General features: G+C 39.1%; 4 protein-coding genes and 1 pseudogene across 6 annotated transcripts; all 5 read right to left on the reverse strand.

Annotated features, from left to right (window-relative positions):
* Nucleotides 1-4,742: 4,742 nt before the first annotated feature.
* On the reverse strand, nucleotides 4,743-6,396 carry LOC127454552 (piggyBac transposable element-derived protein 4-like; annotated as a pseudogene).
* A 3,570-nt stretch (nucleotides 6,397-9,966) lies between these two features.
* On the reverse strand, nucleotides 9,967-16,309 carry tent5ba (terminal nucleotidyltransferase 5ba). The gene is made up of 2 exons (XM_051721926.1): nucleotides 15,890-16,309; nucleotides 9,967-11,710 (listed from the first exon to the last, which is right to left on the reverse strand). The coding sequence occupies exons 1-2, from the start codon at nucleotides 16,043-16,045 to the stop codon at nucleotides 10,685-10,687; spliced, it is 1,182 nt and encodes a 393-aa protein (XP_051577886.1). The 5' UTR covers nucleotides 16,046-16,309; the 3' UTR covers nucleotides 9,967-10,684.
* A 27,551-nt stretch (nucleotides 16,310-43,860) lies between these two features.
* zdhhc18a (zinc finger DHHC-type palmitoyltransferase 18a) lies at nucleotides 43,861-59,782 on the reverse strand. 2 transcript variants are annotated; one of them, XM_051721929.1, is made up of 10 exons: nucleotides 58,611-59,782; nucleotides 58,210-58,370; nucleotides 57,976-58,125; nucleotides 57,647-57,784; nucleotides 53,617-53,668; nucleotides 53,005-53,107; nucleotides 52,769-52,878; nucleotides 52,545-52,647; nucleotides 48,657-48,727; nucleotides 45,597-45,745 (listed from the first exon to the last, which is right to left on the reverse strand). In XM_051721929.1, exons 1-9 carry the CDS (start codon nucleotides 58,835-58,837, stop codon nucleotides 48,686-48,688), a joined length of 1,086 nt encoding a protein of 361 aa, XP_051577889.1. In that variant the 5' UTR covers nucleotides 58,838-59,782; the 3' UTR covers nucleotides 45,597-45,745; nucleotides 48,657-48,685. The 2 variants fall into 2 exon arrangements, with proteins under 2 accessions (XP_051577890.1, XP_051577889.1); XM_051721930.1 differs by lacking the exon at nucleotides 48,657-48,727 and having other exon boundaries at nucleotides 43,861-45,745.
* A 5,349-nt stretch (nucleotides 59,783-65,131) lies between these two features.
* On the reverse strand, nucleotides 65,132-68,080 carry pigv (phosphatidylinositol glycan anchor biosynthesis, class V). The gene is made up of 3 exons (XM_051721925.1): nucleotides 67,064-68,080; nucleotides 65,716-66,879; nucleotides 65,132-65,612 (listed from the first exon to the last, which is right to left on the reverse strand). The coding sequence occupies exons 1-3, from the start codon at nucleotides 67,145-67,147 to the stop codon at nucleotides 65,307-65,309; spliced, it is 1,554 nt and encodes a 517-aa protein (XP_051577885.1). The 5' UTR covers nucleotides 67,148-68,080; the 3' UTR covers nucleotides 65,132-65,306.
* A 1,985-nt stretch (nucleotides 68,081-70,065) lies between these two features.
* Nucleotides 70,066-110,125, reverse strand: LOC127454603 (AT-rich interactive domain-containing protein 1A-like). 2 transcript variants are annotated; one of them, XM_051721913.1, is made up of 20 exons: nucleotides 108,923-110,125; nucleotides 100,630-100,827; nucleotides 98,821-99,423; nucleotides 89,882-89,992; nucleotides 79,916-80,123; nucleotides 79,686-79,775; nucleotides 79,403-79,573; nucleotides 77,163-77,487; nucleotides 76,827-76,975; nucleotides 76,571-76,674; nucleotides 76,255-76,464; nucleotides 75,922-76,126; nucleotides 75,549-75,681; nucleotides 75,309-75,472; nucleotides 75,009-75,150; nucleotides 74,761-74,883; nucleotides 74,566-74,662; nucleotides 73,608-74,445; nucleotides 73,333-73,463; nucleotides 70,066-73,229 (listed from the first exon to the last, which is right to left on the reverse strand). In XM_051721913.1, exons 1-20 carry the CDS (start codon nucleotides 109,820-109,822, stop codon nucleotides 71,310-71,312), a joined length of 6,822 nt encoding a protein of 2,273 aa, XP_051577873.1. In that variant the 5' UTR covers nucleotides 109,823-110,125; the 3' UTR covers nucleotides 70,066-71,309. The 2 variants fall into 2 exon arrangements, with proteins under 2 accessions (XP_051577873.1, XP_051577872.1); XM_051721912.1 differs by having other exon boundaries at nucleotides 75,309-75,478; nucleotides 108,923-110,124.
* Between the last annotated feature and the right edge of the window lie 7,327 nt (nucleotides 110,126-117,452).

Below are 117,452 nucleotides of genomic sequence, written 5' to 3' on the forward strand. Positions count from 1 at the left end.
GAGTGCATTTTAACTAAAATTATGCTACTAATTTAATGTGGAGAGATGAGCGTGGCCAAGCGATGTCTGTGGAGAGTGAGGCCGAGAGAAAGAGTATGGTAAGGGTTGACACCTGGGGTAGATTATCTCTGACAGCTGTTTTGTGTTAACAGTGAAAGCTGGAGGGAGATAAAAGAAGAGCCAAGCGACAGTGAAGGGGAGAACGATCTGAAGCTGGCAACACTGTGGAGGACAGCTTTATTTTTGTGTTATTCTTTATTTTAAGATCTGAGAGTGGAAAATAAATTACCCTGAAGAGTGCAACCTGTTTCCCACTTCCTTAATTTCCTTTTAACTGACTGAGAGTGTCACAATGGTGCCGAAACCCGGGATTAAGGAGGAAACCGCCGCTGGCTGAGATGATCAGGACCCTCGCTGGTATTCATCAAACCCCGCACCAGGCCCTACTGTATCAGTGCACGGAGCAGGAGTAGCAGTTCCAGGTGTTCCTCCAGACCCAGACAGAGGACCAGCATGTGTTGCGGAGCTTGTTGCCCCAGGAGGAAACTGCAGCTGCTACCCCGGCCACAGCTTCAGCCATCCCCCACGTCACACTCGTGAAGATGGGCCCGCAGGATGATCTGGAGGCCTTTATAGAGCTGTTTGAGTGGACAGCCGAGTCCTGGGGATGGCCCAACAGCCAGTGGGCGGTCCGCCTCATGCAGCTGGTGACCAGGGAGGCCCAGCTTGTGGCCCAGCAGCTTCCGGGGGCGGAGATCCTGGACTACGAGAAGCTTCGGCGAGCCATCTTGCAGCGGGTTGGTCACAGTCCAGAACAACATCGCCTGTGGTTCCGGTCTCTGACACTTGGCGAGCTCTGCCGCCCATTTGCCTTTGCGCAACAGCTCCGTGACTCCTGCTGGCGGTGGTTGCTGATGGCAGAACGTGATGCTGGGGCCATAGTTGATCTGGTGGAGCTGGAAATATTTATCACCCGGCTACCGAAGGAGACGGAGGATTAGGTACAGTGCCACAGCCCGGTGTCACTGGATGTAGATGTCCAGCTGGCTGAGGACCACTTGGCAGTGGTTCCGGGGGCCGGCGAGCCCTCTTCTCTTTCTCTCTCCCCGTCTTCCCTCTCCCCTTCCTCTTGTCCTCGTCATGTTCCTATTCCCCGGAAACGGGAAGTTACACTCCCTAAACCGGTTCCCCTATTTCTCTCCACTTTCCCCAGGCTGGTGAATCCGCTGCCGCAGGTGCAGGCGGGAAGTCTGGACCAGTCTGCTGGAGCTGTGGGGAACCTGGGCACTTCCAGGATCAATGCCCAGCGATGAAGGTGGGGACATTGGTCCGGATCCCTGACGCGCCACAGGCCACCCCCGATCGAGCAGGAGCATACCAGATACCTGTTAGTATTAATGGAGGTACAGTACATACCAAGCCTTGGTGGTTTCAGGTTGTAATCAAACCTCCATTCACCAAAGCTCGGTTCAATCCGAGGTTTTGGATACAGGCAGGTGGGTGAAGGTAAGGTTTGTGCACGGGGATGTTCAAAATTACCCTGTAGTGACGGTCATAATTCAGTTTCGGGAACATAAGCATAGTGTCGAGGCTGCGGTTAGTCCCCACCTCACCCATCCACTAATTGGCATGGACCTCGTCAGGCCATTAGAGCAGATGGCACACGGGCATCACTTTGTGTTGGTTCTGGTGGACTGCCTATCTGGATGACATCATTATTTACAGTAATGATTGGCAGTGGCACCTGCAGCATCTGAGTACTGTCCTGAGAGCTCATGGCAATCCTAAAGAAGTGCGCAACTGGGCAGGTGGAAGTATGGTATCTGGGCTTCCACTTGGGTCACGGGCCCCAAATTGATAAAACCGCTGCGATTGCAGCCTGCCCAAGACCTAAGACCAAAAAGGAGGTGAGACAGTTCCTGGGGCTGGCTGGCTATTATCGTAGGTTTGAGCCTAATTATTCGACTGTCACCAGCCCACTGACTGATCTCACTAAAAAAGGGGACATCAGATCCGGTCCAGTGGACGGAGTCATGTCAGCAGGTGTTCATGCAGGTGAAAGCTGCATTTTGTGGTGGGCCGTTGTTATACTCTCCTGACTTTTCTCTAACTTTTATCGTGCAGATGGACACATCGGACAGGGGGTTGGGAGCGGTATTGTCTCAGATGTTGGAGGGGGAGGAGTGCCCCGTGCTGTACATTAGTCACAAACTCTCAATGAGGGAGACTAGGTACAGCACAATTGAGAAGGAGTGTTAAGCCATCAAGTGGGCAATCCTCACCCTCTGGTACTATCTGTTGGGGCGTGCTTTCACCCTCTGTTCGGACCATGCCCTACTCCATTGGCTCCATCACATGAAGGATGCCAACACGCGGATCACCTGTTGGTATCTGGCTCTTCAGCCTATTAAGTTAGAGGTGATTCACAGGTCGGGGGCGCAGATGGCTGTGGCGGATGTCCTCTTTAGAAATGGGGGGGGGGGGTTGGCTTTCCAGCCTGAGTCGGGCGATGGGGGTATGTGGATAGATGGGCGTTGCCGAACGACGTCTGTGGAGAGCGAAGCCGAGAGAGAGAGCACGGTAAGGATTGACACCTGGGGCAGATTATCTCTGACAGCTGTTTTGTGTTAACAGTGAAAGCTGGGGGGAGATAAAAGAGGAGCCAAGCGGCAGTGAAGGGGATAATGATCTGAAGCTGGCAATGCTGTGGAGGGCAGTTTAATTTTGTGCTATTCCTTATGCTAAAATCTGATATGTTTATGAAAAAGAGTGTGGAAAATAAATTACCCTGAAGAGTGCAAGCTGGTTTCCGCTTATTTAATTTCCTTTTAACAGACTGGGAGTGTCACACTTAACTAAATTTTCTGTAGTAAAATATTTTGTAGTAAATTTTTTTTAAATTGAGTAGTGTGACAGTAGCTCAGCTATAGCCTATTTTCACAATAATCTAGCTTTTCCAGTAACAAGCTACATTTTCCAACAGGTAGCGCTATTTTTTGTCACATTGTACTGCGAACACAGCAATGGTGCTGAGGCAGTAACAAAACGCACTCACCAAAACCGTCTTCTCAGCGCTGAGAAAACCAAATCATTTAAGTGAATCGGTTCTTTCAGGCAGTTAATTTACAGTAAATGATTCACTGATTCACTTGACCCCATGCAGCCTTAAGGGACTTTGCCTTCTTTTTTAAAGCAAAATATTTAGTTAATTACTGTTGTTTATCAGTATATTAAGATTCAGTTATATAAAATAGGGTGTTTTTTTAGCTTTTATTAGTGTATTCAGAACAGCCCTTACAAAAAATCGAGAGTTCTGACAAACTTATGGCAAACTTCCCACTCATTATTTTCACCTGCAACTGAGCTTGCAATTTGCCTCAAATGTTTGCAGCTCTTCACTGTCACAATTGCCTGTGAAAATAATGAGTGGTGAATTTGCTGCAAATTTGTGGCTAGTTTGCCAGAACTCTCTATTTTTGTAAGGGTGATTGCAGAATTAAATAATATCATCCGATTGATATGGATGTCAAAATATTTTCTTCTTTAAATGGCTTCAATGTGTTTATCTACTTTTTATTAGTAGCTTTTAGTGTAGTTAACAGTTTATTTTAAAAGAGTAGATTGGCTGTAGTTCAACTAGTTATGAGTCGCTTGTAACATGGGAAGCTATACTTTCAAAGTGGCTTTCTCAACACTCAATCTCAATTTTGTGTCGTGAAATGATATTGTCATGAGACTCCCATAAATGCAGTGTTGCCCTCATTTTTTTCAGCATGTTGTATTAAGTTACTGGTTTAATGTTCTACTGTGAACATGATTCTATTTTATATTACGTGTACACTTTCATTCTCAATTTAAAATGCGGAACATTTGTAAAAATTGGTTTGGCACAGTTATTCATAGTGAATAGGGTAGCATCAAAAATGTATTATGAATAACAGGTGTAGATAATAGACAATAGCAGGGCGTACGTACATTACATCATAGGTAAAGGCCTAATAAGCGTCATAGCTTGTTGCTTCTTGCCCAAAACATGTCTCAACGTGTTCCAGCATGTTCTAATATATCCCTGCATGTCCCTGTTTCACCGTGTCCCACTGAAGTAAGCAGCAATACCTCATCCTCATTTTTTAAACCACTGTCTGACAGTTAAATTTTACCCATGACACTGTTTGCATTGGGCAGGGACATTACACATGGTTTACTGGCAGAATTGTTTTTTTAAGGGTTCCTAAGTTCCTGAGTCTTGTAACTAGGTGAGTTTATTTATATTCTCTCTAATAATGTGAGGCCTAACATAAGGGAATAAATGGAATATTATTCTTTTTCAGCTTCATGACAGTAGATGCTCCCATGGTTGCCTACCTTCAGTTACTTTATGTTTCTTTGTTGACTACCTAAATAGCCCTTTTAACCCTTTGACCCAAGGAAAAACAAACACAATTTCAAACATTTAGATGGATTTTATTTGTAAAACAGAACATCATCATCATCAGAACATCATCATCAGTAAGGAACACATAACAGTTCTTTATTTACAAAAACACACCTATAAAAAGTAAATTTGAGCATTGTGTCAGGGATTGTTCTGTGCTACTGTAAGTGCTATGTATACAAATATGTATGTGTGAGATAGTAAAAAAACAAAGTTACGTAGTCACCTAAATGAGTTTGACAGAATACGAACAGCATAGACAGAATATGAACAGCACCAGAAGGTACAGTCCAGCCTTTTGTCTGCATTACTGTGCACATGATGTGCAGGGAATGTGTGCGTGTTCCTTGCAGACGTATTTCTTGCATTTCACACAGGTGTTGTTGGTCTTGGAGTAATTTCTGTTGGGACAGACCTGGCACCTGCCACGTTTCCTGCCTGCAGTTTGAACCACTGGGGTGTGTGTCTCCATTTGGATGTCCTTCACAACAGTTGCAGCAGCTGTTGATGCTCTTGGAAGGCACCATCTTCTCGATATGAGGTTTCAACAGCACGTAACCCAGCTGCTCCAGGAAAATCCTTCTTCGACTCAGATTTCCGCTGTTCCAATCCTTGTTTATTTCACTCCATAATACAAAGGCATTGTAGGCGCTCACATCAATGATGTTGAAGAAAATGACAAGGGGCCAACAGGCAGTCATGCGTCGGCAGCTGTATGTGGCTGTGACCTTGTCCAGATTATCAAACCCTCACTTTGTCTTGTTGAGGTCCAAGACCATTTGTGGTTTTCTGTCTTTTCTGGTGCTCAGGACAGCATCTTTGTGCATAGTGCTCATCAGCAGGACATTTTTCCCTTTCTTGGGGCAATAGGAGATGACAGTGGTTCTGCCAGTGAAGGCAAACATTGAAGATATTACCTTCCTGTTCTTCATCGCAAGAAGCTCAGAGGGAAGCTTCGGCTTGTTTTTTCTCACTGTCCCCAACATGGTAACTTTTCAGCAGTTCCTCACCCAGGGCGTACAATGTGAAAAAATTATCACATTTAATGTTATGACCATTAAGTCCTTTAGCCATGTCTAGTACCACTCTCATGCCCTAATTTTTTTTCAGTGCTTCCCCAGGTGATTTACTAGTGTACACCTGCATATTCCAGGCATAGCTGGACTGTGCATCATATGCTGCCCATATTTTGATACCGTATTTGCCCGGTTTGCTTGGTATATATTGTCTGAAGGGACAGCGCCCACGAAATGCAACCAGACTTTCATCCACAGTGACGTAGGGGCCTGGATTGTAAAGAAAATGTAATCGCTGGACCCACTTGTCCCATACATCCCGTATTGCTGTGAGTTTGTCACGCTCTCTTCGGCCTGCCTTGTTTCTCTGTCATCAAAGTGTATGACACAGGAGAAAACATGGAATATCTTTAGAGACATGATGGCTGGAAATATTGCCCTTCCAGTGTCAGCATTCCAAAGGCTTGCTGTGGCTTCTCTTTTTGACCTGTACACTCTTGCCAAAATGAGCAACCGAATGTAGGCTTGCAAGCGGGTCAAATCCAAGTCTTTCCAACTGTCCCCATACACGGGCCTCCCCTCCAAGTTTGTCATCTCAAGTACTTCGTTTTCGATTGATGGTGTTTCGAAGGGCGCAAATGCTGATTTTATGTATTGGACATGGCTGACAGTGTATCTGGTGGGGCCTGAAACCATTTTGATGACATTAGCAGTGCTAAGTCTAACCTGTCGTTCAAGTGGGGAAAGGGACCATAACCATTTTCCATTTTTGGAAGGTAATGTGTCTGCTGGTGGTTGAGAGACAACAGGAGGGTCAACACTAAGAGGCTCATTCTCATCAGAGGAGGATGCCTCATAATCAGGGTCCTCCTCAACATAATCCTCTGTCTCAGACACATTCTCCTCTGTTACTTTCACTGTCAAAGAACTGTGACAAAACCTCATTGACAGAAATCCTTTGCTTAGAGGTCATTTTCAATTGAGAGGGAGCATAAAGAGAGAGCCCACAGAGCACCAGGAGAAATGGTTTAGAAGGCTGCTGTGTAAGCTTTTATATGTTTGCTCCTCCCTTATGTTTGGTGGACTATCAGTGTCCTCGTGAGAATTACGTTTTCCCCTCTTGACTTATGCTGCTACTATAGCCTCCTGTGACCCGAGTGTGACTGCTGTGTGCATTTTCCATGTCTCTTTTTGATTTGTAACTAGTAGCAACTAATAAACAAACAAAAAAAAAAACTTTCTAGAGCAAATAGTTTTCATAAAAATTAATGTCCACATGTGTAGACAGCGAGACTACGTTGTGAAATTTTAAATAACACTAAGCTATAGTGTTTTTTCCCATCAAATTGTTTTTTATGTTTCCAGGAGTGTTGGTTATTCATGTTTTTAAGACGTTACTGACATTAGAGCTGATTTTCTGTAAAGTAATGTCCAGCATCATGCAATCACTGCCAACCATGTTAAAATAAAATGTAACATTATAAAATTCTGAATCTATGTACTGATTACCATTGTTCCATATCTGTCAAACATGTTGTGTGGTCCAAACATCATTTGCAGCCTGAAACTGAACTTTTGGTTGGATTTTAGAATTGAATGCACTTAGCTGCATAGAAAGCTATAGGATGTTCCCTTGCTCTCTATTTAGTGTATGACTTAACCTCCAGTGTGCTGTCTGTCTGCACTGGTCTCTGAACAGGTCAAAATACACCTTATTTTCATCCTAACTCCATATAAAGCCTCTGAAAGCAAAATTTTTCAGCTTTTGGATGAACCCATTTATTCTCAATATGAAAATGCACAGTAAATATATAGGAATTAATTTACTAATGTTAATGAATAGAATCGTATTGCACAGAGATAACAAAATTAAACATAACAAAATGTATATTAAAATGAAGCTAAATGACCAACAGATGTGTTGGAGTTGAAAGTGATTCAAAATAATTAACATGTGTTTTCTACTTTTGAGGAAATGCGGTGCCAGTGTCCTCATAAGTAGACATGTTTATCAGCGTGCTGACACGCAAAAAATGAACGGATTTTTTTAAAGTACCATATCAAACAAATCTGGAGACACTACTCTTTACAACCAAACAGGTTTCAATGTAAAAATGTAAAGATATTTCTTACCAGAGGCACTTTTGTTGTCCATAGGAGCGCTTCAAGGAAATCAATGGAATGCTGTTTTGTCATGTGACTCGGTGCAGCAGAAGTTAACCCTTTAAATGACAGTCAAGAGTCTTGTGAACAGTATTCAGTCAGTTTTTATTCATTTAAACTATGTGTTGCATATAGCAAAGCCAAAATACAATGTCCAAGCATGTGGACACGGGGTCACATAGGGTGGGTTTACAATTTATCTATGGTGTAAAGGACAGCATGTACCATTCCCACCTTAAAGAGACTAAATATTCTAAAGAATACACAGTTGGGGTGATCTTTATCTCCTATTTTTTCCTGGCTTTATATGCAAGTCATTTAAGTTAGAAATAAAAGGAAAAATTACAATGATTTTGTACACTTATGAACTATGTAAGAAATTGAAAATTAATTGTTGTACAAAAAACTAATTTTGCATGCAAAACAAACATTTACATCACACTTCTCGCGCTCTTAAAGGCACCTCTGCTTAAAAGGGCACCTTTACATTTGTGAACGAAAGGGGCAGGGGCTTGCGCCCTGTAGCCCCTGTTCTATGCACGTCAGTGAAAGGAATATTTCGGGTTCAATACAAATTAAGCTCAATTGACTGTATGAAATATATTTTATATATATATATATATATATATATATATATAAAAAAATTTACTTGCCCATCCTTTTCTTTTAAAAAAGCAAAAAACCGGGTTCTAGTGAGGCACTTAAAAAGGAAGTGAATGGAATCTGTAAACGTTAAAATACTTTTTCAAAAGTATAGCCACAAGACATAAACAATATGCCTGTTAACATGATTTTAGTGTGATAAAATTGCTTACTAACCTTTTCTGTGTAAAGTTATTGCCAATTTTACAACTTTGTTGCCATGATGATGTAATGTCAATAAACCCTAAAACGACTGTAAAAATTATGATTTAAACAACTTTACAGCTCAAATAATACATGAGTTTTATCAGAAGAATTAATGTAAATGCTTTTATAAAATAAGCTTCACATTTCTGCCTTTAAAACCTCCAAACATTGGCCCCATTCACGTTCATTGTAATTGCCTCACTGTTACCTTGATTTTTGCTCTTTTTTTAAAGGAGTTAAATGATTTTTGTTGTAATCAGCATTATGCCATAAATGCTGTCGATTGTGCTTAACTTGTATTGAACCTGGAATATTCCTTTAAACTCAAACTAGTTCATGCAAAACAGAACCCCTAACTTTACTGGGTCATTTCAGTAAACACAAACTGGGACATGGTGCTTATAATTGGACGCACCTGTTCTAATTAGCCGTTCATCGCTTGAGTCCAAATAAACCCTTTATTCCTATTTAATGGCCTTGTGTATGCAAGACTATTTTCTGTACACATATAAATACCAAGAACTTATATTGTTTAATATTCAAGAATCAAAACAGAGACATTTATTTCCACCATTTAAGCTTTTGGATCAGAGTTATTTTGCAAATAAATGCATTAATTTGTGTATTTCTAGAAAAATGTTTTATTGATCCCCAATAGGCAATGGCAAAAACAGGTTTAAGACCTCAATGGGGAAAAGGAGAATTCAGTAGCTCTGATTTATTGATCACCCAACTCATCTGAGCCTAAATTTACCAGCCTAAATCTTTGACCACTATGCTACCACCCCAAGAAAATCGAGAATGTATTGGGAGCAAAAGTATAATAGCAGTATTTGCTTAAATGCTCTTTAAATTGGCAGATGCACTTAAATCTATCTGGGTGTTTTTGAAATTATAAATGCATTCACTTTAATAAAATACTGTAAATCATCTGCTTATCAAAGGTAATGATTTTTAATATCATATCCCTAGATCCATCACCTAACATCACAATATCAGATTCTTAATGTTTACAAGAATCATGACATCGATATGACATGAACCCGGAAATATGATTCTATCTCCAGGGGCAGCATGGGTGGGTTAACAAATCTTTTGTCTGGTACCTTTAGTGTCACACTAAAAAGAGAGGCCATTGTGCTTCAGAAAGGATCCTTATGGTTCATGTTCTGAAACTGTAATGGATCAAATTCCTCAGCTTAAGAGTGAGTACACATTCAGATCACAACAACGCTACACTTGCATTAGCACCAATGTCCACATTCACCTTTGATATTTTGTAAGTGCACAGTTGATATGGAAAATCCTTCCAATTTGAAAACTATTTTTCACAGGACGCACACAAAAGGGAAAACCCCTGTAACTACAGGCTATGCATAAATGTGTGAATATTAATAGTTTCAAAGGAATAAATATAGTTATGGTATTTCTTAAACACACCTTATGGTATTCAAACTAAGATCACAATCGCTTCAAAAGGCAAATGAGTTCTAGAACACAAGATGGGTTTAGTGCTTTTTTTAATCACATGGAAATACATGCCTCCATCCCTGAAAATAGAGATTTACAATTAGCTAGGAGACAGAAAAAAAAAAAACTTTTTTTTTTTTAGAGACACAGGTCTCACTTTTTTGTACAACGTGTTTTAGGCACTTGGAATTACAAAATCAAACATTCCTTTCTTAACAATGAAAATAAAATATCTTTGGTCCTTGAAACATCCAAGCAAAACAGATGTTGATTGAAAACACATTCTGGCAAAAAATAATAATAAAATACATATATATACTGTAGCTTCACAACGTCTTTCCGCCAGAATGCAGCCTTCTCTCTTGATTTATATAACCTCTGAGTGTTTAGCTGAATCTATATTGAATTTGAGAAAAAAAAAAAAAAAACTTCAAGACAACATTCTTGCTACATTTGAAAAAGACTGAAGGACCCTCATCCACCAAGAGAGCATGAAAGGATCGGCTCAAATCAGACATACAGCAGTGAACAGTCAATATATATATATATATATGTCACATTAAGCAAAACAAAAAAGAGAAAAGAAATCAATTTTGCCACTGTTTACCAATCTCCTTCTAAACGCCCATTGTTGTTTTTTTAACAAAACATTGACAATGGTATTCACTTGCTTGCATATCGCCTTCACCACATGGGAAGATACAAGGGTTGAACTTGATTTTTAATCTCTCTTTTGCAGAGGTTATGTGGGTCAGTTGCACGGCAGCCATGTTTGGTAGGAATTACTGCAGGTGTGCACTAGCGGCTGCACATGAGCAATGTAGTAGTTATTGAAGTTGATGTCTCGCACATAGGGTGCAGGCTGGTAATAGCATGTGACATTGGTAACTGTGGGAATAGCATTCTGTTCAGCCAGCACCCTAAGCGCAAGCATAGAGATAAGATTTAAGGTCTGTCGTCGTTCATGTCCCATCAAGCACACCGTACTTTCATTGACTACATGGTACAACGTGACCAGACAGTCATAACGTTTGTGCTCCATTCCAGCAAAGTGATTCTGCAGGTAAGCCTCCAGTTTTCGCTGTTGCTCACCTATGTCCGGAAAGTCAATAAAGAACCGAGAGCACATGTACCGCTGGAGCAATTTCATCTCTGCTTCCGAAGTTGGCCGAAACCCTCGTACCAGGAGGTGGCAATATTTTAAGAGACCACCTCCCCGGATCTCTTCTGGGTTTCGTGTCGCGATGATCTTGTTGCACAAATGGCAGAGAGCCTCCTCAAAGTCCCCGTACATGCTTTCGCCCACCACTGTTGGATGGAAGCACTCAGACATGGGTGTCTCTGAACAACGGTCAAACAGAAGCAAAGAGTCCAAAACTATCTGGAAAGAGTCCACGCTGAACTCAAATTGGCGCCTGAGAGAATCCACAAACTTAAGCTCCACATTCTTGCCATTGTTGTTGGAGAGGGAGATGAGGCTCCAGCGGTCGGTGTCGTTGCACACCTTCACCAACTTCTGTACGTAGGCCTCCTTCAGAGTAAGTGCTGAGATTCTCTCCTTGCTCACCCCCTCAGGTAGAAAGTCCAGCAGGCTGTCAAGAACCACGTCCTTAACCACACGGAAGGCCTGGCCATCTGACAGCGAAACTCCAAAGATCAGGTCCAAATCCTTGTACCCAAGGCCTGTGTCCTGGTGCAGAACATGACTGGCAGCCGAGCCATTCAACCTCACATCCCGAACGGTGATACCTCGCTCTTCCAAACGTGCTCGAACCACCTACAAAAAGGAGAAGTCAAGGTCAGTAATCAAACAAGAACATGCCCAAAAACAGTAACTTTTACCAATCTACAATAGTCTTTACAGACATATGGCACATTTTGAAAATTGCAAAAAAGCAAAGCTCGAACAGATGAGCACAGATTGGACTTTACTCACCCAGCAAACTTTGCACCACAAAAAATTTAAAGAAATCAAAATGACTAGATTTGTGGTCCTTGAGCTCGTACTCAGACTCGAGTATGGTTTCGAGTCCAACTATATCTATAAATGGATAGTTGCAACTCTAATATTGACACATTGTTTTTCTTGGTTGTGAAAGAAAAAACGAGCTTGACATATTGATGTAATGGCTTAGTGTTGAGTTTGCAGTTGTTATTTGAATTCAGTTTCATGAACACATTCACTCGGACTTGACTCGGCTGTTATGGACTCTTGGACTTAATGCAGAAACCCCTAAAAGTTAAGAAATCTTTAGTTATAATTGTTAGTGTATTGTCACTTAGGGTTTTCTTAACTTCTTTGGGGTTTCTTGGTCTTTTGCTCGGACCTGACTAAGGTGGACTAAAAACCAACACTTTGACTTATGAAACATTACCTTACATGGCCTTTACTTGATAATGTTGCATTTACCACTACATGTAAAAACTTACAAATGTTTCAAAGCTTTAGCCACTTTTTAACCATTCTGATAGCTTTTGCAATTAGATTATTAACATTAGCTAAAAAAAAATAAAATAAGACACACCATTCTACCGCCTGATCTCACAAAAATTACGTGACTGTGGCACTTATGCAAAATTTTGTTATGTGGTTCCTTACACGTATCGCCGCAGTTCCAAAGTAAAATGATCACTGAGTGGTGCTAAAAGTAAGTAAACTGTTCTCCCAAACAGAAAAGGTAAAGGTTAATACTCTATGGAGTTTTAAATCAACAAGCTTAAACCACAATCTAACCCATAGTGTCATAAGTAAATGTGAGATGAAAAATGCTGAAGTAACCACGCCTTTTGTGGTAAACTATGAACTTTTGGCTCGACTAGTGTCGACTAGCGGGCTTCCCTGGACGTATCCAGTCCTTTGCATTGCAATTGCAATGCTCTATCAGTTGAGCTACCATGCAATTTAATCGCATTTGAACATGCTTCTAAATGTAGTTGGTAATGCACATTTAAAATGTATCGCACTATAGTCAATAGTGAATTTACTATAGTAAATGTTGCGATGCATACAATGAGCCACGTAAAATAATTCTGCAAACATGTAGGTATAGTAACGTGATTCTGTGAGACTGGGATGGCCATTCTAACAAAGCTGGGCTGTAATTCTGTGTAGCACATTGCAATGTAATGTATGCTGACTGTCCTAACCCTGGCCATGATGTCAGGAACTGCTAAAAATCACAGATTTCTTGTATTTTCTCACATTGAGAAGAACTGACAATCACATATGGTCTAAAGTCAGCCATAAATCTCAGTATTAAGTGGCTGCCTTGAAAATGACAGTGCCATTTTTGTTGGCTAAGCTGAGGCAAGGAGTATAAAGAAAATACTGAAGGACCTTCAGAAAACATACAGTACTTCTATCTGAGATACCTGCGGTTATGAACAGTAGAATGTTGACTTGATTTATATTCACAAAAGTGAAACAGCTGTAGGCTATAATTACACCACACCTGAGAGATTTGAACAGCATGTCATAACTGCTTATGACATGCTCTGTTGGATTAGTGTTAATCACATGTATACCTACCCTCACCTCCTGTCAATCACATCATTAGTGTTCTATTTTTACATTCCTGTATTAGGTCAGACTGCAGCAACTGACCAAGTTCACACAGTGAAACCACATACAATGTATGTCTCTGCACATCTATGCTATCCACAGAACATGGTGAGTACATTTATAATACAGTAGGCAACATAAAACATGCCATGTAGGGCAAGCAAATTTTTTGGACTCCTAATGTGCCAATGTGACTAATTTTGAATGTCTTCTTGAAATGTTTTTAATACTAAAATGCCACACCTTGCCTTTCTGGAAATAAGAAGTGTGTGTCTGTTAGACATCCTGCCAATGATGGTTAAATAACTCATCTGGGACAGCGAGTGAAGGCCCCTGTTTTCATTCTTCACACACACAGGGTCAACAGGCCAGGTATTCACAGAAATATAAAAGTGGACCTGTCTAAAGAACAGCTCACATGCTGAGTCAAATTCTCGATTGCATTTAAAAGCTACATTTTATGATCTAATTGTATCTCACAGCCAAAAGCTCAAGGTGCAGTCATGACACTGTTTTGCTGATAATGAAAGAAGCCCCAAACTCCATGTAATTAGATGGTGCCATGGCAAATCATTAGGGTAAGGAAAACGAGTAATGGTCAGTGAGAAGCCATCTTTTTTCAATTTTGGGATAGCGTTTGGAGGCAGACTATTAAAACATCAAAGTTTGTTTTTACAGGTTTTCCATTAAAATTAAAGGGCTTCCCAGTTGGTTTTATTGACGGGACATTACTACCTGTTCACTAACTGAAACTCAAACTGTTCAGGCATATGGAGTATTATGAAACAGAGATTGTCAATTCATGCAGAGCACAACTAAACTTAACAGTCAAAGAAGGGGGAAAATGGTCAGATTCCACAATTCAGTTACTTTCATAGTCAAGTACATTTTTATAGCATTCAAGCCAACATATGAGGTAATCTTAAAATCAAAGTTCACCCAAAAATTGAAATTCTTTCCTCATTTACTCACCCTTGTGTTGTTCCAAACTACAGTTGTTTGACTATCATTCTTCCATGGAACACAAAAAGGAGAGTTGCCATTCACTTTCATTATATGGAAAAAAATATGCAATGAAATTGAAAGGTGATTGAGGCTAACATTCTGCCTAACATCTCCTTTTCAGTCCCTCAGAAGAAAGTTAAATGGTTTAGAACAACAACAAGAGGGTGAATAAATAAAGGCAGAATTGTAATTTTGGGTGAATCTTCCCATTAAGGCCCCTTTTTTTTTTTACTTTTAAAATCTAATGCATGCTGTCCATTATGTCACTGTGTAAAGCATTCAGTATTTGAGACCTTTTGAAGGTAAGATGTCGATTCTGTCCTGTGACATGCTGGGCAGTTAGAAAATACTTCACCACATGAAGGTCAGCTTCCCTTATGGTCTCACACTGCTGCCACATGGGATCATGCTTGTATGAAATGCTGAATCTAATACAAGTGTTTTATGAAGCAAAACCACTAAACTGCAAAAGCATGTATCTTCAAACAAAACCACTTTTGTTGGGTGAGATGTGAAGCCAGTAATACTAAGCAAAGTCATCTGGACAAAAGATCAATATCTACTTACATGTGTAGACTCAAGCCCACACTGCTTGTGTATGAGAACAAGTATTCTTTTCATTGAGAGAGGGGGTACATAGATGCCGGTTATCACTATGCTGTTGGGAATCAAGCGGTATTACATTGCAGAGGATTAAGTTCGGTAATGAGCCAAACTTAGTGAAGCATTCGTGGGAATGTCAGTAACGTGTCACTTAAATTTGCTAAGTGTACATTTTTCTCTATCTCTTGAGGGCCAAAGGCTAAGAGGCCGTACACACTAAAGGCGCCCTTGTGTTTTTAACAGTTGAAGTTCTTTTTAACTTGACAAGCCGTCTAAAAAACGCGGTGCTCCTGCGCGTGAGGCAACGTTCAAAGATGTCTTTCGAGCGCATTTGTACAACTGGAAAACAGACGGACACAAAAACGCTTTCGGTGTGAACGGCCCCTAAGAACGTTTTGCTTATTTTTAGGAGAGAAAAAAATAATTATAAAACCACTTACTATGTATTCACATTATCATAATAAATATTTGATGGCTGTTGGTAATCAGAGGCCAATTTAATAACGTTTTAATAACGTTTCGATTTAATAATAAGGTCTATACATAAAATAATGAATAATACGAAAGAAAAATAAATGAATAAAATAGGCTAAGTTTAAAATTCATTACAACCAAAGAAAACAAGCAGCGATGGGTAAGTAAAGGGTAAACAAGTCAGTGATATCTTTTTAAATTGTAAATTGTTAAATTGACATTATTAAATATAAATTATAATCAAATAAGTCCATTAAAAAGCAAGTCTAAAACTAAATGTTAACGTTTGCAGGGAGATGCTTTCATATTTACCTGGACAATCTGTCTCGGCTGCACCGAAAGCGTCGGGAAGTTTCCACGTCCATGAACGGGGATCGTCTCGCCAAGAACAGAGTCCAAACGTTGCACCTGCTCCCAAGTTAACACGCAAAACCGCCGACACTGCTCTGACGCATCACCGGAGGACATCGCGATGGAAAGAACAACCAGGTTAGAAAAATGTAACAAAAAAAATCTACTCCTTAACAGATATCGCTATTATTTCACCACTTGGATATATCTCTGAATGAAGTTTCTAGAAAAAGAGGTTTGCGTTGTTAGAAGCTCTCGTTATCAGCTATATAAATATCGACACGGTTCCTGAAGTCATCCAGCTGCGCTCGCGGTTTACTATTCCCAATCCGGGCACACACGAATCAGCAACAGAACTAGTGATATAGTATGCTAGAAATAAAGCGTCTGAATAGTATTTATACCCCTGTGATTTGCATACTTGCAGCTCATTGGTTGAATATTTTGGTCATGAATTATTTCTGAGGACTCTTTGGAAGTGGCGCCCAATAGATTGGCCGAGGCAGTGCCGCTGTGACACGCCCACCTCGCAGAACTGAACTCAGATGACTCCGTTCTCAATGCAGTTCGGCACAGTACGACACAAATGTTATCGCGATTATTTAATACGTTTTGAAAAAAGGTTAAACAGAAGCTACCAGATTTTTTAAATTTATTTTTTTCAGGCAAAAAAAAAAAAAAAAAAAAAAAAAAAAAAAAAAAAAACAGCGCTTTCTGCAATGTTTACATTTCTAATTTGAGTGAAAATATCATAGTAATACAAACCTATTTTGTGCAAATTGTCAATTAACTGTGTATTAATTTCCCTTTCAAATAAGAGCTATTTAAAGCAATTATACAATTCCCGAATATCCCAAGCACACATATTGTTGCCTTTGCTATTTTAAATATTTTACCTTAACTAAGGTTGTAGCCTGTAAACATGAGTCATGACTGTGTATCAACCACACTTTTATTTGGTCAGAGAGAAATAAGGTAGGGGTGGCCTATCATTGCTAATAGAACGCCCTTTATATACAGTATGATCTGGATTTAGATAGGTTTATAAGGACAGTAGTGTATTAATAATATTGAGTACATTTGACATGATCTGACTATGTTTCAATGGGGCATTGCCTTTTAATATACCGGTATATTTATAAATACATTATTCTTTACATGCAAATCTACAAACGGATATGATTTAATAAGGCCATATATCATGTGGTTTCCATCCAAACTAAAAAATAGACATTGCATAAAGAAATTCTATACTTAAATATTAATGTCTAGGATTATTTATCACTTGAATGCTATGTGTATTTCTGCTCTGCATTTCCTTAGTTCATTATTTAAATATGTGTTGTTCTGACTGATTGGATGAGCCCACAGCATGCCCCTATAAATGTTTATGGTGGTTATGGCCCTGCTGTAACAGACAGTCTTTGTGGCTTATTAAAATACCAAATACAAATAATGTTTATTTTTGTCTAAACTGATTATGAGCCCAGAACTGAATGAGTTGTTTTTGTACTTTGATAAATCAAATACATTTGAGGTCTTGATTTGACTCTCAAACACTCTAATAATATATCAAACTAATATGCCTGTTTTCCTATCCAAATTTATACAATATACAATATGCTTTTTCCCAAAATGAGGGCCAAAAACTAGACAGTGAACCATTGGCTAAAACATCATGGAGGAAGCGAGATGTTCTATAGAAATGAGCCAGAAAATGAGCCTTACAGTTGTAACTAAATACAGCTGGAACTATCAACTTCTACTGATGTTAAAAACTGCAAATATGGAGTCGCGTGGCACCATGCGGGGGTCGGACGTGTGAACGGCGAGCTCTGCGCACTTTGCTAGTTTTTGATTCTTTTTGTCTCCTGAAGTGGTGAGATTCGATACACCCTGCTACATAACTGTTCTAAGAAGACAACATGTCAAAGAATTCTAAATCCTCGGGCTCTGGAGATATTAAAAGACACTTACGTGGGGGCCTGGGTAGCTCAGTGGTAAAAGAAGCTGGCTACCACCCCTGGAGTTTGCTAGTTCAAATCCCAGGGCATGCTGAGTGACGCCAGCCAGGTCTCCTAAGCAACCAAATTGGCCTGGTTGCTAGGGAGGGTAGAGTCACATGGGGTAACCTCCTCGTGGTCGCTATAATGTGGTTTGTTCTTGATGGGGTGTGTGGTAAGTTAAGCGTGGATGCCGCGGTGGATGGCGTGAAGCCTCCACACGCGCTATGTCTCCGTGGCAACATGCTCAACAAGCCACATGATAAGATGCTTGGGTTAACAGTCTCAGACATGGAGGCAATTGAGATTTGTCCTCCGCCACCCAGATTGAGGCGAAACACTACACCACCACGAGAACTTAGAGCGCTCTGGAAATTGGGCATTCCAATTTGGGGAAAAAAGGGGAAAAATCCAGCGGCAACTGGCGTGCATGTCTGTAATGCTGATAAAGGTCTTAGCGGACCTGGAGGATCTTGCTGTAACACGTCGATCGATTACGGCCATGGAAGCGAAATTCTCTGAGTTAGTTACAAGATTCAGGGATGTCGAGAGACGGATCGATTATCTGGAGTCATTGGAGAGGGAAGTAGCTGCTAACCCGCTAGTGACCAAGGCAGATTTGCAGTGCATCTGGGAAAAGTTGGAAGACCTTGAGAATTGTAATCGGCGAAACAACGTCCGAATTGTTGGAATTCCTGAGCATGAGGAAGGCCGAGATATGGTGAAATTCCTAGATGAGCTCATCCTGAGTCTGCTCGACATAACAGGCCATAAGCTTGAAATCGAGCGAGCTCACAAGGTCCTGGCTTGGAGGGAGGGAGACAGGCCCCGATCAATTCTGGCCAAATTTCTGAGATCATCCGATAAAGATCTTGTGTTACACGAGGTGAGGAGTAAAGGAAGGCATTCTTGGAAGAACCACAGCATCTTCTTGTTCCCAGACTTAGCGAATTCGACAAGAGAGAAACGTGATCGATTCAAGGAATGCAAGTAACTCTTACATCAACGGAAGGTCACTTTTGCACTGATGTTTCCAGCCAAATTGAGAATAGATAATAAGGATGGCCACAAAATATTTACATGTCCACAGCAAGCAATGTCTTTTATATAGACAATGAAGTGAGTAAGCCATTTGGTGATTTTCATGTTGCCCCAAAGTGAGCTTGACTCGCTGAACATACACTTATTTTTTATATACACCATTTTGTTTCTTTTTGTGTTGGTTCCGCCTAGTGGCTGGAGTTTGTTTTGTGGAATAACACTCCTTCAAGAAACTCTTACATCAGTGGAAGGTCACTTTTGCACTAATGTTCCCAGCCAAATCTAGAATAGATACTAAGGATGGCTGCAAAATATTTACATGCCCATGTGATGCTCCTGTTCTACCCACTCTGTACGGGACTCGAACCGGCATCTCTAGCATGGGAGGTGGGTGCGTTAACAAGGAGGCTAAAGGCCACAGCCTCTAGTATCAGTCGCTAGTGCACCTCTTGAGGTCAGGAGAATGAGGTTTATACACATTGCATAGCTATCTATCAGCTGGCCACCGTTACACCCACAACAAGTGATGTCTTTCATAAAATCAACGGACTGAGGAAGTCATGGTGTGTTTCTCACATTGCTCCCAAGTGAACTTAACTCACTGAACATTCACTTGACTATCCGAGGAAGCTGGGCGCCTGTTTTGTTTCTTTTTATGCTGGTTCTGCCTAGCGGCTGGAGTTTGTTTTGTGGAATAACACTCCTTCGGGACAGTTCTGGATGAATCTGCACGTTCCTTGTGTTTATGCCTTCTATTGGCTGGAGTTTGTTTTGTGGAGTATTTTTTGCAGGACATTGGAAGGATTAGGTCATCTGCTGCACTCATGAACAGCCGGCTCACTGAACATTCGTTCGACTGCCTGAGGAAACTGAATGTTTTTTTTCTCTGTGTGTGTGTGTGCTGGTTCCGCTAGCAGCTGGAGCTTGTTTTGTGGAGGAACACACCTTCAGGACAGTTTTGTGCATGAATCTACATGTTCTTTGTGTTTATTCTGCCTATTGGCTGGAGTTTGTTTTATAGATTATTTGCTGTTATGTAATTCTGTCTCACAAAATTTGTGTAGAAACACCAGACTTGAGCAATCTGATGGCAAAGTTGTCGCAGGGGCTTTCATAGGTGTGCATGGACTGTTTGAGTTAAGAGGAATGGACACCAGTTGGTGCTGTCGTGCGCGGGGTTAATGCACACGTTTTTTATTTTTTCTGTTTGTTTGGTTCGGGGGGAAGTTTGGGGTTTGATTGTTACACTAAAGTTGGAATGTGGTCCTTATAATTTTATTTTTGACACATAATCTATTTTTTCTAATATGTCAAAATGTCAAATATGAGCGGATTGTCTTTCTCCACGTGGAATGTGAATGGGTTGGGGCACCCTATAAAAAGAAGGAAGGTTATTTCTTTTCTTAAACAAAGGAAATATGATATAGTGTTTCTTCAAGAAACGCATCTTTTCCCGCAGGAAGCTGAAAAATTTGGGAAGATATGGGGTGGACATGTTTTCTTTAGTGCTGGCTCAAGTAAGAGCAGGGGAGTCATTACACTGATAAGTAGGCATCTACAATTCAAATGTCTCAAACAGATTAAAGATAAATTAGGAAGAGTCATTATTGTTTTAGCAGAAATTCAGGGGCAAAGGTTAATTATGGCTAACATTTACGCACCTAACACTGATGATCAGGGCTTTTTTATAGATCTTGAAGGGATGTTGCAAGCTGCTGGCACCCCTCATAATATAATATTGGGAGGAAACTTTAATCTTTTGATGGATTCAGTCCTTGATCATAGTGAGGCAAAAGTGTGTAATCCCCCTAGAGCAACACTGATGCTTCACAGGATGTGTAAAAATCTTGGTCTTACAGATATTTGGAGACTTTTGAACCCATCTGGTTGGAACTATAAAACAGTCAATAAGATTTATTCTAGAATATATATATATTTTTAAACCTAAGTCCCTCATTTCATCTGTTGTTGATTGCTCAATTGGAAACATCTTAGTCTCAGATCACATCCTGGTGAGTTAAGAGGTGTTGCCACATACGGAGAAAAATAAATCATATAGTTGGCACTTTAATGTATCCCTTTTGCAAAATCCTGATTTCCAACAAATGTTAAAGGCTGAAATCAGTGTTTATATGGAGACCAACTGGTCCTCAGTATCCTCTGTGAGCGTAGCTTGGGAGGCACTTAAGGCTGTTCTTAGAGATCGGATCATACAGTATGCCTCATTCATCAAAAATATCCAAAGCACTCATGGAGTTGGAAGGGAATATTAAAAGTTCCGAGGCAGAGCTGAAGCGCCGAATGTCATCTGATGGCCTCAGAGAATTGACCCGATTGAAATACAGATATAATACTATTTTGTCACGGAAGGTGGAGTTTTGGTTATTCAGGGCAAGACAGTCATATTTTGAATCGGGGGACAAAGCTGGGAAGATTTTGGCTAGATATACACTGCCGGTCAAAAGTTTTGAAACACTTGACTGAAATGTTTCTCATGATCTTAAAAATCTTTTGATCTGAAGGTGTATGCTTAAATGTTTGAAATTAGTTTTGTAGACAAAAATATAAGTGTGCCACCATATTAATAAAAAAAAAAAGTTTTTGAAATTGATGACTTAGACCAAAGTGCCCAACATAGATGGGAACTCTTTCAATACTCTTTAAAAAGCATCCCAGGGTGATACCTCAAGAAGTTGGTTGAGAAAATGTCAAGAGTACATGTCTGCAAATTCTGGGCAAAGGGTGACTACTTTGAAGATGCTAAAATATAACACAGTTTTGATTTATTTTGGATTTTGTTTAGTCACAACATAATTCCCATAGTTCCATTTATGTTAATCCAGAGTTTTGATGACTTTACTATTATTCAAAAATGTGAAAAAAAAAAAAAAATTCTAATAAAGAATGAGTAAGTGTTTCAAAACTTTTGACCGGTAGTGTATAAAGCAGAGAGAGTCTTTTTCTACCATTCCCTCAGTGAAATCTGCTGGTGGTGAAATTTTTACCTCGGCCATTGATATTAATAATGCTTTTAAAGAATTCTATCTTGATCTTTATAGTTCCACGTCTTTGTCTACTGATGAAGATATTAGAAACTCTGTGAAACCATTAGATCTCCCTAAATTGACGACTGAGCAAAAAAATTCTGTTGATTCTGAGATAACCTTGAAGGAGCTTGACGAGGTAATTAAGGCCTTACCTACAGGCAAGGCTCCAGGGCCAGATGGCTTTGCCACTGAATCTTTTAGATCTTATGCTACAGAACTGGCTCCACTTTTGTTAGAAATTTATACGGAATCATTAAAGAATGGAAAGCTTCCGCCAACCATGACACAAGCCCGGATCAGTTTGATTCTTAAAAAGGACAAAGATCCTAATGAGTGTAAGAGTTACTGTCCAATTTCCCTGATCCAGCTAGATGTTAAAATTTTGTTAAAAATTTTGGCTAACCGAATAAGTAATGTTATGACATCTCTTATACATATAGATCAGGTGGAGTTCATTCGGGGCTGCAGCTCTTCTGATAACATCAGGCATTTCATCAATATCATGTGGTCAGTGGCGAATGATCAGACTCCATATGGGTTCGGAAATACTTTTATTGAATGGATTATGTTATTTTATAGACACCCGGTAGCGGCGGTACAAGCAAATGAATTAATTTCAGATTATTTTACTCTGGATAGGGGCACCCGGAAGGGTTGCCCTCTTTCCCCATTATTATTCTGTTTTGTCCTGGAACCATTAGCAGCCGCGATAAGAAAGGAGGATGATGGGCGCCTTCCTTTAGCCCAAACAGAGCTTTAAGTATTTGGGCATTTTATTCCCAGCAAATTTCTGTGATTTAGTTAGAGTTAATTTTGACCCTTTAATAAAAAGGTTTTCGAGCTATCTGAGTAGGTGGGCTTCATTACATTAATCTATGATTGGGAAGGTTAATGTTATTAAAATGAATTGTATTCCAACATTCAACTACCTGCTACAGTCTCTCCCTGTAGATGTCCCCCTCTCTTATTTCCAGCAATTTGATAGCATAGCAAAGTCCTATATTTGGAATGGTAAACGTCCCAGTTTACATTTCAACAAGTTACATAGACCGATTGACAAAAGTGGGCTAGGCCTACCCAAAATTTTGTTTTATTATTATGCATTCGGTCTCAGACATTTGGCTCACTGGTCACTTCCACCTGAGAGAGCCCCTCTCTGGTTTTGTATTGAACAGGAAGTCCTTGCCCCTATTTCGTCATTGCAAAGCCTTTCTATCAAACTAACCAGAGAAGTTAAGTCACACCCCGTTATCTCGCATTTGCACGTGGTTTGGACAAAAGTGTCCAGAGTGTTTAATTTGGACATTTATTTAAATGTTGCCTCAAGTATATGGCTGAACCCTAAATTACGTATTAATAAATCCCCTTTCTGTTGGTCAGAGTGGATTGGGAGGGGGGTTACTACACTCGGTGACCTATATGAGAGTGGAGTGTTTAACATTTTAAGATTCCTAGATCTCAGTTCTTTAGGTATTTACAGCTGTGCCACCTGTTCTGTACTATTTTTGGGAGTAGTATACATCCCCCTAAAGCTGCAGACACTCTGGGAGTGGTGATTACTGATTTGGAAAATGTCATGAGGCATCGGTGTATTACTCCTTGTTAATTCAGAGTCTGGGGGACAGAGCTTTGTCTTCTCTCAAGAGATTATGGGAGAAAGACTTAAATGTGGTATTGGAGGAGGGAGTGTGGGCTAGGATTCTAAAAAGCATCAAGTCTACATCTAGAGATGCAAGGGTCCGTCTGATGCAATTTAAGATTTTGCATCGATTCTACTGGACCCCCTCTAGATTGTATAGGTTGGATCTTAAAGACACACCCACCTGCTGGTGATGCCAATCAGATGATGGGGGACACAAATACATGTTTTTTTGGGAATGTGTTAAGATCCAAGAAGTTTGGTTGGGGGTTCAGAACTTTATGTGTGAGGTATTGGACACTCAATTTTCATTTTATCCCAGACTCCCTATACTGGGTGATGGGATGGCTGTCAATATTGGGGACAGATATTTAAAAAGTTGGGTCCTAGCCAGAGTCATGATTGGCAGGAAAGTCATCCTCAGGGGATGGAAGTCGGCTGGGGCACCTTTGTTTAGGGAGTGGTGCGGGGAGATGGGCAAGGTTGCGGCATTTGAGATGATCGGGGGGGAGGGGTTTAATGTGAATAATTGATTCCTTTTTTATGTTGTGTTTGTATATTTTGTGATTGGAATCAATAAAATTGTTAATAACAAAAACCTGCAAATACTGTAACCACAGGAAAATATCTTATTATGACTTGGAATGTCCTAAATCTGAAGTTATGTCTCATGCGTATTGGGAAATAAAGAACACAGTGTTAAATATGGCTTAATTCTCAGTTGTAAATGTAAACAGCATGTTTGTTTGGACTGTGCATGAACAACATCTGTTTTGATGGGATTTATTTGGATAAACAGAGAATGAAAAGAGAGTCTGCTAAAAGATGATTCTCTGCAACGTGGCATTTATGCAGTCCATGATATGACTCACAGCTAGCAAGCTGTTGATCGGACTTTGAGTGTGTGTGTGTGTGTGGGGGGGGGGGTGATGTAGTCATAATACGGTCATGTGTATGTGATCAGAGGCTTGAACGGCATACCATTTTAATAGGGGAGGTCCTGTGATGTCAACCAATTTCAGTTGCCCTGGTAATAGCACCCTCCTGTCGCCAGGCAGCATGGAAGAGGGAGCCCTCATCAGTGTTCTGAGCAGGTGGTGATATGAGGCACCTGCGTCATCAGCCTAAAATAGCTTGTCTTGAGGTAGGAGGGCATTGTTGGTGATGACCCAGGGTTGAAGTGATTTAGAAGGGTTGTAAAACATTCAAATGGGAGTAAAACAAAACAAATACTTGATATTCACCTCCTCGCCATCACTGAAGTCCCTGACACTCTGGAAAATATAATAACCTTAAGAGCCAATCAGACCGAACGAGTACTTTTTCTAGAAAAAGATTCGTAGAATGCAGGTGTTTTTTAAAGTTCTTTTTAAGAGGGTTTAGTATTATAATGGAAGTTAAAGGGGCCAATTTTGGGATAATTTAAAGGCAGAAATGTGAACTTACATTCATTCTTCTGTTAAAACTTGTGTATTATATAAACTGTAAAGTTGTTTAAATCCTCATTTTTTGTGGGATTAGAAGGTTTACAGCGTTACATCGTCATGGCAACAAAGTTGCAAAATTAGACATAACTTTTCACAGAAAAGGTTAGTAAGTGATTTTATCACACTAAAATCATGTTAATACGCATATTGTTTACGATTTGTGGCTACACTTTGAAACAGTGAGTATTTTAACGTTTACTGACTGGCCCTATTCACTTCCATTGTAAGTACCCCACTGTAACCTAGATTTTTGCTTTAAAAAAAAAAAAAAAGGAGGGACAAGTCGAACTGAATTTTTGTGGTAATCAACATTATGCCCCAAGTGCTGTCGATTGAGCTTAACTTGTATTGAACACGGAATATTCCTTTAACACAGCTTTTTAAAAACATGACTCTCCTCTGTGAGACACTGAAAAATGAGCAATAGTCTAGCGCATGTTCACATTTTAAAACAGTGCAGAAGGACAGGATAACGGACTGAAAAAGCAATCAGTATGAATGGCACCTTAACCGTTATGTTCTGTTTGGGGTCTATATGGCCCCAGACCCTCTTCAAATAGTAAAAAACATATGCATCATTATTTTTTTATCCTGATATTTCATGAATTTTCTTAATTACATAAGATCTTTTCAGAAATGTGTTTTTTACTTAATGATAATGTTTCTGATGTCCGCTATGACATGACTACACAGTAATAAATGTTATTGAGAACAAAGTATTTTCACATGCTTTGAATCTGTTTGGTACCTAAGGTGCAATTTCTCAATAAAAAACACTCTCTCTCTCTCTCTCTCTCTCTATCTCTCTCTCTCTCACACACACACACACACACCCATACACTCTCTCTCTATCTCTCTCTCACACACACACACTCTTTCTCTCTCTCGTTCTCTATCATACACACACACACACACACACACACACACACACACACACAAAAAATTACATTTTGCAATGTTTCCACAGAGGGGGGAAGGGTGCGTCAGCAAGAATCTGTGGTATACACCTGTAAATCCCCGGAACAAATTTAGAGTTTCTACCTTGTCTTGTTCAGCAACTGCCCCTCTTCTATAACCCATGTCCCTATGTGACTGTCGATGAATGTCTTGTTCCGTTCAGAGGAAAATGTCCCTTTCGGCAGTACATGCCAAGCAAGCCTGAGAGATATGGTATAAAGATATGGGCAGCTTGTGACACCAATAATAGCTATGCTTGGAAAATACAAGTCTACACAGGAAAACTTCCTGGAGGTGCATCAGAAAAAAAGCAGGCTATGAGAGTTGTGTTGGATGTCACTGATGGGTTCTCTGGCCATAATGTGACATGAAACAACTTTTTTACTTCATATGCACTAGGAGAAGAACTGCTTACAGTGTTGGGCACAGTAAGAAAAAACAAGCCAGAGCTTCCAAAAGAGCTTGTTCAGGCTAAAGGAAGGGAGACAACATCGTCCATCTTTGCATTCACTGACACTACTACACTTGTCTCCTACTTAATTTTTCTTTTTTAAACAATGCTATCTGTCAGATTGACCCCAAACATAAGTAATTTTACTATTTTGGAAAACAATTTTTCTCTATGATTTTTTTATTTTATTTTATTTTTTCAAACAAAAGGGATATTTATATTTGTTCAATAACATATATAGAACATATACAGCTATATTTTTTTCATTATTTTGTGGAAATTAAGAAATGATATGTTTATTTCTGTATTTAGTTGCTTTTCTGAAATGCACATTCCTACTTCATAAGGGTTAAGTTGCTATTGCCTCCTGATTTAACTCTTAAAAAAAAATTCATTGGTGTTACCCACTGCAGTCAGGATGATTTGGTCTTATTAAGCAATATTTTTCACTTCAATAAAACCAGTTAATTTAAATGTTACCACTTTGTTTTAACAGTGATGGGTGAGAGCAGGTATGTCACTAATTGCCGGTGACAATCGGTGAAACACATCCACCCAACCTAATGGATGTAGACCCAACAAAAATCACATTTTGCAGCTTTAAAACAAAAGCATCTAGTTATCAACAGTCAGAAAGGTGGTTCCTAGTCTCACACCCCAGAGGTTACAGTTAAGCCCTGAAACTGTTGATAAAGGATATACAACTGTTGTTTTTGTTGTAGTTCTGCCTCCCTTGGATCTTTATACAACATCTGAGTCTTGTGGGTGGGGTCAGATCTTCATTATTTGATCACACCTTGTATAAATGTTACCTAGGAAAGTCTGTTCAACCAACACAACTGCAATAGGCAAACAAAGGGCGAACTCGTCAAGGTTACTTAACCTTGTTAAGTAAACAAGTTTGGAACTCCATTTTAAAGAATACTTTCTGTATGTAAACTTACCATATAGACCATGTATGTTATTTGTACACTCTTAGCAATATGCCTTAAGGGATAGTTTACCCAAAAATGAAAATTCTGTCACCATTTACTAACCCTCATGTTGTTCCAAAACTATATGACTTTCTTTCTTCTGTTCATATGGCTTTCTTTCTTCAGGGGTTAAAGGGAGAGGCAGAATATTTGGGACTGAGAGCCTTAGAATTCATTTACTTTCATTGTGTGATTAAATATCCTTTTTAAATGAGCTCAGAGCATTTTTAACAGGGCAACCTAACAAATTCAGCTCATACTGAAGTGTACAACCCACATCCTGGTAGAGCATGTCTGACAATGACTTGCTCAAACTCATTAAAAGAATAGACACAAAAGGTCAATACACCACCATACACCACCTTGTTACAGAACTGGTTTCCAGTGTGGAATGCATCAGATCCAATCAAGCACTTTTGAGGACTGAATGTCATAATTTGCCACTTATAATGAAGAGAAATTGATAAACAAGGCCATAGTGCTTTTGCCTCTGTGTGACCTTAACAATTCAGGATCAGGCAGTAGGCCCATGTAAGACAACAAGAATGTACAGCTTCCTCGGTACGATGACACAAACCCTGGAGGATGTCACAAGACTGACATCTCGATGCAAAATAGAAGCTGCCTCTAAATGACTAAGCTGGGTTTAATATAATGATCATGGGTACATTTTATATATCTTTCATTAGCGTTTTGGGGTTAGGTGTCAGGCTTTGTGAATGAGCTAGACAAAGCAGATTGGCAAGAATTATGACAAAACATTATATAACACTGCCACTGTCTCAGAGTTTAACTGATTGTTTACCTCCTATCAATTCACTTTGGATAAAGAACTAGACTTCCTCATTCTTCTGTTGTGTCAGAGTGCCCTGACTGGAGAGCAGAATGTTAATCTAGGACAGCAAAGCTGAAACATTGTCTTTAAATAGTGTCTTCACATAGTCTATGATCTATGCAAGCATTCGTCTTATGATTTTAATACTTCATTTATGACAAAAAATGGATAATGCACAAGGTTCCTGAAATGACATTTCAAAACTACACTCAAAATGGACTACAGTGATAGAATCTAATAGAATCTTACCACTAACCAGTGAAATTAACTACTTCATAAAGCATCTAAACATAGATCATCATTGGTACAGACAGAAATAGCCAATCTCTTAAAATAAGTGTCTCAGATATACTCTATGGTAACACTATGTTTGTCTTTTAGTTTTGTTGTTAGTAGGCCATTCTTTTTACTATTGTAGGACTTTCTCCTGTCAATGTTTGATAAGATCATCAAGTTCTTATCTGTATGTCCTATGAGGCTGCTGAACTTCTGGAATTGTGTTATGTAAGCTCAGCAGTATCTGTGATGCAAAAACGGATTCTTGCTGACTGAGAGACTTCATCAGAACTAAATCCTGTGAGAAGTAAAAACAACCTGATTTTTACACAGTCATATCTTGTCATGTGGTCACAACTAAAGCCCCATTCACAGCGCCAGTGACACAAGCTAGTAAAGAGACATGATCTCATTAATTTTTTAATGAGAGCAGAGCGACTTTCGGCAGCAATTTTGTAGTCGAATACTCTAACACATAAGAAAACAAGTAATTGATATCTTGAAATTTAGAATTTACGTTTATTGTTTTTCTTATTTAAAAATAAGCGCTATGCATAAACAACAACATCTAGATTCAAAAATGATAAAAGACCATTTGCTCTCACACATTCAAAGTCTTCTGAAGCAATACAATCACTTTAAATAATGACAGAATTGTATTTTTGGGTGAACTATTCCTTTAACAACGTCATGCATCCGCACTGACAACCAATGCAACGGCGAGATTTAGTTGAGAGAAGCAGTTTCATTGCTGCCCACTGCAGGAAAAGGCACATAGAAAAATCAAATTGCAATATTCGAGTAGTGTTTTTACTAGTCGAACATTTAAAGCTGAATGAGTACTCAATTAATCGATTACGAAAAAGTTGTACTTTATGCAAATGACAAGCGACATGGGGAGCGACTACCAGTGAGATTGAAGTCAGTGGTGTTTACGTCATCCATCTCCTGTGAGATACTGGTGTTGAGGGCACACAAGACAGACGAGAAGTTAAGTTACTGTGAGTGATTTTACTGTTTTACATTATTTGTCTGTAACCACATATTGTACGTGTAAGAAATTGTCTGTATTCTGAATGAGTTTGATTCATGCATTGATAGATCGTTCATCTTGTTAATGATATAATGCAATGAGCACTGCTGCATTTTACATTAAAACACTCTACCCTGCAGAAGGTATGATATATTAATTTTACCAGCAGTCCGGCAGTACATCTGTGATCAGAATTTCAAAAGCTTTGGCCAGTTGTGCCTTCCACCAATAACATTAGAGCGACAGCAGTAAGAGCGCCTACTCACGACATACAGTACAAGCCGACAGCAAGTGACAATGTCATTGGCGGTATGAACGGGGCTTACATGACAGATGCATAGACTTGCTTTCATTGCCATATTGTTACACTTATTTTTCAGATAAACAGCAGAGGAGACCAGTGCTTGTTGTCACACTGGGAAGTTTTCACAAGGGCTTTATCTCAAGCTTTCAAGTCAAAAGTCTAATTACACTAATGTGTGTTTTCTCTAGCACAGGTTTTCAAACACCTCATTCAAAACCCTCTTAAATTATAAATGTTTTTGTTAATTTCATCCCGTTAAAACCACACTAGCATACATTCAGGCAAGGGTAAACTATATAATGAAGGTAGATTTTAACAAAAAGGTTGAACTAGGTTAGGTATTTTTCATAAATGTCAGGCCAGGGCAAGTTGTAACATGTTTTAAATATTTTAAATTCATACAATTTATTAATTACAATATTTGATGGCCAACAGCAATGGTTTGGTATATTTGTTTGTTGCCTTTTACATTGCTATTTCATAAATTGTTATGTTTCATAATTAGTTTATTGTTTAAACATTGCTGAAAAGCTTATAAACGGCTGCTTAATGGTAGGTCTTAAGTTGCCCCGCTATTGGGGAATGTTTTCACAAAAGGTCAACATGTGTTCAATTAACTTTATCTATTTTCCTGTGCAATAATGGTGAAAATGTTCAATTGCTTTTTTGTAGCCAAGACTTTAAGGTATATTTCAATATAGAAACTGAGTCAAAGATAAACCTATAGAACCCTGAGAAATGTACACTGGAGTAAAGTGTGTGGCAACTAGCCCCGGTTTCACAATTTTTTGTATCACAGTCCTTCATTGCATTAGTATCCTTTAGGAGTACGAACAGACAAGTCTCGTGTCTATCTGGACATGGTGCACAAAACCCTAATTCTCCATGAAACCACAGACAAAGAAACAGACCATCCCACTTTAATCTCCCTACAGGCCATGTAACACTCAGCTCTTAAAGTGGCCACTCTGTGTGATTAATAGCTTATTTTACCATGTTTGTTTTAGATTGCGTCATGGACAACAAGGTGTGCCACCCACATATTTTCCTTAATTAACAAAGATGTAGCTAGTTCTGGCTTCATACAGAATTATTAAGAAGCTTAGCACATTATTCTGTGACATTATAAATATGTAGTGATATCATCATTGGTGTTGAGGCAGCTGCTCCCAGCCTTGTAACAGTTACTGTTTTAAGCACAAGGGTCAAATTTATTGACAGGCCTCTTGTTGCGTAAGGATATCTGCATTTCTATGTCATAGGAGAAACTAAACATGTGGGTGGAAATGCAGAGATAAAAAATTGCTCATTCTTTGAACAATAAAAAACACCTTTTCTCTTTCAAGGCAAGTCATATTTACAAGAGTCTTTATGTAATATAGCTTGGTTATACAATTCATATAATGAATGTACAAACAGCGAGAATGCACCTAAAGAAAATGACAAACCACTCAACTCTCAAACAATGCTCAAACAACTTCCAACAATAATATATATATATATACATAAAAATGAAGTTTAACATTGTCTTTGTGTTTGTTTTAGAGTTGCCACAGTATGCAATAGACTGGCATGTCTTAAGGTCAATATTAAGTCAAAAATGGCAAAAAAGAAACAGCTTTCTCTAGAAACTCATCAGTCAATCATAGTTTTGAGGAATGAAGGCTATACAATGCTTGAAATTGCTAAAAAACTGAAGATTTCATACAAAGGTGTACACTACAGTCTTCAAAGACAAAGGACAACTGGCTCTAACAAGGACAGAAAGAGATGTGGAAGGCCAGATGTACAACTAAACAAGAGGATAAGTACATCAGAGCCTCTAGTTTGAGAAACAGACACCTCACATGTCCTCAGCTGACAGCTTCATTGAATTCTACCCGCTCAACACCAGTTTCATGTACAACAGTAAAGAGAAGACTCAGGGGTGCAGGCCTTATGGGAAGAATTGCAAAGAAAAAGCCACTTTTGTAACAGAAAAACAAAAAGAAAAGTTTAGAGTGGGCAAAGAAACACAGACATTGGACAACAGATAATTGGAAAAGAGTGTTATGGATCTTAACCCTATTGAGATTTTGTGGGATCAGCTAGATTGTAAGGTGCGTGAGAAGTGCCCGACACTACAGGAAGCGTGGGGTGAAATGTCACCTGAGTGTCTGGACAAACTGACAGCTAGAATGCCAAGGATCTGCAAAGCTTTCATTGCTGCACGTGGAGGATTTTCTGATGAGAACTCTTTGAAGTAGTTTAAGAAGTTCTGAACATGTGTGTGTGTATATATATATATATATATATATAAATCTGTAGAACTGCCGCTCAATGGATGTTTTTTGTTTTTGGCACCATTCTGAGTACATTTTAGAGACTGTTGTGTGTGAAAATCCCAAAAGATCATCAGTTACAGGAATACTCAAACCAGCCCGTCTGGCACCAACAATCATGCCATGGTCAAAAACACTCAGATCAAATTTTTTCCCCATTCTAATGTTTGATGTGAACATTAATGGAAGCTCCTGACCCGTATCTGAATGATTTTGTGCATTGCACTGCTGCCACACGACTACCTGATATGAGTGGTGGTGGTGTAGTGGACTAAAGCACTGAACTGTTAAGTGGAAGGTTGTTGGTTCAATCCCCACAGCCACCACTATTGTGTCCTTGAGCAAGGCACTTAAGGTTGCTCCAGGGGGATTGTCCCTGTAATCAGGGCACTGTAAGTTGCTTTGGATAAAAGCATCTGCCAAATGCATAAATGTAATTATTAGATAATCACATAGATAAGTAGGTGTACAGGTGTTTGTAATAAAGTGCTTGGTGAGTGATAAAAATATATTATGGCTAAAAGTGGACAGACAGATATTATATATAATATTTTTTTATATATATATATATATATATATATATACAATACATATTGTGCATTTTGAGTTTCCAACAAATTACAAGATAGTGGACTATGTAATCACATGCACTTATGCATCTGATCTCTCAATAAACGTATTTAACTGCAAACCTTCTAAGAACGAAAGAGGGGAGAGTGAACCATGGAGTACATTTAGGGACTCTCTCAAATGGAACATCCCAGTGAGAGAACCCCAGCCTTAAAAGGAACCATGTCAGGAGTTATGCAACAAGCCCTCATCTGTTCCAGTATATTCCTGCTTGGTCCACATTGGCCCAACTATCACAACCAGAAGTGAAACAGGAGAAGCAATGATAATGACTACGGGCCAGAATTGTCCCCCTCACCACCAGAGGAATTCTCTTGCACACAGAAAACTCTACCAGCTGTCACTTCCATTGCACACACGTCGTAGGCTTTCATATCAGCAATATTTTCCTGTTAAAAACTATACATTTATTAAAATTAGGTGCTTTTTGCCTCTGAAATGAAAATGCTTTGTAAAACCCAAAATTGCACTGAGAGACATTTTTTGCATTGCCAGTTTATCTAAAAATGGAAGATGAGTGGTACACTGCCAAAGATGCAAAATGTGATTTAGTCCACATTGAAGAGATCAGCATGTTCGCCAAATCGAAAGCAACTCCTTCTAGAATATTCCTGGGTAGGCACACCACAGGTCTAAAATTCTGGGTACTAAAATCATGGTCATCAGCAGGGCAGCAGAGAGTATAGTCATAAAGTTATCACCATGCCCATTTCAGCTCCCATTAAATGCCTGCAAATTCCATTAGGAGGTGCATTAATTTGCATGCAGAAATGCAGGTGAAGTTGAACTGAATATTTTAAAGTTCTTTATCATAAACCCAACAACCCCTGCAGAGTTTTGACTTGCTTCCCAGAATCATCTGCCACACTGGAATTCTGCATCACAGACGTGAAATAGTGCCTGGCAACAGTGAGATGTATAAAAAAGTGGTGTTAACATGACAAATGAATAGGTTAAATATCAGTTCAGCATTCTGAATAGTTTTGGTACAGAGATGGTGTTTTACAATACAGTTTTTTAATCATTTAGATATTTTATTTTTAAAGTTAATTTTTGGGCTTTTTGCCACTTTTTAATCAGAATAGTCTCGCAAAGCCAGACTTTTGACTATCAGCATAGAGACTTGAAGCACTGAAGAAATTAGCTGAAAAATATTTTATTTCTGTTCAGAAGTATCAAATACAGACTAGATAGGTAAAGTTTGTCGAGACAACTTTGAGGTTGGCTTGCCAAAGTCTTGTCTGTAAGTTTAAGGTTAAAGTTTGATGGTTATATAGACATTTCAGCAAGACAAACTGCCAGCTAGCTAAACTGTCACACAGACAGTCAGATAGACAGATAGATAGTCAGACAGACAAGTATATAGTCAGATAGACTGATAGATAGTCAGATAGACCGACAGACATTCAGAGAGTCAGACAGACCTGTAGACAGTCAGATAGTCAGATAGACAGTCAGAGAGTCAGATAGACCTATAGACAGTCAGATAGACGATAGACAGTCAGACATTCAGATGAACCAATAGACAGTGAGACAGTAAGACAGACCGATAGTCAGATAGACAGTCAGATAGACCGATAGACAGTCAGATAGACGAGAGACAGTCAGATAGACTGATAGTCAGATAGACAGTCAGACAGACCGATAGTCAGATGGATAGTCAGATAGACCAATAGAAAGTCAGATAGAACGAAATACAGTCAAATAGACAGTGTGATAGATCGATAGACATTAAGATAGCCTGATAGACCAATAGCTAGTCAGTCAGACAGACAGATAGACCGACAGACAGTCAGATAGACCGATAGACAGTCAGACAGACCGATAGACAGTCAAAGAGTCAGATAGACAGTCAGACAGTTCAATAGACCAATTGACAGTCAGACAGTCAGACAGTCTGACGGACAGTCTGATGGATGGATGGATTTTTGAAATACCCTAAAGCATGTCTGTAGAATAACCGTATGCTGGCTTTGTAAAGCCATTATAATAATAGTATTACAATAATAGTATACAGTAGTATAACAGTATTATTTTACAGATATAACTCAGAAAACAAAGTGGAATATGTCATTCTTCTTATGCATATCTAGTTAGCTTGCTACAAAGTGCCTCAAATAGCACTCTGAATTAATGCCACAAGCACAGCAAACTTTGGCAAATCCAGTGATTAGTTCTTCCTCAGAGGCATTCATTGTAGCAACCTGGTACCTTGTAAACAAGACTTTGTTTCCAGGTGGCTAAAAACCTGTGCACCATGACTACTGAAAGTTGCGTATCAAGGGGCTTCCACATGACTTGAGTCAGCGCTTCAACACACCGCTCAACGCCAGTGTCAAGCACCTCTTTGATTTGAACTTGCGTCTCCCACATGAGCATGACATGACGACATGACAATATGTCAGAGCATAAGCTCAAACTGCAGCATTGTGGCTCCAACATATATTCCAGGGTTACAAATAGTTAAATACTTCCAAAAATATAAACTGCTAAAGAGATTCAGACACAGTCAGATGCCAGGGGTTTCTCCTCAGATCATACACATCAGAGGGCACATCCATCTTTGTGCAGCTGTAACTCTTTCTACCGAAAGCAAAAATATGCTACTGCAAACCTTATTCTAAGTCCATAATGACAGCTCATTGCCTTTCAATGAAAACAGTGAGACGCTATGATTTGAAAAACTTGGGAGTATCTTTAGTACCCACATACTGTATTCTCAAAAGTAAAGTGACGACAGAGCCAAGAAAAACCATGCTGATCTACAAAAGTTGCTTGGCTATTTGAATGGTTTAGGAATGTTTCTAAGGGATCCATTTGATAAGCCTTGTGCTAACTATTCCTGAAATGTTCATCCACAATGACTTGAATAAATAAAAGCCTTCATAGTTTTATTTGTGAAATCATGAGCCTTCACCTTGTTTTGTTCCAAGGTTTAGGGTTAGTGAACTAAAGGTGGTAAAGGTCATAGCATCCTTTTTTGCCAATACTAACCTCTTCAACCAACCTCACACAGCAACAAACTAATTTAATCAGAAAGATATCATTATGAGATCTATTTACTGGGTCATGATGTCAGTTTATGAGTCCTCGTAGACACACACTATTTAAATTATTTAACAAGCATCTCTCCTGCCACATTAACATCAGATTTGAACAAATCAGATGGCACTACATGCAGGTACACAAACAGAGCTAAACACACTTTTAGCTTAGTGGAGTGTAAGAGCATGTGTGTGTGTGGGAGTGTGTTTTTTCTGGATGGGTGTTTGTACATTATGTTTGGAATAGATGCTTGTTCACATAGTACACACATGGATTCAACAGACCTGTTACTGGAAGTTAGCATGACTCTGATGTTAGCTAGCAGCTGAACAACAATGCGTTTATGGCTATACACTTATCAGGCCTTTCTTTATTGTTACTGCCCACGCTATGACTGATTTAATGAGTAGCAGTCACTTGTCTGTTACATAATCCATTATGTCATTGTGCAGGCTCTCTGACTTCATTCAAATGTATTTAGTCATTCTAAACATATTTGCTATCAAAAGATTGCATCGTATGTGTCACCAAAGAAATCAAAACAAAGGTGCCATTTTGCACCTTGGTGTACTCACTCTTATATACATTAGCTTTTGTTGGAGCCGACCTTTCAACTGTGATTTTATGGGGATTTTGTTTTGGACGTCAAAGGTACTTGTTTTATGTGTCACTACGCTCGGGTTCTAACATGGCCTTATGCAGCATTTCATGTTGTCTCTGACTATACTGAAGAAAAGTTCAAAGAGACCACAACTGAAGAAGCTGAAGAGTACAGATTATTTACACTTATCATGCAGTGAAACGAAGTATTCACAAGAAATTTGAATGTTTTAGTTTGTTATCCATTGAGCCCATTAGAAATGGAGAAAAAGCATATCAGCAAGAGCCATTTGATTACAGGACTCTGATAAGGTCTGACCTCCTAACAAAACTAAAGAACATGGCACGTATTCAGGTCTGTTACTTTCCAGTTCTGTACAAACAATCTTGAAGCACTTTGTTCTTTCTAAAATGTGTTATCTGTTTTGCAATATTGCCAAAACCTTTATTGTTCTCATTTCAATAATATCCCACAGTTCTTATCATTTACCACAATCACACCATGGTTAATGACTTAGAAGTCCATTCAAAAAGATTCAGTGACTCAAGGCCCTGGGAGCAGGACCACACAAACACTAAAGATTTAAAACAATCTTAAATGCTAAAATTAATCTTATAAACATTTATTTGAATAGATTTCTTAATCTCAGTTCCTGACATTCATAATCTACTTTTTTCTGCATTGCATTCAGGAGAAAAGACAAATGAGGACAGATTTTCACTGCATTTCATTTGCATTTTCACTGGATGTTGAAATCAGGAGGGACTCGAAAGCTAACATCAAAGTCAAAACCTCAGTATCATTATTTGCCTTAAAACAAGGCTAAACCCTTCACCCTTGGACAGTGCATCACATGGGCATGTATAGTGCATGTTGTGTGGGTGGCCCTATAGAACTTAAAGAGAAGCTACAGTAACCCTGCAATCATCAAATAATGAATTTATTTGTTTGTTAAAATGAATGTCCCTGATTTCTGCACATGATACCGGTATGGCCCATTACCACTCAGTATTGCGCAAGAGACTTTCCATTTTCAATGACCACTGCAACATGAGAATGCAAATAAGAACAAATTGTGAGTGAATGCAACTCGCTGTCTATTAGCCAGCTTTGTCTAATCCTTTACCTGCCAGGCTACTGATCCAATTACAAGTGAAGGGCAATTTGGGGAGGCACTGAGCTGAAGCCATTAACAAATCTGTTACAGGCATTACCCTCTGCACCACGTCTTACCTTTGTCCCACATTCATAAAATATATATTTTTGCACCCTCTATAGTTTAAGCACAACATATATTGTGAAGTGAATTAAATTGCAAGGAAAAAATACTAGGAGCAATGTAAGCTCAACCAATTATGTTGCTCCCTGCATTGTAATTTGACCATATGGGTATTTTTACTCACTCTGATTTGGCCCATGAGAAGATTGCACATTCTATGATCTGTTTCTGTGAATGATTCAATGCGGTGGCTGTGACTGTGAGGAAATACCATCAACTTACACATTCCCATTTAATCCTTCCCATGTTTAAGTAAGGTGCTCTCCAAGTGTTTTTGACACATGAGCAGTGAGCGCTATAATGTGATACTTTACCCTCTTGCAAAGATTTGATTTACAGTATTTCTCTGTTGGCGCTCTTTATGGAAATTAATGCAAAATCTTCAGCAAACAAATACCTGGCTAAAAGCAATAAGCTATCAATATCTTGATAAATTAACTGGTTGCAACAGTTTTTCAGGTTTTGGCATGGTTAATACCATAGTGCAATGTTTGGCCATTGGTGTTACTGGAGAATCATGTTTACACCGAGACCTGTGCTGATTGCATATTCAAACTTAGCACAATACATTGCACCAGGTTTCACCAAACGGCATCGGTTCTTTTCGAGCGGTTGCTTCTGTAAGCAAACTGTAGTGGGTCCAGTGAGGCAGGCAGCACAGAGCAGATGTGGACTCTGATAAGCTTTCAGCTGATCAGAGACCACATCTGCTCTGTGCTGCCTGCCTCACTGGACCCACTACAGTTTGCTTACAGAAGCAACCGCTCCACTGATGATGCCATTGCAGTTAAAATACACACTGTTCTTTCCCACTTGGAAAAAAGGAACACATATGTGAGAATGCTGTTTGTAGACTACAGCTCAGCATTCAACACAATAGTGCCCTCCAAGCTTGATGCGAAACTCCGGGCTCTGGGCTTAAACAGCCCGCTGTGCAGCTGGATCCTGGACTTTCTGTCAGGCAGATGCCAGGTGGTCAGAATGGGCAGTAACATCTCCTCACCACTGACCCTCCACACTGGAGCCCCGCAGGGCTGTGTTCTCAGCCCACTCCTGTATTCCCTGTACACACATGACTGTGTGGCAACACATAGCTCCAATGCCATCATCAAGTTCGCTGATGATACAACAGTGGTAGTTCTGATCACTGACAATGATGAAACAGCCTATAGAGAGGAGGTGCACACTCTGACACACTGGTGCCAGGAGCACAACCTCTCCCTCAACGTCAGTAAGACCAAGGAGCTTGTGGTGGACTTCAGGAGATAAGACAGAGAACACAGCCCCATCACCATCAATGGAGCACCGGTGGAGAGAGTCAGCAGCTTCAAGTTCCTCGGTGTCCACATCACTGAGGAATTCACATGGTCCGTCCCACTGAGGCCATTGTGAAGAAGGCTCACCAGCATCTCTTCTTCCTGAGACGGCTGAGAAAGTTTGGAATGAACCACCACATCCTCACACTGTTCTGCAAAAGCACTGTAGAAAGCATCCTGACTGGCTGCATCACTGCCTGGTACGGCAACAGCCCTCAACCGCAAAGCCCTGCAAAGGGTGGTGCAAACTGCCAGACACATCATCGGAAGTGAGCTTCCCTCCCTCCAGGACATATATACCAGGCGGTGTGTGAAAAAAGCTCGGAGGATCATCAGAGACTCCAGCCACCCATGCCATGGGCTGCTCTCACTGCTACCATCAGGCAGGCGGTATCGCACATCAGGACCCGCACCAGCTGACTTCACGACAGCTTCTTCCCCCAAGCAATCAGACTTTTGAACTCTTGATCGCTCACGATCAACATATATCAGCACTGCACTTTATTAATCTCACACTGGACTGTCATAATTATATTTCTCTTAACAACACACTGGCAACTAACTATCAACCGACAGCCTGAATGTCAATACAACAATATACAACTTTACTGCACATTTATATATATTATTTTTATTGTATACTGTGTATTCTGTATTGGGTGTATTGTATACTGTACATTGTATGTTATTATTTGTATATTGTGTTGTGAGTAATTATGTGTATATTAGTTTTGTAAATTGTGTTGTGTAAATCTGATGTTTATTGTAGATTGGTATTTGTCTTATCACTGTCATGACTGCTATGTTGCTCGGAACTGCACCCAAGAATTTCACCCACTGTTGCACTTGTGTATATGGTTGAGTGACAATAAAGTGATTTTATATATTTTTATTAGATCTCACACGTCTCCATAGGTGTCATTTATGGGTGGGACGGTTGGCACATGTCCCTACCACTTTTTGCCTTGGCCAATTTTATCTCTACCACTTTTTTAAATAGCTTTCGGCAGGTAAGAGTGTAATGCAGAAGAAACATTGCTAGTTCTTGAGCAGGAGTTTCCATTTAGTTCGTGTGTGATATAATAAGTGGCGATCTGGCACTGGAATGTGTTATTTTGAATGTTATAATGAGTGCTCATTGTGGATGTAATCAGTGACCTTGAGTGACAGTGGCGATGTTCTCTAATGCACACAGATGTGCGCTCTACTCGCTCTGCAGTTCCGCAGCTCGCGCTCTTGTTTATTTATCACAAACACAAAATGCAAACATACGGGTCCCGATTAATGATATACAGTACATCCACTGATGTACAGATGTAATCTCGGTTTATTAAAATGTAAAAAAGTTTTAGAACCAGAAAATCCTAGCGCCGAAAGCTTTACCACAAGACCAGTCAGTCACCGTGTGTAGTCAGCTGGTAATCCATGTATTTATCCTCTGATTAATAAAATGGCAGGACCAGCAGTTGCAGATATAGGGATAAAGTTATCAAATTAATTATGTGAGAGCACTTGAATTTGGTCATCCAGAATGACTATTTATCAAAACAGTAAAAGATTATCTAAAATGATCCGTTCATAACCTAATTAATATTCATGAGTTTCATGACATAAAAGACCACCCAAATGTCCCCACTACTTTTTTTTTTTTTTTATCAAAATGACACCCCTGCACATCTCCTATCTGAATGTTACTGTCAAATTTTGTGTTCCACACTAGAAAGTCAAACTGTTTTGGAACAACTTGAGGGTGAATAAATGATGACATAATTTTCTTTTTGATTTCTTTAAATTGCATGGGTGAAGATGAGACTTTTAATGGTGGAAAAAAGTGTGCCTGCATATGAACAGCTGGCGTCTAACCACTAAAGCAAATGAGACCAGACTGTAAAAACCTAACTCACCAAAACAAGCTTTGAATCTTCAGACACACTAGCCACACTAAATTAATGCAGTCATGCTTTTCTGAAGAGCATTATGGTTTTGACATCTGCTATAAAATACTGCCCTTTCCATCTGACCTGGGCCAGAAGACCCTTTGTAGAATTCAAAGGACCAGCACGAGCTAAATCATAAAAGCACTGGTATTTGATTTCTTGGCTGTTGATTAACAATGATTCATCATTCCATGAAATCCAATGTATGGAATCAGTAGAAGCACCATAAATGGTTCACAAAAGAACAACTCTTGATTCCACACATAAAATGAGTGATACATGATTTGTAATTCTTTAAACTTTGTGCTTTAAGGAATATTCCGGGTTCAATACAAGTTAAGCTCAATCGACAACATTTGTGGCATAATGTTGATTACTACAAAAATTATTACGAATACATTTTTGTGGTAATCAACATTATGCCACAATTACAATTAACTAATAAATTATTTAATAAGAAACAATATCAGGTGGAAAAAAAAAAAACATGAACAAATGAAGAAAAAAAAATGTAGGTAAGAGGTATGAAATGTATCATGGGATGAGCTTTTGAAGACAGGGGTGAAACAATGTGACACCAATAGGCTACAAACCTATTAAAGATATTATATATATATATATATATATATATATATATATATATATATATATTTTTTTTTTTTTAACAAGTTTTACAAAAACAAACCCAACAGTTATTAATAATTAGATTTAGTGCATTGCTATGCAGTTGCTAGTGTGTTTTGGGTGGTTGCTAAGGCAGTGCTAGCTGGATGCTTACTTGGTGGAGCCTACCCCAAAGGATAGCAGGGCCAGAATTATGGTCTATTGGTCTATTGTAAGTCCATGGGTCCGTTCACACCATACGTGTTTTTCGTCCATCTGCAACGTTTTTCCATTTATTTATTTTTTAAATGTAAACATGCACTACATTTATTTTTTTTTATTTTTTTTTTACCATATCAGGATAAAAAGAGACAACAATAAAAATAAAAAAAATGTTACAAAATGTTTTATTGTATGCAAGGTGAAAAGCCCATAGCAAATGGTGCGCATCAAAGTGTAATACTTTGCTCAAATCCCTAATCCTAAGTATGAGCAAAACTAATATGATGTTTGTCTTATCATAATAATTTTCTGTTTTTCTAGTGTCTAAATCTTAACATTCTAAAAAAATACATGTATCACACCAGAAAATAAACACCTGTAATTTCCGTAATATTAAGTGGATGAGGAAAAATATTTCATATCTGGGATACACTTTGTTTGCAAAAGCATGTACAAATTACTAGCCCACATGCTGACACTATTCATTTTTGCTTAATTGAGATCAGCGTAGGTGGGAAAACAGCAATTTTGCCAGACATGCTGCCAATATGAAGTGGTCCAGACAAGAGTCTTTATGAGAGAGTGGTAAGGACACTGTCTACATCGTCATCCATAACTATCACGTTTTTGACTCTATCTTGAAGATGGATAAGAGGATGTGGTCAAACCAGACCACCCTCATTTCATGCCTTTGCAGTAGTAGACACTTTTCCTTAACTATAACCACAAATGATGTTGTTTTCAAAATTGTCTGTCAAAACACAGATCTGCATTCTCAGCATAGTGGATTTTAAAAATGAAAATTCAGCCTCATGTTGTTCCAAACATACTTGTGGTTGAACAATCACCTTTAGGCCATTTATGACTTTTTTCATATACTGTATAAGTACTTAGTGACTTGTATTGTTATACAGAAGTTGTCTACAGAAATCATTATTATTCCTATGTATTTGAGAAAAGTTCACTGAGTTTACAAATGAGGAGCTTGCAACAACGAAGCAAAACTTCTGTAATAAATGTACCAATTTGTTTAAACACTAGACAGTGTTGTGAGCTCCAGTCCCAATTCCTCAGGCTGAAGTGGCACTGTTTCAGCAAAACAGTGAAGTGAACCTTTACAGTTGGATCAATGAATACATTCCTATTTATCCAGGTACAGATGCATTTTTATCTGGAGGCCAAGGAATTTGGTTAAACAATGGGTGGTCATATTTTTATGACTGAATCAGACATCCACAGCGATTGAGGTTAGTTCTGGAATACATGAAAAACTACTTTTAAATTTAATACTGTCTTATCTTTCTCTAGGTGACCAACACCCTGACTCCTTATACATGTATGCTTAGGTCCTCACACAACAATGGAATGCTGGTTCAAACTCGGCTAATGATATTGTTTTCCTTTTCAACAGTTCCCACATATTTTTCATGGTCATGTTTTCCACCATAAAGTCTGGGTAGAACAGTTAACACACAGAGAGTGTGAGAGAGAGAGAGAGAGAGAGAGAGAGAGAGAGAGAGAGAGAGAGAGAGACCGATATTATGAATTTCAATTCCATTACATCAAACAGAATAAGTGTTAGCTTGAGGGCACTGTGGTAAAGCAAAAAAACAGTAATATGGAATTTGTAATAACTCTGCATCAGATCTTTGCAACGTGCACAAAAGGAAACCAGCTCTGACATGTACAAAATGGCTTATTTACGATGAATGCAAAATGCTTGAATAAATCAAGCAGTCAGTGATGGCTCCAGGAAAAACAACATCCTCATCTAATGAATAAAAAATAAAAAAAAGGTGGAAAATTGTGCCATCTACTGTTGTCTAGGATGTAGCAGCTAAGCAAGTTCAGGCACATGCGGAATCTAAACTCATGCAACACATATACATAATTCTACACAAAACTACATATTAAAATCACATGGCCATAAGTAGAAAAGCCCATTTGTTTATTATTTTATGGACTTTCACTTTTTTATGGACACCAATTTAAACAGTCTTATGGTGCAAAAATGACAAAAAAAAACAAGTTATGCATTATTTTACTTCCAACACTGGCAGTGATAAACTTTTATAAGGTCTACTTCTCAGATAAATGTGCATGACATCTCTGAAACTTCTACTGTCAACATTATTAGAGCCAGGCCCTCATTTAATAACAATTAAATAATTCTAATAATTTGTATGTAATTGATTCACCATCAATCTCAAGGCAAAAAGGTTTCAGTTACAATAGCTCTTCTCTCAAGCTTAGAAAAAAACACCTTAATAACAATCATGAATACTAACATCTTTTGATCCACAAATAAAAATACTAAAAGGACACACAACAAACAGAAATATGTTAATTCAATGAAAGCCTTAGTGAGTACAGGTAATTACTCCTGACAAACAGTATAATATACATTACTTATTAAAGGATTAGTTCAACCAGTAATGAAAATGATCTCATACTTTACCGTACTCATCCCACAAACTCGTAAGACTTTCTTCTGCAGAAAACAATTATTATTTTTTTTAGATGTCTGTTTGTCCATACAATGCAAGTCAATAAGGTCCAAAAGCTTAACATTTCAAACATTTGAAGCTCAAGAGTAATTGAGCTTCAAAAACATGATCACGCCTAGGAGACTGCAGATGTCAAAATTTATCGTGAAAAGGGCATTACATTTTGGTCTGTTTCTCACCCAAAACTGATCGTAATGCTTCAAGAAGACATGTATTATACAACTCTATTCGTATGGATTACTTTTATGCTGCCTTTATATAATTTTAATAAAAGTTTTGGACCCCACTGTATGGACAAACAGACATCATATATCCATCAAAATATCTTTGCTTATGCTCCACAAAAGAAAAAGTAATACGAGTTTGAGATGGTATAAGGGTGAGTAAATTAGAAAATTATCATTTTTGGATGAACTATCCCTTTAGCACTCTGATCCGGCGTGTTCTACAACTCCTTTGTAAATTGCCATTCTATCTACTTGCCTGTTGGTGCAAACACTTTTGACAAATTGTTTAATTACAACAGGTCTTTAACACCACAAAAATGAACAAAAGTACACCATGCCTTGTGACTCTAAAGTAAGGCTTTCTTAGACCAAAGTGACCTTTTAAATTATGTAATTATTGCATTAGGTCTAAGCAGATGCAAAAAGGCTGAAAATGACTCAAGGTTCATTTTTGTGCAAAAGGACTGAAAACAAAGCCATCTTCTGGAAAGATTCTGTAGGCTGATGCATACGGAAAGAAAATCTTGAAACCCGACTGCTATGCAAAAAAATACCAACTGTTGCAGTCTTATGTTCAAAGCAGGTGTATTCTCATCTGTTGAAAAATGCCTACTTCCTGAGAGGATCCTGAGTTTAATTTATCACAGTTCCTTAAAACAGTATAATGCTGTTTTCAGAGTGGTGAGTGACAGGGAAGAGAATTTTGCGCAAGGCCGCTGGTGGCAGTGACACTGTGCTCAGTGCAGTGGGATGAAGCCCGTGTTGGGAGCGTCACTAAGAATGAGCGGACTGTGACTTAGGGAGTAAGGGGGGGTGGGTAGATGCAACATGGGTTTATGGGTGTGGAGAGCAGCCCGTTTGCTCCCTCTCTGGGGACAGGGCATATCCATGGGGCGTCGGGCTTGGCGGCCTGAGCAGCTGGTATATGGAGGCCTGCTGGGGGGAGAGACAGTGATGGAAATGGTGCTGAGTAGGTTCTCTTGGGTCAGTGGGGTGGTTTTGAGTGTGCCTGGAGCACAGGTGCTCTGGATCACAGAGGAGTGTGCCACTGTTTCCAAAAACTCCTTAGTGCCCCGTGTGCACTGTGAAAAGAATGACAACAAAAATTGTTAAAAGACAGAGGCAAAGACACTAAACAGAAGAAGCCATTATGAAAGTGCTAGTTGATGTGAAGACACCAGGGGCTGGTTGCACCAGCTGTGTGTAAGTTAAAACTTAGGCTAGTTGTGGCGTAAATGGGCACTAAGTCACAATTTATGCACTACTAAATATTTGAGCATTGCACCATTAAACTTAGGTAGGACGTAACCCTACGTATAAACTAAATATTTACAGAAGACTCCGACCAGGAGTAATGGTTGGAATAAAAAAGCAGACTGATATTTTGACATCAATGAGCTCATGTTTTGTGTGACAGGCATCAATCATTTCGACATACAGTAAGATGTTTACATTTACACTCGTTTACATTTACGGGAGAGAGAAAAAAAACAAAAAAAACTTACTTTTAAGTGGCTCTTCAGCATGAACCCGATCTAACGGTGCCGTTTTCAGGGTGTGTCGCCCGGTGTCAAGTTTCAACACATTCAAAATATATATAGGATATTAAAATGAATAAATGTCTGTTTCTCCAGCCTGTTGTATTAGTATTTATATATCTAATACAATATCTATATATTGTTATTTACACAGGGCAAAACACTATTTATCAAATCTTCTTTTATGCCGTATCGTATTTTAATGGGGATATAATTTATTACAGCTGACAGTTACATGAACAAACAAGGTTCGAACATCAACCGTAACAAGATCAGATTGAAGTTCATGGCTTTTTAACACTTGTATGTACAAATATGAAGGCTGTTTATTGGATCAATACAGGTAAATGTCACATTACGTGACTAAGCATTACTTTACGGAGATCTTACGACCTACTAGTTAAGTCTTGCCTTAAGAACAAGTGGTGCAACCAAATTAAGCACTGACTTAGTCACAAACTAACTAGTAGTTACTAAGCCCTTAGTTTGAACTTTATGTCCCAACTTACGTGAGACCTTACGCACAGCTGGTGCAACCCTACCCAGAGCAATACACAGCATGAGAAGCTGGTCAGTTCAGAATAAGGATGAAAGTAATGAGTTTTAGTAATGAGGTTAGTTCAATGCAAATAGAAGGAAAAAACTGAGATGAAAACGTAGTGACAAATGGTATGTTAAACGGAAGCATATAATTTCATGGTTTCCGATGAGCTTGTGCAGCACGTGGCACACAGATAGACATCTTCCACATCAGAATGAGCATCCATCATGACAGGAGGAGGAAAGGAAAACATATGCGTGGTAACTACACAGTGGTAAGCATTATCTACAAAGCCCATGACCTCAGTCCACACAATCCCCTGAGAGTGGATAAAAACGAGATAAGCATAGAGAAGTCATGATGAGACAATGACATAATGTAGGAAAAACAAAATAACTGCAGACCTCTGGAGAGCACCAATATACACTGGTGGCCAAAAGTTTGGAATAATGTACAGATTTTGCTGTTTTGGAAGGATATTGGTACTTTAATTCACCAAAGTGGCATTCAACTGATCACAAAGTATAGTCAGGACATTACTGATGTAAAAAACAGCGCCATCACTATTTGAAAAAAAAATAAAAAAATAAAAATTAAAAAAAAATAGTAACCCTAACACTAACCCTTATCCTTGAGTAATCATGCTAAATTGCTAATTTGGTTCTAGAAAATCAATTGCCATTATATCAAACACAGTTGAAAGATATTGGGTTTGTTAAATGAAGCTTAACATTGTCTTTGTGTTTGTTTTAGAGTTGCCACAGTATGCAATAGACTGGCATGTCTTAAGGTCAATATTAGGTCAAAAATGGCAAAAAAGAAACAGCTTTCTCTAGAGACTCGTCAGTCAATCATTGTTTTGAGGAATGAAGGCTATACAATGTTTGAAATTGCGCAAAAGACTGAAGATTTCATACAAAGGTGTACAATACAGTCTTCAAAGACAAAGGACAACTAGCTCTAACAAGGACAGAAAGAGATGTGGAAGGCCAGATGTACAACTAAACAAGAGGATAAGTACAGCAGAGTCTCTAGTTTGAGAAATAGATGCCTCACATGTCCTCAGCTGACAGCTTCATTGAATTCTACCCGCTCAACACCAGTTTCATGTACAACAGTAAAGAGAAGACTCAGGTACAGGCCTTATGGGAAGAATTGCACAGAAAAAGCCACTTTGGAAACAGAAAAAAAAAAAAAAAAGGTTAGAGTGGGCAAAGAAACACAGACATTGGACAACAGATAATTGGAAAAGAGTGTTATGGATCTTAACCCCATTGAGCTTTTGTGGGATCAGCTAGACTGTAAGGTGTGTGAGAAGTGCCCGAAAAGACAACCACATCTATGGCAAGTGCTACAGGAAGTGTGGAGTGAAATGTCACCTGAGTATCTGGACAAACTGACAGCTAGAATGCCAAGGATCAGCAAAGCTTTCATTGCTGCACGTGGAGGATTTTTGATGAGAACTCTCTGAAGTAGTTTAAGAAGTTCAACATTTTTTTTTCAAATTGTAATAGTAATTTTTCACATTATTAATGTCCTGACTATACATTGCGATCAGTTGACTGCCACTTTGGTGAATAAAAGTACCAATTTCTTTCCATAAGAGCGAAACCTGTACATGATTATTTCAAACTTTTGGCCGCCAGTGTATGAACATATGACCATTACAAGATGGAGTTAAAACAGATGTCAGCTTGAACACGCAACTCACCAGGAGCAAAGTAGGAACTGAGAATAGAGAACGATCCAAACAATTTCCTCTCTCATGACAGACATGAGTCTCATTATAGTGGTTTCAAAGCAAAGATATGGAAGCAAAGCAGACAGTTCAAATAAAAAACAGAATAAAGGCCAAGGAGCCAAGAGAAGGCCACAATAAAAAGGCATGCAAGAAACCCTATGACACACCCTTACCATCAAATTTCACAGAGCTGCAGGACCCTTCAGGCAGAGCAGGAGTGAGCAAACTCCTGACAGTTCTCCTCCTGTGTAAGGTTTATATCTTAAAACATCAGGGCTTGATACAAGTTAAGCAAGAAAAGTAGCAATAAAACACACTAAACTAACAAGAACTGAATAAAGATTTGTGGACTTCTCAAATTCTCCAAAATAAAACCAAAAAGAAACATTTTTTACAATACTTTACCTAAGTGTATGTGCTCCAAAGCATGACTTCACAATAATCTAGAGCTTTGTGCTTGAGAGGCATTAGCAGAGGTAAAGATGACCCGTAATATCCTTTGTGTAACCTTCACTTTAGTTATTTAAGAATACTGAAACGAATAGCAAAAACTTACACCGAGCAAAAAAGAAAATAAATAACCCCAAATATCAGACCAAGAAACAATAAATCACAATGATTTATAGTAATAACACACAATATGGCAGGGTAAAACAAAAACACACAAAAAAAAAAAAAAAAAAAAAACATTTGGGCTCCCTCTATGTAAAAATCTGATTTATAAATGATGATTTAAAACAATCACAATCATTTAACAAAAAACAAACAAACAAAAAAACAAGTAGTTTAGTTTAGGTCAACATATTGACTTGAGTGGGGGATATCTGGTCTTTCAGCACTGGTGCAGAAAGTACAGAAAAGTGCAAAAACTAAGTTAAAACTAACTGCCTAATATTGTGTTGGTCCCCCTCATGCTGCCAAAGCCAACCCATATCTAAGAATAGCATTCTGACATGATATTCTTCTCACTACAATTGTACAGAGCGGTTATCTGAGTTACCGTAGACTTTGTCAGTTCGAACCAGTCTGGCCATTCTCTGTTGACCTCTCTCATCAACAAGGCATTTCCGTCTGCAGAACTGCCGCTCACAGGATGTCTTTTGTTTTTGGCACCATTCTGAGTAAATTCTAGAGACTGTTGTGTGTGAAAATCCCAGAAGATCAGCAGTTACAGAAATACTCAAACCAGCATATCTGGCACCAAAAATCATGCCACAGTCCAAATCATTGAGATCACATTTTTTTCCCCATTCTGATGGTTGATGTGAACATTGACTGAAGCTCCTGACCTGTATGATTTTATGTACTGCAGCGCTGCCACACGATTGGCTAATTAGATAAATCGCATGGATGATTGTTGGTGCCAGACAGGCTGGTTTGAGTATTCTGTAACTGCTGATCTCCTGGGATTTTCATACACAACACTCTCTAGAATTTACTCAGAATGGTGCCAAAAACAAAAAACATCCTATTCTATGCTATTCTGAGATGCAGGCTGGCGCTGTTTTGGCGGCACGAGGGGGACCTACACAATATTAGGCAGGTGGTTTTAATATATATATATATATATATATATATATATATATATATATATATATATATATATATATATAGGTGCATCTCAGTAAATTAGAATGTCGTGGAAAAGTTCATTTATTTCAGTAATTCAACTCAAATTGTGAAACTCGTGTATTAAATAAATTCAATGCACACAGACTGAAATAGTTTAAGTCTTTGGTTCTTTTAATTGTGATGATTTTGGCTCACATTTAACAAAAACCCACCAATTCACTATCTCAAAAAATTAGAATATGGTGACATGCCAATCAGCTAATCAGCTCAAAACACCTGCAAAGGTTTCCTGAGCCTTCAAAATGGTCTCTCAGTTTGGTTCACTAGGCTACACAATCATGGGGAAGACTGATGATCTGACAGCTGTCCAGAAGACAATCATTGACACCCTTCACAAGGAGGGTAAGCCACAAACATTCATTGCCAAAGAAGCTGGCTGTTCACAGAGTGCTGTATCCAAGCATGTTAACAGAAAGTTAAGTCGAAGGAAAAAGTGTGGAAGAAAAAGATGCACAACCAACCGAGAGAACCGCAGCCTTATGAGGATTGTCAAGCAAAATCGATTCAAGAATTTGGGTGAACTTCACAAGGAATGGACTGAGGCTGGGGTCAAGGCATCAAGAGCCACCACACACAGACATGTCAAGGAATTTGGCTACAGTTGTCGTATTCCTCTTGTTAAACCACTCCTGAACCACAGACAACGTCAGAGGCGTCTTACCTGGGCTAAGGAGAAGAAGAAGAACTGGACTGTTGCCCAGTGTTCCAAAGTCCTCTTTTCAGATGAGAGCAAGTTTTGTATTTCATTTCGAAACGAAAGTCCTAGAGTCTGGAGGAAGGGTGGAGAAGCTCATAGCCCAAGTTGCTTGAAGTCCAGTGTTAAGTTTCCACAGTCTGTGATGATTTGGGGTGCAGTGTCATCTGCTGGTGTTGGTCCATTGTGTTTTTTGAAAACCAAAGTCACTGCACCCGTTTACCAAGAAATTTTGGAGCACTTAAGGCTTCCTTCTGCTGACCAGCTTTTTAAAGATGCTGATTTCATTTTCCAGCAGGATTTGGCACCTGCCCACACTGCCAAAAGCACCAAAAGTTGGTTAAATGACCATGGTGTTGGTGTGCTTGACTGGCCAGCAAACTAACCAGACCTGAACCCCATAGAGAATCTATGGGGTATTGTCAAGAGGAAAATGAGAAACAAGAGACCAAAAAATGCAGATGAGCTGAAGGCCACTGTCAAAGAAACCTGGGCTTCCATACCACCTCAGCAGTGCCACAAACTGATCACCTCCATGCCACGCCGAATTGAGGCAGTAATTAAAGCAAAAGGAGCCCCTACCAAGTATTGAGTACATATACAGTAAATGAACATACTTACCTGAAGGCCTACAATTCAATAAAAATGTTTTTTTTTATTGGTCTTATGATGTATTCTAATTTTTTGAGATAGTGAATTGGTGGGTTTTTGTTAAATGTGAGCCAAAATCATCACAATTAAAAGAACCAAAGACTTAAACTACTTCAGTCTGTGTGCACTGAATTTATTTAATACACGAGTTTCAAAATTTGAGTTGAATTACTGAAATAAATGAACTTTTCCACGACATTCTAATTTATTGAGATGCACCTGTATATATATATATATATATATATATATATATATATAGACACACACACACACACACACACACACACACACACATACACACAGTACTGTGCAAAAGTCTTAGGCACATAAGATGCTTCACAAAAACATTTGTCTTAAGACGGTCATTTCTATTTTCAGCTTTAGTGTGTCAATATGAAATATACATTTTGGACTCCCAAACATTTATTTTGCAAATAGAATAGAAGAACAGGGAGCCCTGCAACAGATGGCATAGTCCCCACAGAGCCCCCACTGAATATTGAGTCAGTCTGGGATTACAAGAAGAGACAGAAGCAATTGAGACAGCCGAAACAGATAGAAGAACTGTGGCAAATTCTCCAAGAAATCTGGAACATCCTATCTGCCAACAACCAAGAAGAACTGTATCCAGGTTTACCTAGAAGAATTGGGGCTGTTTTAAAGGTAAAGGTCACACCAAATATTGATTTAGCTTTATTTTTTTGTTTCCTGGACTTTGTATGACGTTAATTGATAAATGAAAACTATTTATGGCATTATTTTTGTAGACATCCTCACTATGCAACATTTTTCCCAAGTGCCTAAAACCTTTGCACAGTACTGTATATATGGCTCTGGAAGCCATTTTTGTTCTAGAAAAAACAATATTGACACTTCTGTACGTTTCTGGTTAGCAGTGCACTGCATAGAATTGAGTAAAAAAAAAAAAAAAGATATCATGGACACCTCATAATATTAATATGATTTTGGATAATTTACTTAAAGGCATCACTTGTATGTAATTGTATCACTACAATGTAACAACCAGTACTTTTCAAAAGCCAACACACTAATGTCCCTAGAGTCCTTTAGGAGGCACTCTTACCATGTTTGTGTCATTCTTGGCTATGAAAGGAGGGCGTTCAGCTTCAGAGGTGACTGCTTGAGGTGTGTCATCAGGAGGCAAAAAGCCTCTTCTATCAATCAAGCTGCAAAACAAAAAGGTAACAAGATTAGTTAGATGCCTTGACATTCCTAATACACAACAGGCACACAATGAACTGGGAAAAAAAGCCATTATTTCATGTTTCCTGTGCATGCAGTACTGACCTGGGTGGCATCGGCCCACAAAGCACTACACAGCAGTTTGTAAAAATGTTGTTATAGCTGTAAGGATTTCCTGACTCTTCCCCTCTCTTACTGGACCAAGAACCTTTGATCTGCAGCCAAAAACAAGGGGTGGTATACAATATTTTATGAAAAAGAAGTACATTTTATTATAAATAATCCTAGATTATATAATATTTTACACAACTGATTAAATCAGCATTCATGGTGATATTTACATCTTCATTGGTTGTGAGGTTGGAGGCCACCAAGTAAGTATGGAAACCTGACAGACCCAGAATGGACCAAATGGAGAAGAAGCAAATGACCAGCTCAACAACAGTGCAGGAGGGGTTAAGGGTGCAAAAAATGTGCATTTAATTTAAATAAATAAAAGTAATATAGAAAATAGTTAAGAACTATATGTCAATATCTGTCCCGTATGCTCGTACAGCCATTCTGCCCACCAACAAAAAAGTATACATTAAGCTCATCGAGCCAGATTCTTTTACTTCTCAAACAAAACCTGACAGGCTGTAGATGTAACCCATGACCTCAAATCATAAACTCCAGGACGTTGGAAACCAGTGCACTGCTTTTCATGGAATATGTATCTAGGGGCAACTTTAGCCATGTTGAGAGGAAAGTAGGGTGTGGTGGAGTGCTTTAGCCGATTAAGGATGAATGGGATTAGGAAAAAGGCGGAACCTTCTGTACAGCAACAGGCCTGTAAACAGATAGTGAACTCTGTCAGCTTGGCTATTGTGTGTTTCTGGGGACAAGCTTTGTGTGGTTTGAAAACAAGCATGTCAGTGAGGGAGAAAATGGTATGAACACAGTAGAAAGGATATCTGGCTGGGCTCTCCTGTATTGCCTGGATGATCCCCTTCCCACCTTGTGATCCTGTTGACAAGAATGACCAATCAGAGAACAAACCTGTTTCAACATTTATTTATTTACAAAAATATGCATTAGATAATAATTTCTAATATTAAATAAGATAATTTGTAATTTAAGCTATTAAATATGATACAAATTCAAAAGCATTAATCAGCATATATTTATAGGTTTCTAGGTTCTGAAGAAAACAAAAAATAATTTACTCAATTTCATGTTGTTTTAAACTGTATGTTTATCTTTCTTCCATGAAAACAACAACGTGACTTGGAATATAGCACATCAGTAATATGGACCACTTCATGATATTTTTATGGTGCTTTTTTTGGCATTTTGGGGCTTGAACGCTAGGGATGCACTGATATGTAATTTATGGGCTGATGTGATAACAGATAATTCACATCTCATTGTGGCCAATACCGATACAAAAAAATGTAAGTTTAAATTTTTAATCCTTTAACCTGGAACTGCTAGCTAATTCATTAAAAGCTTCTCATTTGAAAAATACACATCGGCCAAATCATTGACCACTCACAGGTGAAGCGAATAATGTTGATCATCTCCTAACAAGGCCACATATCAAGGTCTGGGTAGATTAGAGAGAACAATAATTTCTCGTAGTCAACATGTTGAATGCAGGAGAAATGGGCAGGAGTAAAGACCTGAGTGACTTTGACAAGAGCCAAATTGTTAAGGCCAGACAATTGGGTCAGAGCATCTCTGAAACAGCAAGGCTTGTGGGGTGCTCCCAGTCAGCAGTGGTGAGTACCTACCAACAGTGGTCTGAGGAGGGACAAACCACAAACCGGCAACAGGGTTTGGGCACCCAAGGCTCATCTATATGCGAGGGCAACGAAGGCTATCCCGTCTGGTCCGAACTGACAGAAGGTCTACTGTGGCACAAGTCACAGAAAATGTTTATGATGGTGATGGGAGGAATGTGTCACAACACAAAGTGCATCACACCCTGCTGCATGTGGGGCTGCGTAGCCGCAGACCGGCCAGAGTGCCCATGATGACCCCTGTCCACCGCTGAATGTGCCTAAAATGGGCACGCGAGCATCAGAACTGGTCGGATGAGTCCCGTTTTCTTTGACATCATGTGGACGGTTGCGTACGTGTGCAGTTTACCTGGGGAAGTGATGGCACCAGGAAGATGACAAGCCTGTGATGCTCTGGGCAATGTTCTGCTGGGAAACCCTGGGTCTGGCCATTCAAGTGGATGCCAACTGACAAGCGCTACCTACCTAAACATTGTTGCAGACCAGGTACACCCCTTCATGGCAATGGTATTCCCTGATGGCAGAGGCCTCTTCCAGCAGGATAATGTGCCCTGTCACACTGCACAAATTGTTTGAGAATAGTTTGAGGAAAATTATGAAGTTCAAGGTGTTGCCCTGGCCTCCAAATTCCCCAGATCTTAATCCGATTAAGCATCTGGGGGATGTGCTGGATCAACAAGTCAGATCCACAGTGGCTCCATCTCGCAACTTACAGGACTTGAAGGATCTGCTGCTAATGTCTTTGTGCCAGATACCACAGGAAACCTTCAGGGGTCTTGTAGAGTCCATGCCTCAGAGGGTCGGCGCCGTTTTGGCAGCAGTGGTGGTTTACAGACACTTGTTACAGCACTCATCTGTGACAGTTCCACTGTATAACTTATGAAATGAACAACAATCATAATGGGAAAAGGTAGGATCATACAGATCGAATAGTCAAGAGTCATAGAGTTATAAAAGTCAACTCGTTAAATACAACAAGAACATTAATTTTACACACAAACTAGTGTTTTTAGCCATCTCAAATCAATCTGAGAGAATTCTTTTTTTCTTCCCTTTTTAACGCCATGCCAGCTTCTATGGCTATATTCATGGCAAGAGCCAGTTTAGTTATTCAAGAGTAAGACTAAAAAAGGTGTTTAAGACTAAGTTTTTCTAAAAACCTTAAAACTAAATTTGGATTTACTTGGTTAAAAACCTTTTCAAAGGTGTCAACAGAATAATACAGGTTCCTCAAGTGTGTAGAAGCATTACAGTCCACTAAGACATGTTTAATGTATAGTGGGTTCTGACAGGATGGGCACTTTGGTGAATTTTCTCCAGATAGTAAAAATTGGTGTGTGAGCCTTGCGTGTCCTACCCGGCATCGTGTAAGTGACTTGATCCCAACGATTATTAAAAGGGAATACATGTCTTTTCCCAACAACAGGATTTATTTCCCGTAATTTGTTGCTTAAACACTGATCCCATTCTGAATGCCATTTGTTTTTAGTGTATACATATAATGTTGGTTTTAGGTCTGTGAATGAAATATAGCATTTTACTGGTTCTGAGGATAATGCTTCTTTGGCAGCTCTATTTGATTGTTCATTACCAGAGATTCCTGAGTGGCCAGGTACCCAGCAGAAAATAATACTAAAATTCTTTGATTCCAGAGATGACAATTTGTTTAAAATCTTCACGATTGTTGGGCGATCGGTTTTTAATAGACTCCAGTGCTTCCAGACATGATTTGTAATCAGTTATTATTAAAAAGGATTTCTGTGGAACAGTCTCAATGAACATCAGTGCTAGAAATAAAGCATTTGCCTCTGCAGTAAAAACTGAACTTTGGTCAGGGATGCGTATGCCTTGACGCAGCAGACTTGTTGCAAAGGCTGCTGCCGCTTGATTTTCAGATTTGGATCCATCTGTGTATATTGGGATATGTTGTGGGAACACTGCTCTTATATCCAGGAATTGTTGGTAATACTCATTCGGATGAGTTTTTGATTTCTCGTTAAATCCAGATGGATTTTGGGCTTTTTAAGATCCCATGGGGGGATTTCGCAAAAATGTATCTGCTCCAGAATATTTAAATCCACTTTCAGATTCTCCAGATAGGTTTTTATATGGATGAATGTGACTTGGTTTTCTTTCATATACTATTGAATGTTGAGTTGAGAAAACTGCTGGATAGGCTGGATTTTCTTTATTTGTTTTCAGTTTGGTTGCATATTGTAGGACCAGCTTTAGGCATTTGATTTCCAAGGAAGGTGCACTGGCTTCCACATATAAACTTTGAATTGGTGATGTTCTGTATGCTCCTATTGCCAGTCGAATACCTTGGTGGTGAACAGTGTCTAGAAGTCGTATATATGATCTCCTGGCTGATCCATAAATGATGCTTCCATAGTCCAGCTTTGAGTGAATCAAGGTTCTGTACAGATTCATAAGAGTTGAACTGTCAGCTCCCCATTTGGTTTTTGATAAAACCTTTAAAACGTTCATAGCTTTAAAACATTTCTTTTTCAATAATTTAATATGAGGGATAAAAGATACCAATGAACCGGTTCTCTTTAACGACTTGGATTGGGACTCTGTCCATAAACAACTCTGACAGAAATGCACACAGACAGTTTTTGTTTGTGAGAATTTGAAACTATTCTGAATTGAGAATTATTTCAAGATAAATGTACCGTTTTAGGTTGTGTTCGGAATTATTTTAATCACAACGCTGTTCTGTAAGTAACAATGTGCTATTTCCCATACTCTGTTTATGTTTCATGAAGTAATAAGCGAAAAGGATTGCCCCCCTCCTGGCCAAAGGCAGTCAGAGATTCTCAGCCGTAAGCAGATAAACCGATAAGCGATAATAATATTACGATTTTCCCGGTTAGTGGCCAATAATATATCGGCCACCGATATATCGTGCATCCCTATTGATAACCCCTCATTCACTTTAATTATATGGAGAAAAAAAAAAGTCGAAATACTCTTCAAAAATTCACCAGTCAAACTGGTTTGGAACGACAATAATGATAGAATTTTCATTTTTAGGTTAACTATTCCTTTAAAGCTTTTACAACTTCCACTATATCAAAATAAAAAAATGGGGTGTTTCTGTGATAAAACTGTGTGAAAGGCAAGGCTTTGAAGGGCCACTTCTGACAGGCAAAGGAAGAATAACTGTGGTAGTAAAGGTGCTGTAAAAGGACAAACTTACGTAACGTGAGGTGAGTGATCACACAGCCAAAGATGAAGGAGGTCAGAAAGGACAGTGACACTATGAAGGTGTAAAATAAACGATAGTTGCGTTTCCCAACACAGTTCCCCACCCAAGGACAGTGGTGGTCAAACCGCTCTGCAAGAGGAACAGAGACTAAACATTCTCAGAAAAAGTGTCACACACAGGAAATGCTTTTGCATCATCATGCAATGACATTGCAAGGAAGTGACTTGTTTTAAGGATTAAAGTAGTACTAAAACAATAATAGCAACAAGATACTGTATTTCTTAGCTTTTAAATGAGGAAATATGGAGACGCCGTCTTACCCACACAATTGTCACACAGGCTGCAGTGGGATGTCCGGGGTGGACGGAACATCTTGCAGGTGAAACAGTACTTGAGTTTGACCACCTGGTCATTTATAAGGATCTCTTTCGTGCGAGGAGGTGGACGGTAGGTTGAGGATCCAGAATTATCTATGAAGAAAGATGTCATTCACAATCTTTATCATTAAACATATCAAGCAAAATACAGTAAATAAAATAATAATAATAACTCACCAATTTGCCTCTCAATGTCTGCAGCCTCATCTGGTAAAGCCCTTGGTAAAATCCCTGGGTCTGTTAAACTGGTCTGGAGGAGACTGATGACCACAAATAAAAACAACACCCCAGCAATCACTGGAATGAAGACGGTGAGGTGCTCAACCAGAAAGGGGCAACTGTTGTGAATCACACAAAATTAAGGACAGACATGAAGCTAGTGGAAATTACTGTGAGCATGCCTGCTTGTCAGAACAAGCTTGCATAATGAAGATAATGACTATGATCATCTGGGAAGCAATTGTTTCAACCTGGATTTTCAAGAAGTACTAGGCCAACATCAATTGGTGGATATGTCTCTACTATCTAAACATTAGTGTGAATAATGTTATGTGTGTGCTGTTAAGCATACTACTCACTCAAATGTCAAAAATAAACCGCTGGTGATGAAAATAAGGCCGATGGTCAGTGGGAGCACACCGCATTGGCTGGCCAACATAATACGTCCATCACAGTAGAAGCGATTGTTACCAGGGAAAACCTCCCATTTCCTCCTGAGGCGTTGGGAGTTTTTCCTCCCACATGACAAGGTGGAGGATGCTCTCAGTGCTCGGGGATCAATTTGTTGATACTCACAGTTTTTCATTTTAATAAAAGGTAAAGATCAGAGGCAGGAAAGTATCCTATGTATTCACAGACTGCAGCTCCTGATTGGAGCAGAAATGTAACCTCACAAACAGGTTTAGTTAACTTGTTAAATAAAAACAACACCCCAGCAATCGCTGGAATGAAGACGGTGAGGTGCTCAACTTGTTAACTAATAACCCAGCCCTAATTGAGTTTTAACATAGATGAGGCAAAATCCTAATCTCAGATAGTCTGGTCGAGAGTTTTCATAAACAAAGTGTTCTAACATTTTTACAAGATATAATCACACATGTAATGTCCCCAAATCACGTGTTATACTAGGGACGGCAAAATGTCAACACTAAAAACAGACAACACATCGATGAATATGTAGCTCAATAGACCAATCTGCCCAAAAATAAGGAATATACTAACGAATTCGTTATATTATCACGACATGTTGTTTTTTCCCCGAGCATTTTAAACAACAAGAGTCGTCAACAATAACACCGTCGACTCTGACGGCTAAGCTACTAACGTTAGCTTGTTGACTAGATAGTCAGCTATCTCTAAGCGTACGACATTTCAGTGTCACTCAGACGACATTTAGGTCCTCGCGCTGTCCATCCGTTATGTATACGACATTCTTCATCTCGTGTTTAACCATCATCACTCTCAGATAAACAATATTCAGGTGACATGCCTCCTCTCGTGTTGCTTGGCCGACATTCAAACGACACTTGACGACACGTCACGCGCTGCCCAACCGTTCTTCTTCTGTACGTTTTTTATTAGTCCCGCCGTAATAAATTCGTCGATTATTTTAAATAGTTTAGGTTATGCTGTATTGAACTTTCACTTTGAAAGTGACCTGTTAAACAACGGTTTTGAGACACATGAATATTTACTTCTGGGCAATTCAGTGCATACACTTCCCCAACAGAAGATTACCTGAAGAGAAATGACCAATGAATTGAGAGAGATACGTCATCACGTTTGACCAATTATAGATTACTTCCGATACGCTGCAAAATAATTAAACAAAATAACAATAGATTGCGAAAGCTATTTGAAGAAGATCCTATATGGATTTAAAATATTTTTACAATAGTAAAAATAGCTCATATAACTTTTGTGGAAATAGTGGTAACTATGGTACATTTTTTAAGCAGAGCTGGTCCAGTAAAAAAAAAAAATCGACATCTCCATTAGTGCGTATTTATATGAAACAAATTTAGATAAATCTGATTTGTTAGTGGTTTCTTTCAAACTGTCACTGACAGTACATATCTGTTGCTATAAACCTTTTTTTATATCACTTTTATTTCAACAGATCGCTCATTATTACAATTGTTCAACTAGATGGTGGTAACAGTATTATGTGTCGGCAGGGCCGTAACCACAATATACACTGAGAGGGACAAGTCCCCTCCAATAATCAGATATGGTTTATTGGAGGGGAATTGATATTCTTGTTGCTGTTCTGTTGCAGTCCATTAAACTTGACATGACAATGTTCAATTGTCATTCAATTGTTGCAGGGATTACATAATGGTTAAACAAAGTTTAACTTTTAACATGCTTTTTGGTTTAATACCGCTGGTCAATGTCGTTTGAGATGACCAATCAATTTAAAGAAGGTGAGACTCACGTTTCATTGAAATGAAGCCGGAATCGAATGGAGCAACGCGAGCTGCATCGCAAAGCATCAGCAAGTTCAGAAACCGGTTAAAAAAGTCAGTGTCATGTAAGATGTACAGTAAGTAGCGAAACATTATCTATTTGTCCACTATTTTATGCTAGAAATGTTATACTAACTGAGAGTCATTTCCAAGGATGCAAATACTTCCTTTTTGGCCTAATTTGTCATTTTGAATGTATAATATGTACTCATAATGTTACTCGCAATTGTGAATGTGAAAGACAACATTAACAGAGCAGTTTTCCGCATATCAGGCATAAGACAAAAAGAAAATAGGTGTATATTGTTAATGAATGTGATATCTGTCCAGCTTTTGAAGTAGACCTTTGGAAAATGATTAATAAACTCAATGATAGTGGGCCTGGGTAGCTCAGCGAGTATTGACGCTGACTACCACCCCTGGAGTCACGAGTTTGAAACCAGGGGTGCTGAGTGACTCCAGCCAGGTCTCCTAAGCAACCAAATTGGCCCTGTTGCCAGAGAGGGTAGAGTCACATGGGGTAACCTCCTCATGGTTGCGAATAGTGGTTCTCGCTCTCAGTGGGGTGCGTGGTAAGTTGTGCATGGATCGCAGAGAGTAGCATGAGCCTTCACATGCAGAGTCTCCGCGGTGTCATGGATGACGAGCCACATGATAAGATGTGCAGATTGATGTCTCAGAAGTGGAGGCAACTGAGACTTGTCCTCAGCTACCTGGATTGAGGTGAGTAACCGTGCCACCACGAGGACCTACTAAGTAGTGGGAATTGGGCATTCCAAATTGGGAGAAAAGGGGATAATAAAAAATAAACTCAGTGTAATCACACTCAGATTTGAAATAGAACATCATAAGGATTGTGGATTTAAATTCATTAAGTTTTTTAGGTTGTGGCAAGAACAGTGTCAAACTGTGTGCGTATATATACAGGTGCATCTCAATAAATTAGAATGTCGTGGAAAAGTTCATTTATTTCAGTAATTCAACTCAAATTGTGAAACTCGTGTATTAAATAAATTCAATGCACACAGACTGAAGTAGTTTAAGTCTTTGGTTCTTTTAATTGTGATGATTTTGGCTCACATTTAACAAAAACCCACCAATTCACTATCTCAAAAAATTAGAATATGGTGACATGCCAATCAGCTAATCAACTCAAAACACCTGCAAAGGTTTCCTGAGCCTTCAAAATGGTCTCTCAGTTTGGTTCACTAGGCTACACAATCATGGGGAAGACTGCTGATCTGACAGTTGTCCAGAAGACAATCATTGATACCCTTCACAAGGAGGGTAAGCCACAAACATTCATTGCCAAAGAAGCTGGCTGTTCACAGAGTGCTGTATCCAAGCATATTAACAGAAAGTTGAGTGGAAGGAAAAAGTGTAGAAGAAAAAGATGCACAACCAACTGAGAGAACCGCAGCCTTATGATTGTCAAGCAAAATCGATTCAAGAATTTGGGTGAACTTCACAAGGAATGGACTGAGGCTGGGGTCAAGGCATCAACCACACACAGACATGTCAAGGAATTTGGCTACAGTTGTCGTATTCCTCTTGTTAAGCCACTCCTGAACCACAGACAATGTCAGAGGCATCTTACCTGGGCTAAGGAGAAGAAGAACTGGACTGTTGCGCAGTGGTCCAAAGTCCTCTTTTCAGATGAGAGCAAGTTTTGTATTTCATTTGGAAACCAAGGTCCTAGAGTCTGGAGGAAAGGTGGAGAAGCTCATAGCCCAAGTTGCTTGAAGTCCAGTGTTAAGTTTCCACAGTCTGTGATGATTTGGGGTGCAGTGTCATCTGCTGGTGTTGGTCCATTGTGTTTTTTGAAAACCAAAGTCACTGCACCCGTTTACCAAGAAATTTTGGAGCACTTCATGCTTCCTTCTGCTGACCAGCTTTTTAAAGATGCTGATTTCATTTTCCAGCAGGATTTGGCACCTGCTCACACTGCCAAAAGCACCAAAAGTTGGTTAAATGACCATGGTGTTGGTGTGCTTGACTGACCAGCAAACTCACCAGACCTGAACCCCATAGAGAATCTATGGGGTATTGTCAAGAGTAAAATGAGAAACAAGAGACCAAAAAATGCAGATGAGCTGAAGGCCACTGTCAAAGAAACCTGGGCTTCCATACCACCTCAGCAGTGCCACAAACTGATCACCTCCATGCCACGCCAAATTGAGGCAGTAATTAAAGCAAAAGGAGCCCCTACCAAGTATTGAGTACATATACAGTAAATGAACATACTTTCCAGAAGGCCAACAATTCACTAAAAATGTTTTTTTTATTGGTCTTATGATGTATTCTAATTTTTTGAGATAGTGAATTGGTGGGTTTTTGTTAAATGTGAGCCAAAATCATCACAATTAAAAGAACAAAAGACTTAAACTACTTCAGTCTGTGTGCACTGAATTTATTTAATACACGAGTTTCACAATTTGAGTTGAATTACTGAAATAAATGAACTTTTCCACGACATTCTAATTTATTGAGATGCACCTGTATATATATATATATATATATATACACACTAGCGGCCAAAAGTTTGGAATAATGTACAGATTTTGCTCTTATGGAAAGAAATTGGTACTTTTATTCACCAAAGTGGCATTCAACTGATCACAATGTATAGTCACATTAATAATGTGAAAACGTACTATTACAATTTGAAAAAATAAATAAAATAAATCAGAACTTATTAAACTACTTCAAAGAGTTCTCCTTAAAAAATCCTCCACGTGCAGCAATGACAGCTTTGCAGATCCTTGGCATTCTAGCTGTCAGTTTGTCCAGAAACTCAGGTGACATTTCACCCCACGCTTCCTGTAGCATTTGCCATAGATGTGTCTGTCTTGTCGGGCACTTCTCACGCAACTTACAGTCTAGCTGATCCAACAAAAGCTCAATGGGGTTAAGATTCATAACACTCTTTTCCAATTATCTGTTGTCCAATGTCTGTGTTTCTTTGCTCACTCTTTTTGTTTTCTGTTTCAAAAGTGGCTTTTTCTTTGCAATTCTTCTCATAAGGCCTGCACCCCTGAGTCTTCTCTTTACTGTTGTACATGAAACTGGTGTTGAACGGGTAGAATTCAATGAAGTTGTCAGCTGAGGACACATGAGGCATCTATTTCTCAAACTAGAGACTCTGATGTACTTATCCTCTTGTTTAGTTGTACATCTGGCCTTCCACATCGCTTTCTGTCCTTGTTAGAGCCAGTTGTCCTTTGTCTTTGAAGACTGTAGTGTACACCTTTGTATGAAACCTTCATACAATTTCAAGCATTGTATAGCCTTCATTCCTCAAAACAATGATTGACTGACGAGTCTCTAGAGAAAGCTGTTTCTTTTTTGCCATTTTTGACCTAATATTAACCTTAAGACATGCCAGTCTATTGCATACTGTGGCAACTAAAACAAACACAAAGACAATGTTAAGCTTCATTTAACGAACCAAATAGCTTTCAACTATGTTTGATTTAATGGCAAGTGATTTTCTAGTACCAAATTAGCAATTTAGCATGATTACTCAAGGATAAGGTGTTGGAGTGATGGCTGCTGGAAATGGGGCCTGTCTAGATTTGATCAAAAATGACTTTTTTCAAATAGTTATGGTGCTGTTTTTTTTTTACATCAGTAATGTCCTGACTATACTTTGTGATCAGTTGAATGCCACTTTGGTGAATTAAAGTACCAATTTCTTTCCATAAGAGCAAAATCTGTACAATATTCCAAACTTTTGGCCGCCAGTGTGTTTATATATTACAAAAAATGTATTTGCAAGTATTTAACAATAAATTTGAGCTTCAACTATGTTCTTAACTTAATTCAAAATTTTGTACAACAATCTGCTAAGTGTCTTCTTTCAAAAGAGACCAGGGCTCATAAACAGCAGCCATTTTTTATAAATGGCTGCTGTAAAAATGAAAACTCTGCCATTTTCTCACCCTTACATTACATTATTGTTGTATGGACAACCACTGATGTAGGCTGTACAATTTAAATAACAATTAAACAAATATCAAACTTGTTTTTTTATTACAATGCATATTTTACATTTCTTGCCATGTCGTATATTTCAGGCTGATCAGATCATTTGCTTGCACAAATCTAGTTTGTGGCAAAGAATATGTAAAGTGTGGACAGTCTATTTTATGTAGATAATAATTGTTAGTTGAATTCTTGTAAACTTTAAAAGAACCACGCATTTTTACAAACCAAAAAGTATTTAGGACCTTTATAACATTTAGAGCATTATATATATCAATATATTGTATTATTCAGGGATTTATATATATATATATATATATATATATATATATATATATATATTAATGACCTCCTCCCCCAACGTTCAAAACATGGTTACGGCCTTGTGTGCACATTACATGTGTCCTGCTTTATGAAATGAATTGTAAATTTCCAGCTGAATCCTTTACAAATAGCAATGGGCTTATTTTAGAGTTATGGTAAAACCATAACTTCTTACTCAAGCACCAAAAATAATAGTGTAGATTTAGCCAACGTTTTTTTTACCACACCTGCAATATTTATTAATAGTTCTTTATCTTTTAATCTTCAGTAAATAAAAAAGGTCCAGAAAGGATATTTATTCAAAAACATATATATTTGTACTCTTTTTTTTTTTTTTTTTTTTTTTTTACTCTAACATAGGAAAACCATAAACCATCTTTTGATCATGAAATAATTTATTTACCACAATATTAGTCAAGCTGAGTAAACATTATTCAAATGGCTGTTCGAATGTTAAGAATAATAAATCAAGCCCTTCAGTTTTGTCCAGTGAAGTGATTAAGTCCAGGGCAGGAAGTTACAGTGCAGAGCCAGACCTAAAAACCAATATAATATGAAGTACCCCAGGATACAGTGTGTATAAAAGGAGCAAATCTGCCAGTGCATCAAAAGGTAAATAATTGGATTATTTATGTGCATCCCAGCAAAACATCTTAATACAGGTTTTAAGTGATCGTCTTTCTGTTGTCTTTGGTCATGGGTGAATGGCTTTTCATCTCGCAGCAGTGGTTCATACTGAAAAAGCAGGTGACTACTGATCCAGTAGAGCAAAGGTGAGGAGGACGCAAGAAACCGTGTCAACACCTAAAAAGACAAAAAAGGCCATGATGAAAAATGTTCGGTAAATACCGTGCATATGTCTCAGTTGAAAATATGTTTGTCCAAAGATCAATTTTAATAGTCTTACCTGGACATGCATGCAGAATATTCCAAACAGCAGCAGGACAAAATTGTGTACAATATAAACAAAGACTCTGGGGTTATAGAAACCGTGCGTTTTTCTGTCTTTATCTGTCCTTCTATGGTCTCCCAACCCCAGATACATACAAAAAACTGGGTTTTTCAAAATGTACGTATATGAGGCTATGAACCCCAGAGCAGCAACAGGCAGTGCCAAGATGAAATTGGGTATCTGCTTCAACTGAAAGTATCGAAGGAAGCCCACATCCCAATAAAAATCTTGGATGTAGGAATACAGAAGTGGAATTCGCCATTGGCACCAGCTTGGTGTTGGAGAGGACATGTCAGGTACACGGTATCCTTTGTTCTGTGCCAGATTAAGCAGCACAGGATGAATCTGGTCCTGTGTAACATTTGGATGGCAGAATGTTTGGAAGCCATAAAACTGAAACAAACAAAATGGCAGAGCCACAAGAGCAGCATAAACTGCTCCTGTGAGCAAAAAACGAATAAGCGCCCAGGCATAGTGATGAAATCTTCCACCCCCTGCAGCTCCATTGCTAAGAGCCCAAGCATAGGCAAACCCCTGCTGCAGTTTGAGGTACAGCAAAAATCCAGCATTCACAAGACCATTGGCACGAGCACTAGTAGCAAATGTCATCAGAAGACATGCTCCTAGAGTGAATCCTTTCTCTAGTTGCCAGAGGCCTGCAAATGTGAGAGCTGCAAAGAGAGTCTCTGAATAGCCTGCTACCATAAAAATATTGGCAGGTGTGAGACAGTACATTAGTGCAGTGACAAGAGCAAGTTTTCTGTCCTGTAGCACCAAATGACTCAGTTTGTATAGTGCCATGGCACTTAGGACAAAAAGCGCACTATTTCCAATGGCCACTGCAAAAACTAAGCGTCCATGCAATGTGAGGAATCCAAAAAGGGGCCACAGCAAAGTGTCTGCCACTAATCGCAGGATGAAAGGAAACAAAGGAAAGAATGCAAAGTTGTGCTCATACACGTAACCTCGTTCTGCAATGAAGAGGAAATGCTCCGCATCCCAGTGACTAAGGCCACCGAACAATACTTTAACGGTGGGGTCAAGCAAGAGAGGGATCTCTGCGCGTGGTGGACTGAAAGCATCTGCCACATGGTCTGGAATCACTGCATTCAGCAAGGCCTTGGGAGTGCACAAAATAAACTGGTCTTAATTTATACAGTAGTCGGCGCCATAAGCTCAATAAAAATCAATTTACGCATCTAATGTATTGTATGTATTTTTTTTCACGCACATCATGAATTATATAAATATAGATCTACATTTTTATGGCTATTTTACCCGCTTGTGAATGACGGCATCTTACCTGTAAAAGAAGGGAAAGCAGTCGCGTGAAAGACGCAAACCGTACAACTGTCCATATGTCTAGATTTATATATGAATTCGACATATTTTGATACTTTTCTCAACAAAAAGTTCCCCGGATCTGGTGTAAATAAGCAGACATGATTGGTGAAGGATCACTAAAGCACAAATAGTCCGCAGCACAATTTAGGTCGAAATATGCAATTGCAGTTTGTTATAAAACCACAGCATCTCCGCACGGGAACAGTATAATAGCTGTAAATCATATTTACTTTTCTCCAATTCATCGCATGAAGCTAATGCTACATGCACTTCCGGCATGCTGTTTTTAAGATGTCAAACTAAAAGCCTCAAACCTAAACGTACCATAGGGCTGTCTCGTTTGGAAGGCTGCGTCCTCCAGAGGTCGCCTTTGTCGGCCGCATACGTCATCGAGGCTGTCTCGTTTCAGAAAAGCCAGCAGGACACTTACATTTACATTTATTCATTTGGCAGACGCTTTTATCCAAAGCGACTTACAAAAGAGGAAAACATAAGCGAATCATCTTAAGGAGACAGTGGTATAAAAAGTGCTGTATTACAAAGTATCACTAGCATCATAATAGTATTCAAAACAGAATAAAGTGCAACAGGAATTTTTTTTTTTTTTTTACTGATTAGTGCTCATGGAAAAGATGTGTTTTTAGTCGTTTTTTGAAGACAGAGAGTGAGTCAGCTTCACGGATGGAGTTGTGAAGGTCGTTCCACCAACGTGGTATGATGAAGCTGAAAATCCGGGAAAGTGTTTTGGTGCCTCTTTGTGTTGGTACAACATGGCGACGTTCCTTAGCCGACCGCAGGCTTCTAGTGGGTGCGTAACTCTGCATAAATGATTTTAGGTATGCTGGAGCAGACCCAGTAACTGTTCTGTATGCCAGCATCAGAGCCTTGAATTTGATACGTGCATCAACCGGCAGCCAGTGGAGAGAGACAAGGAGTGGTGTAACACTTCGAATGCGACCTTCTTTCACGGGAATTCGGAGGATTTTCTTCTTATTATTATTTTTTAATTGAACTTTAATAAGAACAAAACATAATTTACATACAAGAGTACATATAACCATACATGTCAGTTATTTTTAAAAAAAATAAATTATATATATATATTTTACATTTTACAGAAAAAACGTATACCTATTAAACATCTGTAAAGTTTTCCTTGCTTTTAAGTTTCTACTTTTGGATATTGTTTCTAAATATATTGTAACATCGATTTAAAATTGTTCAAAATTTGGCATTTTTTCCATTCCATTTGACTTTATGAATATAATAACGGGCAATTATAATAATTAAATCAAATATAAACAAAATATTTTTTATCACCATCAAATGAAAAACATTTAGCATAACATCAACTTCTTCAAAGTTAACAAGAATCATAGCTTTTCTTTGTAAGTAATTATTGAGTCCTTTCCAAAACATTTGGATCTTGGGACACTCCCAAAATAGATGATAAATAGTCTCAGGGGAAATTTGACAAAAAACACAAATATCTTCCATGTTCACTTTAAAACGCTGTACCACAAGTGACTTAACTGGGTAAACTCGATGGAAAATTTTACTTTACTTTCACTTTATTTGTGATGCAATACTTATGAGGTGTCATCCACATTTTACTCCAATCAAGACGTTTTTTAAATAGAGAATTCCAGTAACAGCAAGTATATTTTTAGACTGAAGAAGGGAACGCAAGAAAATATTATTACATCCAGAACTTGTGAAATCCTTGCCCTGTAACTTGAAACAAGCAGTAAATTCTTCAACTGTTTGTAAAGAATAATTATTATTACATTCTAATAGCCTCTAATATCTCAAAATTTCCTTGGGAATTGCATGTAAAACCAAAAAATATTGGATAGGATCGACTGAAAAGTTATAAATATGAACAAATTTAGGATAATTGGATAAGACACCATCCTTTTGATCAACCGTTTAACCCAAATAATTCCCTTTTCAAACCAATTCTCAAAAAATATTGATTTGTTTCTAACCCTTTTGACTATACATGAGTCCATGAAAGTAATGCTTGTTTGTGGGGAATTCGGAGGACGCATGAGATGTATACTTCGTGGGAACTCACAACCCACAATTCTTTGCTTCAACGGAAATGTGTAAAAAAATAAATAAAAACATGCCCGTAAATATGATGTTCAAACGCAAGGAATGTTAATTCCCAAGTTGAAGTACCTCAGTAGATGAGTGCAGAGTATATAATATGTATAATTATATTAATATATAATTAAAATAAAGTATTAGACTAAAAGTACACTTGTAAAATCTATTTTCCCTTTACATCATTATAACTCTCCTAAAATTTACCCCATACATTACCTTCTAGAGGGACTTTGTTCTCTTCTCACTCAAAGCGCTCGCACTTGTTAAAGAGTGGCGTGCTGTCATAGCAACCATGTTACGTTCCGTTTCCGTTTGTCCTACGAAGGCCGTCTCGTTTAAATGAGGCTTGTTTAAAGGAGGACGCTCAGTATACTGCAGCCTTCAAAGGACGCGTCCTACCTAGCACGCAGCCATCAAAACGAGACAGTTTAGTCTCTTTTCTGGACACCCTACAAAACTCTTAACACAATTCAGTCTAAAAGTGCCTGTCTGCCATGAGAGAGGCAAGCACTAATACTGTCTAATACGGTCTTCTAAAATTTACAAAATTATTTATATAATAAAGATTTAATATTTATGTCGTTTGGTATTGTAAACTTTTCAGGTGGTAAATCAAACCATAATCCATTTGCATGTACTTCCTAACAAATGAAAATGTTTTTAGAAGATAAATGCCATTTTCTAGCCCATAGTTAATCTGGCTTTTTTACTTTCAAAATGATGGCATTTTTCTATGCAAGTCACTAAACTGCTTGCTTTAACCCTGGATTCATAAATATAATATTTCAGGTTAGAATCTATACTGTTCTTTATAAGAACCATGTCCATATGAAAATAATCACAAACATCTTACCAAGATTTAATGTACATTTATTCTTACCACGTGGAACATATAGTATAAAGATTTCATAGTGAATAAATGATATTCGAGCCAAAAGGGGAGAAAAACAAGGAATTTACATTAAGCTACATAGTCTGAATTACAAATATGCAGAATTCATTCCACTGGAGAAAAAAAATATCTCAACCGTGTTTCTTCATCTAGACTTATCTTGTTGTACCAGGAGATGAAATTAAAATATTTCAGTTGTTTGCTGCACTATAGAGGAATCCTGGAGGCCAAAAAGGTATATACCAAGGGATTTTGATGCAATTAACCCAACATGAGTGTCCGCTTTCATTCATTATAGATAAAAAGGGTAAGAAGCAATAGTGTGTGTGAAAGACAGAGGGAGAGAAAGGGAGGTGTAATGTACAACATCTTATATACAGTACAGCCTGGGCTGCATCTTATGTTGAAAATCAGTCCTAGGAGGTGATTTCTTTATTAGGGTCAATTCATACAATCAAGGGTTAAAGAGAAGAGGAGGTCAGGGTGTTGTTTGTTCTTGATACTTTGTGGAGAATTCTCTTTACCAGCAAACTATTGTTTAAAAACAGTTTAAAAACTGAGCCGTCTGAGCCAACATTTTTCACATATGGAACAGTGCCATATGTTTTCAGTATGTTAACAGTTGTGAGGATCACTGTACAGAAAACTCATTTCTGCTGTACACTCATCCAATAAGGTTGACTGTGTAGCATCAAAATACAACCACCGAACAATCAAGAGTTCACCTGTCTATTTAGACTCCAAATGTGAACAAGAGCTGTGTATTATTTGCATCCTCTTGGGGAGGACAGTGGGAACAATTAACCCCAAAACTCACTGTAAACAAGACAGTAACTTTGGTAAATAGTTTGTTTTTTCAAGCTATTTATTTATTCATTTATTTTATTATAAAAAGTACTTTCCCCTCAGACAGAACACAAAAGTTGGGGTCCCTGTCCATGTCATCTTGTTGGCATCAGTGTTACAGTTTGTGTCAGTGTGTTGAGGTTCTGGTTTACGATCCACAGAAAATTTGTGACACCCTTCCCAGAGTGAGAGGCAAAGAAAAGGGGGACCAGTAGGTGTTAATATGAAAGGGCTTGCATAAATAAATAAAGGAAACAAACAATTTTCTCTGCTTTCATTCCCCACTCACCAAGGGGGCCGACAGGCAAGGTGGAGGTACGAAAACCAGAGGAGGAGCCACAGCTCCACACAGCTGTCATGACTGGCCTATCAAAAAGAGTACATCACAGATGACATGGGACACCAACGAGTTCATGAGGGGAGAGACAGAAAGGTCCAGTAGCCGTGATTCATAAAGCGTAAACTCCGAGTGGTTCTCCTCCACCTTAGCGAGGGCCAGCAGAGCCCGAGCAGCCCGCCGCATCATGTCCACACTTGTTGGCTCAAAGTGTGTCCCCTGCATGTGCAGTAGGGAACTTTGGCTTTGCTGGAACTGCGTTGCTGCTAAGCTGTCCTCCAAGAAGCCCAATAGATTCCCTACACTGCTCTTCTGTACCGCAATGGCACGGGCTGCCAGGCTGTCACCCTGTGCAAGATTGGCCAGCAGCACAACTGCCATTTCCCGGCAGACAGGCACCTTTCGCTCTCCAACTAGATGTACAAGGTTCCCAAATAACTTCTCTAATCTACTAAAAGGTGGCGTTGCCAGAATGAGGTCCACATTATTGTCCTGAATGCTGAGTTTACAAAGGGTCTCCAGCACTAGTCTCTGGGGGGACAATGCACCATTTAGCCCAAGACTAGGGAAGGGATCTTGGGCTTCAGCTGAAGGACAAACAGCCCAGTGGAGCAATCCATCCAGCAGTGGCAGGCAGATGCTCTCAGTGTAGACGGAGAAATCAAGCTGGCCTGAGATGTTGGCAAGAGTGACCAAGCAATTTTCCCGCAGCAGCTCCAGACAGTCCCACCACCACTCGTCTTTCTTGTTACCAACACTCTCATCCACCTCCTCTTCTTTTTCGTATGTTAAAGGTGCCTGCTTACGCTCTGGATGCCGATGGTGGAGAAGCAAAAGACGACCTAACAGTAGCAACAGCCCTGGGTGCTTGGACATCTCCAAATCATTGTCCGGAATGAATGAGAGGCTGCGGACAATGTTGGAGACGCAGATGCAGCGACGGGCGAGGGAATCTTGCCAGTCAGAAAGCCTGACAAGAGGAGCTTCATCCTTGCTGTGTGGCTCATCTTCTAGAATGGAGATGGAGCGCGAACTCTGTGATGATGTGCTTGGAGGTGCAGGCCTGATATTCTCTAGGGTTGCTGTATCTGATCCTTGTTTCTCTTGATCTTTCTCCTTATGCGATTTCCTTTCAGTGGCAGTTTCTGAGCAGTCAGCAGGCTTTTCCTCTTTTATATCCATAATTTCATTGATCACTTTCTCAGTGGATGACTGCTGAGAAGGTTCACCGTCCACCTCTTTCCTGTTCTCTTCACTTAATGAGGGTAACAAAGGGGCCTGGCTTTCCTTCAGAGGTCCTTTCTTCCTGTCTGAGGCCTGGGCAGGAAGAAGCCGCCTCCGTAGTTGCAACAGGTCTACCTTGCTTTCAAAATGGGTCTGGATGTGTTCTGTTGTATCACCTCCACCGATACTCCAGTGCAGAAGGCCACTGTCAAATTCCTGTAACCGGCCAAGCTTATTTGAGCAGTCCACTACAAATGGATCCTTCTTCCGCACAACCTTCACGGGAAGCTTATCAAATTTGCTAGCCTGTTTGGGCTTCTCCTCAGACACAGCCAGTTCAAGGGATGGCTCTGAAGTCTTGGGTTCTGCAGATGACTCCCCTTCCAATGCTTGGCAATCTTCTTTCTTCCCAGATTCTTCGCCTGTCATTTGCTTTTCCTCCTGTTTTATCTGGAGAGGTCTTTGCGCTGTGTGATGTTCTTGATGTTTTGACCTCTGCGTTTCCTCTGCTTCATCTTCGTCCTCTGTTTCTCCATCTTCCTCCATGCCCTCTACCAGTGCCTCATCATCCACAGTATTTTCATCTTTGAGCACACTGGGGTCCAACAGAGCTCTTTGTCCTGGATCACCAACTTCATATTCCCTCAGAATGCCAAAGATCTCAATGAGGCAACGGCGGAAATACTCGACGATTAGTTCCAAGAAACCAGGAAGCTTCAAAACAAATGATTAAGAGATCAGTATGTTATTTTTAGGATGAACACTTTTAATTAGTAATGGCAACAGACCATTTTTTAATTTCTTCAAGACGACTCACCTGAATAAGGTTAAAATTTGAAATACTGTTGTCATCGTATAACAGGATGTTGATGGTGTCTAAAGCCCATGTGCTCTCAGCCAAAAGCCCTGATTTTAGGGACATCATGACTCTCCATGCTTCTGGAGTACCTAGAAAGGGAGTGTAAAATTAACTCTCCCAGTATCTTACAGGTCTAAGCAACATAAATTACCATATTTAACATTTATATGCCCGATGTAATGTATCATGCGGGCATTCACTATTTCACTAAAATGATAAATTAACTCCCTTACCAATATCTTTCATGGTAAGACGCCTGCGTGATTTGAGTACTGGCTGTGTAGCCTCTGTTGAGCCTGAAGGGAAGGGCAAGTCTCTTCTCATCATTGGAGGCTGAACAGGAGGAGGTACAATGTGAGATGCAGGGACTGGAGGTCCCGCCTTTTGCATTTTGATATTTGTGGGCATGTAGGGAGATTTACTGGGGGAAGTCCTGCTTTCCATGGGGCGGGGCAAGGGCGTGGGGCTTGACACTTGTGGAATGTGATTTTGCATGGTTTGGGGAGACTGATAGTTGGACTGCAAGGGTCTGCTCATTGGTGGGCCGGCGCCGGCAGGGCCATACGGGGGTTGTCTTGGCCCAGTCCACTGCCCATCATGATTAATGCATGGTTCGGATGATAACATCTCCTCAGATCGATTCATTGGATGGTAGCCAGGGCCCTGTCCAGGACCAGCAGGAGGTCCCTGACGGTTGGGGTAATTGGGGTAGCTCATATCACCTCGGCTTTGCCACATGCCACCTTGATGACCATCAGGACCAGACTGCATTGGACTGCCCATAATTTGAGGTGGCATAGAACCCTGGGAGTTAGAACCAGTTCCACTTTGTATTCGGTCTCTACCAAAAGGGAAGGGGAACTGATTCTGAGGACCAGGTGGACGGCGCTCAGAACCAGGGTAAGAACTGCTATACTGGTTATACATCTCCTGCTGACCAGTTGTGGGACCACTAGGGGGAGCCTGTGTTGGTGGCTGCGGCTGCTGAGTGTTGTAAGGCCCACCAAACATCTCACCATCATGGTGCCGTTTAGCTGGCGGGTAGCCTCCATCACCTGGCCTTTTGTAGTTCTGAATGCAAACAAATTACATTTAAAATATGTGTCTAAGCTTTAACATTTATTATGTAGGCTGATGTCAAGTCGAAAGATATTGAATATTCCATTAACTAGGACTGAAACAGTCACCCACCGATTGTTGTTGAGGGTACATTCCAGGCTGCTGATTCGGATAGGAGCCACCAGGAGGCGCACCCTGCCCAGGATACTGATTACTATAGGAATCATGCCTACACATAAATCATATACAAGAGAAATCAGTACAGGACAGGAAATGTTTGCTAGACATGACAATACGATCACCCTGAAATTGACTAATACTACTGACCGCTGTTGCTGGGGAGGGTAACGATTTGGTGAGTACATCCCAGATTCAGCATTGGAAGACATCATATTTGACTGTGGCACTCCAGGCACCATGCTGCCTTCTGGGCCCATCCCTGACTCTGGCCTACGCAATGAAGGAGAAAGCACAGTTTATGACATTATGCATAACCAACCTTGATAAAATCTACATAAAAACAAATAGGCATCAGTTTCTACACAAAGTAAGGTAAAAGTTCAGTATAGCAATACCTTCTGTCATAGCCGGGGCCATATGGATACTGATGCCTTTGGCCCACGGGCATGTTTCCCATAGGACCTGGTGGTCCCCTGTTGTACTGATCACCAAGACTGCTGTTGGGACCCTGCCCACCAGGCATGAACTGTTCTCCAACTAGGACCACAAACACACACCTCATTACCTCATTCATGTTGTTTACCATACAGTTCACAAATTATGTTGCATGTTGGTTTACAAAGTCAAATTTAGCACCAGATGTATCTATTCATTAAAAATCTGCCTGGTTAAGGAAACCCAAATAAGATACAAACCTTTACGCATACCACTAAAGTGGTCCTTGTTGGATTCATAGGGGCCCAAGCGTCCAGGCATCTCAGGAGTGCTCATGCCTGACTGGTAGCCAGAGTTGGGGGTCATAGTGTTTCTCCGAGAGAAGGCTGGGTCACTATCAGCAAATGGATCTTGCAGGTTCACACTGCTCCTACGAAACAGGGCAGGTAAGATTCACAGTCAAATGAAACAGACAGCTGTACAAAGCGATTGAGCCTCACCTGCCACTTGGTATTGGGGGCATCTGGCTGTGTGGGGTGGAGGCAGGAGTAGGGGGCTTCAAGTCTCCACTTTCCGCCATGGAGCTGGTGGTGGACTGCGGAGTCTGGGGCCCCTGAAGAGAGCCAGATCCAGCTGTGCCACGCAAAGAAAGGACAAGATGAAGAAAATTACTATCCTCTCTACATTTCTATTACAACACTACTACACAAGTAGTACAAGCCAAATTCCAAAATCAATCGGGATCGGAAGGTGCAATTTATGACCGCTGCCACTGGCAAGTCAATGTCTTGTTGCTACAATTTAATGATTAAGCTTTAACTGTGCTTGACTTAAGACTTGGCATTATACAAAATCAAAGACACCAACACTCACCTGGGGATGGAGGCTGAATCTTGGCCTGGTTCTTTTTGCTGTCCCCAGACATAATTTCTGGTGGTGGGTCTTCTCCACGCTCAATCTTACATTCAAATGCATATAGACACTGGATATACTGTTTTTTCAGAGAGCTGGCCGCGCTGCTGGAAGTCCCCACATTCAGATTTGTGGCCAACTCCCTCCATTTTTTGTTTTTATTAACCTACAGTTACAAGGATGCCAAATGATATAAGCAAACATATTCGAGAGAAAATTATTCAGTGACATTTATCCAACAGAAATTACCTTTTCAACATTAACTATGCATGTTTACGCACAGCGTGTTCCTACCTGTGTAAGACCTCCAATCTCCTTAACGGACATGTAGAGGCGGAAGAGATCAAGAGGTTTTCGTCCCACAGCCGGTAGGTTACTCATGCCCATGGCTTTTTCCTCTATGAAAGCCAGGTAACGGTCTACCCACATCTTTCTTTCTGGTTCTGGGCCTAGCTCATATAATCGTGTTATCTTCTCATTGGTTGTTGTGGAAGAACTTGACTTCTAGGTAACATTTTTTTTAAAGGAATTACACAGGAAATTTAACAGAGTTAAGACACTTATAGACTGCTAAACAGAAAGTATGCTTTCTTGTAAATGTTAAACAAACCTTTGATTTTGATTCTGTCTTGGGCGTCCCCTCAACTTTGTTATTCATTTTCTGTGCCTGATTAAGTTTTCCATCCATACCAAAATCTGGAGCAGGGGACATGCCTTAGAGAAAACAAACTTTATACTTTAATTTTGATATGGCAAGAGTTTTCCTTGTGCACATCAAGTACAATTAAGTAGATTTAAATTGATGCCAGTGTGACAAGACAATTAATGTAAAAGTACAAAAAAACAGCACGTGTTTGCTTGCTTACCACTGGAGTTGTTGGCCATGTTACCACTCATGGGGTAGGGAGGACCCTGGGTGTTCATCATCCCTGGCATGTTGTTTATGGAGGGGCCATATGGAGGACCTGAGCCCATCATACCAGGACCAGGAGACATATTTGGGTAACCTGTTAGTCTGAGTCAAAAGACAACATTTAACAGCAAGTTAATGCAATAAGCAACCTCATTGTCACCAAATATACATAAAAAGTGAGATCTCCAGAATTTCTGAAGTTCTTCTGAGTTTTATGGGATTTAAAATCTATGCTTGTTAATGGATAGTGATATTGTGCAAGGCAAGTTCGATTTCAGTTCATGTGCACCTGTTGTGAATGGAGTTGGCAGGTCCATGTTGCATTGCTGCACCATCTTGCGGCTTTCTGTTGAGGCCTGGAGGTGGGCACATCCCTGTGCTCACTTGTGGAGGCATACTGCCCATATTAGGGACCATATTAGGACTCATGTTAGCACCCATGTTGGGGCCATAGGGACGTGCACCCATCTGGCTATGAGGCATCCTTCCAGAAGGCATGCCAGCAAAAGGTGGCCCTCCTCCTTGTCCAGGCATAGGATTCAAGGATCCACCCATGGCAGGGCCTGGGTAATTGGCATTAGGCATGCCACTGTAACCAGGTTGCCTGGGGTAACCTGAAGAGGAAGAGGTTATTTTGTAGAGACACAGAGCTCCTATAATTGTGTACATTGCAAAGGGCCCCAACAGTACCAATAATTTATTGGACCCATATCAATTAAATACATTTCCAAAGAGAAGATATGCAAAGCCAACCATCAAATGCTGTTTTACTAAAATTGCCTCGCAAAATGACTATTATTATTAGTGGCTGTTAAGTTAATTTCATAATCTCGATTATGTAGTAACAGGTTTTGTAGAGAAAGATATATCTTAACGAGAACTATACTGGAATGACTATCTGAACACCATGACTGTAATAGCAGTTTGGGCAATGAGCAATTAGCATTGGCCAAATGTTATGGACGCCTGATTGCAGGGCTTGTTACGAGACTTCCAGGCCCTTGAAAGTATTAGCAGCCTGTATTGCTACTGTAACCCACAGTCAGTGTGGCAGCTCAACTGACGTGAGCCATGCGACGTCAACTACATTTTTTCCACTAAGGCTAAAAATAGCCATACTGTGATCCACTGGTCACAGAGAGAGAAAGAGAGAGAGAAGGCGGAAGAGTGAGAAGAATTTGCAGGGACAGTGAGAAAAAAGGAAATGAAGAGCAAATAAAAAAAGGAAAAAAATTATTTTGGGCCAAGTCTCTCAAAAACAACCATTTCAAAATATCGTAGTTAGGCCTATCTGTTTTGCACCCCCATTACAAATGACCTTGCTAAGGCTGATTTATACTTCTGCATCGAACCTACGGTGTATGCGCCGCATAGTGGCCAACGCATTGGTTTGCATTTATAGTTCTGCGTTGGTGTCTGTGTCGTTCTGTGATAACACAGCCAAAATGCTAATTATACATTCATAAATAAAAGCAATGTAATTTGTGGATTGAAAATTGTTAAATTATTGTAGCATTAAAAATGTGATCAAAGTGTGAACATGTTGAACTTTAGGTAGGTTACATATTTATTATACATGTTGCCTGTATTGCAGGAAGCAAAAAAAAAAACAAAAAAAACAGTATGCTTGCTCGAGTTGCTTAAATTATAATTAATATTTTAGTATACTTTTGACATTCCGTGCTGAAAAAAATCAAATTAATTAATAACTACACCTCGCTTGGCAAACATTAAATTGGTGTCTTTTTAAAGACTTTACAATGCATATAGGCAATATAACCAACACTTATCAGATGCTTATTAATTTGCAGACAAATTAGAAGTGTTCCATTTCCATAACATATGAAATATGATTTACTGTGCACAATACCGTCAAACATACAGTCAAATCATCGTGCAGATCGGAAAGATCGCACATAGAATACAACACATTATTTCACTGACATATCAAATTAATATCAAGTAAAAGCCCTGAGAAATAAAAGCTTTTAGAGTTTATAAGCTGTAAACAGATATCTTTTGTCGCATTTCACTTGAAACTTCATGAAACACAAACAGAAGACAAAAAAAAAAAGCAGATGCTCTCAAATGAGACAATTGCTTTAATGGTCCCAAGTCCAAATACAATGTGATATGATCCATAGATATTAAAATAATCTACGTAAAAGGCGACACTACATCAGATATCATTGTAATCATCCTGGGGGGTGGTCTCTGGTTACAAAGTGCACCAATCACAGCTGTTGAGTTCTGTGTTGACGCAATGCACGGTTAAATTTTTTAGGAGGAGCACGTCAGTCTACGGTGTAGGCTACGCCGTAACCGCCATAACTACACGTAGCCTACGCCAAAGGTTCGTTGCAGAAGTATAAATCGGTCTTTAGTCTCATTTCTCACCACAAAGTGAGTAAACCCTTAAAATGTTTTTTTTTTTTTTTTTTTTCATGGTTCTAGATTGTGTAATCTGTCTTGCACCAATATATTAATTGACAGTCTCTTTAACTATGCAGTTACAACTGAGCCACTCACCTTGTGGGCCATACTGACCACCCTGAGGCCCATAGTTGGCCAGAGTGTTGTTCTGCTGATATGGAACCATCCCAGAATGCACCTGTCCTCCAGACGATGGACGAGGTGACAAAGCAGACCCAGACTGGGGAGAGCCATATGGTCCCATCTGAGGGTTTCTCTGCATATACCCTGAGGAGACAACAAGATTAATGTTATGAGAGAGTAAAAAGAAAGAGAAACTCTGTAGACTGAAAACCAGTTCTTCCATCATTGTAATGTAAAGTTTCACAGACGGAGTCACCTCTGTCTTGGCCCATGCCAGGCTGGTTCATTGAAGGGTGCATGATCCCGTCAGACTGTCCACTTGAAGGGCGGGGAGGCATCTGGTTCCCTTCAAAACAGAAATAAATCACGGAGAAAATTTCTTGTTATATGAGATTCTAATATCATTCATAGATACAATACACAAGGGACTTGATGATGAATGTCTTATATAAATTAGCATTAACTAGCCAGGATTACGAGCCTTACCTGTCATTGTGGCAGGGGACAGTGGGCCAGAGCGAGATGCAGAGGCACTGGCTGGCGAGCCCACCGGAGGGGAGGTGTGGGGGGAGAAGGGTGACTGTGCTGGATTGCTCTGTTCTCCTTGACTGCTGGATACTCCAGATGTGCTGACTCCAGGGCTCAGAGCGCCCTCTGTACCAGTAGGCAGGTCATCAATAGAACCAGATAGGTCCTAAGCAAATAGTGAGAAAAAGGCAGACAAAAGATCAGAAATTGAAGATTCAAAGCACTACAAATATCGACATAACTGCCAACAATTTAGCAAAAAATAGTTTTCCCTTAGGAAAAAAAAATAAATAAATAAAAAAAGACAAGGCAAAACCAAAAAAGTATAAAGACTTTGATATTTTTGTTATTTGTTCCTGCACTGTTTCTGCACGGGCTTTAAAAATAAATCTGTCAGCCCTCACATTTGTTTGAAGCAAGATTCTCAACAACACCATGTCTATTGAACTACCATTTTCTTATCAATTAGCTCCATCCAGCTTTCACAGCTTTTAAAGAATACTGAAGTCATCTTGCAGGCTCCGAATAAAGTAGGCTGTTTAAATTACGGTAAACAACAAACCGGTTTTAAAACTCATGAACAAAATAAAAATGAATCCCCATCATTAAACTTCTAAAATCTTTAAGAAAAAGGAAACATTTTAAAAGGCAAAATTCTGTACTGAAATTAGCCTTAGGATTCACTCTCATAAAATAAGTAAAAAATATAAAATAAAAAGTTAAAAAATAAAATATAATGTCCAGTGACTCTTCCACTCAGCAACAATGAACTCTGGCACACTTTTTCTGGGACACACACGCACACAGACAGACACGCACACAGACAGACACGCACTCACAGCCAGAGGCTGCTGGCCTTATTTATCTCATCTGGGAGGGAGAAAAGTGAGATCACAGCATCCCTGAAGTCGCCATGGCTACGGCGGTCAGCTGCACATGTGCCGAGTCAGCACAGCTGGGTGTCTCTCCATGTGTCCTTTTCAAACACAGCATCGCAGGTCATAACACACTCTCTAATGCATTTAAATCTCATAGATGTAGAAGCAGAATTGACATGGAGAAGGCAAAAATGGTACTGAAAGAATAAAAAATGGCACATTTTTCTGTGGTAGTTCAAGTTTAAGTTTATTGTCATTCCAGCCAATTTACAAGTATAAAATGGAACGAAATGTCGATTTACCAGGTCTGCAGTGCACAATTAGACAAAACAAGGCACACTTCACAAACATAAAACAATAAACAAGAGCTTAAGAAACAAACACTATGGGGCTGCCCTCTTTCCCCTATATTGTTCTGTCTTTCCCTGGAACCATTAGCAGCCGTGATAAGGGGGGAGGATGATTTTCCAGGGGTGGTGGCGGGAGGTGTGGCGCATAAGCTTCTGCTTTACGCAGATTATATTTTATTATTTGTCTCTGAACCTACTAGATCTATGCCTTGCCTCCACAGAATTATTAATTCCTTTTCCAAGTTCTCAGGATACAAAGTTAATTGGTCTAAATCCGAAGCTTTGGCTCTGACAGTGTACTGTCCAGTAATGGCTTTCCAGCCGGATGCCTTCCAATGGCCCAAACAGGGCATTAAGTATTTGGGGATTTTATTCCCAGCAAATTTGTCTGATTTAGTTAGTCAATTTTGACCCTTTAATAAAAAGATTTTTGAGCGATGTGGGCGGGTGGGCTTCATTACATTTATCGATGATTGGGAAGGTTAATGTTATTAAAATGAATTGTATTCCAAAATTTAACTACCTGCTACAATCTCTCCCTGTAGATGTCCCCCTCTCTTATTTCAAGCAATTTGATAGCATAGCGAAGTCCTTCATTTGGAATGGTAAACGTCCAAGTTTGCATTTTAATAAGTTACATAGACCGACTGACAAAGGAGGGCTAGGCCTACCCAAGATTTTGTTTTATTACTATGCGTTCAGTCTCAGACATTTGGCTCATTGGTCACTTCCACCTGAGAGAGCCCCTCCCTGGTTTGTTATTGAACAGGCAGTTCTTGCCCCTATTTCGCCATTACAAAGCATCTCTATCAAACTAATCGGAAAAGTTAAGTTACACCCCGTTATTTCGCATTTACACTCGGTATGGACTAAAGTGTCCAGATTGTTTAAAATGGACACTTATTTAAATGTTGCCTCGAGCATATGGCAGAACCCAAGATTATGTATTGGCAAGTCCCCTTTCTGCTGGCCAGAGTGGATTGTGAGGGGGGTTGCTACACTCGGTGACCTATATGAAAGTGGAGTGTTGAGATCGTTTGAAAACTTGGTCCAACATTTTGGGATCCCCAGACCTCAGTTTTATAGGTATTTACAATTGCGCCACCTGCTTTGTACTATTTTTGGGAATAGCACACACCCCCATAAGGAGGCAGATGCTTTGGGAGAGGTGATTGCGGCTTTTGGAAAAGGTCATGAGGCATCAGTGTACTACTCCCTGTTAATTCAGGGTCTGGGGGATGGAGCTTTAACTTCTATTAAGAGATTATGGGAGAAAGATTTGAATTTGGTATTGAAGGAAGGAGTGTGGACTAAGATTCTGAAAAATATCAAGTCTGCATCTAGAGATGCAAGGGTTCGCCTTATGCAATTTAAGATTTTACAAAGATTTTATTGGACCCCCTCTAGATTATATAGGCTTGGTCTTAAATACACACCCACCTGCTGGCGATGCCAATCAGAAGTTGGAGACACAACCCATGTTTTTTGGGAATGCATTAAGATCCAAGATTTTTGGTTAAAGATTCAGAATTACTTGCGTGACATTCAGGGCACTCAAATTTTACTTTGCCCCAGACTTTGCATTTTGGGCGATGGGGAAGTTATAAATTCGGGGGATAAATATATAAAAAATTGGGTTCTGACTGGCGTGATGATTGGTAGACAAATTATTTTAAGGGGATGGAAGTCAGATGGAGCGCCACCATTTACGGAGTGGTGTGCGGAGATGGGGAGGGTGGCGGCTTATGAGAAGATGATAGATGGAAGGCTGGGGCTGGAGGACTTTTTTTTCAGGAAGTGGGGTAGGTATTTGGCAGTTTTGGAGGACTCTAGGGGAAGGGATGAGGGAGAGAGACATTTAGTTTAATTATGCATGTTTATTATATATTTTATTTTTTATTTATTTTTATTTTTTATTTTATTGTTTGTGTGTGTGTATTATTTTATGTGACCACAGGGGTGTTCTTTGGGGAAGGTGTTTGGGGAGGGATGTTAATGAGGGTTAAAAGTTAAATCGATTCGGTGTGTATATGTTGTGTTTTTTCTTTGTATCAATAAAAAATGATAATTACAAAAAAGAAACAAACACTGAGCAAAATAAATCTATATCTACATATGTACGTATACATATATTCACGCAATGTAGACAAACAGTACTGTAAACAATATCCATACTCGCTACACAATATACACTGAACAATAATATATACGATAAAATTAGAGGAACACACAGTGACCACTCAAATACTGGTGGTGGCAGCAGCAGCATATGTTAAATATACCAGTATATGATATAAAAGTGTAAAGTGTGTGCAAAAGGCTGAAAGTGGTGAAAACTACTTTCTTTCAGTTAGGTTTATGTTCTTGTCCTGGAGGTGGTGTCTTTGTGTTTTGGCCCGTATGCTACGGTATCTCTTGAGATGGCAGCAGGTCAAAGAGTCTGTGGGAGGGGTCCACTATGATGCTGTGGGCCTTGTGCAGACAGCGTTTTTGGTAAATGTCTGTTATGGATGGGAATGAGAGTCCGATGATTTTTTATGCTGTTTCCACAATGCGTTGCAGAGCCCTGCGGTCTGAAGCATTGCAGTTTCCACATAGCAGTACAGTCATGGGTCAGCAGGGTGAAAAGCAGTGGGCTAAGCACACAGCCTTGTGGGGCTCTGGTGCTCAGTGTGATAGTGCTGGATTGGTTGCTACCTATCCGGACTGCCTGAAGTCTCCTAGTCAGGAAGACCAGAATCCAGTTACAGAGGGAAGTGCTGATGTTGAGTGTGCACAGTTTCTCTGTAAGGTTCTGAGGGATAATCATATTGAATGCTGAGCAAAAGTCTATGAACAGCTTTCTGACATGACTGTTTTTCTGTTCCAGGTGTGTTGAGCCCAGATGAAGGGCGATGGATATGGCATCGTCAGTTGAGCAGTTGGGACAATATGCAAATTGGAGAGGGTCGAGGTAGGGGGGCAATGAGGACTTGATGTGGTTCATGACTACTTTCTCAAAGCACTTCATGATGATCATGTGAGTGCTACGGGCTGGTAGTTTTTGAGGCATGATACACTTGACTTCTTCGGAACTGGAATGATGGTGGTGGTTTTGAAGCAGACAGAAATGACAGCTTGACTCAGGGAGTTGTTAAAGATGTCAGTTAGGACATTCGCTTGATAGTCAGCACATTCCTTGAGCACACAACCAGGTATGTTGTCTGGTCCAGCAGCCTTGCGTGGACTGACTCTAGTTAGTGCTCTCCTCACTTCAGCTGTAGACAGGCAGAGAACCTGGGCGTCAGGGGCAGGTGTTGTCTTCCTTGCTGGTACGCTGTTTAGTGAATTAAATCGTGCATAGAAGTTGTTGAGCTTATCTGGCAGGGATGCATCATTGTCAGACCTGTTGAGTAATCTTGTAGTCCGTGATGGCATGAATTCCCTTCCACATACGCCACGTGTCCCTTGTGTCCATAAAGTGACCATGGATTTTATGCGCATGCGCACATTTAGCAGTTTTGATGGCATGTGTCAGGTTGAACCTTGCAGTCTTCAGGGCAGCTTTGTCAACTGACCGGAATGCAGCATTATGGGTTTTCAGCAGCGACCAAGTATCTGCATTCATCCATTGTTTATGGTTTGCCCATGTGATGATCAGCTTGGAGACAGTAATATCGTCTATGCACTTGCTAATGTAGCCAGACACAGATGCTGCATACTCCATGTTGACTGTGTTCCCAATTGTAACTGCCTCTCTGAACATGCTCCAGCCAGTATACTCAAAGCAGTCCTGTAGTGCTGAGATGGCTCCTTCTGGCCATACTCTGATCTGTTTGGGAACCGGTTTTACACGTTTCAGTAGTGGTCTGTATGCTGGAATTAGCATGACAGAGATTTGGTCAGAAGAGCCTAGGTGGGGTGGGGTGCTGCTCTGTATGCGTCTCGAATGGTTGTGTAAACCAAGTCCAAAGTATTTTCTCCTCTGGTTGCACATACTGTTTAAACTTGGTAAAAACAGTCCTTAAGTCTGTATGATTGAAATCTCCGGCAATACAGATGAAACCGTCAGGGTGTGTGGTTTGCAGATTGCTAATTTCTCCATAAAGAGCACACAGCGCTTCCTTTGAGTCAGCGCTGGGCAGAATGTAAACAGCCACAATAATAACAGTAGTGAATTCCCTCAGCAGATAGAAGGGTCTACACTTAACTGTCATGAATTCCACTAGCGAAGAGCAGTGCCTGGAGATTACAGCAGCAATATCACACCAGTTTTGTCAATGTAAACACAGCCCCCCTCCACGGGCCTTGCCGGTTGCGGCCGTGTCTTTGTCCGATTGAAAACAGCTTAGTCCGTCTAACTGAATTGCTGAGGCCAGGATGTTTTCGTTCAGCCCCATTTCAGTTAAAACAATGACACAGCATAATTGTAACTCCTTCTGTGCATACAGTTGTAGATGGTCCAGTTTGTTATCCAGAGAGCGAACGTCGGATAGTAACACTGTCAGTAGCGACGGTCTGTATGGGATAGCTTTTAGCTTAGCTTGGATTCCAGCCCTCTTGCCTCGCTTCTGCTACCCATGGCACCGCTTACTGCGTCGCCTCACACGGTTTGTTGCGTCAGGCAACTCCGCCGTCTTGGGGCCTGGTCCTTGCGCTAAGCCAAGGCTACTCAGCGTCTCCATTAATTCCTCTTGCAGCACATTTTCCGGGTGTTCCTTGTGAAGTGTTTCCCCAATTTCCAGCAATGTTAGACTATCATACACCAAGATTACATTTAACATAAGCATTAGAGACGTTTACAACATTTAGCACCATTTTCATCAGAGCCGGTTCAGCCACTGCGTGCCGCCATCTTAACCATCCACGTTAACTCATTTAACAACAGCACTAAACATTCTCTCCATAATCACTGCCAAGCTAAAAGGTACAGCTGCTCACATCTTCCCAGAATAAACTCTAGCGAAACTAGCGTACAGCCATCTTGAAAATTTTGTCTCAGAACTTCTGGTCTAGCGGCTGCTATCAGAGACGGGCCAATTCTATTAAAATGAATGGAAAAAATTGGAATGCTCAACCACGGAGCTCTGAATGCCCAATGGTCAACGGATGTAGAAAGGAGGTCCCACCTTACAATTAAAAGAGCCAATCACCTTTTAGATACAGCCATCGTCTGTCAATCAACTCTAGAACGCACATGCGCATTAGCTATAAAAGCTGGGAAAATTGTGTTTAACATAATACTAGGTAAAGAATCACAATTTATGATAATTTATTGTCAGATTTTATTGTTGATTTGAAATATGTTCTTTGATCATAATCTTGACCAACCGTTTGTGAGATTTTGGTCTTTATCCATTCAAATAGATAGGAGCTGCACTGGCATGACTGGAAATAGCCTCCCGAGAGCATTCCAAAGATTGCCGGCAGTGGACTGACTTGCTAGAAAGACTTTGTTGCTATATAGATATCTATGGTGTTGATATTGTGTAATTAGATAGCAAAGTGGATTTACAGGATATAGAGTTGTCAAAAGCCATCATGGGTATTTTAAAGTGTTCAGGGGATGTCATAACAACTGGAAGCAGAGCGGGGAGGTTTCATTCATAAATCCACAACATCCTACTTTCACGCCATGGACGTACTGATATGCCTCTGTGCTAATGAAAGTCCAAGAGACAACACAAAGTCATTAAAAATATCTCTGTACAACACCTGTGGCCATCTTCTCGTGTCATTCACCCATCGCATTAGTGTTAAGGTAAACAGATTTTTTTAGTGTTAAACCAGGATGGGGGAAGGGGTGCTACCATATTTATACACACACACATATACAAGTGTATGTTTTATTTTATATTCTATTTACAACCATTTTAAATCACATTTAAGCCTCTTAAAAATGTAGGGTGACAAATTAATTTGAAAAAGTACAATTGTAATTTTAATGTTGAACTTGCATGTGTAATAATACGAGCTGTCACTGTTTGTAATTTCATGTCAGCTGCACATTAACAAAAATTAACAAGCTGAAACCTAAAAATTAAGCAGAATTACACATATAATATTAAACGCTTGTATCATGAAAAAGTGCGGTGTGTCACCGCGGTCTCAATGTGATCTGCCAGGTCCAGTTTAGGATTGCTCCAATTCCAAAATTTTGGCTCCAGTACGACACTAGCCCTGGTACCTCGGTATCGATACTAACTCCATACTTAGGCAACAAATTAAAAAAAAAAAACTCAGATTTTTGATGAAATTACACAGAAATATATTGACAAAAAGAACTACATAAAGTCTTTTAAAAATTATGCCTTCTGTGTTTTTTTTTTTTTTACATATTTATTTTAATGTTAAATGTTTAATTTAATGTTATGATCAAATGTGTTTAATCAAATACATACTGTACAGCTTCGATCAAATGAAAATATAATAATTTATAAATTATTTTTGATAAAAACAAAAAGGATGCACACCAGAGCTTTACAGTATTAATGAAAACAATCTGATTACCTGAGGCTGCCATGGCTGAATCAAAACATGCTGATATTCAGTACTGGTATTCAGCTTTTGTGATATTGCTTACAGATAATAATACTAATAATATAACCATTTAATATGATATTATTGTTATTATGAGTATTATTGATACTACTTTGAATATTACACTTTTATATAGTAGTAATATTTCTCTGTCGTAAAGTCTTCAATTTCACGCAACCAGTTAAATCAGTGGTTCTCAACCTTTTTTTGATGAATGCCCCCGTACTTCATTCCATTACCCCATGCATTGCATAATTTTAAAGTTTTGTTAATAAATTCAGCAGGCTTACACGTCATGAATGTGAGACCAAACCTTGAGTTTCTTGATTTCAAACAGATGGAAGGCTATATCTGGGGCCTATAAAATGTAAATGTGAAGACAGAAACTAATAATAAGTGTGATATTGTTAATATATTTACATTTGCCTTTTTGAAATTTTAAATTTATTAATAATTTATTTTTTATTGTTTTAACAGTGGTATTTGTAACAAGACCATAGTAAACACATGGAATCATGGATCTTCTTCACTACCATGGTTAGATGTACCATGTTTTCTATCAAACAACTATGGCATTTTTGTAATTATAAACAGTAGACCTACTCTAAACACATGTAAAAACAATAAATACAAAATATAAATATTTATAAGTTGTAACAAAAATTAATTATATTCCCTCAGTCCCCTAATGTAGCCTATGACAAATTTAATAGAGCTGAAGTTTATATTTATTATCAATCTATTTCTGCCTAAAATACAGTTAGTGTTACTATACTAAATTCAAGGGTGGTGATGTAGAATTCGGTGCTGAATTCAAATGGTATTCGCTTCTCGTGCCTTGCTTCTCACAAAGCTGCGAGTTTAAGAGCTTGAGCTTTAGGAGATTTGCGCTCGTGCTGCTCTGTCCATTGAGCCGTATCCATCTACAGAGCCATACAGACGCATTAACCAAGGTTGTGCCTCCGTCTGTGTGACACTGCTAAACCAGATACTTCAAATGCATCACTAGACTTCAAAATCAGATGAACCACGGTACAAATGCATACCAATCCGTATAATTGAGAACCAACTGATATACTCCAAGTCTAGATAAACGTTTTAATGCAAAGAGGAACTTGACGATAGATTTGATTATTATGAGTGATAAACGCCCCCCATTTGTAACCTAACGCCCCCTCTCTACTAATTTGCTCTCAGTGCCTCTTGGCATCCTTTGAATGCCCCCTGGGGGGTGGTACCACCGCATTTGAGAACCCCTGAGTTAAATAAAGCTCTCATTTTAGTGGGACTTTTATTTTGAAAGACATTTGAAGTTCCTCCTGTTTTTGAAGGGTTTGTTATATCAAACTTCCCGTGACTCACGAGCTGAAATCTCCAGTGAAAAAGGTCATTTGAGAGTGCACAGCCTTTATACACTAAACACACTGCTCTGCAGATGGATACTATTGGGCACTGCATGAAAATCAAGCAGTAGTAGTGTGTGTTGCATGTGTGTGTGCTTCTGTGGCACAGCGCATGTGACTGTATATTATTTAATTAAATGACATCCTTCTGCTGTTTAATGATCACACTTGGCCATATCGAGACTTTATTATTTTCAAATAGACTTTGTTTTCATCTCAAAACTCTCACATTACATTACATTTTGCTAATGGCAGCATACTATAATATGGTACCGAAATTAACAACAAGACGATATCGTACTGTTTAAATTTTTTTGGTATCACAATATTTCGTTAGTACCAATATACCGTGCAACCCTATTCCAGTTACCTCCGGGGGTGTCAGAAAAAACTAATATTTAGAGTGACAGAAAAACACCTCACAAACAAAGAGGTGGTGTAGACTCACACCAACTCTTGGGGAAAAATACTTTGTGCTCCTACACTTAATCCATTTTGATCGACTCTCAGTAGCTTCAATACAAACAGGAAGTTAGATGACAAAATGCGGAAGAGTGGAGTGCGGAAGAGTGGCGTGGCTGAATAAGGTGAATAGAAGCAGAAAATTAACTCAAGGTCTCAAATTTCAAAACTAAAAGTAGACTTGAAGCAACTTGATTGCAAATTTGTGAACCTGTCAAATGCACAATGCATCTTTAAGCACCCCACTCAATACGCTTTAACTTCAGCAGCAGCTTGATGAAGAGAAAGTGTGAAAGGAGAAATAAAACTTACTGGTAGACTGGAGGGTCTGCCCTGCATATCCTCAGTGCTGCTTTTAGATGCCATAGGCTGACTGGAGGGAGGAACACTGGACTGGGAACTAAATGACTCTTGGGAAATCTCCTGTGGGGAACAAGTCGGCCCAGATTAGTCTTCATAGACATTTAAACCAATGAGCACATGCATGCCTGTTTTGTTAACAGATATATTATTGGTGAGTATAAGTTAGTCATTATATTGTCAATGCCCCTGTCAAACCCGTTATGTAAACGTATTAGCCTAGCCTAAGTGACACAAATAATAAGTAACACAAATAAATAGGATTAAAAACAAAATATTACAAAAATATAAAACATGATTAAAACCTGCACCAAATGGAACTAGCATCATATTCTTCACTTTACCCCCCATGTAGGGCTGGGCGATATACTGTATATGGAATATTCATGAAGAATCGTGATGATTTTGCTGATGATATAAAAGCAATATTGTGATGATTTTAATGTGATTTTTATTTGGCCAAAAAGTTTCATAAAGAGCATCAGTCGACTAATCTCACAATCCTTCAGGGCTGTGCTATTAATCAAAATAACTTTAAAATGGTGATATGCAAAATCTGTGATAAAACACAGATAAAAATGGTCTGTGCACTTCAGAATAAACAGGTGACGTGCTGTTCTGTGCAGGCGTGGGGCTTTTGGGCTCATGTTTTTAGTGCTTTTAGAGCAGTTCACATGTATTGTGAAGGAAAAGTTCTTACAAGTTCAAACATTAGCCCAATTCCAAACATTAGTAACCGCTACAAGTTATTATAAAAATCCTCAAATGCGGATAGAACACAGTATAACAGCAAAAACGTGGAGATGACTATTGCAAGCCGAATTGACTTAATTATTCACAGGATGTGAATTGCTGATATCAATAATTTAGTTTACACTAGTTAAAATGCTTATCCTTAAAATCAGGAATGTAATTACTTGTAGTGAAAACGCTCATTTTTGATATCAGTAATTACATTTGTACTAGTAAAAACGTTAAAGGAATGTTCCTGGGTTCAATACAAGTTAAACTAAATTGACAGCATGTGTGGCATAATGTTGAATACCACAAAAAAGTTTTTTAGACTCGTTCCTCCTTTTCTTTAAACCTTCTCGTTAGGTCCTTACAATGGAAGTGAACATGGCCATTTTTGGAGGGTTTGTACACAGAACTGTGAAGCTTATTTTATAAAAGCACTTGCATTAAATCTTCTGTTAAAACATGTATACTATTTCAGCTGTAAAGTTGTATAAATCGTATTGTTTTTTTTTTTTTTTACATTACATCGTCATGGTAACAAAGTTGTAAAATTGGCTATAATTTTACACACAAAAGGTTTATAAGTGATTTTATCACAATAAAATCATGTCTACACACATATCCTTTATGTATTGTGGTTATACTTTTGAAAAAGTGAGTATTTTAACGTTAAAATGAATGGTCCCCATTCACTTCCATTATAAGTGCCTCACTGGAACCTCGATTTTTGCTTTTTTTTTTTTTTTTTTTTAAACGAGTCTAAATAATGAGTCTAAATAAATTTTTGTGGTAATCAACATTATGCCACAAATGCATTTGAGCTTAACTTGTATTAATTGAGCTTAACTTGTATTAAACCCGGAACATTCCTTTAATTCTTGATATCAAAAATGACGTTATCACTCGCAGGAATACACATTCTTGATATAAATGTTAGGAAAAACTGTACTTCTTGATATCCATAACTGCATTTTCACAAGTAGATTTCACAATGATCTGTCATTCACACCCATTCAAATGCAATTATGGATATCTAAAATTAATTTGATTTCTTACTAGTTGAAATTCCAATTTCACATCAGCAAAGCACTTCTTACCATTACCGTATATAAACAACCGTTCAAACATTTACTGTCTCCAACTTTCTCCACCAGCCCCATTTGCCATTAAACAAATTTCATTCAACTACAACAGGTGGAAAATTACTAGTACCAACTAAGACATTTATAAAATGTAAAAATAATAGTGCTGTCAGTCAAAAATTTTAATCAAGATTACAAAAATTACAAACATTTTGAAAGTGCTGAGGTTTGACGCTATATCTAGTGTCAAAATGCATTTATTAGGAAAGAAAACAAAACTATATGAAACAATACAATGCTTTATTAAAATTGTCCAAACAAAGCCTTCCACAGTATAAAGATAAAAATGCACTAAAATAGCACCAATTGAAGTAACATTAAATGTTTCCCAAAGTCTAAGTGGGAGTTTGACTAATTGAAAGAACTAGTTCCCCATTGGTTGCATATTCATTGCAATGGGCATTAAATCTCTTAAACTCTCATCCTCCAAAACATTAGTCTGCCTGTTGCTGTGGCTATCCGCTTTTCTACAGCAATCATGTGTTCATGATTTGCATCAGAGCATCAACGACAGCATCGAGCACTGAACTTACCATGAAAAGTGATTGCAGACAAAAACATCTCATTCTGCGTCTTATTTGGTGATAGTTAAGATCTGGTTACCATGTGGGCTTGTTTTGTACATCAAATAGCACCAAGAGCTCATTTCTCCATTTTATCACTGACAGGGTCCATCATAGGACAGAGCATAACAGTCAACTAGCATGTTAAGACAGTACAGCACACAGAATGTCTATGGGACCGCACATTATGCTATTTTATGCTAGGCTTGTAGGCTCATCTTGGTAGAAGGGTCTGGCGCTGTTGTGGGTGTGTTTGTGGCGTGCGCGTCACTGTAATGACTCCGGGCAGACACATTACAAAGGTTCCGCCCTTTACACCAGTGTTTATGCTGTATTAATCGTAAATGTGTAAATCGCGATTAAGAAAAATGAATGCGTTAAACTTTAATCGCATGCGTTAACGCCTTAATTCTGGCAGCTCTAAATAAAAATGATAAAAACATAAATTAACCATTAACTTTAGAAAGTTCAACATAACTCACATAATTTCAACATTCATAAAACAGCTAAAACAGTTTGTTTACTTAGTCTGTGCTTAAACAAATAGAAAAAAACAAGTTTTCCTATTATGTGTAATATCCCGATATTGTAATCTTATGCATTTCAACCAATCCTTTTTTTCTTTTTGGACAATCCCTTGGAACAAACTGAAGTTAAATACCTCACATAAGGTCATTATGGTGACAGAAGATCTCAGTAACTCACTTTCATTGAACCCAGATCCTTCAAGTCAACACTTGATAAAAATTGACCCTTTGCTAAGCCCTGCCTTAAAATAATTTCTGACCAATCCTGTCTTAGCAACTGTTGCCGGGCTGCCATTATTCCATTTTCCAACGAGAGCCTACGGGAGTGATGTGTGTTTGAGGAGTATTAAGCGGGATTTTATCAAAATGATCCATAGAAATTTAAAATATTTTGTTGCCGGGTCATTTGTACGAGGTACCCAGAGAGGATACACACAGTGTTTTTTCTTTAAAGCCATTCTTTAATGTCGAGAAGAGCATACTATGGACTGAACTGTTATAGCCCTCATTCCCAAATGAACATTAATAACATCAGCAAGGACACCAACATTTGCTCTGAGGTAAATCAAAGCTAATAACTTAACATTAATTTATGTATTGTTTCAGGTCTTAGTAAATGCTAATAGTTAATAAAGAGTTCACAGCAATAAAGTGTGTGTATTATGAGACATTATAAGCAGTTCTTTTCACTTAATGTTATCAGGTGTGTAATCGCCAAGAAATTACGCTTTTCTTTTCAAGTGACTGTGATAATCGTTCGCCTTTATTCGGATTCACAGTCTCAAAAGTTTTCATATCAAATTACTGTGTAATTTAACAATTTATTTTACAAAAAAAAAAAAAACTAATAAATATGCCTTACAATGTCACTCTTCATTCCAGCCCACTTGAGAATATTATCCATTCTGTTTATGAAAATATTTAGCCAAAAACCGTTGACCGTAATCTCCCATTCATTCCAATGGAAGTTCTGCAGAGCTTGTCAGAGCGAGCGACTGTAACCAAGGGGGGCAGAGCTTAGCGAAGGGTCAACTGTCCCCACTTACTTTAATACATTTTCCCAGTCTAATGAATGATTCATTGGTGCAGCATGTTACTCCAAAGAAAAATAATGTTTGTCTTCGTAATTTATCAAAATGTAATAATTTGCTCCACCTCTAAAAATTTCCTTTTCAGCTGACATCGCCATTTGTCATAGAGACCACTTTTATAGGGCCCAATGAAATCCGTTTTTTTTTTTGTGTGTGTGTGTGTTTCCGATTTTATTTTTTCTGAACTGAGTGTTTTAAAGTTTAATAAAAATGTTATCACAGAAAAAAAAAACTGTCTAATCAAATGAATTCATTGAATTTTAATAAAATGAACAACAGAATGATTACTTTTCAACATACCATTACATTATTTTTATCAAATGAAGTGCTTCTAGACATCCTTACAGCAAAATCCAAAACACAACATTGGAGTTATTTTTTTATTTTGTGTGTGTGTGCTTCATTCAGTTCAACAGCACAAGAAGCTCTTGCCTATACATTTTTATTGTTATGCAATTATTATTGATATAATTATTTATTAATACATTGAGTATTACATTTTACCATACAGTCATAGTATATTTCTGCCACACTTTAATTTCACACGTGGAGTTAAACTGAGCTTTTATGGTGGAAAACTGACTTAAGCACTTTGTACTGTTTGTATGACGACAGCTTCACGCCTCGATATAAGCAGTTTGCTTTATGGCTTAAATTTGCTTATTAAACTGGAAAAGGCTGTGATTTTATTATATAAAATATACAGTAGTCAGCATGTGCTGCGCGCTTAAAGGTTAATGCACACTCTGCAGTCTGTCATCTCTTACCAAAACAGTGCACATGTGATGCTTATGAGGCGTAACTGTATGAGCGGCCGGCTTTATACATTCCCTATGAAGCGCTCAGCACATTCAGACTGTAGCTTATACTTAATTCAATCTCAGCCTTTTGTGGTTTAATAATCACACTAAGACATTTCATGGTTTTAATTTGATTTGAGAATACATTGATTTTATCCAAACATATGTCGAACTCTGTGACATTCAGCGTTTTACAGTTAATTCCGTTTTGTGACTGGATTCCGCAATTCCATTCGTGTTTTCTGCAATTCCGTTTTTGTTTTCAGCGTCGCAGAAATTATACGGCCCTACTTTTCATAATCCTTTAAAAATCAATTGCAGATGGATAAAATAGAGTTCTGCTCTAACATTTTTTCTCATTTTCACTCAGAAAACCATTACATTATGGAAGTACAGTCCATTCAGAAAGTATTCAGACCCCTTCATTTTCACATTTTGTTATGTTGTAGCTTTATGATAAAATGCTTTAAATTATTTATTTTCACATCAATCTACACTCCATACCAAAAACCAGATTTTTGATAACTTTGCAAATGTATTAAAAAAAAAAACTGAAATATCACACTGACATAAGTATTCAGACCCTTAACGCAGTACTTCGTTGAAGCGCCTTTGGCAGCGATTACAGCCTCGAGTTTTTGGATATGATGCGACAAGCTTTGCACACCAGGATTTGGGGATTTTCTGCCATTCTCTGCAGAACCTGTCAAACTCTGTCAGGTTGGATGGGGACTGTCGGTGGACAGCCATTTTCAAGTCTCTCCAGAGATGTTCAATTGGCTTAAAGTCTGGGCTCTGGCTGGGCCACTAAAGGACATTCACAGAGTTGTCCCTAAGCCACACTTGTGTTGTCTTGGCTGTGTGCTTAGGGTCATTGTCCTGTTGGAAGGTGAACCTTCGGCCCAGTCCGAGGTCCTGAGTGCTATGGACCAGGATTTCATTAAGGATATCTCTGTATTTTGCTGCATTCAGCTTTCCTTCAACCCTGACCAGTCCCCCAGTACCTGCCGCTGAAAAAAAAACCCAGCATGATGCTACTACCACCATGCTTTATCGTTGGGATGGTATTGCGAAGGTGATGAGCAGTGCCTGGATTCCTCCAGACATGACGCTTGGAATTGAGGCCAAACAGTTCAATCTTCGTTTCATCAGACCAGAGAATCTTGTTTCTCACAGTCTGAGAGTCCTTTAGGTGCTTTATTATGTGTCTTGCACTGAGGAGAGGCTTCCATCTGGCCACACTGCCATAAAGCCCTCCACTGAGTGTTGCAGTGATTGCTGTCCTTCTGAAAGTTTCTCCCATCTCCACACATGATCTCTGGAGCTCAACCAGAGTGACCATCAGGATCTTGGTGACCTCACCTCACCCCCCCCACCCCGATTGCTCAGTTTGGCCGGGCGGCCAGCTCTAAGAAGTCCTGGTTGTTCCAAACTTCTTCCATTTAAGAATTATGGAGGCCACTGTGTTCTTGGGAACATTCAGTGCAGCCGAAAAAAATTTGTAGCCTTCCCCAGAACTGTGCCTCGACACAATCATGTCTCTGAGATTTGCAGGCAGTTCCTTTGACCTCATGGCTTGGTTTTTGCTCTGATATGCATTTTCAGCTGTGAGACCTTTTATACACAGGTGTGTGCCTTTCCAAATCATGTCCAATCAATTGAATTTGCCACATGTGGACTCCAAAGTGTAGAAACATCTCAAAGATGATCCAGAGAAATGGGATGCACCTGAGCTAAATTTCAAGTGTCACAGGAAAGGGTCTGAATCCTTAGGTCAATATAATATTTCGGTTTTTTTCTTTTTAATAAATTTGCAAAGTTATCAAAAAACTGTTTTTTGTTGTCATGGGGTATGGAGTGTAGACTGATATGAAAAAGAAATATTTAAAGCATTTTAACAAAGCTGCAACATAAAAAGTGAAAAACAGAAGGGGTCTGAATACTCTGAGTGCACTGTAAAATGGGTTGCAAACATGGTTTCATTTAGTGCAGCCTTCGTCTGCTATTGGAATGATCATAGATACGAGTTTCCTATTTGGAAGTTACACATGAACACCCCCTCAAGTCAAAACTACATCAGGGATACACATAATTTTGATACCCGAAATGTGAGAAAAACTTTCAATATGGTTGAGGTGAGCATGCTTTCTGTAGTAAATTATTCTGTAGTGAAAAATTCAATTATCATCGGCAAGCTGACTAACTTGTATAGAGCTGTTCATACTGCAGTCCAAAAACCCAGAACAAGCATTTTGAAGCCATGAGTTCCCTCTGGATTTTCCTATGGGTTTTTAAAATGGCAGTTTTGGATTTATGAGTAAAATAAGATCTGTGGTCAACATTACATTAAGGTCCTTATCTAGCAACTCATTAGCAACAACCATTTTTTAAAACATGGCGGCTTCAAAAGTCACATTTGAAGTATGCTCACAACAGACCTTATTTAACTCAGTGTGAATTTAAAAACCCCATTTTAAAAACCCATAGCAAATTCCTGAGGGAAATAGGGCTGGGCGATATGTGAAAAATATGAGCGATAATTGCCTTAAAAAAATATCACGATATCTGATTACATTAGCCGAGGGTCAGTGAATTTTTTTGCTTTATTGATTTTACTTTAACATTTTTATTCATTTATTGAAACACGAAAAACATAAGACATTTCAAATTCAAATTGCACTTTAAACGAAAAAGCAATAAAATAAAATTATCAAAAATCTTATTTAACCACCTCCACTAATACAAACATTTACCATCTTCAACGGCTCCATTTGCCATCATGCAAGCATCCATCAACGACACCAGGAGGAAAATTACTAACAGCCTACAGATTAAGCACTAAAGACAATTATAAATGTAAAGACAACAATAATCAAAATAAATAAGCCTAATAAATTCCCTTGTGTTACAAAATAATGCTGCCAAATGTGTTATCATCAAATTTGTGTTTATATTGCGTTTTGGTAATACAGTTAATGCTGCCTAAAGAAAAAATAAAACTCAATTTTAGGTTCAAGGTGAATGTGTCTTGTATTACTTATGATTTAATCACTTTCGTATTTGTTTCTCTAATACAAAGATATATATTATTGAACCTGCAGAGCTGTGTTCACAATGCATCTTAACCGTGTGGAAATACAGTGAACTAAACTCACAGCACCTCCCGAGATGATCGGATATAATTTGCAGCATTCTCATAGATGACATTATTCTTGCAAACAGTTTTCAGACGAATGAAACACTAAAAATTAGTGAAAACTCTTTACATGCGCTTGTTCCATGAGACAGGCTTGCGCTGCACTCCAACATGCGTGTTCCACATGACAGGCTCGTGCTGCACGCCTCTTAACAAACAGCGAATCAGACACAAGCGTTGATGACTTTTCTTTTGTCTGTTCTTAAAAATATAATAAGGTGTGTTTCTTCAAGCATGTGTTTTTGTAACTAACAGCATTTCTTGTCATGTGTCACTCCGAGACGTCCTTAGGTCGCCCGCCTGTTGCGAGTAGATGAGCAAAATTACCCACGCATGAAATACGTTTGGACGAGGAGCTTACGGACTGGATTCAGCCTCGTCGCATTTTGTGGGTGGCGGGTGCTAGTTTTACACCTGGCCACTGTTTAATATATTTGGTGACTTCCCAGATCCATGGTTTTGCCATTTCCAGATATTGTCAATCATCGTCTGTTCGCAATCGGCATCGGGATTTTTGTAAGTCACTCTCGATATCCAATTACATCATCCTATCGCCCAGCCCTAGAAGGAACTTAGCCTTCCGGGTTCGCCTATAAATTGACGTCACGGCTGAACAGCTTTACTTCAGTGTCAAAATAACAGTTCCAAGAAATATGCAATAACGAACCTGGCGTCCTCCATGTTTCCTATTCTGACAAAAAAGCACTTGAACGTGACTTACTGATATTTATGACTTCAGAAGTGGGAAATTATGATAGCACGTTTAGGCAGCATAAGCCCTGCCTGCACCCATGCAAGAACACTTTCATACTGAAATAGTAAGGTCTAAGTTACCTGTGGAGGTGGGGCAAACCGCTGAAACGGCGATTGTTGTTGCTGCTGCTGTTGCTGCGGTGGATTCTGGGCGTACGATGTGGGCTGGCCCTGCGGCATCTGACCATGTCCTGTAGGCTGCTGAGAAGCAGAAGTGGGCGTCTGTGGTGGCTGCTGTGATGGCGGCTGCTGGGGGCCTTGACCAGGTGGGTAGCTGGGCTGGGTCTGAGAGGCAGGAGGAACCTGGGAGTTGCCCTGCTGTGGGGTCTGGGACTGTGGCACCTGTTGCTGGGGATAGGGAGACTGACTAGACTGGGGGGTTGCTGCTGTGGGCTGCGAGTACGGGGACTGGGATGGACCAGGCGAGGGGCCGGGAATCTGCCCCTGAGGCTGCTGGGACATGTGGGACTGTTGATAAGGAGGACCAGCCTGTCCATGTGGGCCAGATGGCTGGGGGGTGTGAGGTTGCTGTGAATAAGTTCCCTGACCTGGTTGTCCAGGGGGAGTCTGGGGGTATGGCAACTGCTGTTGGCCCGAGTGAGGCCCCTGGCCATGTTGGCTGTAATAGGGCTGCTGCCCCTGCTGCACGAAGCCACCTGTTCCCTGCTGTCCATATGATGGCATCTGCACAAACAAGTAGGATACCACTACAGATCAATACACTCACGGCATTTCCTACACTCACTTACTGGTTCTACAGCATGTGAGTAAAATAAAAAAAGGCTTCCTTTCATCTGCATGCTTCATAGTATGATACTATGCTCCATAAATAGTAAGGGGAAAATACAATGTAGCCAATTTACTGTAAACTATGATCTTGTGCAGCATTATATTTGTAAATATTTACTAAGGGTGCGAATGGCTTGAGATCCCACGATGCCTCGATCACGATGCGACACATTGTTATTTTTGTTATGTTTTGCATCAAAATCTGATATTGCTAACAAACAGACTTCATGTGAAACTAATTTTCCCTTTAAATCTGTTGAATACAGACAGGGCATTTAGAGTCTGTGCAGCTATGCTACTCAAACTTTAGAAGTAATGCATCTTATTTAAAATTCTAGGAGGTAGGATTGGGTAAAAATATTACATTTTCAGATTAATCAATCTTCATTTGAACAATCCCAATATGGAATATTTAAAATCCAATGATTGATCTTTCACTTTAAATTTACATCAGTTTTGGTTGTGTTGATTTTTAAAATCTGCTAAATATATTGTAATGGAACTGCATAGTCTGGGCCCCGTTGTTAATTTTTTTAATCAAAATTTCCGTGATGTAGAGTATGTTTTACAGCATTAGCTGAGAGACCATTTATTTCATATGCAAGCAAAATGGACATTATAACTGAACTATATTCAAATGAATCAGAACTGTATAAAATCGGGAATGATTTAATGAGAACGAGAGCTTGTTAATAGGAATCGAATCAAACAGGGAAATCTGTATCTATACACAGCCTTACTAGGAAGTCCTTTAGAATACTAATGTTGAAATATTGATACTAGCTCCAGTGTGTAATTACAGTGAAGGAAAATTATAATGCTATCATGCAATACCTGTCATATTTATGCAACTGAAAGTATGCAATGCAGTATAATTTATACACCAACAATAACTGGTTGGCATAAATATTACATCTTTATTTCAGCAACTTTTAATTTCCAGAACATTCTCTTCTATAAAAACAAGTGTGCAGCATATAGCAAAGGAAAAACAGCATCACTTCCATAATCATGCCATCCTCAGAGAGTCTATATCTGAAAACTGTCTGTATGTCAAGTTAATTCAATGTATACACTTGACTTAAGAGAAAAAACACCAACCTGCTGGCCATACTGCATACGTCCTTGCATGCCCATAGGGTATCTCTGAGGGCCAGGTGGCCCATAGCCTTGGCCTGGGTAAGCAGGCCCCTGCTGGGCCCCTGGAGGAGCCCCTTGATGGGGTTGTTGGGAGTAAGGGCCACCTGACCCATATGGCTGACCCCTCATTTTCCCCATCTGATCCATGGAACCTGGAGTCTATAGAACCAGAGAGCAAAAGAGGAGAGATCTCTGAGCAACTCACAGTATGAAAACAAGGAAAATAAGCATTTAAAGTTTTCAAAATTCACGAAAAACTTAAATACTGCACTGCACTCTTACACTTGAGAGCTGAACAGGCCTATTTGATTTTAAAAATGCAAGGTTAAAAAAAAAAAAAAAAAAAAACTGCAAGGACAAAATGAAAAGAAAAAAAAAAAAAGAACAGCCAGAGGGGAAATGATAGTGGGAAAATGAGAAGGGAAAGAGAGACAGCAGAAACACTTTGCCTCCGATTCCCACGGTTATTAACCTGACCGTTACCTTGCTCAGCATTAGTTAAGGAAGTCAACAGTGCTATATATAACTCATTTCAAATGGAGGGCAGTCTGCCTAATATTTAACACATCCCAGCTGTAGCTCTGCTTGAGCCTCGGCCAAGCCAGCTTTCCCTTTTTTCGTAAAGGCAATCTTGGCACTGAATGAATGACACAGGGTTTTTAATGACATGAGGGGAGAGGTCCAGCTTGACTTGCAATGAGATGAGAGTTGCTGTATAGTGATGCACCTAACTGAATATTCTTGGTCGAAACCACAAAATCTGGGAACACTGAGACAAAAACAGAAAATTATTATTTTGAATTAGACTGTCCAGAATAATTCAATTCTAAATGTTATTATTAGGGATGCATCAAAACCTCTATAACTACACATTTCATTATAAAATAGAGTAGACAGAAACAAATTTCATAAAAAATGTGTAGCACATTAAGAAAACCTTTTTCGTTAACTACTCTACTGGATAATGCAGAAACAATCCCAGTTAAAATCTTCAGTGAACCTTAAGCCAGTTCAATTGCCACATTTTCTTTTTCACATTGTGTGTGGACTTGGAATGTGGAATAGATTCTTTAGTGGATCTCTAAGGGGGCTTTCACACTGGCAATGTAGTCCGAAACAGAGGACTGTGCACACATAAAAATTGATAATATGAAAGCTGTTTTGCGGACCGGTGAGGGAACCGAGGTACTGAACCCAAGACTACCTGTAAGCGATGGTCTGAGCTCGGTTTGCAATAGAACTGTGCCACGGTTCGCATGAGTGTGAATGCAACCTGTACTCAGGTCCGCACTTGTTTAAAGTAAAATAACTTGTTTTTTGCCAGTTTAAGTATAATAACATCTGCTGCACAAAAACACACACATGTGCATTATGTGTGGCAGGGGAACATAAACAACAGTGCAAATACATTGCTCACAACCAGCTGTCTCAAAAAAAACAAAAACATTTGTGAGCATCAGATATAGTCTCCTTCTCCCAGACATGCATATCTGCTGAATTATGGCATGCGACGCACAGAGGTGTGTGTTGTTCACTCTGGTGTGCATAATGACACCAAATTAATAAAAAACAAACAAATATAGTGACCCGTGTTGTGTTGTCAATCATGTGCACGTTTGTGATGACGCAAGTTGATGACAGAAAATCACCGGGGTTTGACCGAATCTGAAAGAATTTGAAACTAGATCAACGCTAGAAGGGACGCCAGGAACATTAGCACTCAGATTCAGACCGCAGCAAATGTGCCCAGTATGAAAACCACCGTATGTGTTTTCAATTAATTTAAATATTTTTTTTTAATTTGCAATTACAATAATATTAAAAATACAAAATTAATAATAATAATAGTTATATTATACAATACAATTTCAGTTGTAATTCCTTAACTTCAAAATCCTCTGGATTTTATATAGGCGCTTCAGGAAGAACTTGTCCCTAGGCTAGTTCACGGTGGTTTTAATATGCTTCTCATTAGGTCAAATGCTCCATCGGTCCCATTCTTAATGCATGTTTTAGCAAGCCAAACTATAAAGCATCTACATCTGAGATGGAGTTAATATTGAGCGCCCACATATTGCACGTCGCAGTGCTGAAAACAGCAGTGCATGCATCATGAGCCATGCACATGCTCTCTGTATATGTGTGTGTTTGTGTGTCAACAACAGAAAAGCACTCATTCACTGAAGCACCCTGCGCATGCAGACTTATATTCACAAACTATTGTATGGCTTCAAGAGACTTTAAATATAATGCACAAGTCATACGGATTACTTTAATGGTGCTTTTATGCTTCTTTTATTTCACATTGAAGCTTGGCAGTAATGACCATGGCACACAATAACACAATACCGGAGCACTGGAAAACGTTATTTATTAATGCGTTGACAACCAAGAGAGCAATCACTTCACTTCTAGGGATGTGGACTTTAATATTCAACAAAAACAATGCTTTGTCTCCATGTGAGTGTTTCTGCTATTGGTTTTTAAAGTAATGGTTTCTGCAAAAAATTTCAGGCTTGATTTTTTTTTTTTTTTATATATATTTTATTGCCATTTCCGGCTGAAAATGATCGCCGGCCTGAATTTCGGTACATCCCTACCGCTGTACATAAGTAGCAGGATGAGAGCTCAAGTTGTAAAATTGGAATATCAGTTATGTTTTTATACAGTTGGTAAATACTGGGGATAATCTTCACAATCATTGCAGTGAGCTGCCCAAATCCACTCGTGGTAAATGCAGAACATGGCAGGTTATAAATAATGGCTGCAGAATCTCAAAATGTAGTCGTCTTAACGTTGAACTGGTATTTTGGCTGGTTCAAATGTTAAATAAAATATGGACTAAAGTTTGCATTGTCCATTATGAAGCTGAATTTTATTTCCAATTAGTAATGCATGTACTGTACATCCAGCTATTTATTTTTTTTAACACTAAACATGTGTCTTTAAACACTGAATTTTTCTTAAAGCATAAATTCATCATTTTTAAATGTTAACAAGTTAATTATATCATAACTATTCACCTAAACGGAAAATAACTATCCACTACCCAACAGCAGTGGCTAAACATCACTACAACACACTGTACATTTTCAGTTGGGGAGCAGTCTATACCCAAGTTCATCTCAAAGTTTAAATCAGGGTGACTTCTAGACAAAAGCAGCATTTAAGTAATTACACTCTCAAACAGACCATACATTAATTTCTTAGAGAATTACTTTACTCAAGCATTTTGTTGAGAGTAAAAATCATCCACATCAAACATGAACAGGGCACAAGTGCTGCATCTTTTCGATCATAACAATTTGCCTCCCAGTACACTCACATACAAATTCAGAACCATGAATCTTAGCATATTTTTAGCCATATCCTTGCCGTTTCATTATCTACATTAAATCAAATCAACATGAAAATAAAATTAAACCCTAACGGTCAGGCCAATACAAATTTACAAAGCAGCCAACTAAAAGCTCCACAGAGATCACCTACACAACACTCTATATCTAGATGATTTCTTAACATGCATACCTGACTAATGTGCTGGACACAGAACTGTTACAATGACCCTTTACATTTTATAGTTGGTGTCAAAACTAGATTCCAATTGGACAACATTTAATATGAGATGTCAGCCTGTAACACTTAAATCATCAATCCCTTTGTACTATTTGTCATATTCAACATTCATAAAATTGACCATTCTGTCAGACAAGGCCGTGTAAAAGTGGACGGCACAAGCAGCTGGCCTTCATCACCAGCCTTTGCCTTTTTCGCAGATGGGCACTGACTCAAATAACTAAAGTCTAAACAGTACCACATCATCGGAAACATTAAAATAATAAAAACTAAAAATACAGTGCGTCACTGCATCTGATTTGCACCCCTGATATCTTATCTTGGATGTCTGTATTGAATTTGGTTTGAATTCAAACCTTGAAAGAATGCCTCCTATGGTAAACTTTTAAAAGTGTGAAATGACTAAGGGCAAGCCGCTCTTGACATTTTCCAGTGTCCAAATGGAAAATAAAATAAATAAAAGCAGCACATGGCTAATCTGCATAAGATAAAGTGAGGGCTTCTTTGGCAGGAGACACTGCTGGACGGGCTCTCTGATTGGCCATGGGGGATGAGGTGGATAACAGAGCACTTACAAACTGACTGAAGGCAAGGCAGGACAGCATGCACAACCTGAAATAAGCATAACCTAATATACATCTACATTTAAAACGTTATTTTAGCAGGAGATCTAAAGCTACATTAAAATTAATCAAATACCATCAAAAAACATTGAAAGACCTAGAAATAAGATGCGGTAACACTATGAAGATGTAGCTTTAGTTGTTGGAATGGCTAACCCCACACGGCTTGAAAACAGATCCACATTTTTTACCATAGAGTGGAAATATGTAGGAACAAATTGTCAAATAGCAATGCAAATCTTAAATGACTCTGACTTTTACTAGATTTTATGATCCCCACCACCCAACCAAAAAAATTTAAAAAAAAAAGGATTTCTTCCAAGACGTCGGTCAGTTTATCAAATTTTCTGTGTGGCTGTTAGAAAACTGAGATTTCTGACACAAAACAATTGACTGCTGTATTTTCATACTGTTAAATGGCATTACACATCACTTCTTCACAAGTTCTGATTGTTTCACACAAGTGCAGCAAAAGAGAGAGTAATAATAAGTGGAATATCACAATAGGTGTGTCCTAAACCGCACATTTCTACACTACACTACATTATGTAGTGTAAGCAGTGCGAGTAGTAGTCTACGTTAACGCTGAAAATACAACAAAAAGAAGTCTACTACAAGTACCCGGGATGATGTACTTCTTTAACCGTCAAACAGAGTGTGGAATGTTGGACATTTTGTGCACTCGGCTTGCCGTACGTAGCGGAAGGGTTGGAGTTACCTGGCTGTGATGCAAGTCTGACAAACAATAGAGCACAACAGTCTGGTTCAGGAAGAAAAAAAAAAAATATCACATACATTTTTTTCCATAGATTAATTGATTTTTAATGATAGCTTACAAATTTTAAAGACAGACCTTCTGTGAGCAACAAGGTTATTTAGCTATGGTATATGCTTCAACTGAAACCATCAGTATGCGTTACAATCGCATTTTCTCAACATTTTTTGAATCAAACCATTTGCACATACAGTGCATAGCGAATATGACATTTACTTATAGCGCACATGAAGCGCTTTTACTTTGAAGTTGCACTCACGCGCTTGTGCGGAGCCAGTGTGAGCAGCATTCTACTGACAGTTTAAACGGCATGGATCACATGCTTGGATTGTCACGGAGTGAACGTCATGATTTGTGAATAAGAGGAATTTGTGATCCTGAAGTTTTGATTCTGGCTGATAGAATACGCGCTTCAGAGGAAGATATTAGATGAGCGCTCGACGGGAAGGAAAAACGCTGGATTTTCGTGAGGTTCGTGAATCTGTTTAAACGAGATAGCTGCAAATTTGCAGATGGTATATACTAGAAGTTTTATTGATATTAGCCTTTTATCATTAAAAAGAAGTTACAGGGAACTGTTGAGGAGAGACTTTTAGAATACGTGCTTTAGAAGAAGAGTTTTGAGCGTTCCACAGGATGCTGGATCTGCTGAAGTTGTGTGAGGTTGGTTTATTACATCTGTTTAAACGAGATATGCGCATATTTGCAGATGGTATATGATATTAGTTTTATTGATATTTGCCTTTTTATCATTAGACAAGACAGTTAAAAGTTACAGGTGACTGTTGTGGAGAGAGGGAGAATGAAACAGGCAAGCACTTCATCATTATGAGCTCATACGAGTCTTTCGCGGCTCTGAAATGTGGACCGTTTAAATGATATTGTGTTGCACACCAGTCTATTATTGCAGTAACACGATGGCACGTAACAACAAAACAAAATGTGACTGGTTGTTTACATGTCTCAGTCACTTCACATGCAAGCAGGAGATTTTCAGCGCCCTCAAGAAACAAAACGGCCAAATGGGAAAATGTATCAGCCGATGCGATAATTAAAAAAAAAAAAAAAAAAAAAAAAACAGAATATCAGCCTATTTACTGGCCTCGGCGATATATCGGTTGACCACTACCTTTAGTCATATATAATAATTACATTTGTGCATATCTGAATATTTTGCAATAAACTTTAAATATATTGTTTCTATATTTATAATCAACAACTCAAAATTAATAGTTTTATATATTCCCATAATTTTTTAATGACATCTTTTGCAATGCTTCATGGGATTGTGGTCCGTGCCCTTGTGAAAGACGGTAAGTACACAGTCTTGTACCTTTGTCTTTTTGTCAGATTTTCAAATATTTCTTTGCTTCAAAACAAAGTTTGTGATGTTGTGATTTACATAAGAGCTGGTTGCTTTGGTTTATGGCTTATAACTTTTTTTTTTTTTCCTTTTTTTATGGAGGATTTTATGAAAACCTATGAGAAAAAATGAATGAGAAAAATACCCAGATGGCTGATAAAGTGGGCGGGCACTGTTGCGCTATATTGCAAATAATGAAGAATGTGGCAACTAACTACAAATGGGAGTTGAATGCTTTATCATCACCCCCCCTCTGTGTGAATATGTTCATTATTCGAGATATAGGTGTTGAACTGAGATTGGCTAACGCGCTAAAGCTAGAGGCCGTTTGAAACGTAACTTCCGTCAGCTGTTAAATGGCGAATGCTTCAGTGTTGTAAAAAAACACTACATAGCTGAGTGCAAAATGTATTGTGTAAGTTCATAATGTATAGTGCGTCATTTGGGTCACAGCTAATGTCACATCATTGCTTCCAATTGGTCTGTGACTGAATTCAAGTCCTTTTCAGGAAAAACAGAAAAAGCTTTTAAAACAAATAAGTTCTGATGCATTTGAAATACCAGACACAGTTTGCAAGGCAACAAAACTGAAAGACCCACACCAAACCAAATGTGAGATCTATCTTGAAAAACATGAAAATGCGTGAGTGTTTACATATATCCAAGACATATAAACAATCATATTTTGATAAAGCCCCTATGAATGAATTTCATTCTCCGTCAGCATTAGTTTTCAACTTAAAATGCAGGTTTTGTTCTCCATTTTAGTTTACTTTAAGGGTGCTGCAAACCATATAACCTTGAAGAAATTAAACATGAAATTTGCAAACCAATCAGTAACATCATGCATGTTTTTTAAACAGTAAAAACCATCAGTATCTGTGCACAAGCCTCTAACACACCAATTAATATCAATTAATGGATTAATAAGCAACACTTCACTAAAAAGTAACTACTTCACGAGACCAACAGATTTGTGTTTGATATAATGGTATTCAATCTATTTGCATGAAAACATAAATTTTATAGAAACACCATACTATTCAATGAGTGAGGGAGATGAGCAACATAAACTAATCAGCAAGTGTTCCAGTGTTACATCACATGCAATTATAAATGGCCAAGAGCACAGAATGCAGAGCCAATCAGATCTCAGCGAGCATGTCAACCCAAGACCAACTGTCTCCTGCCTTTGACAGGAGGATTTTACCTCCACAATTCAAATCCCACTGCAAACCAATCTGCACTTACTCAAATCACTGGGCTTGCGTTTACAAGCTGTGTGCAAGGAGACATATATTAAATCCAGTCCACGGTTTAAAACTAAGCTTTTTCTCAACAAATGTACTATTAACTTTATATATAAAGGGTTAAAATCAAATGTTGACAAAATAAGGATTATTAATAGAGATTTATCGACTATACAGGTGTGACCTGAACGTAATAATCAAGACAACGCGACTTCTCCACAGAAAAATATTCTCTTGTATTATGCTAATTTTCTCCAAACTGGTATTTCTCAAAAATATTGCATACTGGATAAACCATATCAATAAAACATCACATATGCCTCTATGCGAACAGCTAAATGCGTTAAAACCTCCTCTGAGGTGAAGCAGGCTGAGCTAAATACGCATTTTCAAAACACTTGAAGATCTAACCTCAGCACATAATGAGCGAAGCTTTTCATCTTACAACACAAGGACAGCCGTGAATGAAGCTTAACTTTTCTAAAGTTTCATTCTTCTGCCTAAATAGCCGCTGTTAAAATGTGGAGGTTGGAAAAACCAAGGAGGCAGCCATTTTATAGCCTCTCTAGCTCAGACAATAGCAGACACAGTGCGTTTCAATCACTCGTATGACTTGAGCAAAGGGAAAGAGATGGGGCTTTCAATTGCACTAGAATAGTCATTTTACCTGGTTTCTACCCAGGGGCTGCCCGGTACTTCCCGGACTCATGGGCGATGGGTGATGGGTCCTTTGTTGCCAACCCGGATGGCCCCCACCATACTGCCCACCGCTGCCCAGATCTGCTGGTCCCTTAGCACCATCCTGGCTGTTGTAGTCGCTTGGTGGGAAATTTGGGTAGCCCCTAGCACCGCTCGGGGAGGTCAGGAGCTGGTTGAGAGTTGGGGTAGATGTTGGCTGCGGATTTCCCATGTTATACCTCTGATTGTTGTAAGATGCAGCAATAGATCCTCCCGCTGCTGGCTGCTGCTTGGCTGACTGCCCCCCTACCGCCTGAGCTTGAGGAGCGCTGCGCGGAGAGTTCATGCCGTATCCCTGGCCTGGGTACGGGCTTCGGTTCCCGAACGGACTGTAGTTGTTGAACTGGTGATTCGGGAAGCCGTGTTCGTGCGAATTGGGCTGATAGGGGTCCATCATATTGCTCGACAGCGCGCCTGGCCCCGCTGCAGCTGCCATGCCAGGGCTTTGTTGTCCGCCATGTTGATGAAAAGGGGCCCGGCCGTAGTGCTGACTGTAGCCATAGGAAGGTGGCGCAAAACCGGGCGCGTGGTGATGTACCATACCGGGGTGGTTATTCCCTTCAGGTTCGGCAGTTTCATTTTGATTATTGTTCACCCTCGACGGATTCCCGTTCTTCATTTCAGACTCCCCTCCTCCCCCAGCATTTCCAACATCGGCCCGGTCCTGCAGTTCCCCGCGACCCGGAGATCCGCTCTCTAATCCCGGCTCTTTGTTTTCCTGCTGCTTCTCCCCCGGTACCGACTCCTCCTTTGGGTCTCGATCCGGTTTTTTCAGCTCGGAAGGCGGGCTGGTGTTGAGAGAGGTAGCGCTGGCGACCTGAGCAGCCATGATACCCCCTCTCCCTCTCGGCGAGTCGGTCACAATCAAACGCTAAACATTGAATGTAAATACAACAGTTTTACATCAATTTACCCGTGTCCCGACTCATCCCCACCCCTTACGCCGGACCGAATCCGGACTCCTCCGTCGGCTCCTTTTTTTAAACTATAAAGCGCCGTAAATTGAGTTCCGGGAGAATGAAATTTAACCGACACGGAATTTGTGGGGGGTTCTGTTGCAGAAGTAGACTACAGCCGCGGAACGGATCACACCAGCACGAGGCTCAGCTAGATACAGCCATTTTACTGAGGTGCAGTGAGACCAGTAAAACATGGCTCGGACTCTCTTCATAGTGCGGAATGGATTCAGGGAAGGGAGTGGGGGGGGCTGGTTTAGGTTGGGGGGGGTCAATTGACGTTGCATAACGGCAAGGTTGAAATAGCACCTTGAAGAGATTTTGTGTTATAGTGAACTGAATTAAATGGCAAAGCCAGTTGCATGAATTTTTATTGCACATGGTTTAATCACACTAATGAGGTTTCTTCCCATGAAGCATGCTTGCTAGGCTTGGCTTGCAGCTGGCTGTACTGGTTTTAGTATTGCCTATTAAATAATAACCCTCTTATATCAAAGTCAGCACACACACACACATACCGACTGAAACATATATTAAACATAAATCTAACAGAATAGGCAACACAAAGTAATTTGACTGTTTGTAGACATGCTAGAGAAATTGGGTTTTAGGGGGTTGTGTGCTGATTTAAATGCGTTAGGAAAGTAAGAGAAGGGAGGGTTAGTGGTGGGTTGAGCTAGTCTGCAAGCAGGAAGTGAAAAATGAAAAAAAAAAAAGAGAGAGAGAGAGAGAGCATGAGTAAGAAGAAAATCAGATAAACCACACAAAGTGGTTGAAAGGCAGAATACATTATCATCACAAAATAAGCCCATCTATTTATACTGTGGTTCAGTTTGGAATCTAAAAAGAGATAGAGTAAGGATCTCTGGGGGGAAATATCTTTTTGGGAGAATAACATACCGTCTCTCGTTCTCTGCTCTCCCCACCCCCTCTCTCTCTCTCTGCCTGCCTCTCACTCTAGCTGAAGCTTTGCTGGTTGCAAAAGCAGCACAACTCTGCTTTGGTATCTCAGTATGGGGGATGGGCAGAACTGCACAGCACACAAGCAATGCAGAGCCACTAGCATTGCTGGCCAACTCCAGTCGCGTCCTGTGAAGTACGGAGATACCCTTTGTCGTTTTTTAAGTGCATACTTGTGAGCCTTTATCTGAGAAATGTTATTTTCTTACTCAATTGTATAAATATTCCATTGTAAATATTAAAGGTATAGTTCACCCAAAAATGAAAATTCTCCCATCATTTACTCACCTTCATGCCATCCCAGCTGTGTATGAATTTCTTTCTTCGGCAGAACACAAGCGAAGATTTTTAGAAGAATATCTCAGCTCTGTAGGTCCACACAATGCAAGTGAATGGTGACCAAAACTTTGAAGCTCCAAAAAGCACATAAATGCAGCATACAATTAATCCATAAGACTCAAATAGTTTAATAAATGTCTTCCAAGGCGATTCTTAACATTTTGGGGTGAGAACAGACCAAAATATAACTCCTTTATCACAATAAATCTTGACATCAGCAGTATCCTTGGCGATCATGATTTCAAGCTCGATTTCACTCCCTAGTGCTCTGTGCATGTGTCAAGCACTAGGACGTGTAATCGATCTAAAATTCCGATTGTGCCTAGAGATTGCAATGGCAAGAAGTACAGAGAAAAGGGAGATATATTTTGGTCTGTTCTCACCCAAAATCCCTTAGATCATTTAAGAATATATGAATTTAACCACTGTAGTCAAATGGATTACTTTTATGCTGCCTTTGTGTTTTTTATAGCTTTAAAAAAATCTATCACTCTTCACTTGCATTGTTTGGACCTACAGAGCTGAAATATTCTTCTAAAAATCTTTGTTTTCAGCAGAAGAAAGAAAGTCATACACATCTGGGATGGCATGAAGGTGAGTAAATGACGAGATGATTTTCACTTTTGGGTGAACTGTACGTTTGAGGTGTTTTTATGCAGCTGAGTTAAGGCTGCTCTATCCCTGCTCAAAATTCTGTGTAAAGATGCAATGCTGCATAAAAGCCAGACTAAATTAGGCCTGCTCTGACCAACCTCACCCACTTTAAAAGGCAGTTTTGATGCTGTTTTAGTTCTGTGTAAAAAAAACTAAAAACAAATAGCAGCATCAGAGCAGCCTTAAACTTTGTTGTTGTCATGGTAGAGCATATACACTGACCAGCCACAACATTGAAACCACCTGCCTAATATTGTGTAGGTCCCCCTTGTGCTGCCAAAACAGCGCCAACCCACATCTCGGAATAGCATGCTGAGATGCTATTCTTCTCACCACAGTTGTACAGAATGGTTATCTGAGTCCCAAAGTCTGGTTATACTAGACTTTGTTAGTTCGAGCCAGTCTGGCCATTCTCTGTTGACCTCTCTCATCAACAAGGCGTTTCCGTCCACAGAACTGCCGTTCACTGGATGTTTTTTGTTTTTGGCACCATTTTGAGTAAATTCTAGAGACTCTTGTGCATGAAAATACCAGGAGATCAGTTACAGATCAGGAGTTACAGAAATACTCAAACCAGCCCATCTGGCACCAACAATCATCCATGCGATTATCTTATTAGCCAATCGTGTGGCAGTGCTGCAGTGCATAAAATCATACAGATACAGGTCAGGAACTTCAGTTAATGTTCACATCAACCATCAGAATGGGGGAAAAAATTAGATCTCAGTGATTTGGAGTGTGGCATGATTGTTGGTGCCAGATGGGCTGGTTTGAGTATTTCTGTAACTGCTGATCTCCTGGGATTTTCATGCACAACAGTCTCTAGAATTTACTCAGAATGGTGCCAAAAACAAAAAACATCCAGCGAGGGGCAGTTCTGTGGATGGAAACGCCTTGTTGATGAGGGAGGTCAACAGAGAATGGCCAAACTGGTTCAAATTGACAAAGTCTACGGTAACTCAGATAACTGCTCTGAACAATTGTGGTGTGAAGAATAGTATCTTTCTGTGTAAATGCATTTATGCCTCATCTGAGCAGCATTAAACAGTCTGTGTAAATACACATAAATGCCACTTCATTTGCAGCTTCTGAGCCACCTTTGCAGTGTAAAGATGGCTCTAGAATGTAGAAATATAATAAAAAATTAATAGAGCCCTCAAAAAATTGCTTTGTTAAATTATTTAACCGTTGTTTCTCTTAGTAAATTATCAGTAATTTGTAACGGAGATCACTGTCAGTCAAAACTGACAACATAATAAAATAATATAGAACATTATCAAATATCTTTAGAGCATTTAATAGTAAATACTAATTTTAATGATATAGACAAGCAGAGAGACAATGTCAGCTAAAGATAGTTTTAACGAGGAGCTTGTTCAATTATCCAAGCTCTTCAGTTTAATACATAATCATAAATAATACAGTATATTTATAATAAAAATGGTCAATTGTATATAGTTGGTGAACTATCCCAAACAATCCAGGAAACTATTTAATTGTATGCAATCCTATCACTTTATGCCTCTCATTTTCATTACACTAGCAAATCAATCTTGAAGTTGAATATGAGTAAACATGTACAATAACTATGTACTGTAGTTAACATGAAGTCTGATTTTACTTCTACAACCCAAGTATGAACTTGGGTAAAGAAAATAATTAATTAAATCTACAGCTAATCCGTGAAATTGTAAAAACGGTTAAGAAAATTTGAGATTATTTCTAGATTTTCCGGCCTCTTTCTTCCAATAAGTGGCATGAAAGGCTGTCATTGCAAAACATAGCTCTTCATCTAAAATTGATAAGAGAGAATGAGATGTGGAACACATGGATTGTGCTGAGATTTGCTGGCTAAAAATGAAACCCAAGCAAACATGGATTTCATCTAAATACTTGTTTGTCAACAGTTTTAATAAAGCAGAGTACAAAGTATGGCACAGTTTCATGACCCTCAGTATGCAAATAAGCCACATGTATACACTGCTGGTAAAATGAGGGAACTGCTTAGTAGAGCCCTTCATTCAATCAGCGTTTCATTCAATTCCTTGTTCTCAGACACACCCCCACATGGGAATCCATATGTAGCAAGAGCAGACACAAGGAAGTTGGTCCTCAGCCAGCAGGTTGCTGGGCAGCCATCACACACACAGAATTACTCTCTGAAGTGTGCTAAGGAAGGAAGTACCACTCTAGAGAGCCTTAGGAAACCATAACTGGTACATAATTGCGTGTTCAGCGCACACTCTAATATCCACAGGAAATAAAAATATGGGTGAACATGGTGACTTTTGATTTGCTTATCAAACAGCAAGGCTTAATATATATATATATATATATATATATATATATATATATATATATATATATATATATATACACACACTCTACCGGTCAAAAGTTTGAATTGACTGAAATGTTTCTCATGATCTTAAAAATCTTTTGATCTGAAGGTGTATGCTTAAATGTTTGAAATTAGTTTTGTAGACAAAAATATAATTGTGCCACCATATTAATTTATTTCATTATAAAACTGAAATGTAATAAAAAAAATAAGTTTTTGAAATTGATGACTTGGACCAAATAATAAAGAAAAGCAGCCAATAAGTGCCCAACATAGATGGAACTCCTTCAATACTGTTTAAATAGCATCCCAGGGTGATATCTCAAGAAGTTGGTTGAGAAAATGTCAAGAGTACATGTCTGCAAATCCTAGGCAAAGTGTACTTTAAAGATGCTAAAATATAACAGTTTTGATTTATTTTGGATTTTGTTTAGTCACAACATAATTCCCATAGTTCCATTTATGTTATTCCATAGTTTTGATGACTTTACTATTATTCTAAAATGTGAAAAAAACAAACAAAAAAAACATTATAATAAAGAATGAGTGTTTCAAAACTTTTGACCGGTAGTGTGTGTGTGTGTATGTGTGTGTGTATATATATATATATATATATATATATATATATATACACACACACACACACACACACACACACAACCGGTCAAAAGTTTTGTATATATATATATATACACACACACATATAAAAGTATATATATATATATACTTCAAAAGACATTTAAAAATCTTACTATTATCCTTATAATTCTGTATTTACATATATCCTTTGCTATGTGACTTTAGCAAATAATTATATTGGCTTTTTAAAGTTTTAGGGGGAAAATGTGGGGCATTCTATTTGGAAGGTCAGGTTAACAATATCCTTTCTGGGCCAAATGAATTGGTCTTTTGTAGGTTTGCACATTTAGACCAGCAGATTACTAAATGTCTCTCTTTTGTGTTTTGGGGAATTAAAAACCTGGTAACAGGAAGAAGAAAAAAAAAAAAAAGACAACTGTGTCAGTGTCACCACTATAGAATTCTTTATCAATATACAGGTGCATCTCAATAAATTAGAATGTCGTGGAAAAGTTCATTTATTTCAGTAATTCAACTCAAATTGTGAAACTCGTGTATTAAATAAATTCAATGCACACAGACTGAAGTAGTTTAAGTCTTTGGTTCTTTTAATTGTGATGATTTTGGCTCACATTTAACAAAAACCCACCAATTCACTATCTCAACAAATTAGAATACATCATAAGACCAATAAAAAAAACATTTTTAGTGAATCGTTGGCCTTCTGGAAAGTATGTTCATTTACTGTACATGTACTCAATACTTGGTAGGGGCTCCTTTTGCTTTAATTACTGCCTCAATTCGGCGTGGCATGGAGGTGATCAGTTTGTGGCACTGCTGAGGTGGTATGGAAGCCCAGGTTTCTTTGACAGTGGCCTTCAGCTCATCTGCATTTTTTGGTCTCTTGTTTCTCATTTTCCTCTTGACAATACCCCATAGATTCTCTATGGGGTTCAGGTCTGGTGAGTTTGCTGGCCAGTCAAGCACACCAACACCACGGTCATTTAACCAACTTTTGGTGCTTTTGGCAGTGTGGGCAGGTGCCAAATCCTGCTGGAAAATGAAATCAGCATCTTTAAAAAGCTGGTCAGCAGAAGGAAGCATGAAGTGCTCCAAAATTTCTTGGTAAATGGGTGCAGTGACTTTGGTTTTCAAAAAACACAATGGACCAAAACCAGCAGATGACATTGCACCCCAAATCACAGACTGTGGAAACTTAACACTGGACTTCAAGCAACTTGGGCTGAGCTTCTCCACCCTTCCTCCAGACTCTAGGACCTTAGTTTCCAAATGAAATACAAAACTTGCTCTCATCTGAAAAGAGGACTTTGGACCACTGGGCAACAGTCCAGTTCTTCTCCTTAGCCCAGGTAAGACTCCTCTGACATTGTCTGTGGTTCAGGAGTGGCTTAACAAGAGGAATACGACAACTGTAGCCAAATTCCTTGACATGTCTGTGTGTGGTGGCTCTTGATGCCTTGACCCCAGCCTCAGTCCATTCCTTGTGAAGTTCACCCAAATTCTTGAATCGATTTTGCTTGACAATCCTCATAAGGCTGCGGTTCTCTCGGTTGGTTGTGCATCTTTTTCTTCCACACTTTTTCCTTCCACTCAACTTTCTGTTAACATGCTTGGATACAGCACTCTGTGAACAGCCAGCTTCTTTGGCAATGAATGTTTGTGGCTTACCCTCCTTGTGAAGGGTGTCAATGATTGTCTTCTGGACAACTGTCAGATCAGCAATCTTCCCCATGATTGTGTAGCCTAGTGAACCAAACTGAGAGACCATTTTGAAGGCTCAGGAAACCTTTGCAGGTGTTTTGAGTTGATTAGCTGATTGGCATGTCACCATATTCTAATTTTTTGAGATAGTGAATTGGTGGGTTTTTGTTAAATGTGAGCCAAAATCATCACAATTAAAAGAACCAAAGACTTAAACTACTTCAGTCTGTGTGCATTGAATTTATTTAATACACGAGTTTCACAATTTGAGTTGAATTACTGAAATAAATGAACTTTTCCACGACATTCTAATTTATTGAGATGCACCTGTACTTCCAAAATCACAAACCAAAATATTTCTTGTGCAAAATTACTATTTATTTTAGTGCAATTGTGACAGCTCCCATCACACTAAAAAAAAAACTAAATGTATTTTATCACCCTAAATGATAAATAGAGCAAGTATGGTTTTATGTCAAGCTTGTTCACTCTCAGGCCTTGTAAAGCAGAAACAGATTTCATTTTGCTAACTCCATTCCCTGTCTGCCTTCTGTTTTTGCCCTGCAGATTGTTCTAAAATGTGGACTGGATCATGAATATGTCAACTGAGTTCTAAGGAAATACACAGTTTGTAATAGTCTGTCCTTTTTTGGGGGGGGGAGAGACTGACCAAGCTTATTGTGATCTGCACATTATTTTTCAGTTCTCCAATTATCTATAAAAATACATCTCAGTAAATATAATTGCATGTATATATGTAATAGCATCAAATTATTTTCTCACATGTAGGCGAGAAAACATTATAAAGACGTAATGTATGAATATAAGTTGTGCACAATTGTGTAGATTCCTTCTGGCCATGAACCCTCCAGATGAAGTGTCACTTGTCATAATAAGGACAGGGTCCA

The sequence above is a fragment of the Myxocyprinus asiaticus genome, chromosome 16 (genome assembly GCF_019703515.2).
Source record: "Myxocyprinus asiaticus isolate MX2 ecotype Aquarium Trade chromosome 16, UBuf_Myxa_2, whole genome shotgun sequence".
Lineage (NCBI taxonomy): Eukaryota > Metazoa > Chordata > Actinopteri > Cypriniformes > Catostomidae > Myxocyprinus > Myxocyprinus asiaticus.

Excerpts from the sequence above, each read along its gene's own strand:
- tent5ba (XM_051721926.1), bottom strand. The coding sequence starts at position 16,045 with ATGTCCTCCGGTGATGCGTCAGAGCAGTGTCGGCGGTTTTGCGTGTTA. Across the intron at positions 11,711-15,889 it reads AGCCGAGACAGATTGTCCAG|GTGGTTCGAGCACGTTTGGA; the intron begins GTAAATATGAAA and ends TCCTTTTTGTAG.
- zdhhc18a (XM_051721930.1), bottom strand. The coding sequence starts at position 58,837 with ATGAAAAACTGTGAGTATCAACAAATTGATCCCCGAGCACTGAGAGCA. Across the intron at positions 58,126-58,209 it reads AGACATTGAGAGGCAAATTG|ATAATTCTGGATCCTCAACC; the intron begins GTGAGTTATTAT and ends CTTTCTTCATAG. Across the intron at positions 45,746-52,544 it reads CCAAGAATGACACAAACATG|TGCACACGGGGCACTAAGGA; the intron begins GTAAGAGTGCCT and ends TTCTTTTCACAG.
- pigv (XM_051721925.1), bottom strand. The coding sequence starts at position 67,147 with ATGTCGAATTCATATATAAATCTAGACATATGGACAGTTGTACGGTTT. Across the intron at positions 66,880-67,063 it reads TGCTTTCCCTTCTTTTACAG|GCCTTGCTGAATGCAGTGAT; the intron begins GTAAGATGCCGT and ends TGCACTCCCAAG. Across the intron at positions 65,613-65,715 it reads TATTCTGCATGCATGTCCAG|GTGTTGACACGGTTTCTTGC; the intron begins GTAAGACTATTA and ends TTGTCTTTTTAG.
- LOC127454603 (XM_051721912.1), bottom strand. The coding sequence starts at position 109,822 with ATGGCTGCTCAGGTCGCCAGCGCTACCTCTCTCAACACCAGCCCGCCT. Across the intron at positions 99,424-100,629 it reads GTATGCAGTATGGCCAGCAG|ATGCCATCATATGGACAGCA; the intron begins GTTGGTGTTTTT and ends TTGTTTGTGCAG. Across the intron at positions 79,776-79,915 it reads GTCCCCTGCCACAATGACAG|GGAACCAGATGCCTCCCCGC; the intron begins GTAAGGCTCGTA and ends TCTGTTTTGAAG.